The 144179-nt window shown below is 35.3% G+C and overlaps 2 protein-coding genes and 2 non-coding genes across 7 annotated transcripts; 2 read left to right on the forward strand and 2 right to left on the reverse strand.

Moving 5' to 3' along the window:
* Positions 1-19351: 19351 nt before the first annotated feature.
* Positions 19352-19425, forward strand: TRNAS-ACU (transfer RNA serine (anticodon ACU)). Its single transcript has one exon. It is a non-coding gene; the product is annotated as a tRNA-Ser (tRNA).
* Positions 19426-27454: 8029 nt separating this feature from the next.
* CEP44 (centrosomal protein 44) lies at positions 27455-47929 on the reverse strand. Of its 4 annotated transcripts, none has more exons than XM_033134944.1 (12): positions 47809-47929; positions 41073-41210; positions 38294-38441; positions 36923-37069; positions 36421-36543; positions 35875-35928; positions 34975-35145; positions 33657-33788; positions 32782-32857; positions 31254-31375; positions 30972-31009; positions 27455-29916 (listed from the first exon to the last, which is right to left on the reverse strand). In XM_033134944.1, exons 2-12 carry the CDS (start codon positions 41159-41161, stop codon positions 29874-29876), a joined length of 1143 nt encoding a protein of 380 aa, XP_032990835.1. In that variant the 5' UTR covers positions 41162-41210; positions 47809-47929; the 3' UTR covers positions 27455-29873. The 4 variants fall into 4 exon arrangements, with proteins under 4 accessions (XP_032990835.1, XP_032990831.1, XP_032990832.1 ...); XM_033134940.1 differs by having other exon boundaries at positions 33582-33788; XM_033134941.1 differs by lacking the exon at positions 47809-47929 and adding an exon at positions 47733-47767 and having other exon boundaries at positions 33582-33788.
* On the reverse strand, positions 35371-35472 carry LOC117038571 (small nucleolar RNA U13). The gene has a single exon (XR_004425670.1). It is a non-coding gene; the product is annotated as a small nucleolar RNA U13 (small nucleolar RNA).
* Positions 47708-90240, forward strand: FBXO8 (F-box protein 8). The gene is made up of 6 exons (XM_033134945.1): positions 47708-48553; positions 64325-64661; positions 67823-67949; positions 84181-84299; positions 86163-86359; positions 89598-90240. The coding sequence occupies exons 2-6, from the start codon at positions 64333-64335 to the stop codon at positions 89783-89785; spliced, it is 960 nt and encodes a 319-aa protein (XP_032990836.1). The 5' UTR covers positions 47708-48553; positions 64325-64332; the 3' UTR covers positions 89786-90240.
* Positions 90241-144179: the final 53939 nt, after the last annotated feature.

Genomic DNA, 144179 nt, shown 5'->3' on the forward strand with positions numbered 1-144179 from the left:
GGAGGAAATGGCCAAAATGAGACAAAATGTCACAGGATGCAGGAAGAAATTTTTCTCTAAAAAATTTTTAAATGACTCTTGATTTTATAGTTGAAGTTCCAAAGAACAGAACTGTGGATCATAACTTTAAAAATACCTGTGTGAGAAGAATGGTACAAAAACAGATTTATGATGCAGCTCCTCTTAAAGAATATTGTGTCATCGTGGTCTCTGATAGAGCAGTTTTATTTTCTGCCCTGAAGACCATGTAGGTGAGAGTAATAGATCCATGGGAAGGTATTCCATTTAGGAAAAGTCAAGCCTGAGTTAGTGTGGGTGGACAAAAATTATTTGGGTTATTATTGGTTTAAAATGAAGGATTTAAACTGAAAACTTTCATTAGGTGTTAAAAATAACTGCCTACTATTGGAACTGACTTTAAAAAAATTGTTAACTATTCCTTGGTGTCTTTACAAATTGGTGTAAGTTACACTCCATATTAGAGTTCATGTGACCCTTGGTGATCCAGATAAACCTGGATTGAACCTCATTTCTATTTGCCTCAGAAGTTCAGAGCTATTTTATGATGTTGGCTAATTTCTGAATAGCTTACTATTTCATGACTTCCTGTGCTTCTTGGGCTCTTACTCAACATGTGCTGATTAGGTGCTGCCTCATTTGACCTGGAAAAGAACTCCTTTATCGTGTTCCTCAAAAATTTAACCAGGGGCGGCTGGATGGCTCAGTTGGTTAGAGCACAAGCTCTCCACAACAAGGTTTCTGGTTCAATTCCCACATGGGATGGTCGGCTGCGCCCCCTGCAACTAAAGATTGAAAACCACTACTGGACTTGGAGCTGAGCTGCGCCCTCCACAACTAGATTGAAAGACAACGACTTGGAGCTGATGGGCCCTGGAGAAACACACTGTTCCCTAATGTTCCCCATTAAAAAAAAAAAAATTGAACCAAAGCATTTGTAAGTATTATGTGATTACTGATGATTGGAGAAGTGGGGGGCCATAACACATCGCTTATTATATTTTCCTGTTCCCCCAGTCCTCCTGGGTAAATGGTTTTACCCCTCACCTCCAGAAGTGGTTTTACCACTCACTTCCAGAAGTTTCTCTCCTGGTTCTTTTTCTCTGAAGTACCTGCTTTTCTGTTTTGCTGATTTGTCTCTTCTCTTCTCCCCCCACCCCCACACTCTTTTGGACCCCGTCCTGCCCTTAGCAGCAAAACAACACATTCCTCTTCTTACCTCATGCATAGCAGCTTCCCCTTCCTCTGAAGTCACTAGCTGATACACTCCCAGCACTTATTAGCATGTTTTCTGGACAGAAATAGCTTATCGAGAAGAACGCTGGACCAAATGGTAGGATATTTTCTAATTGGATTACGTTATGTCTGTATTTGGACGAGACACATCTGGTGTGGCCTCATTGAAAATCACTAGGATGGAACTAATGACTTCTCAAACGTTTGTATCACTTAATCCTTAGCAAGTATGGGGAGGAAAATCTTTTGCTCTACCCTCTTAACCTCAGTGACTGGGAACCTGTGAATTAAACTAACAAAAGCCCGATTAACAAGAAAAAAAGGCATATGATTTTTATTGATATTATTTTGAAATGCTCGGGGACTTCACCAAACACAGGTGAAAAACTCACCAAAATTGTTGGACTCAGGAGCTTATCTACCATTTCAACAGGGGCCAATAAATATATGAACACTTGGGGTGGGGGAACTAATAGAAGGTAAGGCTTATTTTATAGTTTGTTTCTGTAGACTCCTCTGGTGCCAGCTCTCCATCGCTGGTGATAAGGGTTATTCTCATCTTGACACAGGAGGGGGTAAACTTAATGCCCTACTTTTAGGTAGAGAGGATAAGGCAGAGGGCTCTTTGTGCACTTGCTGTTTCTCAGCTCAAAATTATCAATATGCCAAAGTGGCATATTTGTGGGTGGCAAACCCTGGTCCCCTTCATAATCAAGTGCAGCATCTTTATTCCCACTTTACAGATGAGTGCTCTTTGGCAATAAAATGTTAGGAAATTTTCTCATGATGACTCTGGAGGTAAGGGGTGAAGCCTGTAAAAATACTTAGTTCTACTGGCTCCCACTCATATATGTTTCATGAGACTTTCTATGGCAACCAACGATCAACACAATTTTCTAAACATTTTGAAACTTGATTATATACTATTTCGTATTATTTCTTGTAAATTTTTTCTCCCTGACAAGACAATAGGTACTTCTAAGACCAACACTAATTAATGGACTTTTCCTCTCCTATCCCCAAGGTTAATAACCAGTCACCATATTTAATAAACACTTTGGGGTTTAATTTAATAATAATTTAATACTAACTTTACAGTTATGTGAATAAGAGGATAAAATTTCCTTATATAGATCTTAGAATAAAGGTGGCTTTATTGATATCTTTAAACTCTCAGGAACCAGGATCAAAACAAGATAAATGAACATTTGAGCAACTTATTTGGAAGAATTATCACTCAGGATTAACCTTTAGCAAAATGTTGTGGATTACAGTTTTGTACACATAAATCAGAAAATTCCATTTTCCTCTTAGTGTTGTTTGGGGCTTTCCCAGGAGCTCTTTTTCCCAAGGTCACCTACTTTTACCCTTCTATCTGGAGCCTAGATGGATCTTGTAGCCCCTCTCTCCACCTATCCTTCTAAGGTGTTAGTTAAGTAAAGCCATTTAGTTAAACAGGAGTTAAAAAAAAAAGAAGAGGAAGGAAGGAAGAGAAAGGAAGAAAGAAAGAAAAGAAAACCAGATTTAAGATAACACCTATGAAAAACTAAACACTCTTGGTGGTGTCTGATGCTGTTTCTTTTATCTTTTTTATATGGAAAGACGGAAAGGAAGAAGAGGGAGTGTTTACGAGAATGTTAAAAACATATCACCCATTAACTAGAACATTCTCTGGCTTTTATCATTGCTTTTATGCCCCCTTATAGCCTTAAAACTTTCTATTTCAGAATTTCTATATTTCAGTGCACTTATTGGTTTAGACATCCTCCTCTACTAGACTATAATCTTCCAGTACAATTGTTTGTTTGTTTGCTTGTTTTTAACATTTGTGGAATAATGAGTGAATAAGTATCAATCCTATTTTAATTAAATTACTGAAGTTCCTCAGTTTTCCCTATAATTTATATTCTAACATTCAACCAAAGTAGTTGGTTGAATGAATGTGACTAAGTTGATCTTGAAACATGGTTATTAACATCTAGCTCCAAGTGGAGGATTTCTGTCAGACAATCTTACATTCAAGTTTCATTGAGTTTTATCAACTTATCCCGATTCCTATTGAGAGTCACAGCTTTTCTCGAATATTCTGGTATATGCTTTCATAGCCACAAAAACTGTGTGCGCTGGTTGGGTTATTATTTTAACAATAATTTCCTTGGCACATAGCTCACAGAAGTAAAGTGAGCTGCATGAGTCACCACTATGAGCATCAAAATAATGCTCAGCTTTTCTAGAAAGAATATCCCTGGTGCCAGAGTACCCGCAACACAACTGATGATTAATAAATATGCGTTGAATGAATAAATGAACAAGTTAGAGTCACAACTGGTGTAGGTACTAAGCATACACACTTTTTTATTTGTTTAAGCAATCAGCCCTATCAGTCCCGAAACGAGAAGTCCATCAAATCAACCAAAAATCTTTGACCTGCATACAGACAAGAGAGGAACGGGTACTTCTATGAGGTGTTTCTTTCCTAAAACAAAGGCCAAAACAGAAGGACCCGATATCTGGATTTTATTTTTGTTCCAGACCCTTTCACTAATTTATCATTTTTCAGTTGCATCTGGAGTCGTTAATTTTAACTCCAGGCTTCTAATCAGTGAACACTTGCCAGTAAGTCTCCCTCATGAGAAGACTGTGGTTGTTAAGTTCCTTGTGAGGAGAAATGTATTTTCTCCATCATTCTACAGGCCACCTAACAACACTTTGGGCCATTCCACTGTGGCAAACAAGATCACAAAGAGCTCTCTTATCCTCCACCTAGTTGTCAGTGCTCAGTTACAAGGCTTGCAAGGCATGATGAAAATAGAAAGGTTGTTGATTTGAACGTATACACACACACACACACACACACACACACACACACACACATACACCTTCTTACAGCACAGGAGGCAGAGCTCTCTGCCTTTCTGAGTGGCTCAGCCAGCACTCCCCAGGGTGTTCAGGGGATGTACCCTTTTGAGAGGATAACTAGGAAAAAACAAATCAGAGCAAGATTCTGTTATTGATTTTGTGTATCATTGGGTTTGATTACCTCTTTTCAATGCTGGAAAACACAATATGATGTAAAGCTAAATTCTCCTTCCCAGGGCTTCTCCAGTAGAAGACAAACTGTTACACTCTTTCCATACCATACAGACAATTGTATAGTCAGGCCAATCTCTACCTCTATTTTTTAAGGTGCAGACTGAGGCTGATTATTCTCTTGCTACAGAATAATGATAATAGGTACACCGATGTAATAGGCAAAATATTGAGCAAACATGTGGATATACACAGAGATGACAAATTTATGACAGCTGGTTAACAACTTCTGGCCATTGGGAGATGCTAAGGGGTTCAAGTAAAGATCCCTATTGTAGGATGAGGTTCTGTCTGCCCCTGACACAGAAGGGAAGAAGATTCTTCAGAGCCTACAGGGAAAAATGCATTGTGTTATGTGACCTCAGTGGCCCATTACAGCAGATTGAGACATATGGGCAACACATCAGCACCTCAAGCAACTGGTCTCCAAATGTATCCTCCTTGTAGGTGCTATGACTCAAAGAGCTTTAGTTTTATGTATCTCTTTAAGAATAGGTCCATTGTTATTATCTTGAAACGGAACATCAGAAATACATCAGTTTTACATCTTAAACTCACCTACAGTTTAAAGTATTATAACAGTTGTGAGTCTTTTCTGTAAGAAAGTAACACAGGTTGACCCTGAGTTTTTCCTCACGAAGTAAGTTGAACAGTTAAGGAGTTAGGAGATTTAGCTTGTGAATTAAATGTCCACATTAACCATTGTGTCGAGTTGGAATTACTTACTGGTGGAAACTAAACTGCTATAATAGTCAGAGCGAACACTGAGTTTGTCAAAAATCTGTCACTTTCGATGACAATGAAAATTACATTTAAGAAGCCACTTTGCTTCTGGCTTTTAGCAGATGTGGTTTTTTTCATATCATATAAAATAAATCTGTGGAAGTAATTAAGGACTATCAAATACTTGGTGATGAAATAAAAAGCCTGCTCAAAAATTATTAGCTGAGATTTTGTTAGATATTAATCAAAAAAGAGTTTAACCTGCTTCCTTGGTAATTAAAATAATCTACACTGACTTTATTCTTTAATTTCATTTCTTTGGGGGAAAAAAAAAGGCACATGATTTTCTCTGCCAAAGTGCAATTACCAGTTGAAACTGCATTAAGTTCTTAAGCTACTGAATTAAATTTGGTGCTTTGGTGCAGTTTTTTACTAAACAGTTTTAACTCCAAGCTGTAGGAATATGAAGACACTTATTGTGAGTCAATAGTGATAATAGCAAAGCTACCTCCAACTCATCTGTAAATACCAAATAGCAGCTCCCATTTTTTGTAAACTAACATGTATTCACATGGAATAAACTAACTAATTCTAGGCTTCTTATCAGTGAACACATGCCAATAAGTCTCCCTCATGGGGACATTGTGGTTATTAACTTCCTTCTGAGGAGGAGCTATACTTTCTCCATCATTCTACAGGTCACCTAACAACACCTCGGCTATTTAGAGGCACCACTGCATTTCCTGCAAACAAGATCACCGGGAGCTCTCTGGAGAAAAGTTGCCTCTTTTTTTTATTTTTAATGTTCATCTTAGTGAATTAAATACAAGAAAAGGGAGAGAGCCATATTTTAGCAAAAGAGGCCATAAAACAGAGTCTAAACCCTGATGTGGTGACAATGGAGTGTCCTTTGCTCAATGCCTTCCCTTCACCTCTTCACCCACACAGTGTTCCTTCACCTGAGAGTGGAAATCAGATTAAAAAAGAAAAAGAAAGAAACAGGAGAGGAAATTGAAATTGCACCTAAAGGAATAGGATTTCTGAACAGTAGATAGAAATCACCTGAGAGATACTATATCCTTATTGTCAGAATCTTGGGGTCACATAGAAAGTTGTATAAAGGGGCCCACTGGGACACATGGATAAAGTAAGAATAGAAACAACATATGGTAAAAGCATGAGAGAAATCAGTCTGCCTCTCGAATCATTAGTGTCATTTTATGTACACAGGTGGACAAAAGAGCAATATGTAGAAACTGATTACACTGATATGGGATAAAGACCTTTACAAAGTTATAATGCTTGCCAAGCCTCTTGATTACTGTTATGGTGTTTAACAGGAAAACTTCATTTCAAAAATATTTTCCAAGTGTCTTAAATGCGATGTGTAAAGAGGGAGTAAAAAAAGAAAGGAAAAACAGAAAACAGCAAGCTAGGCCATTAGGTAGACATAGATGAACAAAACAGTCCATGTACTTAGAGAATTCAGAGTCTTTGGAGGAAAACATTACATAGAGATACAAATTAAAATGTAACATGGTAAATGATATTACAGAGATGTGAATAAAATGCTGATGAAGGACAGGCTAATTATGTTTCTTGAGGGTGGTCAGCATTCTCATAGCATTTGAGATGGATATTGAAGAAATAACAATTTGCTAAATGAGAAAAGAAAAATTCAAGTGTGGTATTCCATACCACTGGAAAGAACAGTCCTAAAGTCTGGCATTTGTAGGGGAGAAAGTTAATAAGAAAGGAGCATAAAATGCACGAGGAACACAAATATAGGAGAACCTGCAAAGTCTGGTATCAGCCAGAACAAAAAGGTTCTTCTAACCAGTGAGGAAGTGGTTCTCCAGCTTTAATATGAGACAGAATCACCTGGAGGAGGGCTTGCTAAAATCAAGATCACTGGACCGAAGAGTTTTGCTTTCAGGAGGTCTAGGCCCAAGACTTTGCTTGGCCAATAGCTGCCAGGAGTGCTAATGCTGTGGATCCAGGGACCCCTGTGAGATGATACCCTGATGAAAGGTGTCCTGATTTCATCCTGAGGGTAATAAGAGACAATAATGAGAAACAATAGAGAACGTATGGGGAAAATATGCACATCATTGACTTTGGTTCACAGTGTGAGATATCACTAGAGTGTGAAAGTCTGGGAACAGGAAAGTCACTTAGAGATTATTAAATGTTCTAATTGTGATAGAAATTAGGGTTTCCTATCCTAATAGAAACCAGGAAGAAGAATGGCTAAGAAACATTTCTCAGGTAGGAGCAAAAGGATTTGGCTTCCTTTAGGATTTGACAATTGAGAAAACAAAAGAAATGAGGAATGACAGAGTAAATCTTAGCTGAGGAGAATAGGAACATAATAAGGGCATAAACTAAATAGTAGAAGACGAACTATTAGAGTAGGTCTCAAGAAAGAGAGGTAGAATGACTTCTATTTTCCGCATTATTGCTTTATATATAGTGTAAAAATATATCCGTGTACAATGCTGGCTTTGTGCCTTCCTTTTGAGGGCAGTGCAAATACTCTATATGATATTATAATGATAGATATATGTCACTATACAGTTGTCCAATCCATAGGATATATAACGCCAAGAGTGAACCCTAATGTAAATGATGGACTTTGGGTGATTATGATTAAATGTAGGTTCATCCTTGGTTAAAAAAAAAAAAAAAAAAAGTACTATTCTGGTAGGGGATGTTGACCATGGGGGAGGCTAGGCTCGTGTAGGGGTCTATGGGAAATCTCTGTACTGCCCTCTCAATTTTTCATAAACCTAATGCTGCTCAAAAAAGTAGTCTTAAAAGAAATCTTTTTCACACATAGGAGTGGCATAAATTGACAAATGCTGCTCGAAGATTATGGACATAGGACAAAAAAGTGTTTGCATTTGGCCTGCCAGAAGTCATTGTTTTAGTAAAAATAGTTTCCCTCAATGGAGAGAAAGGAAGCCAAACTGTCATCAGCTGAGGCATGCATGGGAGTTAAAGTGGGCACATGAAGCGTGATTGAGCTCTTAAGAAATGTGATAATGAGGAAAAGGAAGGATACAGGAACTTGATGGGTAGTTGGATCAGGAGAAATTGGCGCTTGTTGTTTGAAGATAAGAGGGATGTTTAACTTGTTTAGAGGCAAACACCAGTGGAAAGAAAAGATCCCAAATTCTTGAAATTAGGTAGAACTGATCAAGGAATGCCCATAAGATAACAGAACGTATTAAGAGATGCCAGCCAGAGAATGCTCCTTTTTCTAATCTCTTCCACATAAATGATAGCTAAATCATTGTCATTAAGGATATTTTTTGATTGAGTATGTGATGTGAAAGTTCGTTTGCAAGTTAAGTTGCACCTCACCTTTTTATTTAAAAACAACAACAAAAAATCAACCTAATTTTAATTTCCAAGCCCTTTCCCATTGGGCTACTGTGAAACTTACCAGTCTTTCTGTGTGAGTCTGTCCCTGCCCAACCCTGAGTTATGCTTTTGTTCTGGGGTCACGTGAAATGACATCAGGGCTTCTGGCCATCTGCAACCATCCTTGCAAGTACCAGAGTTATCTCTTGATCCTATCAGTATGGCTCCTTCAGCTTTGGCAGACTTTTGCGGCTCTTACACCTCCTCAGGAATCTACTGTGACACTGCGTAAGGTCCCTGTGCCAGGGGCTCTGCAGTGGCCCTCTTTGGGGAGTCCTTCCAGCTTTTCAGGCACTACCGCTAAGCATGCAGATCCCTCTACTCTCAGGATCAGCAAGCCACCTCCTTCTTTCCCTCAGCTCTGTGGATCCTCTGTGCACTCTGGAGGAACAGTTGTTCCGTTCTGTTTTTCTAAGGCACTCTATCTCTGTCTTCAAATTACACCCCCCCCCCTTTCCTGCTTTCTTCAAAACCTAAATCCTCTGAAGGTTTGAGCCTTTGAAGAAATAAAAACGATATTCAAGCCAGTTCCACTTTCTGTCCTGCCCCATAATGGCTTGAAAGGTTGGGGCTGGGGACAGAAAGGAAGCAGAACATATGGGATGGAAGGATACTCATACACATACATGCATACAAATACATCGCGTGCCACATGTATACCGCACATTTATATGTATTGACTCATTTAATCCTCATATAACCACACAAGAGAGATAATATTATCGGCATTTTCTAAGTGAGAAAGCAGAGTTTTAGGAAGATTAGGTTATTTGTCTGGGTTTTAAAAAATCGTACATGGGATAACTAAGAATTTAAATTAAAAAAAAAGATCTTATCCCCAAATCTATCCAATTAATCACTCCACTAACCTCTGCTTTACAATAAGCTTTCTAAAAATAAAATAATATGGACATCTACACAGACCTACTGAAACAGCAAGGAGCTTCACAAAAGTCTGGCATGTATGTACAGTTGTGTAGATTTTAAAGACATGATTTAGCTCTATTTCCTAGAGAAATATATCAAAATGAACTTTAACGTGAATATAACACCAAATATTTGTTTGAAAATTACTGTATTAATTTTCGGCTTTTTGAGTACACGGTTAATACTTCAATCTCCCCCCAAAATGCCTATAAAGAGTAAATAATAAATAGGTATTTATATCCCTACCTATAAATAGATCTGGCGAGTTGCTCAGTGAGGCTCCTAGTGCTTGGTAGCAGGGGTGGGGGTGGGGGGCTAGACGTTGACCTGGAGAAGGCAGACTAAGGTATCCTGGGAAAGCAGGGTCCTTAAACACTGCCAGGAAATGTGCTTATCTTGAGACACTAGTAATTTTCTTTTTTATTTGAGGGGCGTTCTCAACTACTGTACTGATCCATAGTATAGTAGGGTAGGCAGTTTGGTACCTACCGCAAGGAAAGGCCCCGATGTAGTGGGAAAGCAAAGGAAATTGTGATGACCCTTTAGAAAAGGAATTTGAAGTATATGTATCAGATTTTTTTTTTTAATTCATTCTCTTTGACTCAGTATTTCTACTTCTGAAAATTTAACTCTGATTGTCTTTTGATGTGCCCACTTGGTTAAACTACAGTTATTCATAAACACTTAGGTAGGTGTTGCTGTGAAGGTATATTTTTAAATGTGATTAAAGTCCATTATCAATTGACTGTAGGTAAAGATTATCCTACTGAATAAGAGTGGGATATTCAATCAGTTGAAGGGTCTGAAATGCAGCTGAGCCTTCTTACAAGAAGAAATTCTGCTTGCAAACAGCTGTTTCAGCCCGTTCCAGAGAGTTCTGGCTTGCCCTTCCGGCCAGCCTTCCCACAGATTCCACACTTGCCCAGCTGGCTTCTGGAATCATGTGAGCCAGTTCCTTGCAATGAATCTCTTACTGTATATCTCCTAGGAGTTCTGCTTCTCTGGTTGAACCCTGACTGATACTCTAAGTAAAAGAAATAATCTGAAATTTGTGAAAGTTTCGTATAGTAAAGTGTTCACGAGACCATTTTTATAACAGCAAACTTAACATTATGGGATTAACTAAAGTAATAATGACATAGTCACTTGGATTTTTCAAATACATGTATGAAATTTTGGTAATATTATAGGAAAAACTTATGTTTGATTTTAAGCTTAAAATGCAGGATATAAACTATATAGAGTATGGTCACAGTTATATAAAAAAGCATCAAAAGAAAGCCTACAAGAGAACTTGTATTAAAAGAGGTTGTCTTTGGGATGTAGAACTATTTATTATATTTTAAACTGCAAAAAAAATTTTTAATCTTTTGAAAAAAATCTAATCATGTATGTTAATGCTGCACGTTCCTTCAGAATTAAGAACATTTCCAAATATACATCACTTAAAAATTACTGCTTTTAAATTCATTGTTGATTTTTCAAAGAAATCTTGTGCTTTAAGATTGTACGCAGTGATAACATATTCCTACATAATACATAAATTCGAATAACTGCACTGCAAACCTAGTGAGCTACTTGATTCTAGAACCAATGGCATGAATGAGATAAAACCAGAAATCATCATAAAGGAAGAAATGAGCACTTAGAATTTCCAAATACTTTTGGTGCTAAACCCTAACAACTAGCCTTTATCTAGTCACATGTTGTGATACATGACATAGAGTGCTAGTAAATGCTTAATGTAACTAGCACAATCAATCAAAAAAATAAGTACATAAAAAGCACAGATAGTTATTATGACTGTTTGGTGAACAGTTGCCTGAAACTACATTTTGAGCTGGACATTTTTCTATCAAAATTAGCTATAATTTTATCAGTTGTTATAATGGGCATATGTTTTAACTCTTATATATCCGATTCTATGCAAAATAATAATAATTACTGATGCTTCTCACAACTCCATCCCTTCTTCACCATCACCACTCCCCTCACACCTGCCACCTGTATGTGTTCTGGTAGTTCTATGCATATGTACCTGAACATATATTCCCTCTCTTAAGCTGTTTTTGAAAATCAACAGTTTTTGTCAGAGAAAAATAGATAGATGGAATCAGGTCTATAGACCATGAGATTATTTAAATAGTTAAGTCAATCTGACGAGTGTGCAGAAATAAGATACAAAATAAATGCTGTGTCTTCTAGGATTTGTCCAATGAGGATAAAAACTCAGTACTATACTTTAGTCCTAGCTGCCACATTCAGTTATTTACCATCTAATTTATTATCATTTCTTAAACATTTTATATGTGTATTTAAACAGACATTAAATTAAAAGCAAATACCTCTAGAGCAGAAACCACTGTTTTATGTTATTTTATGTGTTTTACGTTGTATAAGAAACCATCTTTCCTCATTATCATGAATACCTTTATTGTGCAAGTATGTATTTATTCACAGGAATATTTATATTTTAATAGGTCAACTTTGAAAAAGTATATCTTAAAGGCACAAGAATGTGGATACCAAATACAGGGTGTGGGTATACTTTTCTGCTCGCCTGGTGTCTCTGGATCATGGAAAGATTCCAGATTTTCAGATTTGAAAGGAGTCAAATTTTAGAAGATTCTGAGATCACACAGCAGAGGTTAGGCTAGTAATGTCCTCGAATGCATGTGTGCCTCCCTCTCCCAGCACTCCTGGGGGTAGCAGCTCCTTTGAAAACACATTCTGGGGAGGCGTGCTCTCTAGTCAGTAATCCTGAACTCTATGAGATCATGATCATAATTTCATACAGAAATTTTGGAAGAAGTCAATAAACTTTGGCAATGCACTGTGGGCATATGAGCTAGTTAGAGAAAACATGTAGTGATAATGAAGAGTTGATGACAATTCTGGATCCTCTTCTGTGAGGCATCTGTTTTCATTTATATTCAGTTGTTCATCTGCTATTCATTCAGGAAGGTTTATTAGTAGCTTAGACATAGTTAAACAGTTGAACAGTTGAATCTACATAGTAAGCTGATAATATAGTCAATAGTCAGAAAAGATTAAGGCAGACTTCATCATATATATATATATACATATATATATATATATATACATATATATATATATAACTACAAAAGCAATTGACCTTTTAATTGTAGCCTTATTGCTTTTATTTGTACTGGATTCATTATGAATAATAATGTTAGTTTCTAAGGCAAGTGGCCATTCAATATTATGATTCCCAACTTAGAATTCTTATGTTCTAAAGGGTTACAGTCCTGTGCCACGAAATCAATGTGGGTTTTTATCCTGGAGCATCAGACAAACTCACCCATATGTAAAGCATTACTTTTTATGTTAAGGCAAGTATGGTTATTTTGTTAAATAGAATGCAAAATTTGTTTTTACACAAAACATTTGGACCACTTCAGGCTATACCCTTAGACTGCTAGAGCTATACTTTGTCTCTTCTCCACCACCTCCCATTCACTCATTCAACCTTAAACAGAACACCAAATGCACAAGACATAAAAGAAAATAATTGGTAAATTGGACTTCATTAAAAATAAAAAAACGTTTGTTCTTTTAAAAAAACACCATCAAGAGAATGAAAATGCAAGCCAAGAACTGGGAAAAAATATGCACAACACATATGTCAGATGAAAAACTCGCATCCAGAATATATAAAGAACTCTTAAAATTTAATAAGAAGAAGACAAACAACTCAAAAAATGCCAATCTGTTTCCCAAGGTGGCGGTGGAATCCTACCAGCAGTGTATGAAAGTCTAGTTACTTATTAACTGTGTGATCTTTGGCAAGTCAGGACACATCTCTCTGACTCAGAAACAGTGGTAGAATGCAAAAATAGTCACAATAAAAGTCCTTCCAGGATGCTATTTCCCAGCCTTTGAAACCTGGCAGATCTGGTGACTTTCTTGACTGACAGAATGCACTAGAAATGAGGTGGTCATACTAGTTCCAAGCCTGGCCCTCAAGAGGTCTTGCAGATTCTACTCTGGAGCTTTAGGAACCCAAGGCAACCACATGAACAAGCCTAAGCTAGTGGTCTGGAGAATGAGAAACTTTGTAGAGAGGCTCTGTTGTCTCAGCTAAAGCTTTTATAGGCCAGTAAGTCTCCATCTGACTCAGCAGCTGATCACAAGCTCATAGAGCTCAGCCAGATCACCTAAACGTGGTCAAAACCAAGAACCAGCCAGCGAAGCCCCGCTCAATTCATCATCACAGAGTGGTGAGTTCAATGCAGGGTTGATATTATAAGCCACTAATGTTAACCACAATAGATAATTGATATAGAAATCTCTTCAGTAACATGGGATAACACAAATATCTACCCAATGGAATTGTTGGAAGATTTAAATGAGTAATATATGTAATGCACTCTGCTCGGTCAGAGTAAAGACTCAAATACGTTAGCAATGATTTGTATTATTGTTATTATTGATAGAGATTATCTTGTCTCCACAAGAAAGGACTTTTTCAAAAGTCTGGCACTTCATGTAGCTAATGTGTTATCTCATAGCCTATGAAACTTCCTACTCTGAAAAAAAATATGTACATCATCAGCTGCAGTGCGGCAGTGGCCAAAAATTACTCTTCCTGACAAGAAAGGTGAAGGCGCTTCTCCAGTGATGGGTGTTCAATGTAAATATATGTTGCTGGTAAGGAGAGGAAGAAATTTTATTGTTCTTCTCCCTAGTCATCTTACTTAATTCTCTTATCAAATTAAGTAAGCTTTTTGTCTTGCGTGGCATCAAGTTGGACCAAATAGATGTGAGGGCGGCCGGGAGGACAGTGTGGAAATAATAGCGCTAAGACAGAGCTTCCAAGAGGACCACACAGAGCAAGCTTGAGCAGGATATCTTGTTGATTATTGCTGTGACATTAGCTGGGACTCGTAACATTCCATTAAGTGTTACTACAGACAGTGATGTTCAATTGAATATAATATTTAGAATTTTATTCCAATGCATCTCCTCTTCATGCTCTCAAGCCCCCAAATATAAAAGATATATTTCTAAAAATTATTCTAAAAAAATATATTCCTAAACCTATAAAGGCTGATCAAACATCAATCCTTTTTAATCTTCCCTGTATTTTTTTTTTTTTTGCATCGTTTTCAAATTTTTTACAAAGTCTTTCTCGGCAATGCACTAATGTTACACTAACAAGTGTTAATGTAGTTCCTGTCTTTACCCGAAAGGACTATAAAACTGCAAGGCTTTTAGGATTTAAGGCATGGATATAAATATTCAATCCAGGTGTTTCTAAATCACCTTCCACAATCTCAAACAACGCTATACTTAAATAGCTCTGGCAAAATGTCTTAAGAGTGTCGTCTGTGTTTGTATCAAGTTATGTTACATCCAGAATAAATGCATAAAATAAAGCAAAGCCTGCTGACATATTTATTTTCAGGATAGTTCTGTCATATGAACTTTATAATCATATTTGAAAATCCAGCTGTGGAAAGGTATGCTTACTAGATAAATGGCTATTGGGCATTTGCCAGACCACAAAATTGAACTGTATATAGTAAAGAAAAATTCTAAACCAATATTAGAGCAATTCATCCTTTTAAGTTAAAAATCATCAATTAACCACCTAATTTCTGTCAATATCAATATAACAATCCTCTTTATGACTATGAAAAATAAAATAGATTACATTTTTTCTGAAATCCCCCTAAAAGTGATTTCTGGCCTTTAAAAGTCTTGTCTTATCTAAAGTGTTCCTAGAAATACGTCTATGTCTTCTGTACCCAATGTAATCAATTTTCCATTTTCAGTCAACGCCAAGGAACTCTGTCCTCCAGAAGAAGTGTTGGCTCAATATCCTGGTGGATTGTTTCTATTAGCAAGTGCGTTTGTTAGAGAGGAATGTCTGTCTCCATGTGTTCTAGACTTCAATTCCAGGAAGGCAACAGGTTCAAGCCTAAGCATCACTTCCCTGCAATTAGCAACAAAGTTGTGTTTATTACTCCAAAAATGCATTGCTTGAGCCACAATGTATGGGTATGCTCAACTTAAATCATTTTCTTTAGACTAAAGCCTTTTCTGCTGAGCAAACATCTGAACCAGCACAGTAAGTGGTTGTGATTAATGCATACATGGCCTGAGATCTTTGGCAGTTCGCATGTGAAGCACATAAAATCTCTGCCATTTGGAGACCCAGACCAATTGGGGAGATATTTTCCATTTTAAATATGGTCATAAAAATTAAAGTGAATTTTATTTGATGAAAATGATGTAAAAAAATTATATGTTAGCAATTTGAGGAGTCAATAAATGCAGTGAATGGAGCCAAGGCCTATTACATATGGCCTATGGAATTGTGTTTATAATTGTGGCTGATGCAATTAATAGAATAAATCTAGAGTGTTGCCAATGTTGCATGTTCAAAGAATAAACGAATGCTATCTCATTATTTTGCCTTTTTTTTCCATTGCCACTGCTTTCTCTTACTCCACTGAAATGAATGGCATAGTTTAGCTTAGACTGTATAATCAACACAGGAAAAGGCATCTTATTGTCCCACCTTATATGGAACACTGTACCTTTAGACTACCAGCACTACAAAAAACTACCTTATTTGCCCCGCCCACCTCTCTTCCTGCGGCTGTCACTGTGGAGCTATGTCTTAATCGCTACCTCCTTCTACCAGTGTTTGTCCCTTTCACTATGCTGGATATACAACACTTCACCTATATGTGGACTTACTAGACAATGGGAGGAAAGCAAAGATGGGCTACTTTGGTATTTCTGTAATGTCTGAATTTTTCTCTAGTGAATTTGATGAACTTTTTCTTTATTTCTAAAGTCAAAATATTTAAGTTAATGAAGCAGGTTTTCTATTTCAAGAAAGCATATATTTTCCTATCTCCATAGCTCCCATTTATCATGACAATAAGGGAATATGAAAGCTATAAACCCACATGAAGAGTACAGGAGAGGGGCTATAAGCAGAGGTTTTAAAAAATTTCTCAAAAATGGAAATCAGATAGACAAGTATTGTCTATACAGGAGGAAAGAAAAAGCCATAGGTTAGGATATACCAGAGAAAGAGCTGGGACTGAGGAGGGAGCCAGCTTTCCAGGTAGAATGCTGGAGACCCTCTGGACTAAGTGAATAAGCTCCACTAAAATATCAGAGTGCAGCAACAAAAGGAAGACATGGAATCCAAGAAATAAGACTAAATCCAGGAAAAATATCCAAGGGAACTTCCATGATGAATGGTATGCACTAGGCCAAGAGAGTAGGCAGCCCAGGTTGGAACAGAGGATGGAGTCCTCCATATAGGAAGATTCTAGGAGGGAAACACAAAATGATAGGCTAAAAGATGGCATAAACATATTGGTAAGATGGGTAGATAGAAATTTGTGTGCTATTTCTTCCATAATAGGTAGTCCAAAGATAATGCCTAAGTAGACCAAACAAAAACTATGACCACATTATTTAGAAATACATAGTAAGACACCAGGAGAAACAGTTAAAATGGTCAAAGTTTTTTTCTTCTGGGGAGTGAGGCTCAGGTGAAGAGCTATGGGGATAAAAAAAAGCCTTTGCATATAATGATGACACAATTCATGTATTAATAAGTACATTTTAAAAATGAAAATATTCACTTGTAATAAGTGTATATTTAAACAAAAATTCCTATAGAAGAGTATAACTTTTATGGACATAAAGTCATAAATAGATACCAATTACTTTAATCACACACCAAAATAATATCCTAAGGAAATAATAACATCATCAAAGATTTACATGTAGAAATGTTATCTATCATGGCATTTATTGTATTAATATTTAGGAACTTTATAAATGATCAAAATAAACAAGAGAGCAATTATTTAAAAGATTATGGTGTGATCGCTTCTCAGCCTTTTGGCTAAGATCAAGTGTAAAAGATAATGGTGTTAAAGCCTGGCACGTTGAAGAAAGTGAAATGTTTGTTAAACGTCTAGGAGAGAATATTTTGTAGCTATTAAAATACAGATTTGCATTTAAAAACATTTAATGACATGGAAAATGCTCATGAGTTCCATGAAAAAATGAAAATAGTATCTAAAACAGAACTTCCATTTTAAAATAACCCACACAATCCACATAGAAAAAAGTAAATACACACACATAGAAAAAAGTAAAAAATCAGATACACCAAAATATTAACAAAAGTTATTTCTGGGCACAATTTGCTCTTTGCACTTAAAAAAATTTCAAAATGAAAATAAAATATACATGTATTACTTCAAATATGTTAAAAAATGAATGTGCTATGTGTTCAGAATAAAAACAAAAGACTGTATACACTTATAGATAATAGGGCGTATGAAAGTTGAAACTATAATAAGTATTCTTATCTAAAAAACTCGAGTTTACATATTCGTTTAGACCTAAGGGTAGAGGATGTTATTTGTAACTCATCCAAACTCATGTTTAAAAGTTTAACAAGACAGTTCAGTAGTCTATTTTTACCATAAATCCATCTTGAGCAAGAATGTTGATAACCTGAGGTTAACATATATTCATTAGCATCTTTTTTTTTACTAAATCAGAGAAAAACATAATCCAAACAGTCTAATCCAAACAGTCTTATCCGTTTTCCAAACCCCACCCCATCCCGCCCCCCAAAAAAGCTGTGGACTACCTTTTGAACTTTTTCCCTTCAGTTTCTCATAGCATAAAATTTTTAGTTCCCATGAGTAAAGTACATTTTTAAAGCTATAAAGTGTGAGAACATTCTCCTGGAAGCAAAATGTTATTGTTAAACTACCAAATATATTTTAACATTGACTACTTTATAACTTTGAAGATATATCAAAACAATTTAAAAACATATGTCTCCTTTAACTTTAGCTTTTACAACTTAAAATCAGTTAAAACCGTACTAAGAGGGGAAGGGCTAACAACATTTCAAAAATTCTTATGACTGACTCTTGTTAAAATGTGGAATTTTTTTGTGTTTGAGGAAAGTGCTGTTCTGTGTATTTTCCTACTCATCCTGATTCGCTTCCTAATAAAATGGGAAAGTATAATTTTATTATAAATAAATAAATAAAAAGTCATTACTTTTTATTTCCTAATCTTAAATGCTAATGGTTTGTAGTAAATGTTTCTATGTAACTTTATGTGAAGATTTAAAAAGCCATTTTAATTTATATTGTTAAATAATACTTTGGGTCTGGGAAGTTAAGAGCAATTGATACCAACTATGTAGAATTTAATTAGTTTGAGTTGTATAATAACAATACCTTTTATATGTATCAAAGTATTATGGTTAAAAAATCACATCTATTGAAGAGCTGTTTGCCATGAGAAAAGAATTAAAGAAATGTTTGATTTTTTTTCTAAAAAATACACACAATTTTCTGGGTACATCATTATATCCGTAAGGACTCTAATAATAACAGCAGTATATTGGTCATGCAAATGAAAGGTCCATAGGTAATCCTGGCTTTGGAAGAAACCCTTCAGCATTTCAAACACTGACTTACCCTTGTAGATACTGGCTTCCTCTTTAGGCTCCATGTGGTAGCTTTTTGCTCAGGCACATTAACTGTGTCAACTCCAGGCTCAGATCCTCATGCTACACTATACGGAGAGAGAGTCTCTTCTGGTCAGCTACTGTGGAAAAGGAAAGAAATTTCTCTTTCCCAGAATACCAAGCTCCTAGCCTACAGTTGCTGCTCATCTGTCAATCAGTGCCTGGGAATAAGTATAAGGTGAGTGGGCCTACACCTGAATTCACTTCATTTAAAACTACATGACTCAGAAAGGGAAGGCATTATTGTCCATTAGGAAATGTGGGTAAATCCCCAAAGGAAGGGAAGTGTCAGAGTAGACAACAAGTAAGTGTCTACTATATCAACCACAATTATAGACATTATTCCTTATTAAAGATTATTATGCTTCCTTGGGTGGCCCGTTAGCTCAGTTGGTTAGAGCGCGTTGCTACTAACACCAAGGTTGCCGGTTCAATCCCTGCATGGGCCACTTTGAGCTGCACCCTTCTTCAAAAAAAAGAAAAAATTATTACGCTTCCTCACTGAAAGCAACCAAGACAAAAAACCAATTCTAGTCTTTAATTCAATGAGCAAATGAACAACGTAACATGCGTTTGCCTTGAAGATGGGTCCCAGGTTGATGAATCCACAAAGTCTACCTTTTAATATCTTTGAGAGAACAGAGAAGACAGAAACGGTTCCATGAAATGTCAGAGACCATCTTAGGTAGTATTAAGACAAAGGATTTTGTTTGCGCCCCTTAGGAGAACTTTGTGAAACTACTGCTAGAAAAATGATCACTTAAACTATGCAGAAACTAAATCATTGTTTGGGGTAGAGATTGTATTTAATTCATATCCATCATACAGATGGTGCCAAAAAATGTATAGACATTTTAAGAAAGAAAAAAAAGTGCATTAAAATTGTAATACTCAATATATATCAATAATAAAAGATAAATACAAGTCACGTGCATACATTTTTTGGCATCTCCGGTATATAAACAGTCTATCCAACAAGTCAATGTATTTATTTAATTATTTGGAATTATAGGTTGGAGATTATTTTTTCTATTGGACCTATTTGAAGATAGGGCTCTTCAAAAGTGCCTGTTCACAGGACCTCTGTAAACATTTTTTGGTGATTATCATCCATTCAAGACAGAAACATCCTTTCATTTCCTTTCCTTAATCAGTCAGCCAACAATTCTTCGGTTCTATCTCTGCAGTATTTCTGTTTTTTGTCTCTCCTTTATCTCCAATGCTATTTCTTTACCTTGAGCCCCATTTATCTTCTGAATACTGTAATGATTCCCTATGGCCCTCTTGCCTCTAGCTTTGTCCTCTTCTAATTCCCCTTCTAAAACACCACCAGAGTAATCTTTATAAAATGAAATTCTGGTCCCCATGGCTTCCCATTGTTTTGCAAGTTACAGCCCCTTAGGATACTATACAAAATTCTACCTCTCCAGTCTCATGTATCATAGTCACTGGCAATTTTTTGGCAATTTCATGCAATGTTATTATGAATACTGTGGATGGTCTTATACATCTTAAGTACTTGTGAGGGAAATTATGTAAGGTATAAGTCACAGTGTATATTGCTAGTTCTTAGGATATGCACAACTTCACCTTTATGAAATTTTCCCAAATTGTATGCAAAGTTGTTGTACTGATTATGCTCCCACCAGAAGTATTTAAAACTTCCTGTTGACTACAACCTTAACAAAACTTAATATTTTTTGACTTTTTAAATATTAGAAATCGAGTGGGTATCCCATCAGAACATATTTTCATGTGCATATTGGATTCCTTTTCTCAGTAATTCCTAATGTCTTTTCTACTCTTCTATTGGATTATTCTTATTTATAGGTGTTCTTCATATATTCTGAGTACTAACCTGTTGGTTATTTCTATTGAAAAAAATTGATCTCTGCTTTATCATCTCACATTTTCTTTTGATGGACAGAAATATTTTCTAGGGATTCTCAAATTTTTATTTCAGTGATGAAACCACATGGCAATAAATCACATGAAAATAAAATTTACAAATGGAGAATGAGGTATCAGCTGGAAGTCATGGAAGATAAATGCTCTGAGTATCTAGGTTTGCTCCACGTTTTCTATCAAAGCCCTCCAGTAACTTCTAGAAACCTTCCAAGGTTCCGTGGTGCCTTGAGAACTAGCTTGAGAACCAGTACCCTGAGCCAAACTTCCCTGTATAGGGGAAGATACCAAGGTTCAGAGAGGTTAAGCTACGTGCCCCAGGAACCCTGGTAGTCGCCCCCTCCACCACTGCCACCAGGAATGGAAAGGGTGGGACAATATGCTGGAGTGGCTGGGGGCATCAGATGGTGGTTTCAATCTTAGAGACCTTAGTCTCCTCCAACAAGGCCCTCCTGTGGTTTAGCCCCACAGATGTGCAAATTGAGGGTTTCATTCAATATTATCTCATACCTGACCTTGTACCCTTGGCATCCAGACTGCCAGCTGACCTCTTCAATCTTGTTGGCGTCACTGTGGGTAAAAATGACATGAAAGAAGAAATAGGAACACTGGAACCATTTTCTTCATGTCCTTCATTGGGGGAAAACCAGGCTGGCAGAGAAGACAGTGTGGATAAATACAGTGCAGAAAACGTAAGGATGTGGAATGATCTGGACATTCTTCATGACTGGCAGTTTTATCTTTTGCCAATTGAAGCAGAAAAGGCTTTCCAGGTTGCAGGTGGAAAAGGAGACCACCTCTGGTTCACATAAAGCAGTGGAACAGCTCTCTGGAGTTGGAGGTCAGGCTTGACAGCACAGCCAAGCCATAACCAGCAGCACTGTCATGCCTCTTGCTGATCCTGTGTTTTGTCCATATGAACATCTAAAGAAAGTGTGGTTTGGGAAGCCGTTGAACCCCTCTCACATTGACATTTTCTCAAACAGGTCCAGCCAGTTGTCCCGCAGCACACATCCCTGGACTTTCTGGGCAGGTGTCTGGTGGAATGGCAGGGTGGTGGTGGAGCCGTCATGAGCCTGAGCTACATCTCCTTCACACAGGACGATGGCTGCCCACACTGGCCTCAACCCCAGGGCCCCGTTCTCATAGCCTTCAGGATTAGAATTCCCACATGGTCACAACTTAGTTGTTTTCTCCTTGGTACTATTTCTGGTCTCTGCCATGTTATGGTTCCCTTTAGTCATCAAATTGATGAATGAGCCAGCACATTCCCTTTCATACTTAAGCCAGTCTAAGTTAAGCTATTTATGCAATAGATACAGGATGTTGGGATATCTCCAAGTATCTTCCAGCCTGACACATTTGCAGGGCCACCTTCTGTGTGAACAACCAATCCTCTAGGAAGCCACCATCTTTCCAGCTAGTAATTGAAATATTTAATTTTAACATCAACTTTCTTCTTTTCTTTTTATGGCTTGTGTATTTTGTATTTGAAGAACTATTTTCCCATCCCAAGGTTATAATCTCCTATACTAGTGCTTCTCCAACTTTAATATGCATATTCTTAAAATACTGATACTGCTATCCACAGACCTCTTTTTCATATTTATGTCTTTAATCTGTCTAAAAATGATTGTGAATGGTGTCAAATGAGGCTCTAAATTCATTTCCCCCCATATCGACAGCCAGGTATTCTAGAACTAGTTGCTGAATGATCCTTCCTTTCCCCACTAATCAATAATGTAGTGTTTGTCATACATCTTATTATTCAAAGAGTCTGTTTGGGGGCTCTGTACTCTGCTCAGATAGCCTATTTGCCCTACACTACTATAATTGTTCAATAATTCTAATTACTGTTATAATTATTACAGTTTTATAATAATTTTAAATAGAGGATACGTCCCCACTCTTGTCTTCAAAATTGTCTTAGTTAGCTTTGGGGCCTTTCATTTTTTAAATCTTTACAATATTAAATTCTAAGGGGGAAAACTGTCAAGATATTGATTAGAATTAATTGTAATGAAATTGTAAACTGGATGAGAATGAATAATTTTTATTGAATCTTCCTAACAAGAAGATGGCATGTCTCTCCATCAACTTAGGTTTCATGTTTTTACTTTACATTAAGTTTTATAATTTTCTACATGAAGTTCACATACACCTTTTATCAAGCTTGGTCCTATACACCATTTATTATGTGTTCTTTTTACATATATCTTTTTTTTAAAGTAAATCTCTATTCATGGCTTCTCTATAGAAATAAAATTGATTTTGTATATTGATGTAATATCAAAAAATCCACCAAATTCTATTAATTCTAAAAATTTGTATGCAGTTTGATTTTTTTACATGGAAGTTCTCATTGTGGCTATGAGCATTATTAGAATACAAGTCTTTGAACACACAGTTTTACTTTTCTTGGGTAAATCTAGGAGTGGAATGGCTAGGTCACATGATAAGGTTATGTTTAACTTTATGAGAACTGCTAAACTCATTGAAATATGCACTGAAGTTGAAATTTTATTGTATGTAAATTATTCCACAATAAGCCTGATGAAAAACATGAGGGAAAATACTCTCAAGGCCTTACTTTCCCATTATCAGCACACTACTTCAGGGAAGCTACTGTTTCAAGTAAACATAACACTTTGAATTTCTGCTTCCTCTTTTGTCCCGTAGGATTATCTTTTAACTTCTTGTGATAAATATTTATTGTATTTTCTCTAGAGTATTTGATAATTTGTTGCAGGAATTTTTTTTTTTTATGGTTTAGTATCTTGTCTGCCATATATTGCTGTAAGCAGAAATCTCATTTTTCTCTAAAAATTCTTTTAGTGCTTTAAATGAGACCTAGATTTTTTTTTGTGTAAACTTTTAACAATATAGTCCATTAAATTTCCCCACCTTTTTTATTGGGAGAAAATCACTGTATTAAAATTCGTAAGTATTAATGCTTAAAGTATGAAAAATGATTTGGAAATTAATGTTGCATATTCCACATTTAAATATATTAGCAGATACAGAAATCTAATAGAACATCCAAATAAATTGTTGATAAAGACACTGAATTTAGAAGTCAGTATAAGTTGTCTACAAAATTCAAATTATATAGTAATAATAGAGGTTGTAGGGGAATTTAAGTATTCATGTATCAAACCAGAAAATGAATTTAGAATGTCCTGTGTACCAGACATTGTGCTAAGCATGGAGGATACACAGTAAATAAAACTCAGGATCTCTTCTCATGTGAAGTTTACAGGTGCAAGGTGGACAAACATTTGCAAATAATGTACAAATTGAGATGAAGAAAAATTATAGGGTGTTTTAATAGTATGTTAACAGGGAGACTAAACTATGCTAGGGAATTGGGGGGTATTATCTGGAGGAACTTAGGTTTAATCTGAAACCCTGGGATGAGAAGTTAGCAATATGTGGTACAGAAGATAGGAAATGAATAGTGGGGAGAAAGCAGCATTTCAGGTAGATGATAGAGTATAAAATCACGGAAAGTCTAGCACATTCAGAAACTGAAAACGTACAGAATATGAGGAGGGTAAGTGGAAGAGAACACAGGGATTCAAAAAATGTTGCAAAATTGAGAAAAGGATAAATGTAATGTTGAAATGCTTTGAAATTTTAAAATTTTTGTAAAATGTACATTAGTCTTCAGATGTGGTTGCTTTTTTATTTTTATTTTTCTAGTTTGAATATCACCAGACTAACAAGTATCAGAATTAATAAGCACAAATCAGATTCTACTAAATGCAGACAAATACTTTCAGACTTAAACAGAAGACAAGGGTGAGGGAGGACATACTGACTGGGTAAAGCTTATGAACTCTAGTGCTTTCTGCCTTCCTTTCCTTTCGTTCTCCTCAGACCCAATCCATCTCCTGATACTACTTCCTAAATATATTTTCTTAAATTTAAGATGCATTTTCTCTCCCACATTTTTACACTTCTCAAACTGGGTTGTACTTAACAAACTTTTTTTTTTCAAAGTTAAGACCATATATCATATTGAATTTTAATCTAAATGTAAAATATGGATCCCTTATAATCACTTTCCATGTATTCAAAAAGGTGACTCTGTGACATTATATTGAAGAGGTCATATGTGTGCAGAAGATTGCCTGTGACACTTTGAGCAGTATAATTAAAGTAAAAAACAAACGACAACAAAACTAGGAAATTTCTCAGCATACACACAGATATTTCAAAGATAGAAGATATTGGTATGACCTGTGCATGCTTAGTAAAGGATCACTAAAGATGAGACATCAAATATTAATTTGTGCAAAGTTTACACCTAAATTTGGAGAAAGGATGTTTTAACTCAGTTATATATAATTCAACTGAGTAAAAAAAAATTTAACTAAATGCATTCAAATCCCTAAAACTATCCTTATTGAACATGGATTATAAAAAGTTGTATTTAGAAGAAAACAATTCAAAAGAATCTGAATTTGAAGGCATTGAATCAAATGTTGATTGTGATAGTAAAGCAAGCGGTATATAAATGTAAAAAAGTGCTCCGCAAATTTAAGTTACCTACAAATTACTTTGGGTTCTTGATGCAATGCAGAATCTGACTCAGTAGGTCAGGAGAGGGGCTCAAGACTTTGTATTTCCAATAAGATTCCAGGCCAGGACCAATTAGACAAGGTATGAGAACAAACATTAGTGTAGTATCTTCCCCATCCCCAGTGCAGATTCTAAATCAAAGACTGTCCTTAAACTGATCTTATTTAAGAAGATAGTCTTAAATTGAAAGAAATAGATTATTTCTAAAATCCCATTATTTCCCTCCATCTCCACTGTCATCTTAATCTGAGTCACCCTGGCTATCTTAGATTGCTGTAGTGGCCTCCTAAGTGGTTTTTCTGCGTTGTCTTGCCACCTTTTAATCTCCATACTAAAGCACTAAAATAAATCCTTCAAAAACTCAACCTGGTTATATTGTGCTGCTTAAAATTTTCAGTACAAACTGCTTCTGGGCCTGTATAAACTGAATTCTAGCCTCTGTCTGTCTCTCTCTCTCTCTCTCACACACACACACACACACACAGTGAATTTCTTTCAAATGATCTCTTCAAGCCTTTCTTCATGCTAGTCCTTTTGCCTAAACCTTCTTCCTTGGCTATCTGCCATTCATCCTTCGGGATTTAGATTAACATCATTTCCTCTTCGAAGCCCTCCATCCACTCCAGATCAGTGAGATGCATCATACTCCCTGTTGTACTTCCTAGACATTGTTATTGCTTATTTAACTGTCTTTCCTGCGTAGCTGCTAGCTCACTGAGAACAGGAGTCATGTTTATCTTGTTCCCTGGCTATGGCCAGTGCCAGGCACACTGACTCATACTTAGTAGACACTTCTAATAACTTTCATTCTAAATCCATCCATTAACATACCGACAAAGTATGATGACTCTTTTCCAAGTTTCGGAGACAGCAAAATAATTTAAGTAGAAACTGTCCATTGAGGAACCAGAAAGAAGGAATTCACTCACGGTGAATTTTACTGGTAAATTACAAAAGTGAAAAGTAAGAGGTGGGAGTAAATATAGGAACTTCTGGTCTGATCAATACGGACAATCAAAAAGGTTTTTAAGAAACAGGTATGGTATAGAATAATTCTGATGCATATCCACAAGTGTCTTACAAGATTTCAACACAAAATGACTTGAAGAGATAGACCCAATGATTTAATAAGTTGATTGCACTCCAACTCCGTATCAACTTAAGTGAACTGAAGGATTAAACCTACAAATTAGGATTTTTTCCAAAATATACAGCCTTCCCATTGCTCTAATTCCCACTGTTCAACTTTCCCGGGTAATTACTATTGTGATTCTCCCTTTTTTCTTTTCTTCTTAATGCCCATCTATAATATAAAAAACAAATAATTTATACAGTTGGGATATTTATTAAATAAATCCTCTGTTCTTAATTTTAAAATGTTGAGTTGAACATTTTGCATTTAAAAACATTTTTAAAAATTTCTATGAATGATTTAGTAAACTCCAGAGAAAAATAAGACATACACACTATATAGTCCCCGTTCCAAGTATTAGATATAAATAAAAATCATGAACAAAAATCATGAATAAAAAAAGTGAACATGGACTTAAAAATTTCCTCTCCTCCCAAAATAAAGCTGCATGGTCTCAGTGTTGTTACTGCAATCAGGACTGATTTTCCAATTTTCTTTACTTTTTGAGTAGTATAAAAAAACCTGCCATTTTCACTGGAAACATTAAAGCTCAAGTAACACAACAATTAAAGTTTTGATTTTGTAGTTTAACGTTCAAGTTTCACACTACCCCCACCTCTTTACCCTCTCTACATCCTTCAGCTTGAAAGAAAGAGGACAAACCTGGGGATTGTTAAAAAGTAAAAATGAAATCTATAATGTTATTTGAGCTCAAAAAGTGTTGTAGTTTGTAAAATTGACAAGGTTCTTTTACTTTTTAATGCTTCCCCAAGTGCCTGTCAACTATACAAAGTTGAGAGTAATGAACGACATAAAACGCAGTTCCAAAGTCTTTAAGTCTTTATTTTTTAGGGAATGTATTACATGTTAAAACATTACATGCTAGAGTAAAACAAACAAAAAAATATAGAACCACTTTTTCCCACTTACTTGTCCTTAGCAGGAGCATTTGAGATCTTGCTCCCCAGCATATGTCGTCAGTTTGGTTCAAATAAACTCTTATAAAAATTTTAAAAAATATACAGTCCTTAGCTCCACCTAGAATTTTCCTATAGTTGATGTTACTTCTTTTTAATCTGTTCTGACTTGTAACTTACTTTATGCATTCTTTATGGTGTTCCTGTATGATCTCCATTCAGATCTACTCAGAGCATAGAACAGTAGGGCAGCACAAACTGCTGAGGTCTGTTAGTATAATAAATACCTTTCATCCAGCTTATGAGAGAATTAAAGAGATGGAGTTAGTGAAAATTCCAGTTAACTAAGAGTTTAATTATGTAGCCCCAAATAATCTCTCCAGGACTCTCCTCCCTCACTTTCTCAAGAACTTAATTACTCGGAAGGGGCTGGTTTATGACCACAAGCTACTTACCAAATTGCCTAAAAGAGAAAACTTAACTTTTTCTACAATTTCTAAAAAAGTTAGAATAATAAATAATTTGGCTATCTCTTCAATAACTTCAACAAAGTAAAATTTGCTTTCTTTTACCCAAAGATTATGCTGCCAAAGTAGTAGAGTGAGATTCTTTGTAAGTGTAAATGTATGGTGTTACTATGAGCTGATTTTATTAATTCTTGTTTAAATTCTTATATATAAGTATAATAAAATTTGGATTCCAAATTTCCACTTGATAATGTAAGACATCTTTTACTATGTTTTCAATTGATACTAACAATTTGCACACTACGTGTAAATTAGGAGACTAAAAATGTTTCAAAAAATATAATTGTGTGTAGATGCACACTATATAAAGAAGAAAGGGAACAGAATGCCAATTATAATTAAAAAATTTTAAAAATTTAAGAGAGGAAGGGAAGAGAGAAAAGGAGACTTATTTTTTCTCCTGTCTTGCGCAAAACTTCAAAAATGTTTCTTTTTAAACTAAATTGAGTTGAATTTGGAATTGAGTTTTTCAAAAGGGAAAATATGACTTATGTTTTATAGGAAATCATTTGTTTTAATGAAAAGATAAATTACTTTTTGTGGCATATGAACCACAAGGTGGTGCTATAATCCCAGGCTAGCACTAATATTTTTAGAAGTTGATAGTTTTTTCTATTATAATTTTAAGCTCTTGATTTTTATAAATTTTTTGTAATTGAAAATATAAAACTAATTGGATTTTTTTCTAGAAATACTGAAACTTTACTAAATTCAAGATTATATATTAATTTCAAAATTTCATAATTTTCAAGTCTAATGACTTAAGCATGTATTAGAATACTACAAATATTTTAAGTTATTTCTACTTAGAATTTTAACTTCAAGTTTTATGTGACAAATTTCAGATTATACCTACGTAATGTAAACAGATGAATAAGTAAAATAGAATGGAATGAAGTAAATAATAAAAAAGAAAAAAAGACTTTCCTTTTTTCCTCCCAAATAATGGAATCAGTTTTCAAGATTACCCAAGACAATTGTTACATTTTTCATTTGTTAAGTTTAAAAAATAATAATTTATCGAGTAATTTAAAGTGAATTTCATTTTACTCTTGATTTAACTTCACCTAGGACTTTTTCTCTGTCCAGAAAAATCTATTACTTCCCATCACTTAAAAAGAAGAAAAAAAACCTCACTGTGTATCTTGTAATACTGGACAGCCACCATCTGTGTCTGTGCTGCTGGTCTTAAAATGTGTTACAGAATAGAGCACTAAAATACTCAACACATTTTTCACCGTGAACTTTCCGACCTGCTTCTCAATACCAAAAGAGAATCATACCCTTACTTTCTCAATGTGAACTGAAAATGTGTTGCTGCTTTTTGACTAAGCATGAAATTGTTGTATTTTTGTTTTATTTAATTTTCAATGATCATTTTAAACTTTTCATTGCAACATATTCATCAGTACAGATGGCAAGATGGTATGTACAACAGCCTCCTGGGTACAATATGCAAGTCGCAGTTGGAGTATTTCCAACAGGATGTAAACTATGGTCCTGAAGCCTGTACTTTGAAAAACGTATTACTTAGCACACTGCCAACAAATGTCAACACAAAAATACAGTGCTGTAATGACTTCACTCAGTAAAAGAAATGTACTGGCACATGAGTTTTCCTACGAAAAGTAAAACAGAGTAAAGCCATATAATCGTAGTGTAAAAATATTTAAGTATTTATTCACTATTGAATGAAAAAGCTCAGATACCAAATGGAATTTAAATTCTTAATAAAAATATTGCAGTATATTAAAATTTGTAGAGAATTCTTAAAATATACAACATGTACAGTAGCCAAAGTCCTACAGAAGTTCACGTAGAAAATTCTATAATTAGTGATTTGAACCTTTCAGTAACTCTGCAGTTTCTTCAAACCTGAAAAATAATAAATAATAAGTTGAGCAAATAAATATCACAATGAGGCATAGGATTTAAGTTGTTGAAACAATGCTTTTGAGCCTGAAATAAATTTCAATATTTCTATTATTTATAGGTATAGTTATTATTAAAAAAATTAAGCATACTATGGCCATAGAGAAGGAGAATAAATAAAATACGAGATGAACTAAATAATAATTAAAAAAAATACTTTCCTTTTTTCCTTCTAAATAATGGAGTCAATTTTCTTGAAGATTACCCAGGATGATTATTACATTTTTTATTTATAAAGTTAACAAAAGATAATTTATCTAATAATTTAAAATGAATTTCGTTTTTCTGTGGATTTAACTTCATCTAAGACTTTCTCTCTCCAGAAAAATATGTTACTTCCCATCACTTAAAAAGAAAAAATACTTCACTGTGTATCTTGTAATACTGGACAGCCACCATCTGTGTCTGTGCTGCTGGTCTTAAAATGTGTTAAGTCAATTAGGAGTCTTTATTTCTTGGGGCAAAAGTTATTTCAGTAATTCTCAAATTTCAAAAAGTATAGTTTTCTAAAGTAGTCGGCTGTGTAATAATTTAAATACAATTTCATATTTCCTTCCAACTGCTCTTTAGATATAATTATCATTCTTAGCATTACCTTACAAATAACTTTCTGAAAAGCCTAGCAATAATTTAATAATGCTTAAAATGTCTCCAAACCATCCATCTACGTGTATTATTTAATATTTTCGTGAATCAGTTATCAAAAATAGATAATACTCTGGATTAACTATCAACCAAAAAGATCTCTGCACTCTTTAATCCACAATTAATTCCATCAACAATGTTTCACATCACTTGTTGGAAACCAAAACAATGACTCATCTCACAAACACATAACTGTAGGTGGATTTATTATCCACTTGAGTCCTGAAGGAAATTCCACACCTGATCGAGAGACCTTTAAGGTTTGAAACACACATGCACGTTCTATATATACTGTAATCCAATACAATTCCCTATAGAGAAATGAATTTCTGTTGCCTCTTTCTGTTACTTACATTTTTTTCATCCTTTCCATTTTCTGGATTGTTGTTTCCTTTAATTTAAAAAACAACAAATTTAGGTGATTTCTCAAAGTAAACCATCATCAAACATGGACTGTGAACATACAGAACACAGTCTAAAACATTGCATTAAGTACTGTTTACTCATCACAAAGAATTTTTATGAGAGATTAAGATTTACACAGTTTCACTATTTTTCTACAACTAAATCTAATGCTTGCTTGTTCTCCTGACCTTAGAAAGGAAACCACCTAATCAGTTACCAGTTTTTCTTACCTCTGAAATATCTTTCAAACCACAGTAATTAATAGTTGAGGTTCTGGGAGTTGAATCTACTGATACTGTACTAGGAGCAGAGGACAGAGGAATACTTGCTTCTCTCTCTTTGCTTTTTATATCTGTGGAGAAATTAATTTTTAGGTGATCTTTTTTTTTCACAGTGGAGTCAAATATCTAAAAATTGTATGTATATATGAAAGAAAAACAAACATTATTTTAATATAAATGGTTACTGGTATAGATACAGATGACTTTTTAATAGTCTTCTAAGATAATGACCTACATATAAAGATCTAGATGTTAAAAAGTGGCCAAGAATAATTACAAAAGGTAATGTTATCTTTATCATGATAAAATAAATAGGCAAGATAATAATTTATTTTTAAATAGAAGCTACTGACTCATGTATATTCTTTTCTTAAAATGGTGGCAACTATTACTAAAACCGACTACGCAAACTTTGTAAAAATCAAGAAATATTCTATCCTGAGTTGATGTGTGTGGAAAAAATAATGCTTAACATTCAGGGTTCACAGATTTCTTTTCCTAAAGAACTGAACAACTTTCCACTTCTAGTGTCATCTATTCAACAAAATGATGGCAAATCTTTCCTACAATTAATTACAGAACATCACAGATAAGACATGCTCCTGTCAAATCAATCAACAGGCTTGAAGACCATTTGGCTGCAAAAACAACGCCGAAAAAAAAAATTAGACACCCACTTAAACTGGTTTACATAGACAGTTTTATTGTAAGCCTACACAGACAACCTCAATTAGGGAACCAAGTATTACCACATGAGGACTGAAACAACGAGAAAGACTTTTACTTTCATCTTGTTTGTCTACTTCTCTTGTCTATTTGCTCCATTCCTCTGCTTACTCATCGACATGAACTTGGAAAAAATGGCCAGCCCAGCCCAAGCTCAACATCATTTGACTGACTTATGCTTGGTGTCCTAATTCCAAATTCCCAAGGAAGACAAAATTATTTGGCTCAACACCTTTTGTACTGGCATTCCCTGGATTGGGTGTCTAATCTTGACTGAATTATCTGAGCACAGGGGTCAAGATCAGATGGAACAACTTTGAAGACTAGCTACATCCAGCTCTTTTAGCAGGCGATAGGCTGTTTACAGGTTACTGACAAATGCATTTCCTTCTCTTACATATATTATTTACTTATATGGAAGCTACTACGTAAGTTTAAATTAGTAACTTTGCATGTCCATTTTTATTATTCTACAGCACTTAGCAATTAAAAGGGTAAAACATCTCCAAAAATTTGCAGTTTTGTTCATTGGAATTCATTCAACCACTGCCATGAAAAATATGTGAGCTGACTGACTTCTTTAGCAATTCTTGGCTTCAGTAGTCTGTAAGTTCAATATTGTTTTTGTTCCTAGGAGCTTTGTAGTTTCTAAAATATAAGGCTTGAGAATATTAAAATTACCAAATACCTATAAAAATCATTTTTCTAAACTCCTAACTATACTACCAATGCTAATACCATAAGAACTTACCAGGTTTCAGAATATCCAGGTCACTACGAGAAGCATAGTCTTCATTCATTTCATTAAACTCTATATATTCATCATTCTGGAATAATATAGTGTAGTATTTAGAATGAAATGAAAAGAAAAATGTTCTCATTTTATATTCTTACTAATAAGCATAAAATACAAAGATGACATAATTGTTTAAATATCTAAATATTTCATTTATAGAGCAATAAATATTCCTATGTATAAGAAATAATCTTTAAATGTAGAATCAGAGAGTAACCTTCTTGAATCTACTAACTTTACTATTTAGGGAGGAAAGATAAGACTAGGACCAGAAATTGAAATCCTGAGTAAATAAAGAAATAAATTTTTCAGATTTGATAAGACTGGCAAATTTGGTAACTGTCTCGATGACATTTACCATTTGGTTGAAGTAAATGAGTGAGAAAAGGAAAGTCTAATTTTCTTCACCCTGTAAAACAGGCCATTTGTACTATTACAGGATATAAAATAATTTCAAGCTTTTTATAAACAAAATGAAACATTTTACCTCATTTTAAATACTTCAAGTATTAAGAGCTCTAAAAGTTCAATTTCCAGGTCTGTCAGATTATCTTATTTGAGGAAGAGAAAAACAATAGCAACAACAATAGCAACAAAACAGGCTATATGTCTAAAGAGGACTTCATTCCCACTAAATATTTTCCCATTACCTAAATATTTCCTTATTTAGCATTTCCAAAAGAACACACACTCAACAATGAGTAAAAACTTCATTGTATCTGAAGTATTCTATAAATGTTAAGGAAAGAAAATACCTTTTTGGACAAAAGCAATTCTGTTTCAAGGAGAGTGACACGACTTAGAAGATTAGTCCAAGTTTTTTCATTTACCATCACTTGTCCTTTCATTTTTTCTTCCAAAGAGTCTAATCTACTCTCTATCCAAGTCAGTTTCTTAAGCTTTTCTTGGCATTCAGCAAGCATAGTCTGTAGTGCAGTAATCTCAGAATTAACTTTTATATCCTAAAGTGATTAGAAAGATTAAAAATATTATCACACAAACTGAAATTCCTTTCACAGTCAATGTATGCCCATTTCCATTGTGCTGTTTCAATAGTTACAATAGGCAGTACAGCATGGAGGAAGACTGCTTGGATGGACACTTATACTAGTTTTTCTAAGATGTAAGACCTTGATGCCTCAATTTTCTCATTTAAAAAAAACAACAGCAGTACCTACTTCATATAGTTCTTATGAAGATGAAGTAAGTTAGTAAGGCTCTTAGAAAAATGCTGAGTTGTACAACAAAACTATCACTAACTAGCTTCTTGTAACAACAACTAGCCCAAAGCTAAGAGGAAATGACCAAGAAACAACAGTGTATTGAAACTGTTCAGTTTGCTATAAACAAGAAATAAGTCTAATGGCCATCTGATAGTTCTTACAAATGCCAACTGTATACTGAGATGTATAGAAGTCACAAGACATAGAAGAAAGATAGCAAAAGGAGTTCTAGTAGAAGCAGTGAAGGTTAGACAATATAATAGGGTCTATGGCAGGGCTGTCCAAACTGCGGTCCGTGAGCCAACTGTGGCCCGCAATCCATTTTTAATTGGCCCGCAGCAAATTCCAAAAATATATTTAGTTTAATTAAATAAACCAGGTGAGGCAATACGTACTTCACCTCGAGTGAGTGGCCCGGCTGTTTGTGTATTTTACCGCATATGGCCCTTGGTGAAAACCGTTGAAAAAAGTTTGGACACCCCTGGTCTATGGCAATCAAGTAATAGAAAAGGTACTCTAAGAGAGAAAAGGACAGGAAGGGTCCAAAAGTAAAAATGAAAAGGCAGTAGTGTACCAGTCTTCTCCATTCATCAATATAGGGAATAAGTGATAGAGAACCTTCACCGTACAAAGTAGTTATCTCTGTCTCATTAAACTGTAAATTCCTTGAAGTCAAGTACTATGTCTTATTCATTTTTTAATTACCTGTAACACCTAGCCCAGTATCCAAAATATAAGCAGCAAATAATATTGACTCAACTATATTCAGCAAGACTTATTGATTTTTGAGTAATGGAAACAAAGGTAATGTGTCATGATTAATAATTCAAAAGGCTAGAAATATTCTAAAGTTTAGGTGCTGAAGTCATCATGCACATCGAAGAAAGAAGCACTGGTATCCGTTAAAGAAGCACAAAATTCTTACTTGTTGCTCAGACTTGATTTCAGGGAGCTTTTCTTCGGTAACTTTTATTTCAGTATCCTTTAAGTTACACACATCAAACACTTCATTGACATCGGTTACTGTGCTTAACGTATCTTCAGGAATGTTGACACCATCTTCATTATACAGGTGACGAATCACCACAGCTTTCTTCTGAATAGAGAAAAATTCCTCAGAACTGCTTCAATGTTCCCCTCACACGATTATTTTAAACGCACACTTAGTAGCTTTGCAAAAGAACACCCTACCTTTCCTTTAAGATTTACAGAAGTTTAAGTTACCACATATAACGTATATATCAAACATTATTAATTAATGTTGTTAATATTTTATATGTGACGATGACATTGTGGTTATGATTTTCTTTTTAATTCTTTATGGCAGACGGGTAATGGGCCGATGTCATAACAAGCTTTGAGGGGGGCACATCTCACACAACAGCATGAACTCCATCATCAGGCATATGAACTACAAAAAGATTGGGTTATGATTTTTTTAAAGCATTCTTACATATTAGAAAAAATATTGAAATATCTCTTCAATGATGTCTGGGATTTATTTCAAATTGTTTCAGATATGGGTGGAAAGATGTTGGGAAAAGTAGTTACAATAAAGACGAAACAAGATGAGCAGCGTTGATAAATTGCTGAAACTGGGAATGACCATGCTCATATTTGAAATGTTGTATAACAAAAAGTTATTCTAAAAGGTTACCACATAAGCCACACATAAATAATGAAGAACTGGCTCTGTGACTAGGACCCATTACAGTTTTTTTCCTATTAAACCACAAAATGTCAGAGCTTCAGCTAACAAATGAAACTTTATCATGACAAAAGTTAAGTCCTGAGAGTAAGGCATTAGGTTAAACTATGCTCTTACGCAGGACTCATTCAGCCACAGGTGCTCAAAGCAGATTACGGACAAGGAAGATACCTATCAACAAAGAGAAAATATTCAAAACACTGGATTATAGGTTTAGGAACAATCAAGCATTGCATACTTCACATTCCTGGTAGAGAAATATGAACATAGGTAAATGAATCTATAACCTATAACTAATGGTATATTCTTCATATGTTCCCGTGTTTTAGGAACACTAGATACATAATTAGGAGGAGTAAATGGTCATGACCACATGATATAATCGTCCTAAATCATTGCTATTCTATTTGGGAAACACGGCAGAAATAGGAATTAAAAAATATAAAGAGGAAGCTTGTCCAATTCTACATTTCTACTCACTTATACCTTTAGGAATGTTGCCTAGATAATATATGGTATGCATTGTTAAAAGTCCTTAGAGTATCACATTGGACTAGGATGTTTTACCAGCTGCTAGTTTGAAAAGTGAATCTCGGACATTGGGTTAATTAGGTAGGTAACTCTTAACACTCACTATGACACTCTTTCTTTGTATTTTCCTACCTTTCCTGAAGTCATAAACCTGCCAGTGATGTCAATGCCAACAGGTTCTGTAGATGTCTTCTCACTGTTTGAAGAAGGTTCTGGCTTAACAGAACTGGTTTTCTTTCTTTGTTGTGATGGAGTCTAAAAAAAAAAAGTATTAAGATGGAAAAAAATTTATGTGAAAGCATGATGTATATTTAAATTATATTATTTAAATTTTCATATGAAATATGACTCTCAAATAATGAGAGTCTAATGAAACTACATGTCTTTTGAAAACTAAGAAGTGATGAAAATGTACTATGTTTGAACTGTTAGTTCAGGAATGGTAGCTCCAAGTCACAAATATGTAAAAACAAGTGACTAGCATTTAAAGCAAACATTGGGTATTATAAAGTTACCAAATCTGTGAATAATGCAGTAACTGTACCATGTATTAATTTTCTTCTAGTAGGGTGTTGATTTTATACATTAAAATACCAGCAACTTAGCGTAAGTTAAAATCTATTAAGAAAATTACCTTCTCAAGACTACTCAGCTCTTTGTGCTTTTTCATCACACAATTCAAAATATCACAAATAATTTGGATTTTCCATTCTGCAAATCCACACTGGATAAACTGCTTTTTTGTCAAGATTGGTTTATAATTAAAGTGATCACGAAGAAGCTGTAAAGAGAGAATAGATCAATGTAAAATTGGGAGCAATTTCTTTCGAAAATCCAAAATAATAAATGGCCACCTGGTCAGGGATGTAAGCCATCTTTGAGACGAGAAGGAGGATCAAGCCATTAAATAAAGGTACTGAAGAGATTTGTAGGGATGGTGTGTAAGTCATGACCAGGTAGAAGTATCCAGGTAGAAAACAGGTAGCGGGGAATGTACCAGAGAATAGATGGCTGTCTAGAGAGATAGAAAAATATAGCCAATGATCAAAAGTTCAAACATCCTCATAGGTACTAGAAATACTCTTTCACTATAGAATAAAAAAAATACCAGGCCGGATGTCAGAAAACCATAGTTCTATTTGTTTATAATTCTTCTACTATATGATTTTTTAGACATGTCAGCAGGCCTCTGAGTTTCAATTTCTCATTTGTCAAGTGAGAGAAACAGACGAGACCAGTAATTTTCAAAACCTACTTTGGAACTCCAAGATTTCTTAGAAGTGCCCCTTAGGCTTCCACAGAAGTTTTCTGGGTGAGAGGGAAAGAAAGGGAAGATTAAACAGGAGACTTTACATATAAAAGCTCCCATTTCATCAAATGCAACTTTCAACTTAAAGAAGAAAAAAAATTTTGATTTGATAAATAGGTTTTATCATTGTTTCAAAAGTTTAAGAAAACTACAGTACTTGAGCAAAAATTAATGATAATAAATAGGGTTTTAAAAACAAGTAAATATGAGATTTAGTTTAATATACATATAGTACAAGTGTAAATACTAGGGTAGACATAAAACATGGTTCCAGACCACAAGGAACATTAAATCTCAGTCAAAGCTATAGTTCTTTTTTACAAACAACTAAATTAACTTATAATTCTATGAACCACAAAGTTTACTCAATAAAAACACATTTCTCTCCAACTTCTACTAGCATACCAAATTTTGCTAAAATTTGGTATTAAAAGGGAAAATGATAACCGAGGACAAATGTTTAGCAGTTGCCATATTTAATAGAGTATGAAACATAAAGCAAACCTGAATTACATCTTGATTGTTGTAATAGAGACTGCATTTAAATGAGATAAACGCACAGGAAAATACGGTCAACTGTCCATACTGCATATATTTTAAGGAGTTACTATAAAAACATTTTAAGATCTTTTTAAAGATTTTAAAAAACCACTACTGACTTCTAAAATAATTAGTGTTTCATAAACTCAAAAATACCTTATAGACAGTATCTATAAAGCGCAAGTCATTCTTTGCTGTGAGCTCTAGATTGGATTCCATCAGAAGTTCTGCCACGTAAGGTGAATATGAGGTAAGGGAATAGCTGATGATGGGCAAAGATGCTGCTACATCTCCCTTTACCAAACTGTTGGAGGAAAAAGAAAAAGAATTTTAATGAGCATAATCCCACAAACTTGGATAATCAGGGAAATATAAAAATTGTTGTCAATAATTTGTAACTTAACACTATAGTCATAATAATTGATGCAAAGAACCTTTAGATTCCATTCCCTACTCTAAACCAATGTAGCCAAATTATATGAAATTCTATTATTCATTTGCCCAAACAGTTGCGATAGTTCTTTAGTACCGACTGTCTACTTCCACAGTATTTACTGAATTCCCAAAGTTTAGCCTTACTCAATCTAGTCCATTTTCTAATAAAACAAATGTACCATCTTACAGTGCTCAAGTACAATTCATGCTTTCATAAACACTTGTTATATTAGCTCATTTGCCTTTTACCATAAACCTGCAAAGATAAAATATTATGAATTCTAAGTTACAAATGAGGAAAACAGGGCTGGGAAAGGCATTTATGGCAACTAGGCTAATTAATTTACTATCTTCTACCTTATCAGTCTCCTTTGAAATCTGTATCTTATTAGAGTATGCCAATTTCTCCAGTCTAGAAAGGTATCCCACTCTTCTCTGCCTAGCTATTATTCATTCTTTACGAATCATTTGTCAAATCTCAAGCTTTCCATGAAGCCATCCTCAACGTTTGATCTGTATTTATCTCTTCCAGAATGATTTCCAGGGTATTCAGTATCTGATGCCTCATGCTATCTCGTATTGTTTTCTAATTGTCTACATATGATCTTATTTTCCCAATACCTTCTCAGTACCTTCACAGGTTCTCCCACAACAAAGCATAGGAGAGATTTGTTCAATTAGCCAGTTATATTTGTTCAACTAAAGTTATAATGTACTTACGTAAAACATTTGTTTTCCACAAAATTCAAGACGTACATAAATCTTCCTATCCCCACCCAAATTTTTTCAATAAGGCAGAGAACAAGTAAATGATGACAGCACTACATTCTGTTTTTCAGAACAAACATAAATTGTTTCTCTTTTATGTTAATGGGTATAATAATATTTTACCCAATGAGAAAATTGCTCTGGCATTCTTGTCTATCTGTAAGACAGTTCAAAAAAAGGATATGAAAAAATTACTTTTGAACAGCAAAATCTGTCCCATTTTATCCACAATTATGAATAGAAGACAGCCAGGTCTGCATTTAACATCTCTTATATAAAACAAACTCAAAAATTTGGTTATCGAGTTTCTAAAGACTTTAATTAGAAACAGATATTATAAACTGGCACACCAAAATGAAAAACAAATCACAAAAAAAATTTTAAAATGGGAAAAAGTAGAATCAAAATAAGTATGTGGGGTGCTCTGTGTTTATGTGCGTGCATGTGTGGAGGGTGAATCTGAAGAGAAAGCAAGTAGTGTTACCTATCTCAGTAGACCCTGCAGATATTACTGTTATGAAATAATCTACAAATTACTGTTCCTAATGACACTCTTGGGTCAATTAAAAAAAAAATCGAATGTTTCAACACTGTACTCAGAAGAAAGGAAAGGAAAATAATCATTAGAATTATTCTCATCCAAAATGTCTTTTAAAGTGCTGATGGTTAAAGTGGTAAGAAGAAAACTTGGCTCCTCAAACCGGCAAGACTAGACAGTAGATTTCCCAGTTTTGAAGAACCAACCTATGATTGGAGTACCTCCAGCTTCTGACTTATAAATTCTGTAATAACAGTCACTAGAGCCCAACTTTCTCCTTATTCTTACTATCCTTTCATTTGCAGTCCTCCCTTGGTATTAGCTCTTCTGAGTATATAATCAGAACATCCATTTTAATATGTAAAGCCCATTATTTCAGGATTCTACTTAGTAGTTGGTTTAACCAAGATTCACTCTACTTGAACATATACCTAAGCTGGACTTGTCCCTGGATGCTTACTCATTGAATAAATGTCTAATTAGCTTCCAATATGTACCAGACATAATTCTAGATGTGGGCGTACGGTAATGAACAAAACAAAGTACTAGATTTCAGTTTATATTCTAGGGGGGAAAGAATTAATCAATCAATAATCCCAGTTAAGAAGAAAAAGAAGTATTAAGGGATAGAGGATAACAGGAGTACCATATCAGATTGGTATGGATATAGAAGAAATGTATGTCGCTATGTTCTACAAAAGCAAGTCATATTTGGAAAGTGGAAACTAGAGCAAAAGATTCAAAGTGGAATCTGTTAAATGAGTTAGCGTAATAACAATGTCAGGCATGGTATAAGTTGTCATGAGAAATTTATTAACTATCATCTATTATCTTCCAAATCAAAAAGAAATACCATCCAACTGGATGAAGGTGGTAAATTATATATTTAACTAATGAAATTCATTATACTTCTATGAGTTTAAAAGTTGTAAAGAGACCATACTTTATACTTACGTATATTGCGCTTCTATTTCTAAAAGGTGTTTTAAATCTCAAGTTGGATTTTTTCACTACTTCATACTTTGAAACAAACTCCTATACTTCCCTGCTTTCTAAAATATTTTAATCATTTCAAGGAAAATTTAAAAAGTACCCAGATAAAATCTGTGTCTTTATTTAAATACTTCTCATGTCAAATATTATCCTAAATCATTACCAAAAAAGAATACAAATAAGTTTGATATTATAGCATACCCTACACAATCCACCTCTTGAGGATAGTTTAGCGAGCGGAGAACTTGTTCTAGGTTCCGTAAGCTTCTCTTTAAGTCACCTGTTGCCATTATTTAACATTACATTCAGCTTCAGCTTTTGAAATAGTCTAATTTGCACCTAAAAGTAAGAAATGCATAAAACACTGGTTAAGTTTGTGTATTTTTGAAGCTTCTCTACTCTATTTTGTTCATATCTCCTATAGGTACTTACCATTGTTTATTTTATCATAGCTATTTCTTCCGTAACTTATCTTCCCTACTGGTCTAGTACTGTCAAGTGCCATTTAGGAAGAAACATCAACCTCAAATAACCTACCTCATCAATGACTATTTTAGACGCTTATAAAAGCCACATAATAAAATCAGTAAAAAATGGAGACAAAGAAATTTAGCACAGATTTAGCCATTATACCCAGGACTCTGACCTCATGTAGTTGCCAATAAGATGCTTCACTTAAGAAATAAAAATAGATGAGTTAAAAAAAAAAAAAAAAATATATATATATATATATATATATATATATATATATATATATATATATATATATATTCATTCAGGGTTCAGCTGGTACAATACAGCAGATTAAATGCATGTTATCTTCATTTCCTTTTTCTAAACATCACTAAAATGAAAGTCCATGATTAAAAACCACATACACTAACCAGGGCAAACAGAACTAGAGGGGATTCTACATGACAGACAAGGTATCAACAAAATTTTGGAAGATGCAAAGCAGAAGGATGAGTGATAACCAATCTAGCAGCACAGAGACAGGCCAGTCCCATCTGCCTATTTAAGAGAAAACCAATAGCAGCAAGATAGGTTCAAAAATGAGGGGCCCTTAGTAGATTTGAAAGTTCATACAAGGAGCTGGTAAATCCTAGATTTTTACTTTCCCTCCCCACCCCACACAACTCAGCTGGACAAGTACCTCTCAGCTGGACAACTAGGTTTAGCAATGCGTTTTTAGGTAATATCAGAGCATAATCTATGAATTAAAAAATCGTTAAGTTGTACTTCATTAAATTAAAAACGTCTGTTCTACAAAAGCCACTGTTAAGAGAATGAAAAGACAGGGAGCAAATATTTAAATCCTCTACTAAATAAAAGACTTGTTTCCAAAATATACAAAGAACGTTTAAATTTAACAGTAAGAAAACAAATTATTCAGGCAAAATACCTGTACATACATCTCACCAAAGAAGATATACATATAGCAAATAAACATATAAGAAAAGATGTTCAACATCATGTATCATTAGGTAATTGCAAATTAAAAAAACAAAAAACAAAAACCAACGATACCACTACACACCTATTATAATGGCTAGAATCCAAAAAACTGGCGATACTAAATGCTTATGAGGATTTGGAGCAACAGGAACTTTCATTTACTGCTGGCAGGAATGCAACGGTATAGCCATTTTGAAAGACAGTTTGGCAGAGGTGAAACCATTCTGTATGATATTGCAATGGTAGACAAATGACATTATGCATTTGTCAAAACCTATAAAACTGTACAGTGCAAAAAGTGTATGCAAAGTTTGAAAAAGCCATTTAGGAAGCTGGCAAATCCTAGGAAGAAATGCAGAGTGTGATAAGAGGTCTAACTGTATTAGTAATGTATGAAACAACCTCATAGAAGGGGATGAGCGGAAAAGGTGCTTTGGAAATGAGTGGACTCTGTAAGACTAACGGCAAAATAACTGCACATAAAAACTGTTCTCTAGTTTGTAAAGTTGTTTCTCATGTACATATAAGTTAATTCTGATACTTTTATACATATAAACTGCAATTGAACAATTAAGTAAATGGATGGCTAAGCCAGGTTTCTCACTGCTGGACTGGGAATTGACAGATAAGCAAGGGGAGGAGACTAGAATGAGCCATGCCTAATGGATTCGAGTTAGAGACATCAGTATGAATTCATGTTTAGCTTAATACAGATACAGAGAGTTTCATACTGAAATATTGATAATTTGTGCATCCAGACAGCTTAGTATACACACATATATTTCCTTTCTCTGCCAGCTGAAAATGCCTAAAAGCAACAACACCCCAGTAGCAAAGAGCACACATGGCATCCAGATCTTGGTGTGTAATGCTGTTCTCCAATAAAAGGAACCAGGGCTCCCTGGAGAAATGGCCAAATCCAGGACTGGGGCAGGAAATATAAAAGATGGACCTGAAGCACTACATCGTTCCAGAAAGTAAGGAAGTACACACAAAACAAACCAATCGATCCCACATTGATGGGGCTGTGTCAAAAGGACCCAGGAGCAAAATGAAACAACTCCCAACGGTCAAAGCTAAAACAATTTGAACAAGAAAATTAATAAAATACTATCAAATTAGAACCCAACAAAAAAATCAGTGTAATTCAATACATTGACCAATAAAGAGAAAAAAATCTTATAATCATTTTAATATATGCATAGTAGGCATCTGATAAAATTCAACTTATTCATTATATAATTCTTAGGACATTAGGAATAGAAGGAAACTGCCTGTATTTGATAAAGGTTATCTACAAAAAATCTAATGCAACATCATACTTAATAGTGAAATATTAAAAGCTTTCTTCCTGCGATTAGGAATGAGGCAAGTTTACTGACTCTCATCACCTGTATTCAACACTGTACTAGAGGTGGTAGACAGTATAAAAATGAAAGGAAAATAAATAAAAGGAATAAAGACTATAAAGGAAGAAAGAAAAATGTCACTCACACGTAACATAATTGTATATGAAAAAATCCAAAAAAAAAAAAAAAAGAAATAAGTGAATTTAGCAAGGTAGTTGCATAGAAGGTCAATGTAGAAAAATCAATTGTATTTCTCTTTATTCCCCAAATAATTAGCAAATATGTTTAAAAAAGTATATATATACAAATAATTCACTATAGCCTCAATAAGTATCATAAACGTGAATAAATTTGAAAAGATGTGTAAAACCTCATAACAAAAAACCATAAACCTTTATTGAGATATATTAAAGAAGCCCTCAATAGAAGAGGTGCACACCTTGATCAAGGATTGGAAGACTCAATTCATTAATCCATAGATTCAATGCATTCTCACCTCACCCCCATCACTCTCCCCCCAAAACCGTGTGTTTTCCTTAGGTCGAAATTGACAAGTTGAGTCTAAAATTTATATAGAAATGAAAAAGATAAAGGATAATTATCGAGATCAAAACTGGAGGACTTAACACTGGATATCAGGATTCATTATGAAGTTAAATTTGGAGTTAATGAAAAGATGTACACACAGAACAATGGAATAGAATAGAGTCCAGAAATAGACCATAAATATACTGATACTAGATTTATGACAAAGTTGATAATGAGTAGCCCTGGAGAAAGGATGGTCTTTCTCCAAAAATAGTACTATGTCAACCGAATATCCAGATGGAATAAATAAATCTTGAACCCCTGATGTAAAAGGTACCCCACATCCTTCACAAAATTAATTCCAGGTTTATTGAAGATCTAAATGTAAAACGTAAGACAATCAGGTTTTCTGGAGAATAATATTCTCTTCAGAATATAATAATCTTTATGAGCTTCAGGTACAGAAAGATTTCTTATGACTGATAAAATGAAACACATTAAAATCAGTAATTTCTATTCATCAAAAGACACCTTTAAAAGAGTGGAAAGATAAGCCATTGAGTGGAAGATGATGCTGTCAATATATATAACCAACAAAAAGATTCATAGCTAGAGTATGTAAAGAAATTCCTACAAAGCAATAAGAAAATGAAAGACAACTCAACAGAAAAATGAGAAAGGCTTGAATAGGAATTTTACAGAGAAGAAAACATGTGCAAAGATACTCAATCTCATTAATTATTAGCAAATGACAAAGTAGATAGAAAATGTGAGGCTGTAGAAGATCCGACACACACAATGCTGTGAAAGGGTAAATTAGTACAATTACTTTGGAAAATTTACTGGTGATATCTACTAAAGCTGACATACATAGGGTCTATGAGATAGAAACACAACTCCAAAGAATACACATAACAGAATGTGTATGTGTGTGCACCAACAGACACAAAAAATATTTGAGATTTTAAATAAAATGGTTCATTGTTTTAAATCCCAAAGAAAGTAATACCATGGAATTATATTTTTAAATGACTTTTTATTGCACGGGATAGTGCTTTTGTTAAATTCTCAAAAAAGGTTATTCCCTAAGGAGGTTAATACAATAAATAAATACATAAACAAATACTTAAGAATTAAGAGATGAAAGACTTCTAGTCAACCAGTAAGGCAAAGATCAATAACACACTTTAAAATATCTATTTGTAACTGTTCATAGACACTTTATAAAAGGAAAATAATATACTTTGAGTAATGAAACCTCTGGGAATGAGGCTCCTTTAAAATTAAGTAACTGACATTAAAAACAAAACAATTCATAAATCAGGTGAAGTAGAATTAGTATGATCTTTTCCCTCTCCTGAACTTTCCAGCAGTTGCCCAGGATACAAATCATCTCCTTACACACCTCTGTTATCTGTACATAACTAGAGGTAATAAGGCTAGCAATTTAAAAAATCCTATATTTAGTAAGTTTTCTAGATAAGTCCCTAGCCATCCAATTCTGTACCCTTTCCCCATCTTTGGGAACACAGTATCTTCCTGTTCCAAGTGTCCTCTCCTTTATCAACATGGTAAAGAGCAGGTTATTGAATATACGCTTATACACACTCATGCATGGGTTTAGTCAGTATTTTTCAGCCTTTCAATTACTTCAACTACATGTTTACATTTTTAGGCACAGGGAATTTCAGGTACTGTCAAATGGGAGATAACTAGGAAAAAAAGGAAGTAATCCTAAAATCACATTATACAAAATACTGTCCAAAAAGGTAAACTTTATTTAACATCGTTTAGGATGACTGGGGAATAGATGGACATATGGAAGCAGTAAGAGATGACTTCCCATATCAGCCTTTCCTTTCCTGGGAAAGATGAAGTGAGAACTTATGTGGCTGTAACCGCAAAATATAATATATATATTCTTAGGTATTGTCATTGGCTAGTATAGCAGGTCTAAGCTTGTTTTAAGTTCCAGACCCACCTAACTTAATACAATTTTTCTAGGGTACTTTTCCCACTGAGACATTCTATAACTTTAATATAGATTGTATCTCTTCCTACAGATTTCCTTTAATCATTCCAGTCGTATATTCCATCTTTCCCCTACATGTAATTTTAATACTTTATGTATCTTTTCATCTTTCCTTTCTCTGAAGTCCTAGAACATATATCAACATCTCATATTATTTCTGCCTCTGGTAATGGAATTTCTGACAACAAAGTATGTCCCTGGGACACATACTCTTCAGTATGAGTAGAATAAATATTTTGAAGAAGAGTAATACACAAGTACAGCTTGGATCTGTAGGTGAAGGAGATAAGTGATAAACCAAGACAGAACAAATAAAGGATAAAAAAAGTGAGTATCATAGAAAAAAATTACACCTACTGTTCTACATTTTTCATGAAAGGCTTTAACAACTAAGTCTATTATAAAAATGAAAAACACTAAAATTAAGATATTAAAAGAAGACAATCTATGGCTTATGCACATGTTAACAGTTTCAGAGATGAAAAGTAACTTGTTACCTTAAACAATTAAAATTTTCACTTTATAACTCTTATCAAAGGAAATTAAAAGAAAGGAGATATTACTCAGCTTGTCGCACGGATTTAATCATTAGGATCTCAATATTGCTTCCTCCAGAGAGCGCTCCCTACACGTCAGCTGTGCCCACCTTAATTCATTACCCATCATGTTGTGAAAATGGTATACAATCGCAGTTTAAGATTTTTAATCTAGCTCAATTTCATCGCTGTTAGAGGTCATTAAATGATGCCTCCCAAAGAAATGCCATTGAACTCAAAAGTGATTTTTGTTCAAAATGAAGCCAGCCACTACACTGACTGTAACCATTACTGTGGTTGATGACTAAGAGTCTGTGACAAAGCTCATAACTCTTGATATTATCTAAAACTATATGGAAAATAAAGAGAGGAGTAGAAATCAGGAAAAGTTACGTTTATGAAAATTTCAGCAAAAGATATTTGGGAAATACTGCTATAAGAGATAGGGAGAAAGGTCTAGGAAAGGAAAAACATTGAGAAAATTAGGGGAGAAAACAAAGGGAATAAGGGACAAGTACAGAGTTCAGTAGGACTGTGTTCACATAAAACTGTCAAAAGGTTTGTGGATAATTTTAGAAAAAGTCTTGTGTAGCTATAACTGCAGAATTAAAATGTCAAGATTGATTTTTTTTTCATAATGAGGGAAAAATCAATAGTTTTAGGAAAGTGGAGAAATACTGAAACGCCAGGGAAATGCAAGAAACGAAAACATCCACTACTTTCATCTCTCCCTTCTAGTCAATATTTCCGAGAAACTGAATCTCTCCTCAGCTCAGAGGATCCCATAGGAGGAATCAGTCTATAATTTCCCAACCATAAATCACAACCTAATCAAGGAGGATGAGCTGCCACAATTCTTCCTACTTCGTTGTTACAAAAGGATGTACCAGTTGGGTATATAGGCAAGCCATATCTAGGGCACCCCTCCCTCCACTTGATTTAAAAGGATGAAAAGGCAGACCTGGTCCTTAGCTCCCGCCCGGGGTCTCGGTACGGAGACCCCAGCCCAGTCTAAGATGCAGCTCTCCCGGGCTCACCCAGCAGCCGGCGAGCACAGAAGCAGGCTCCGAACGCCTCTGGCCCCACACAACTGGGAGATGGGGAGGTAGCATATGCAACCAGAGGAGGCCACAGGAGCCCAGCCTCCAGCAACTAGTTCCTGCGGCCCGACGCCTGCGCCCCCGCGCGATTCTCGCGCCGACGGTTTGTATTTGGAGCAGCGGGTGGAAGCCCGCCACGCACCGCGGCAAGCTCGTCAAAGCTGCCGGCTCCCCAGAGCTTCACGATTCCTCGCTGCGGATTCCACACCGCATTCGTCCAGACTCCTGAGGACACTGACTCGGCTAAGACCCTTCTCGATGGCAAGTTCGATGTCAAGCTGCAGATTAGAAGTTTGCCTAATTTTGATGCTCAGAGTGGCTAGGGCTGCCAAGTGAGAAACTGGGAATCTATAGCGAATCGTAAACAACAGGGATAAAAATGCTCTTTCTTTAAGGCTCAGATACCGAACGTCACTTCCGGCAACAATAGGAAACGTCAAAACTCCGACAGTCGGCAGCTCTGGCTGCTGCACCTTTGAGGTACCCTGACTTCGGAGGGCGCCAGTGCTGCTTCAGGGATTCTCGCCGCTGTCAGCTCCACCGGCGTGAACAAGTGAAGTTTGAAACCGACTTATCCATGGCCTGGGCACCAGTTCCCGGCTGAGCCATTTTCTTTTTGGCTAAAAGCCCCCGCCCGGAGGCCGATTCGTCGCGGCGGCGGTGGGGATCGCAGGTCGTTCAGGTAAGAGCGTCCGGCGAAATATTTCAGAACTCTTCCCTCTTTTCCCTGTACACTCCTACTTTTCTCCTTGGAAATAGACAACCGGTGCTTGCCAGTTGGCAGAAACTTGCCCACCAGCAAGACTTTAGGGCCAATGACAGTGCAAAGCATCCTGAGTGACAGCGGTGATGGCTTATTAGAATGAGGAATCGGTGTCAGGAGGCGGGAGTAGGTGTGTTCCTTGTGTTTCTAGGCCATTGGGGTACAGGTCAGTTTGGGACCCCACGTCCCAAAAAGCAGTGACCCGGCTTCATTCTGAAATAAAGCCGAGAATCGGCAATGATGACTTACTTCTAGCCTAAGTGTTGCTTTTCAAGTAGAGGGTTTTTTTTGTTGTTGTTCATTACATTCAGTTATGATCACGATGGATTTCAGTTCTTTACATACAGTTAAGGTCATGATGGATTGCCAGTTGCTTCAGTCGTCAAACTTTGGTTATAAATTTGGCAAATTCGTAATTTGTTCTGTCTTTGTTTCTCTGTGACTGGGCTCTAGTATTTTTACATGGTGGATACGGAATTAAATATTACTAATTGTATGAAATTACGTAAATGAATCCTAATCCTCAGTCATTTAAGTTTTTTGTTGTTATTTTATTTTTAGGTTCTTTATATATTTAGTAATTTAATAATTGAGTCTACTTGTTTTAACAAATGGAATTTTTATTTTCAAGGATCCTACGTGTTTCATTCCAAATCAATATATCATATCTTCAACTTTATTACTGCAAGTTGAAGCTAATTTATGTTTTCCATTTCAGCTTTTCTTCATTTAATGTTTGGAGTTTGTTAACCATATTTCTGAGGTAGAAGGGTTCCCCACACTCCAAGAAAATGGTTTACGAAATTGAACAGAACGAAGAAGAAATTTTATTCTATTTTCCAGGTTGCGTAGAAAGCTTCCCATTTTTATCCAGTTAACTTGACAATTTGTCTGATGAGATATTGTATTAGTTATCTATTGCTGAGTAACAAATTGTCCCAAAGTTTAGCATCTTAAAATAATAAATATTATCTCAACATTTCTGTGGGTCAGAAATTCGGGCACAACTTAGCAGAGTGCCTCTGACTGATGGTCAAGCTGCAGGTTGGGGGCTCTTCACATCTCACCTGAAGACTCCACTGAGAGGTAGAAGGATCCAATTTCAAATGCATTCACCTGGTGTTGGCAGGCGTAGCTTCTCCACTTCATGGATTTCCCCATAGGGCTGCCTCACAATATAGCAGCTGCCTTCCCTTGGGGTGAGCAATCCAAAAGAGAGCACCCAAAACCCTGTATGGTCTTTTGTAACTCAATCTGAGAAGTGGTATTCCATCACTACTGCCATATTGTATTTGTTAGAAGTGAGTTGGTAAGTCCAACCCAAAATCATAGAGAGGATAACACAAGGGCATAAATCCCATATGCAAGGATCTTTGGGAGCCATCTTAGAGGCTAACAAAGATACCCTGGCTGATAACTTTTAGGAGTTAATAGGTAGGAAAACTGAGCAAAAAAGCAGTCAAGACAAATGCAGCCAGACAAAGAGAAATGCTAAACTGTAAAGAAATAAACAAACTTGTTCAAGCCTCTCTCTCTCCCGGGAAAGGTTTTTTTTTTCCATCTAATTATCTGAAGAAAGGCTTATTATTTTGCTTGAGAAACTTTGCCTGAGGGAATGATGTGTGTGAGAGGAATGTTTGTGTTTTAGGGTCTATGTGAGCAGAACATACTCGTATCACAGCTGGAGATTGTGTATTCCTTACCCATTGTCATTTTATATGGTTGAAATTGTATCAAAACAAACATGCAAAGATAGCTCTTAAGGAGGAAAGAAGTTAGGAAAGAGTAGAGGAAAGCCTTCTAGTATAGAAAGAATGCAGGTCAGTGGCAGTCTGTATGTTGATATGAGATCAAATAGGGATGGGTGAGGTGTATCTTAGAATAGAAATGTGTCTTGGATGTCTGTTTTTGAACATTACTAGGTGGCAGGTACCACCTTTTTCAGCATTACCTGGATACACATTACCAGCACAGCTTTTGTCAGTGAACCATGTAAGTTTATCAGAAATTAAAGGTATAGACTTTGGGGGGAGGGTGTGTGTGTGTGTGTGTGTGTGTGTGTGTATGTGTGTATGTGTGTGTGTGAGTGACGCTATTTGGCTGTGACCCACTGTAAAATTGCCTGTTTCCAGGTTTGAAAGATGTTGTAAATCCTTATCTGTTAGCAAAATATTCAAGTTTGTTTTTTACACATCAGAGGCTTAATACCAGCCTGATTGTGTCAATTCTCAGAATGTAAATTTGGCTTTTAAATTGTGGTTCCATATTAGCTTAACATACTTCATTTATAGTTGTTTTGGGCCCTTAGATATCTGCAAAATTTTAAACAGATGCTTACGAAAACAACACAGTTGAAATACTTCCATCCACAAAATATCTTTGGATAATAACTTCTAGATAAGCTAAAACATGCATTGTAATTTATTATATACGATCAGTTTAATAAGGAATGCTTTATGTTTATTGTGTTTTTGTGTTGATTAAAACATTGAATTGCCAAGAGATGATCTTTTCTTTGATCACAATACATTGAAATTAGTCATTCAAATTTATGATTTTATAGTTCATTGCTTAACCAACTGCTATGTGCAACTATCTATTTTTTTCCTCCATCTTGATTCAAATTTAGAAACTAAGGCTAATTCCTTAGCTGGCCTGTGACAATGCATCAAAGTCATTAATACTGAAAGTCTATGAAATATATATCTTAACTCATGATGTTTTTCATGGAATTATTTTGCTAAATATTTTAAAACAATTTTAATGAAATACATTTACTTCTAGAAATTTATGTTCCCTATATCTTTATTTTTTTCTCATCGCTTTGTTACTCTGACAAATTTATGACATAGATTCTACAATAAAACTAAACTGTCCTGCCTTGAATAAGTTTATATTCGGGGCAAGTACTTTTGTGGTGTAGAAACAAGAAAAGATATTTGTGGTTTGAAGTTTAGACAGCAGGTTTAGGGAGTTTAGCTCTGTGATCAGCAGTTTGTGTTCTTCAAGAATAGATTGCATAGGATTTCATAAGCTATTTGAAAGAAGAAACAAGATTTTGGCAAGTGAGCCTTGCTTGGAGAGCCGCTATCTGCTCATACTGAGTAGTGATTTATAGAAGTAACGAACATGGGGAAAAAGAGAGAAGGAAAGGACACGTGTTAAATACACACACACACATCCCCCCTACATCCATCGATCTCTAGCACCTCTTCATTTTACTTTCATTTTAAAAATTGTTTCTCGTTTTATTTTCATAGAATTTTAAAGGAGACCTTAGAGATCAACTTCAAAACCCTTATGTTACAGGTGAGGAAACCGAGACTTCAAAATTTAAGTGGTTTGACCAATACTCACAACTAGTTAAAGTAGGAGCCTGAATCAAATCCATATTTTGTGTAGGTCTCTTTTCATTATTGTATGTTTTCTTATCTCATTTATGCTTTTCCTCCTATTTTGAGCTGCCCTGCCCTTGATATTTATTATATTTTAATATCTTGTTTTATGTGTATAAAAGCAATTCAGTGAGAATTACAGTTTTTGTTTTGTTTTGTTTTTGAATTCCGCAACTCTCATTTAATGGCCATTGTGGTTAGTGTGCATGGAGTATAGTGTGTCCCAAGGAGGTGAGTTGGGATATGCTGCCGTGGCAGCTGCTGATTATAATTAGGCTGAATAAATAGTGCAGTTAAGTAAGAACCAGTGTAGTTAAAAATAATGCTGGTGAGAAGTATGATAAATTTTTTATTGAAGAGTTAAAACAGACTGGAACATTTCTTGCAAAAGAAACTGAAGAAATTAAATAAATTAAATTAAATAGGCCCAGAATTCTGAACATTTTGGTCACATTTAAATGACACATCTTAATTTTTACATTTGTTTAAATTAAAGAATAGGAAAAAACTTCCAGAAAACAAAGTAATATTGTAAATCTTTGTGAATTAAAAAAAAAGTACAAATGGTATGCCTTTTAGTAACAAAAACTGCTCTTGCAGGACCAGATCTTTAAATTTAATGAGTGGGTTTTTTTTTTTTTATGTGTTTAATGTACCCTGTGACCTCTTTGTACTTAGCTATTTCCCTTTTCTCCTTAGAAAGACCTCCTTGTGGATTTACCCTTCCTTCATTTCTCTACAATTGTTGCCTTTCAATTTTAGAGGTGTGATTGGTTATCAGGTTTTTTTCTTTTAATTCCTTTCCTTTCCTTTGCTTTTTTTTTTTTTAATTCCCTACTCACTCTCTTCTAAACTACTTTGGTGGTCTGTTCTTTTGGAACTAGAGAAATAAATGCTGGGCTGCCAGATTGATTCTAAATGTCTCATAGAAAATAATATTTTCTCACTGAATTTCCATGTTCTTATGCGGTTGAGTAGTATCGCATGATACCACTTAAAGATTTTTAAAACCTGAAACAACCAAAGATCTTTCTACTTTCTACTAGGAAAAAATTGAAAATTTTCAGGAAGATATAAATAAATGAGTGTCCTCATTTTTAAGTCTTAATAGAAATTGCATTTTAGAGATAACTCTTTTGGTACACACTTTAGATCTTTATCTGAGATAGGAAATTTCTTATTTATAAATTACACTATTTAGACACTTAAGAAATATTGAAGAAAACTGACCATTTATAATGAGTATTTAAACGAGATTATTCATGTCAAGCATCATAAACCAGTGATTGCTCAGGAAGAGACTTATGGAATTGGTTTGTTCAGGAAGAGAGTTAAGGAACCGGTTTGCTTCAAAGAGAAGTACTTAAAGCACAGTACTTTTTTGTGACCTCCAGACTCCTTTGTATTCTTCCCGTCTTCCACTGTTATTCTCCACCTGAATAGTACTATATAAACCATTCTTTATTACTTGTAGTTGTCTCCACAGCATGTGCTATTTGAATGCTTAGTGCCAATGAATTACCAAAAGCATTAATTACTAGTACAGTTACCATTTTCTTATAGAATAGTGCTTTATTTGATGTTTAACTGTTACAAAGAGATACTTGATATTAAGCCACATAATATTAAGCTACTTAATATTTTAAAGATAGGCTTTATATTAGATATACCAACAACTATTAATAAAATTATTTCTGTCTTATTCTTTTCTAGCAATACTCTTTTGAAAAAAGACAATACATTACAAATACGATCAGTCAAAAACACCATCCCTTTTAGAAATACGGCCATCTACTGGAAGTAAATAGAAAAGTATTATTGTTCTTAAAAACTTTAATAATTTAGTTATTCATATAGTTGATGGTAATTAATCTAATTTGTACTGCCTTCTAAGTAGAAGTTCCTTTATGCTGTTACAACAGATTCATTTAGGCTAAAACTTTTTTCAAAAAATGAGAAAGTACATCCAAAACCGTGACAGGAAAGTACATATAGTTGTTTCTCAGATTTTTGCATTAGAGAAAAAGAAAGTGAGGCAGGACCTACATACTGCTTTACCAAGTAAAAGATGCCTTTATATATGTTTTCTTAGTTAAGGTCATAGCAACCCTGTAAAAGAGATAGTGAATTCCCCCATTTTATAGGAAACAGAAGTTTAGAAACCTTGCTTAAAGTATTTACGATCATACAGCATATGACATAATTGGAGCTCCAATTTTAAATTCACCCTCCAGAGTAAGTGTCAAGAAAATCTCTACACAACATTCTCCTCAATTATGCACCAAAATCTTATTTCAATTGTTAGGCTACGTTATATATTTTTAAATCTCTACTAGAAAAAATATATACAGCATTTCACTCTAGATTACTCTGGTGTTCAAAGCTATAAGAATACCTAAAATACATAACAGGATAGCATATTCCACTCATTAAAAAAAAAGAAAAAGAAAACCTCTGCACATTTCTTTCAGTCATACATTAGCATATCAATAGTTATTAAAAATTATGGTAGTACTTAAAGCCAAAAAGGTATCTCGTATCACTGGCTGATGACTAAATACTTGACCTTATTTGTCAAACTGTTTTTATATATAGTATATCAATCTAAGCAAAGTTAGCTTCTACTTACTTTATATATTTACTAGTTATTTTTTTCTCTTAGCAAAGGTAAATGGTATCTCTCCAAATTTCATGGATCCTAAATTAATGAAATCTAGAACCAGGATTGTGACTACTCAGGTATTTAAATCCAAAATAATCATGTGTACTGTGAAATGGAAGAACCAAAGTTAAGAGTTATCATTTAAAGGGGGTTAAGGAGTGGCTACAGAACTACCTCTTCTTGTAAACTACCTACTATGGGCTAGGTCTCTAAGTCCCATTGGATAAAAATTATCCATCATTTCACTGATGAGGAAAATGAGGACTACAGACAATAGGCTCATCATATTCTGTGTTGGAGTTTAAGTCGGATTTTTTTCACATCAAAGCCTATGTGCTTTCCACGAGAATAGTAGCTTGAGAGAGAAGCTTCAACTGGGAACAAGAATGGAGGTAATAAGCAGTGACAGAGGTAGAAGAAGTGAGCCAGGGATGAAGAAACAGATGGTAGACTATTGCTGTTGCCATCTGTAGGCTCTAACAGCGCTGGGTATGTGGTTTGGTGGTTAAGAATAAAAGCTTTGGACTCAGACCTGAGTTTGAATCCTAAATCTTCCATTTGCCAGCTATGAAATCTCTTGCAAAGTTACTTCTAGATATAAAATTAGAATAATGATACCTACCTCTTAGGGTTGTTGTGAGGATTAAAATGAGATATACATAAAAACTTTCAGAGTTCTGGCACAAAGTGAAAAATAAATAGTAGTTTATTCTACTAAAACAATATTGTTTAATACTTATATTATTAGAGGTTATGTAAATAAATATGTACATAATATTATATACAAAAGGACGGAATACTGCCAGGAATTCCAAGCCTTAAATCTACACACACACACACACACACACACACACACAAACACAAAGAAGTTAGAGGGGTGTTTTTTTCCTACTTTATTTACAAAATTTTCTCCATCCTGTAAAATAAAAATTTCTATCAAAAATGGCAAAAAGTATTCTTACTATTTTGATGTGTTCCTTGAGGGGTTTCCTACTACTCTTAAGCCATAGTGCTGACCATTTATACGCTCAGTTAGTGGTTTTCAGTCTGTATGACACTAAGCTCTTGGGCCATAATTCCTAATCTGGGTACACATCAAACTCAAAAAAGAGTTTTTTTCAAATTCATGTGCCTGGATTCCACAACCAGGAGATGATCCGTTTACAGAAAGGCTTTAAGATTAATAAAAATAACTAGTATATACCCTTTACCAAGATTCACCAATTAAAAAAATTTGCAGCATTGCTTTATCATTTTCTCTATATAGAGATAGACGTTACTGCTTTTCTGAACCAGGTTGCATAACATCATGCCTTGTTTCCTAAGAACAAGAATATACTATTATAAGACATAGACACTGTACCGTTATCAAATTCAGGAAATTTAACACTGATGCAATAGTTTTATCCAATCTTCAGCCTGTGTGTCTTGTTTTTCAATTATCTCAATAATGTCCTTTATAGCAATTTTGTTTTCCAGTATAAGATCCAGCCCACATATTGCAGTTAGATGCCATGTTTTTCAGTATCTTAATCTGGAACTGTTCCTCAGACTTTCTTTGGCTTTCCAGCATTGGCATTTTTGGAGAAGAAAAATTCTATCATTTTACAGACTTCATTTGGGTTTCTCTGATATTCCTCATTATTAGATTCGGGTTATACATTTCTTGCCTGGACTACCACATAATTGATGCTGTGTCCTCAGGGTATCATGTCCAGAGGCAGATGACGTCCATTTGTCTTTTATAGGTAAAAGTTAAATTTGATCAAATGCAGTCTGATTCCTTAATTTCTTTTTGTAATTAATGACTAATATGTGGGGAAATACTTTGAGATTATGAATATTCTTTATCAAATTCCAGACCCTGCATCCATTGATAATTCTTGCCTGAATTGTTTTTTCTATCATGGTTGTCAAATGATTTTTCTGACTATTATTTTAACTTTATTTGTCAGCATTTTACTGTTAAGGGAGAGCTTTCCTCCTTCATTTATATATGTATTTACTGGTCCTCAAGGTAGACTCATGGATTCTATTTTTATATAATGGATTATAACCTATTACTTGTTCTTATTTTTATTTTGATGCCCAAATTGTCCCAGGTTTGGCCAATAGGAGCTTCTTCAGATTAGCTCCTATTGTCCCTTTTAACATTATCCCATTGCTTTTGTTTTGTTTTGATTTTCTTATAGCTCACTGGACATTCATAATCCATATTTAAGAAACACTGCCTTCGGAATGTCTCGGTAGCCCTTAAACGGTCTCAAGTGGACTGGAAAGGTGAAAGTTGGGAGAAAGATGTATCTTTTTACCATATTCATATATACGTAGCAGAGCTTCAGTGGGTTCCTGGTCTAGGCAAACTCTCAAAATATGTAATATGTACAGTATGTGATTTTATAACTGTGTCTATTAGATAAAAATTAAAGTTAACTTGTTAACTTTTACTGAAGAGTCACTGGATGAAATTGGGAAAAAAATAAACCAAGTGATTGTTATGTTAGTGTTTCAGCCACATTTTAATGATTGCACATTGGATCTTTGAGACAATGAAAAGTTGAGTTGTAGATGTATGCATCTGTGTGGGGTGCCCTTGCTTTGGGAGGATTGGTCTGATAGCCATTCTGCTGGGCCATTTGTAAATGCTAGTAGGAGAAGAAGGGAGTCTTTTCTGTAGGGCCGTTCAATTTCTTTAGTGGAAATGCATCTTAATTTTACCTTGGTAAGAAAAGGGGTTCAAGTACATGCTCAAGCATTCTAGACCTGTGTTGGGGGATAGGTTGTGGTCTGTTGTTCCATATACGCTTGTTTAATTCAATTCTCACAAAAATTGTAAAGGGAGATTTTTTTCCCCCTTTATTGTGTACGTAAGGAAACAGTGACCCAGAGACGTTAATCCCCTCATTTTTGTTCTTCATTTTACTCTAAATTACTCCCATACTTATACTGTGTTTGGACCCCCAAAAGCCTGTTGAGGTTCTGCAGTGTAGATAAGCTTCTGCTTCTCTCTCTGCACTATTCCAGACTATCCTCCTCCTTCCTCTTCATTAGTAACCACTCCTCCTTCCACTTATGTGTTATAGAAATCTGTTGAAATCTCATATCCACTCAGCATCCTGTTTTCCTTCTGTTACAGGCTTATTTCTACCTTTTTAATTCCTTTCTCTCCTTTTAATAGGAGGGAAAGGTAATAAATATATGTGCTCAATTTTACATCTTTAACAAGAAACCAAGAGTTGACTATAAAAGATTGTTTCAAAAGTGAGTTAGGACATCTCTTCTTCTATTTACTGTCCCATTGATATCTTGTGTCATAAATCATTTTAACAAGATGGTACCCTACCATTTATATTTATCTTGGTATTGGCTTAAAACCTATTCCTAAAACTGTTAGCATGGTCAAAATAATTTTAGAGTTCAGAATATTAAAATTAAGTTATGTAATACCAAAAGAGCATAATAACCCTACAAGTAACCTGCCGAAAATGTTGACAGGTAGGGGTACAACAGGTCATTTAGAAGTGATAGTGGCTGTTTGCTCCATAAATAGATCTTTAGCTAAGCAAGAAGCTTTATGTACTCCTCTTGGTAAATATTTTTCAAAGACTATTTTTGAAAATGCTAGAATCTTCCTAAAATCTGTTAATTTTCATTTGTGTCATCCTAGCCACTGGGCCACAGCAGCATAGGACTTTAGGAACAGAAAGTTAAATTTGAAATGTAAGAGATGATGACAAACACCAAAATATGAAATTTATATACACGAGATTAAAATAACCATCTGTCTTTCAACTGATGTGACACCTTTATCTACAGTACCACTGAGTATTCAAGGTCACTCAGTTTGGGTATCAATCCCTGTTCAATAGCCATTAGTGCCAGGCTTTTGAGTCTCCTGTCCACTATGGAGTGCGTTTGTGGGTAGTGCAGAACTGAGTGTGAATATTTGGCCCTTAAACCAAGCAATATACAATAGCTCTGAGACAAAGGGAGCATTATTTGACCACTGTATTAAAATTATCAAGATTAGATACATTGATAGCCATGTTTGCATAATTCTAGGAAAATATAAATTCTTGAATAACAGTAATTTGCCTATTTGGCCATTGCTTCATTTGATACTTCATCCAATTTAAAAAGGAGTCGAGTTGTATCATATTTGCGTTAGCCATTCTCTGTGAAGAATTTAAACCTACTGAAGAATATCTGAATCTTTGTTTATAAGTATTGATTTTATTACCTTTGTGAAAAATAAGGAAATATAGTGTCCTTGATTTTTTTTCTCCATAAAACTTTTTTGTCCTCTGAAAGGAAAAATTTCAAGTTTGAAATCGTCTAGAGAATTTTTTGTTAGTATATGTTCTCCTCTGTAACCTAAGTAATTACAAAATTTTTGCTTATTTCCATTAGATGATAAATAATGGAGTATGGAGTACTGTTTCTACTTTTGGAGACCAGGAGAAAATATCTTTGGTTTCATTTTTAAACTCTAGAATTTTATAATGACTCTGAACATAAAGAAACTTTAAATAAAGTAAATTCAAATTAGGAAAAAAATGGATAGGACACCTTGAATAGTATTAATTTATAGTTCTCATTATTTGTAGATTTTATATTTGTGAATTTGCCTATTCATTAAATTTTATTTTTTTAATCCTCAATCCATACTCGTGGCACTTTTCCACTCGTTCTTGGATACGTACAGAGCTGCAAAAAATTCCTGGAGGCGAACATTCCCAGCTAGCTTTGAACAAGGCAATGCTCCGCCTTTTTGTTTTAGTTCTCACTTTATAAATAAGTCTTTTTCGTGGTCTATTTAGTGCCATATTTTTCACATTTGTGCTGTTTGTTGATGATTTTGTGATTTAAAATGACCCCCAAACATAGTGCTGAAGAGGTGTTAGGTTCCTAAGTGCTAGAAGGCTGTGATGGTGCATTATAGAGAAATACCTATGTTGGATAAGCTTCTTTCATGATTGCTGAGAAACACACATAAAACAAAGTTATGTATTGATCAGCCAGCAAAACTGTTGTGTCCAGAGGCTCCCAGGAACCTAACCCTGTGTTCCCCCTAAGAGCAATAGTTCAGTATTTGCTAATTCAGTGTTTGCTGTGACTTTATAGAACTATGAGAATTCACTCTATTTCTTTTATTTGTATGTGAAGTAGATTAATTATGTTCTTATAAGACTAAGTATTAGGGCGGCCAGATGGCTCAGTTGGTTAGAGCGCGAGCTCTCAACCACAAGGTTGTCGGTTCATTTCCCTCATGGGATGGATGGTGGGCTGCGCCCCCTGCAACTAAGATTGAAAACAGTGACTGGACTTGGAGCTGAGCTGCACCCCCCACAACTAGATTGAAGGACAACGACTTAGAGCTGATGGGCCCTGGAGAAAAACACTGTTCCCCAATATTCCCCAATAAAATTTTTTTTAAAAAAGTAAGGATTGTTTCCAAGAAATAATATCTATTTTCCTCAACCAATTTTGAGTGAACAAATAAATTATCAGCAGTGGATTCATCACAACTATTTATTTCAAATACATAACCTTCTTTTGTGTTTAATTTTTTACAGTTTGAAACTTTTTTGCCTATTCAGTGATTCCACTCTGTAGCTCAATTTTTTTGACCAAATAATTGGCACAAATGACAGGTTTCAAGAACTTGAAATCATGCAAGTACCTAGCATCAAACTGCATCATATTTTATATCTCTTTGAGAGCCAGATGTTGACAGCTTCCTAATGATAACACAAGGACACATTTCACGCCATTTCTGTTGGTTGGCACTATTGTAAGCATGCTGACTTTTGAAAATTTTCTGTGAAACGTAACACAGGATTTTCTAGTTTTAGGTTTTATTTTGTTGTTTTGTTTCTGTTTTAAATTTGGTCATTGATGTAAAAGAATTGCATTTATGAAGAAAAAATAATCATGGCTGAAAAATCGGATCACTAAAGGAGGTGAAGAATTACATATACAAGCCCTATGCAAGCATCAACATGACCAAATTAGTTTCTTTGGCGGGCAAATTGAAGTATCCCGACAATTAAAGTATCATTAAATATGTTTTACCAAAGTGCTCATGATTTTCGCTTTTCGAAAATACTATTTTGTCAAAACAAATTGATAGATAAAATTTTATTGATTATTAGCTGTGGAATTAAACTTTATATGCATTATCTCATTTAATACAATAGCGTTTTGAGCTATCGGTGTTATTATTTTCCACATTACATATGAATAAACTAAAGCTTAGAATAGTCACCAGGTCCTGTAAGTAAGAACAGTGGAATGAGGATTTAAACTCAAGTCTTGTTCACCTTTAGAGTCTACAACACTGCTGCCTCCATGACTTGCTTCACAACATCTGCAATGGATTTCATGTCCTTCTGAGAGTTTTGTTCCTTTTCCGAGAGCCCCACCCACATTCCATCCACATGCGTGTTACCCTAAGGAAGATTGGGAGTGGGGATGGAACACTATAGACACCCTTCTCCAAAGGGTAAACTTAGGGTATTAATCTTCCTCAAGTGGTTTATCGTACTTTGTTCTTGCCCAGTATCAACAATTGCTTTCATGGGAAAGTGGAGTCCCAAAAGGGCAATTTGCAGTATTATTTAACAGTAGGAGAATAGAAAATGCAGGGTTTTTTTTGTCTGAATTATGTGTGTATGAGCCTGGACTTCCCCTCTTCCCATGAAGTTTTTATTTTTATTTTTTATTTTAAGAACCAGCTGCTGGCTTTACCTCTTTCTACCTCCCGGATGCTTTCTGAATAACATTTGGCGCTCAATTTAAGTGATCCCCATTAAAGTCCAGAGCCTAGGGAAATCACCCTGAATCTGTGTTCCCTAGCAGCATCCCTGAGAGGAACAACAGCTGCTTAACCGTATGCTGCTAGGAAGATGCTGTAGGGGAAGTATGGTTGGTGTAAAAGTAATTGCGGCTTTTGTAATTTTTAACCTTTTAAACCACAATTATTTTTGCACCAACCTACGTAATACACAGAAATTGATATTAAATGCCTTAAATCTTGAGACTTCAAAAACCATAGTTACTATGCATGTTTGATTATTTATGTTTAGTGATGCTAAAGCAAAAGAGAATAAGTATCTAAAATGACAACAGATAGGTCACATGAGATTAACAATGTGATATCTAGATATTTTTTTGCTAAGATAAACACAGAAATAGCCATGATGAAGTAAAATACCTTTCTTTATGATTATGAGTCTTAAAATGTTAAATTTGTATCAAAATTAAAATTCACACATATTGTAATAAGATGTGGCACATTTAAACATTAAGCAAACTTAAAAATCCTTATAAATTTTTGTGTATTCTATATTTTTTCTGTGTTAATTATATTATTCTCTCTGTTGTTTTGCCTTTTCCAGAATGTCATATAATTAAAATCACATTATGTAGCCTTTTCAGATCAGCTTCTTTCACTTAGTAATATGCATTTAAATTTCCTTTATGTCTTTTCATGGCTCAATAGCTCATTTCTGTTTAGTGCTAAATACTGCATTGTCTGGATGTACCACAGTTTATCCATTCACCTACTGAAGGACATCTTGGTTGCTTAGAAGTTTGGGTAATTATGACTAAAACTGCTGTAAACATTCATGGGCAGGTTTTTGTGTAGACATACATTTTCAGCTTATTTAGGAAAATACCAAGAAGTATCAATGCTGGATCATATGGTAAAGGCATGTTTAGTTTTGCAAGAAACTGCCAAACTGTCTTCCAAAGTGACTGTGCCATTTTGCTTTCCCACATCCTTGCCAGCATTTGGTGTTGTCAGTTTTTTGGATTTCAGTCATTCTAATAGTTATATTTCATTGTTGTTTTGATTTGTGATTGCCTAATAACATGTGATGTTGAGTATCTTTTCATATGCGTAGTTGAGTTTTAAGAATTTTTTGGTTTATTTTGGATACCAGTCCTTTATCAGATAAATGTTTTGCAAAGATTTTCTCCCAGTTTGAGGCCTGTCTTTTATTATCTTAAGATTCTATATTTAAAAAGCAATTCAATTTTTATAGCTTAAGCACTAATTTAGGAACAGCTACCATTGTTGTGTTGTAGGGAGGAAAGATTATCTTTTGTGGTTTCTTTACAAAAACAAATTGCCCCACATTTAAAAATCATTAATATATTTATTTTCTGTGAACCCCCATCCCTTCAGTGCTTAAATTCCTGTAATTGTAAGCTGTTCACTGTAAGGAAGAAGAGTGAAAAATTATCTTGGACTCTTTTTTCTGTTTTAATCAACAAGCGACTGTTATAGTGACCATTTTCCATGTAATAGCCAGTAGCTCAGGGAAGCATGTGGATCAGACCTTTGTAGATATTGAAAACAAACAAACAAAAAACCAGTATCTTTCACATTCTTTGAAATTCTACTGAATTTTCAAATTGTTCCTAATAGTTTTCAAAATTTCTGGTGACCGGTTGGTTTTGTTTTTTGTTTTTGCTTCTGTTGGTCCTTATTGTAAACAGCTACTTAAAACAAAACCATATTTTAAGGTCAGGTTATGCTATGAAACTTATGCAGTTTACTTTAATGATTTTATACAAAAATCATTTTTTCCCCAATTTTTGAAATACACACACATATTAGTAATCAACTTGGGTTTATAAAACAAGAATATTTTGTTTTGAAAAGAGGTCGTGAAAGTAATTATATATGTTAGTTAAAAGCTCTTTCTGATTTCATTTTTCTCAATGAGTTTATTTGCCCAGGAAAAGTTACTTATGTTAAAGCCCAGATAGAATAGGAAGTCGAGGCCAGTAGTTTTCTATATATTTGTATACGAGGAAGTCCAATATTTGTAACAGAGAAATGTAGAGCTGCTCTGGTTGGAGGTCTAACGGATAGAGGAGGAGGAGACTGGAGCACACTCTTTCTCCTGCCCTTTCCCAGGTACCTCTGAGGCATGCGTAAGGCTATATGGAGAAGAACTGGAAAATTAGTCTAAATTATGATTTTTATTTAAAGTAACGACAAAACCAAACAGTCATTACTGAGCTATTAATCATGGAGTTCTAGGTGTCTAATTTATAAGGTTTCTGAATTAGACTTCAGGGCCTATGTTACATTTTATTACAGTCTACAACATAAGTGTAGACTGGCAAGAATTAAACTAAAAGCCTGTTTCACAGCTGTAATGCATCTGGGAGTTTGGTTAAAAGGGGCTAGCTTAGCTTAGTCTGAGTTGTGATAAAAAGCAGGATCTAGAGGCCTTTTAAATCAAGGCCTGTGCTCTGATCAGAGCTCTATTTAATACTGGCCCATGAGTACACATAATTATAATTTGTAAGAGTCTTTAGGACATCAGTAACTTTTAAATCTCACCATGTGAAAAATGATTATGTCACCTGTGGACTTTTAAAGTAGTTAGCAAACTGGGATAAAGGTGATAAACCAAACATTTCTGAAACTTTCTCTGTCCAAGTCTTGTACTTATGATGTTCCAGCTATTCTTTGTAATATATTACTCCTTTTAATATGCTTTAATGAGGAATGTTAATTCTAATAAATGAATGCTTCGTGTCAGAGTTGTTGTACCACTGGGAAAGGCAGGTACCTTTTTAATGTAACCTTACATTCTGGCTTGCTCCCAGGCTTGCAGATGGGTCAGGGGCTGTGGAGAGTGGCCAGAAATCAGCAGCTACAGCAGGAAGGGTACGGTGAACAAGGCTACCTCAGCAGAGAGCAGAGCAGGAGGATGGCTGTCAGCAACATGTCTAACACCAGTCATCGTAAACAAGTCCAAGGAGGCATCGATATATATCATCTTTTGAAGGCAAGGAAATCTAAAGAACAGGAAGGATTCATCAATTTGGAAATGTTGCCTCCCGAGCTAAGCTTTACCATCTTGTCCTACCTGAATGCAACTGACCTCTGCTTAGCTTCATGTGTTTGGCAGGACCTCGCTAATGATGAACTTCTCTGGCAAGGGTAAGTTCAACCCACCATATCAGATTCTGTATCTTCTATATCTCGTAAACGTCATCATCTTAAATGTTCTTTTTATAATAGATATATGCAATATGAAATATTTATTTTTAACCTGGGCTTGTATTTTGAGTTGCTCTTTATTAAAGAAGGAAAGATAAAGTTATCATTATGTGAAACTTGATATTGGGAAAAGACAGGCAGTATAAAAGAAAAGAATGACTTGATGGTTAGAATAGAGGTTACCAATCAAGAAGTGTCAGTTTATTATAAATCAGAAATTGTCAGTTCATTCTAAAAATACAAGTTGTTAAGTGAGAATTTATAGTCCAAAGCTTAGAGTGTTCACACTTCTGGTGTAGTTTGTGCTTCCTATATGAAGAATAGGCATACTTAAAAATCAATAAATATTCCCCAACTTTTATTGTTTTCATTAGTTACGGAAGGAGTATGTGTATATTTGTTTACTTATTTCTATATTTCTTTTTATCAGATATGCTTGTTAACATAAACTTTAATTGGTGAATATTTCATCTACTTTTTATTTTTCTCTAACCACCATTTCATATGAAGGACGCAAATATTAGAAAGCAAGGAGATAATCTATGTGCTGAACGCAATATAGACTATAGAAGTTGAAGCATCTATTATACCAGTTTAAATTTAAGCTACAAATCTAAGAATGTTTGGTGGAGTAGAATCTATTTTATGGACCCTAAATTAATCCTTAAAGAGCATCACATACTTGAGTTGCGAAAATGTTACCAAACGTAGGAGAATCATTGATTTTCTAGCATTCTTTACCAAAACTTGTTTGTCTCATTATTTTAAAAAGGGACTTCATAATGATATAAAACATATCTAACAGCAAAAGTATTTTTGAGGGTTTAAATAATTTCTAAATGAAAATCTAATTGAGAGAATGAATAAATTATCTAAATAGCCAATCTTTAGTCAAATGTATTACCAACAGTGACACTCCTCACTCAGGCTTCCTGATGCTACAGAATTACAGCATTAATTATATAGTTCATTTCTCAACCTCTAAATAGATAAAAATCATCAGTATCATCTTGTCATTCTCTCACTGTCTTGTCATAGTGAAGGTACTATGGAAGTGAGAGGAAATTCTGTTAATTAATGATGTTTAAAATAAACTATAATTATTTTTTAATGATTTAGTATAAGAGGAAATGAAAATACTTTAAAACTGGCTCATTTTATTTCCCATCTCTTTTCTACATTTTAGTATTCCCAATAAACTTATGTTCTTATAGTTGAACTTTGAAAGAAAAGTTTGTATCTAAGCTCATCTGAATGAACTCAACCAGAATGTCTTTTTCATTTGGGATTTATATCTGGATTGTTTATTTCTGAAAGAAATGCTTCCGTTTTGTTTACCACATAATTATGCCTATTTTTGTGACACTTGGATTTTTTTCATAGTGATAAGTTGCTTCTACTTTAAATTAAAGGCTGTCTTAGTTTTTATTTTAACTTTGGATATGTTGAATACTTATTAATGTTGGGAGGGTCTATTGCTTAATAATAAAAATCAAAAGCTATGGCACTAGGCTAAAGAGGCTACTAAAATGTTGATAATTTTCTTAACATGTTACTAAACTTTTTAAGAAATTTAAAAATTTTTTCAATTGCAGTTTTTCAATTGCAATTTTTTGATTGCAGTGGACATTCAATATTTTATTAGTTTCAGGTGTACAACATAGTGTGTGTTTAGACATTTACATAGCTTACAAGTCTAGTACCCACTGAACAACATACATATTACTATATTATTATATTACTATATATTACTATATTATTGTCTATATTTCCTATGCTGCACTACACTGATTTAGAATCAGTGATTTCATTTGGTAAAAATAATGCAAGGATATAAATTAACTATTAAAAAGTTATTCTCATATTCAATTAGATATTTTATCTATTGTCATCACAATTTTTTATGTTGTAGGCAGAGACAGTAACTTTTTCTTGTTTTTCTGTATATTATATGTGTGAAAAGAAGGAAGTTTGAACCAGAAATCAATAATGAATATCAAAAAATGAAACTACTTTCATGTTTCTCTATAAGTAGAAACTATAAGTAGATGTTTTTGAAAACACACAAAAATCAGATCATTTTGAGACAGTCATTAAAAAGTATATCAAAATATAATTTCAGTACTCTCAATGTCTCTGGAATAATGCATTTATATTTCATGATCTGTGGTATATTTCCAGAATTTCTAGGCATTGTAATAAGATAAAACTTCAGCTTTCAAATAATAACCAGTAGCAATGGCTCTGTACAGTTTGAGACAACTGTCCCCATCTGCAGAGATAATGTGTTTTGAGATATGAACTGTTAGCATTTTATGTTTTATAGAAGTTTTAAACAATCATGTATCACTGTAGTAGTAAAAAAGCCAGTGTTTTAGAAGCAATATCTTAAAAACAGCTTTGCTTAATGTCACAGCTTTTGATGTATGTATGTATTGAGTTACAGCATTACAAACAACTTCTGTGCCAGTTGTTAATATATATAGTTAAAAAAGAAAAAGTCGTCCCCCTGCCCAGCAATTTCCCCCCCTACCCCATTCAGTTTTATGTCACGATAGAGCACATAGTTTACTTAATCCTGTTTAGCTTCTTCGTTAAGATTGCAAACTCTGGAATAAGACTTCCTGGGTTCAAATTCTGCCTCTACACAAATTTGCTGTGCAGTCATGGGCAACTTTTTTATCACGTCTGTGTTTCTTTACCTATAGCACCAACATCATAGGATTGCTGTAAAGAGTAAACAAATCAGTGCTGTGACAGTGCTTCAAATAGTGCCTGGCATGCAGTAAGCACTCAGTAATGTTAGCTATCATGATCATTATTATTAGTTTATATTTAACTTCAGATAGTACTCACAAAGTGTTAATTAATCTTTGTGACTCACATTTATTAAGTGCTGTCAAAACTGCTAAATTGAAGGCATTTGTCTATCATACTATAGTAAACAAATTTAAAAAGTATAAAATTAAACATTTTACACTTTAGAGCTATAAAATCTAATTTTATATCATTTCATGTTATTGTCTTATGTGTATACACGTTTAACTTGGGAAATTAAATGTGGTAATGTTTTCTTGTCTGATTCTATCTTACTTTTATAGGTTGTGTAAATCCACTTGGGGTCACTGTTCCATATACAATAAGAACCCACCTATAGGGTTTTCTTTTAGAAAGTTGTATATGCAGCTGGATGAAGGGAGCCTCACATTTAATGCCAACCCAGATGAGGTAAGAGAAGAACTTGAATATTTGTTAACAGTTGAACTTTATTACTGTCTTGCTACAGCTTTCTAAGATACTAAACTTGCAAATCAAATAACAAGTCACTGAATATGCCTTTTCGATCACTGCAAAGCCCGGTATTTGAGTTATTGCTATATGACGCAGTCATTTCTTTTTACCTTACCACGTTAAGTTCTAATCTTTCTAGCTGCTCACTTTCTATGGCAGCTTCCATAATACACCTGCCGTCCTCTACTGGACCTGATTGAGATATTACTACATTATAAGTGGAGAGCATGAAGTATGTTCATCATATTTTATCTGCAGCATTTTCTTCCTGTTTTACTGTTCGTATTTAGTAATGATGCTACTTTTATCAGACAATCACAGAAGAGATTGTTCTAGTTTGCAACACATCAAAATGTTGTCTAAATAATGTCTAACGATCTAGTTCCATGTTGACATAGACACTGCTTATAGATTCTGTTATAAAGTGGAATCATTTTGTATTCATTATGTAATTCTCTTTTGTAAAGACAACAAACAAACAGAAAAAAGAGTGGCCGAAGCAAAAATAACTGTTTAATAATTGATTATTTAATTCTTTCTTAATATGTAAGAATGATCAAAATGTGATGACGTGAAGACAGTTCTTTCACTGACTTTATTTTCCCTATTCTCATTTTAATATCTCTTGGAAAGGTTCAAATTTTTAGATAGATGTTTAAATATCTACTAGATTTAGTCTTAGAAATCTAATGGAAATTATACAACACTCAGAACTAATATTTCTGGGTTTCTTCTGTGGAAAAATATAACAGGCACCTGTTTTAATTTACTCAATTTTCAAAACCCAACTTTTTTTTTTTTCATTTGTTGTGGAGGTATTAAGGACTGTTTAAATCATGTAGTCAAATATTTTAAAAAATATCTTAACTTCTATGTTATAATTAGAGAAATGTTTCTCCCGTGCAAAATATTTGAATATTAAACAGAAATGCTGATTTTTAAAATTACGTATAACACAAATGACATCATTTGTAAAGTTAGATTGATTTTTGCTTGTTATATATGATTTTTTTCTTTGTTAATCTTTTTGTACATGAATGAAAAATGAAATCTAACACCACTGCAAAGGTTTACTGATACACACACATTATCAGTTAAGTCTTAGCCCCACAAATATAACAAAGTGTATATATTATAAAGCCTAGTATAAATATTTAAATTAGGATATTTGTTCTCTCCTTTCACCAGTGTTTGAAGAGTTTTTACTTTCAATTAATAGAAAACTAGTACTTTTAATAAAAGCAGAATGATTTATAAGACATTAAAGTTCAAATTATATGTTTGAAACCAGTTTGATACTGATTTTTAGAAATTAACAATAATTCTTTAGAAGGCAAATGAATGGATAAACTATCTTAAATTTAGGTTTTGTAACTTGTCACTTTATTGCAATTTTTTTCTGATGCGTTTATCATAAAATACACTTGTTTTTACTTTATTTTTGATCAAATCTAAGTTCTCTTCCTTCTAAATATATAGCAACAGTAAGCACGTCATTTTTTTGATCTTGCACTATGGCCTACCTACTCTGTGCAAGAGATTGAGCTACATTTGTGTATTTGAAGAATGGTGTGGTTTCAGAGACTTCATTATTCTTGTTTATCAGAATTAGACATTACTTGTTTCTAACAAGTTCATATGACAAACTTTATAATAAGAAATATATTTTGCATCAGTCTTCTGAGTTAATTGAATGATGATTACTGAAGAAGAACTGAAGCAGAATAATACAATGTTTTACTCAAATACGTAAGAGTCAGGAAAGGCAACTATTATAAGCCCCAGTCATATTATGCTCAACTTAACAAGGCATACTGGCTCCTGTCATGAATTATACTGATGTTGAGTAAAACTGTCATCTTCAATCCATATCACTTGCAAATATTACATTCTAAGGAAGATTTAACTTGGTAAGTACTGAGTTGTAGATTTACAAAGAAAAGTTGGATGCAACTGCTGATATTGATTATGGTAAGTAGTCATTTCTTGCTGAAAGATTACCAATTTTTTGAACAAATTATAAAGCCATTATTTTTATGCAAAGATGAAAATGTAGATAGGCCTTCATATACTAGAATATAGTATGGATAGTTTGAAATGTCTAAATTGGAAAAGCTAGATACCAAAATATGTTTCCATCTTTGCAGCAACATATGTCAGACTATAGAGTTCTTGTTATACTTCCTCTAGAGTATTTGTGGGGGGGCAGAGAAAAGAGGTAAAATTAAAGTCTTCTTTTTATCTAACAAAAGGTTTTTCAAAATTTTTAAGTCAAATGTTTGCTAAGCAAGGGGATTGAAGTTATTAATTAAAATAAGAGTTTTAGATCTTCAGAATTACATATCCATCCTACCTCGCATTGTTATTGAGAGTTGGCTGTATTTTCTTTTCCTTCACTCCCTGGCCTGATTTAAAGATACCCTAGAGCATTCCAGAAGTATTGAATTCACTGTCCTGAAAGGGACACATAGTGCTGCCAAGAGGCATAGAGCTGAACCATTCAAAGTGGCTTGTGGTTCCAGAATTCTGATTCTATGCTTTTATGAACATAAGTAACTTAGGAGGTGTCACCTAATAGCAGAATAGAAGTCTTTGTCTTTACCAGAATGAACTGAAGCTATAAATAGGCAAAGAAGGATATTGAAATACATTATAGGTGCAGAGAATGAGGGCAAGTATTTTAATGACTATATTCTATACTTTCTTTCATTGGCTAATACAAATAATCAATGTCAATTTGGTTGTTTATCCAAGTCAAGCCTTCAAAATTGAAATCATGTGACTGAGAGAAATATCCTAATAGATGTTTTTATGTAGAACTTCTCTGTATGAGTCATACTTTAGCCAGATCTTAGAATGACTCTTGGCACACTTTTTAAGTGCTAGAAATCAGTAAGTACCTTTTGAAGATTGATTTGTTTTCTTCTCTTCACTGGAGCACTGTCATCAGATGTGTTATTTTGGGTTAATTTAAGCCTGAGAAGTAAATTAGTTTTGATGCTATGTTTAAATGTAAGTGGTGTTTATTGTAAGTATCTGAGATGTTTATAATTGTTCAGTATTGTAAAAAGTCTACTTTTTCCATAATTTCTAGTCCTGTACTTAACATTTTGATAGCAAGCATCATTAAAATATTATAAAAATAAGAATACTTACAGCCACAGGGAACAAGATTCTCCAAAGGACCTCGTTCATGTCACGGATATGGGTAACCAAACTCCACAGCAACTGCTGGCAGTGGCTCATGGGGTGGGGGAGAACATCTGCACAGTTTGTGGTATGATTATCTAGCACGCTGTTGTTATAGTATGCATGAAATTGTGACCTCAGCTGTATGTAAAGTCTTGATCCTGTGCATGAGCTTGTGTACCTTGTGGCAGGTGACCACATTCTAGTAAAGGAATGTGCTAAAAACCATCTGTTTACAGTAGGCTGTATTTCCCCTGCATGTACAAGTTACGTGTGTTGATTTTATTCCACTAGCAGTATTATAATAAAGTAATTTTATCTGTCATCCAGTAAGCTATGTTCCTTGTGCTCCGTTTAGTATTAAATATTTTCTTGACATAGTTATTTTTAAATTTAGAGTCTGAAAAATTGATAGTGAACATGGTTTAACTTTATTATAGGTTTATTTTTGTTTGTGTAAATATGTTTTTTAAAAGTTTTTTTAAAATATCCTCATTGGAGTCAGGTAAAAGAAATCTTTTTATTTATTTTTTTAACTATATAAGCACATTTTTTCTGTGTCCATATAAAAAGACTCACATGCATACAATTTTATGGATTTTATTAGCTTGATCTGGGATAGAATCTGCTATGAGAAATATTTTAAATTTGGCCTGTGCACATGTTTTAGATGGAAATGCATAAGCAAATCATTTTCAAGATAACATATTCTTTTTGTTGTTGGACCAGCTAACGTATAAACAGGAAATTTGTAGTTCTCCATTATAGAAAGGAACTCAGAAGTTTATACTCAATTCTTATGAATAATATCTCAGGTATTAAATCTTACTGACATTTTGCTCCAACATACAGCAGCAAAATATTCATTACTATTACTTCATTGCATAGCAACAGTGATGATAACTTTTATTTTTATTGTTAGAGATAGAAAACCCTGATTGGTATCATCAGAATTTACGGATAAGCATTTCGCAAATGTATTCTTTGGAATAATTATTCCACAGGATAACGAACGTAGTCAAAGGGGTTCCCAAGTCTAATAAATTTAACCACATTAGGTATGGTTAGTTGGCTTATTTACAGAATAACTTTTCAAAGCCCCTAACATATCGATGCACATTGTGAGTATCAAAGAGGAGGATGTTGTTGCAGTGTTATCCAAGTTTATATGACATAGTATCTTTTGGGGGTGAAGGGGGTTAAAGTAATATTCCAGGGAACACATTCTCAAATATGCTAGTATAGATTATCTGTAATCTTACTATGTGTAAATAATACGTGTATCTAAATGGAAAGACACCTAGATTGAATGATTGAAATATCATGTGATTCACTGACAGTTATGTGATGTTTATTTTACCTGTGATTTTCTTTCTTATCGAAACTCTATGCGTCTATAATTAGGTGTTCTTTTTCTTTTGGTCTGATAGTTTTATTTTTTTGTAATTAATATTGAGAGGTGAGTCTTGACAAACTGAGAGATTTATCCATGGTCTTTATTTTAATTATCATCTAATATAATAAGGAAAGTGTTGATTTGGAAAATAAGGGTAGAACAACAAACCTGATAGCAATATTGAATTCAAATAACCACCTGTAGACACTGATATATGTATCAATGTTAAATAATTTGGAACAGACCATTCATCATTATATTCTTCTCTACACTAACTCTATTAAATCTTAGTATCTCCAGCAACACAGAGGTATTTCCAGTGAAGGTTGACAGCCCACTAAAAATGCTTTTAATTTAGCAAATGTACTGCCTTTCAAGGTTTTATCCTTATTTCTGTATGTCTAGACATTGGACTTTATCTTTCCACTGAAAGTGGATCAGTATTTAAGGAATAAACTTATACAGGTAGTGTAAAACCGAAACTTACACATTGATAGTAAGATGGGTATCTTTGAATAATGCTTGATAGCATAAAGAAAGAAAGGTACACTAGAATTCCTAAATTCTTAGCTTATGTTACAAACTGAAATATATCTAGGAGTAGTTGGGTCTCAGAGCCTTTTACTTTGCTGCTCCACTCAGCCAGTACCACATTTGATGATCTGCTACCTACAGTAGCCACTCTTCCCTGTATGTATCAGCTAGGGTTTTTGGGCTCAAAGGAACAGAGAACCTAACTAATGCTTAAACCATATACATTTATTTACTTCAAACGATACTCAGAGAAGGGTATCCCAGAGTTTTTTCAGTGATACAGTGATCACATTATGGACCCTCAGTGTGTTAACTTTTGCACTTTCTTGATACTAAGATGGCTACCCACTGCTCAAAATACCACTTTCTATTATGAAAGTACCCTCAGCACAAAGAGGGCAGACAAAGAAACTCCTCAAATTTCTTATGCTTATTAGGGAGAAAAAAGTCTTTTTCAGGGGCCTTCAGTATACTTATGCTCATTTCTTATGAGCAGAACTGAATCAAATAAATATCCCCAAAACAATAGAGAACAGAATAGAAAGGATTATATGAATGATTAAACTTAATGTGATTTGGTAACTGTGGCGGAGATGCTAGAAGCAATAAAAACAGCAAAATGGCCTTTGGGCAGGCATCCAAACATCTGCGACACTATTTTTATTAGTGAGCCACTTGCAAAATCTGTGATTCTGCTTCCCTTATTTCTGGGCTCTGCTGGTTTAGAGGCCTTAATATCCAAAGGGGGAATATTGACTCCAGTGATGCAATGATTCAGATTGGTTGCTGACACTACCTTCTTTCCATTTTAGGTCCTCCTGCCACTAGAAAAGCAGACCAAAACAAAACAAAAGAAAACAGTATCAGGGTAGGTAGTTATGCTGTGGTTGAGGTGATTAAACCTAGTTACCAGAAGGAAATAGTTACTGCCACACAGTGGGGAAAAATAAAAGGATATAGGTGAAACTCAGGAGATGTCTTAGAGTTACTTCTAATACTGCTATATCCTGTGGTAAAAGTAATTTCTAAAAAAAAAAAAAAAAAAAAAAAAATCACAGTAGCCCTGTATAAGCAATATTTTTTTAAAAGCAATATTTAAATCCCATCCCTTAGACACCTCACTATAAACCAGCTGAGAGGCTGATTCCGTTTCTAGCCTCAAGAGTTGAATATAGATTATTCCAAGCTAATAATGTTAATTCTATTCCCCTTGGCTTTCATGACATCTGTGTAATCCAGTTCTGACCTGTGAAATTGGAGGAGATTGTGTAGAGAAAGATTTTTCAGGTTTTAAAAAGAGAGAAAAGGAAGTACTGTGTGTGTGTGTGTGTTGTGTACATGCATGCTTCTGGGTATTGGTTTATTAGGATGTAATGACAGGAACACCTGTTGCCATGAGGATGTTAACAACATACTGCTAATGGCACATTGGAAAGAAAGAATTGGGTCCATGATACCATGTGTGAGCCTAACAACTCTGGAGCCATATTAGTTTGGAACTTCTTGTTACACAAGGTGATAAATCCCTTTACTTTTTTTTGAATTGGGACTTCTGTTGTTTGCAGTCTAAAACACCCTAATGCTGTATCATCATCATCGCTATTATTGCTATTACCCAAACTCATAGGAGTTTGATATGTAATCCTGAGCACATTATTTTTATAAAAATAAGCATTGCTTGTATGGATGATGTGTTGTGGAGGTGTGCACTTGAAACCTATATAATTTTACTAACTGATGTCACCCCAATACATTTAATACATAAATAAATATTTTAAAAAATAAACATTGCTGTTTCTCATTAGCAGACTGATTAACTTTATCCCCAGATTTGCTGACGAGAATTTAATCAGAGCAAAAGGAGCTAGTTGACAATGAGAGGAGTCCCTCACCAGATACAGCTCCTTCTCTATAAGAATTGTTTATCACAAAGAGCTAAAATGCTCAAGGTCATTGGTAAAGTACCTTTCTCTTGATCAGCATTAGAGTCAAAGTGCAAAACTATGCCCCTCAGACACCACATATTATCCTCTGACTAGATAAATTAATCCCTTCAATCTGGTTACAACTAGTCAAATCATACTACACTGGAGGCCATTCACTTTTTTTGAGAGCAACGTGATGTTGTGTGTATGGTGTATGTATGTGCGTATCTATCCATCTACCTTTTTTTTTTTAAATCGTGTTGATTTTATGGTTAAGAAAGCAGTTTTATCCTGTGTCTATTAGGATAAAGATTTATTTTATTTACTTTTATTTTACACTCTGCCCAGACCATATCATGGCCACCCTCACTCCCTGCTCTAGTCTCCAAGAGTCATTCTAACATGTAGTTTAGAATCAGTCCACAGAAGGATGTTTGTAAACTTAGACTAAACCTTTTAGAAGCTTCGAAAAAAATAAGATTTCCCAGGCCTTTTTCTAGTCTTAGTCTAACTGAAAAAAATATTCAGGCGTAGAATACTCCATAATTTATTCATCAGTCAAATCACCTTACAGATTTTGCTTTGGTTTTCCTCAGTATGCCATGGGAGATACTAATTTGTTAACTTCATTTGGTGTAAACTGTCTGGGTTAAACTAAACTGAAATTCATGGACAATGTAGCAATCTAGGACTTTGAACTAGAGGAAAAAATAAAATTAGAATATTTTAATTAGAATATTTTAGCACCACAACACTCATACTACAAATTTAAAACTGAAATGCTAAAATGAGCAAGATTATTTCCTTCTTTGTTTGACTTTTGTTACCAATTTAGATAAATGTAACAAGAGACTTTTTAATATTGTATTAATATTTTAAGAACATTTCAAAGAGAAGTCGGGTTGCCTTTTGTGTTTTTATCCTACCCTATCTGACCACCTTGACACCTCTAAAATGTTTTTCCTTCTCTGGTGAAGCCAGTCTCAGTGAAATTTGGCATCACTTTCTAAATTTAAGTTCTCAGCTTTAATTTCCAAGGTAATTGGAAATTAAATGTCTTTCCTGCCTACATGTCTTTCCTGAATTTAGCAGTTGCCACTACCAATGTCACAATAGATGTCACTTCAAAATATAAGTGTTTTATCAGAACCTAAAAGACAACATTTTCTCAATTCTTGAATGCCATCGATTGTACAGTATCCATCAATTTAATTGCAGCTTTTGAAATATGGGAGTATGAAGGAAACACTACATTAAATGCACATTTTTAAACCATGATTTATCCATGATTATATAATTTTCTTTTTTCATATCATTTAGAGATGCCTTCTTTATAATCAAAATCTTAAGATCTTTGTGAACCAATTTTGGCCATTAGCAGTTAAATCTAGCATCATAGTGCCATGTTGGTTTTTATTATTTGGACTGGTGACTCTGACCCTTGAGAGTTTATAATTTGAGGTAGTTCTCAGTATACTTGAGTTTTGGTCCAACTCATAAGTTTTTGTTATGTTATTATCTATCTTTTTTCCCCCTTTAGCTGAATTATATAACTCTTAAAAGTTTAAGCTTCTCTTAAAAGTCAGCTGGCAGTTGTGTACAGATAAACTCTTCAACAAATATATATATTTTTAATTTTATTGGGTGACAGTGTGTTTTATCCAGGACCCATCAGCTCCAAGTCAAGTCGTTGTCCTTCAGTCTAGTTGCAGGTGGCACCGCCCACCATCCCATGTGGAAATTGAACCACCAACTTTGTTATTAAGAGCTGGCACTCTAACCAACTGAGCCATCCAACCGCCCCAACAAATGTTTATTAAGTATCTCTCTACTTACTAGTTGTGTGACTTTGACCTTTAGCAAATGATTTAAACTGTCTATTCTTTAGTTTCCCCATCTATAAAAGGGGTAAATAATAGTACCTGTTATCATTTTGGTGTTGTGAAGAGTAAATGAAATAATATATGCTTAGTGCTTCTAAGTGCTCACCAAACTGTAGCTTTCAATTTATACTAGAGGTCAACTGCAACAACTTATACTGCCAAGAGCCAGACACTGCTCTAGGCTTTGGGGTTCTTTCTTTCCTGGAACTTTTGGATTCGAGTAGATAAATATTCGACACCTGAGTAATGATCCTTCAGGAAGTACTCGTATGTATTGTCACACTAACATCTACTTTAGATGGTGATACTCTTTACCTTTCATTTCCTGGCCTGTGATGAACAGTCTTCTGCATAGACAGTAACTTTTTGTCTCAATGGTGCTCCGTAGCTTAATCTTTTTGAGAACATTTTAAGCAATCATTAGGTGTCCAAAATTATGTTCAAATTAAACATGTGTCTTGGCTGAAATGGTGGTAGGATGGACAGATACTTTAATTACATGAATAGATATACACATGTGCTGGCAGTGAAACTACCATTTAAATCCCAACTTGCTTCTCTGCTTGTCTGCTATTAAGATTTGGGGTCTTTTTTTAAGTGTTTATTTCAAAATTGTTTTAATTAGAGTTGTTAAAATATATTTATCAATGTACATATTAGAATCTAGGTAATATGATAAAACTTTAGCATTAGTTATTTAAATAGTTATATATACATATATATATATATATATGCATTGCAAACACAATTTTTGTGTCTGATTTTTATAAAGTAACAAATTCTAAATTAGCTAACACTGGTGTTCAAACGTATCACTTTCTCATTAATTTGAATTGTTAGTAATCATACCTTAACCTAATGGAGTATTATCTCCATATTTTGATAGAATGCTTTCTTTTTCTAATTTAAAGACATATTAGAGATAGAAGGGACGTTTTTAAGAAGCTTACCTCAGCTACCAGCAACTTTGTCAATAATAATTACAATAATGATTGCTGTATTTAATTATTAGTAGTAATTTATCAATTAGGAAGTACCTTCATATTTATCATCTTATATTGCCCTATGCCAGTTATGGATGTGCACCTTTTGGGGACTGTTAGAACTAATTAATAGGGACTTTTTATTATCTAAAATCTTAGATACTGAGGTTCATATTATTTTGTCTAGTATTGCTTTCTCACCCATGAAAAAGAAATAGAAAGATCTGTCCTACACCTCTCTACCGTTTTCCCTAGATTCTATTCGAGGGGATTTTCCATTTTTCTTTCGATTTTCTTTGAACTATCCCTCCTTTATGTGAGATTCCTATTGACATTTTCTGGCTACAAATAATTTAGAGTGTGTATGTGACTGTTTTCAGCAATTCCTGAGCATTGTACACTTAATATACTGAAAAGTTCATAAATTGCTCTTGCAAGTTGAAATCCTTGTCAATTCAAACAAGGTACATAAATAAACTGATTTCATTCCATATTCCGTACTCAAAACTGAACAGTATGACTCTTCACTATCCTCCAGAGAATATGTGATGATCTGACCAATTTCAGTAACTGTGTCAGAGGGAACTGGCCCCTGCATATTGGCATGCTCTCTTCTCTTCACAATTGTCACTTTTCCCACATAAGTATGGACCGTGTGTGCTCTCTGTTCTTCCTAGAGAAGACACAAGACTTAAACCTATATTTCAGATTTCAAACTGACATCAAAATTACCTTCACATTTCTTTCCCAGTTTTCATTTCCCCCGTTTCCTCTGAGTTATAAGTCACATAGAGCCTTCCAATGAGCAGACTAGTTATGGCTACCTCAATAAAAGGAAAACACTATTTATTACTCTTATAAAATAATATTTCTATATAGGATTACTTTAAAGACCTGGGTATAGTTTTTATTGTCATCTTTGAATATAGTGACTAGGTTGGGAATAACAATTATATGCACGAGTAGCTTCAATTACCATGAATAAAAGCATTGTGTGACATTGCTGAAATGCGCGTATGTGATAAAGTTAGTGTTACACATAGGAAAGTGGCATGGAAACTTAAAGAAGGGAGAAAACATCGCAAAAGTTAGTGGGTAGAATGAAATGAAATGACAGGATACGTAATAGATACCTAGTCTTAAACTTAACCATTTTGAAACCTACATTTATTTCACTTCAGCTGAAAAACAATGTGTTGATTTTTATTTGCTGAATACATGTCCCTAGAAAAATTACACCTATTCAAGTTCTATGTGGTTTTTTTCTTTAACTATAGAGCACATGTTCTATGATTAAATAGGGAGAATGAGAACTGCTGGACTGAATAAAAATTAATAGATTTAAATTTTTTCATTGCAATTCTGAAAGCACTATAAAAAGAAATCATAGCAGCACTTATATTAAGAATTAATGCTGTTATTTTCAAACAAGACAATGGGAATACTCCCATGTGATCTGTGGAGGGCTGTCTTCTGATGTGTTAATTATTTATTAGAAATAATTAAGGAAGTGCAACTTTTCATAACATATTGTTATCCTAATTTTTACATGACTTTTGTGTAAAATTGTTACAATTTCAATTGTAATTGTTCATTTCACTGTAGCTAAAATGTATGCTTGAATATTAATATATTAGTCTTATATTGAAAGAAAAATTAGAAATACAGATTGAACTGTTTTGTTTTATAAATATTGTTAAAATTTAAGGTTGTTATTTTAAAAGTCTTCAATTTTCCTTTTGAAAAGAAAATTACATACAGTTTGCTTTCTATAACATAGTGCTAGTATAAACAGGCTTATTACCTGAAAAATAGTAGCCACTACTGTATTTTTTCATTGTATACAATGGCAAATTTGAACAAGACTAGCTACATCAAAATCGTTACTAAATTTATTTCCTAAGCTGTTCTTTAGGAAAACAATTGAAGGGTACAATGTAGTATGTCACAGTTTTGTTTTATTAGTGATGTCTTTTATCCACCAAGTGTTAACACAGTCTTTCTGCCAAGTGCCTGTGTCAATAGCCAGTACTCTGAATACCGACTGACCAACAGTACTTTTTTTTTAAATTAATTTTTTAATTTTTTTTTAGAGTACTTTTAGGTTCACAGCAAAATTCCGTACTTTTCCATTTGGCTTTGCATGCCTAGTTTTCCAGAGTTCACGCTGCTTCCAAATATATATATGGTAGATTTTGCTTTTGAAGCACACTGTGGATAAGAGTGGTTTGATTTCTTTTTAAATAAGCTTTGTTCAAAGAGGAGAGGAAAACATGGGTATTTATGTTATAGAAGAAAACAAAGGAGCTATATCGTAAAACATGAATTATATGGAAAGAGCCATTCTTACAGGAATTAGTAAATAGATGCATTAAATAGGTGACTATCTCCAACACATCCTTTTCTTCTTTCTAAATTCCTTTTTAATCTGGTTTTCACCCTTTGTTTATGTTTTCTTGAATTATGTGTGTTTGCCACCTAAACAAATTATATCAGAACAGCTCACCACTCTAATTTGATTGTATAAATCTTGGTGCTATCATTTGCATAACAAATTTCAGTGGCATACTCTGTGGAGAGTGCTTTACAAAACGTCTTCATTTTTTTTTTTTTCTTGAATCACTGAAAACATCGTTCTGTTAAAGAAAACCTTAAACTGAAATGGGATGAATTCACATTAACTTCACCTGGATTCTCATTGCTGTTTGGCACTCCTTTTGTTTATTCCTCGTGGATTCCTTGTGAAAGATAGAAATCTTTACCATTTTCTTTGTAGATCCACCTTTTTTCCTCTCTTTTCCAACTCTCTAGATGGTTTGTCCTCCCTAAGGAGAAAGCCAACGTGCACTCTGCTTTCTACTTTTATCACTTTCTTAATATGCCTGTATGAACCATTTCTAAGTCTGTCCTCCAGGCTTAGAAAGCACTATAAACTCACCTGTATTTTCAATCCTTTTCCTTGCTCCCCTTTTCTCTGCCTTGCTGCTTATATTATCTCCTCTTTCTCTTGCACTTCAGTCTTTTTCATTTTCCATTGATGTTCTTTCTTTTGTTTTCTGACACGCACAGGTCAAAATTATCTTGAAAAAAACTAATCTTTTTGCCCTTTAATTTTGCCATTTTTTTTCCTCCTTGGTACTGATAGATTTTTCAGTTGAGTAGTCTATACTCAGTTTCCTTACCTTGAGCTCCTTCCTTAGCTTTCTGTTTGGACTTGTGAGTCCCCTTGACTCTCTGGAAAGAGACCTCTGGAAAGTCACTCCTTTTTTTACTCTCAATCATCACATCCAGTGCCCTCTTTTCCCATTTTTGTCTCCTTGAGCTAGCTAAAAGATAAAGGAAACTAGCCATGTTGTATGTTAGGCACTTTCTTATCTTCACAATAGCCTTCTCAAATTTTTACTGATTAGGATATTAAGGCTTAAAAATGTTGAGTAAATTGTTTACGTTCAGATAATCAGTAAGAGACAGAACCGTGATTTGCTCCCTCTTCTGAAAATTATGCTCCTTCAACTATACTATGTAATTGCATTGTCTGCTTTTCTTTAAATTTCAAAGGCTCCTAGTCTCTGGGGGCTATATTCTATGCCTGTCCTCTTCATTATCTGCTCCCTTACCGATTCTTATTCAAGATCCTTAACCCTCACTTTTTTCTTTTTATCTGATTACATCGCCAACTGCCTACTGTGCCTTTTGAATTGTAGCTATCATCACCTGAAATTTGATATTTCTAAGACCAAACACATTGCTGTTTTCTACAAATCAATGCATAACCTCTATAAACTGTGGGTTTTTTCTATAATTTGTTTTTTTTTTAAATTTATTTTTAATTTATTGGGGTGACAATTGTTAGTATAATTACATAGATTTCAGGTGTGCAATTCTGTATCACATCATCCATAAGTCACACTGTGTGTTCACCACCCAGAGTCAGCTCCCCTTCCATCACCATACATTTGATCCCCCTCACCCTCATCCCCCACCCCCCCAACCCCTTTACCTTCTGGTAACCACCAAATTACGTTCCCCAGATTAATTTTCAAGCCCGTGTTTTTTTTTCTGTCAGTCATTTCTTTCTGCATCTAAGCCAGAAATGTCGGTTATCTTTGTCTTTCACTTTGATTATCCCTTGGTTTGATAGCCAGCATATTAACAACTGTTCTTGTTTTCTTAAGTGTAGTGTATGAGGTTTTTTTCATGTTTTTAGAATAGATTACTTCCTTTGCATTTCTGTTGCTTTTCCACATGTTCCAGCCTGGACAAGTTAGGTTAGATACTAAATTCTCAAAACATGTATTCCATTAAAAAGCGAATGACCAACAATATACTTTTATGATGCTTACATGATACAAATATCAATGTTAATTTATAACCAGGAGCATCAAATGATATTAAAATGGCATATATCATGTAATTAGAGATTATATACTATTTAATGTATCATATTAGTGGTTTTTATAGTATGTAACTTTTTAAAAGTAGATTAGATTACATCTGTTAAATATTGACTTATAAGTAGGTATGAATAAAGAACCTATTAAATAATATTTAATTGATACCCCTTTGTCTTTGAATCACTTAGATTAAAATTAAGCACTGGAAATACTTCTGATATATTTTTAAAGGCAAGAATTTTAGAAAAAGAAAAACCTGACTTAATTTTTGCTCAATAGACCAACTAAATATACAGTCAACTCTCGATTATTCAAACAAATGGAGGAAAGGATGGAACAAGCATTCCTATATCTCTAGTTCCTGCCCCCCTCAGACAATGGCTGAGAGCCTCATTCCAAATTCTTTGGCTTTCCATCTTGATCATATTACATTTTCTAGCCTTATATCCAGGATGCAATCTGAAATACAGCTTACAATTGAGTTGACAAGAAAGTTTCATGATATCACATTCTGTTCCTCTTTATATACATTTTTTAAATCAATGCTTTAGGATTGCTTTTGTGCTATTAAAATTCACATGAGAATTTGATAACATTGCTATTAAGATGTTATCCTCATGGCTCATACAATTAGTTTTCTGTAAAATATCTTATCTTTGAAATACAACTTACAGATAATTATAACCTTTCAAAAGCATTACCTCATGGTACCAAATTGCTTTAAAAAATTTTTTAATATTAAAATTTTATGAGAGTTTTAACAGTCTTTTATAAAAATTCTCACAACTTTTTGAATACTTAATGTGTGCAATATTTCTGAGTACTATGTAAGTGTTTGTAAAGGGAAGAAATGCCGAAGGAATTTATGTGTGAAAACAGTTTGTTGGATGTATATAATACGTCATTTTCTCTACCAATTAACTGCACACAGTGTGCTATTATCCAGACATAAGCATTCCTGGGAATGCATTTATCTGGATAACTGTGAGTTGAAATAAACACACCTGCCCTTTATTTCAATAACTGCACATTCAAATCCACATAAGGCACTTATTTGAATGTGACCTTCATATACATGAGAAAACATTGGTTTCAGTGTTTGATTTTTTTGTTGATTTTTTTGTTGTTGATTTAAATCTAAAGTAGGTACAAATTTATGGGTAGTGCTTCTCTGGAAAACTTTGCATGCAGAAAAAAGGAAATTCAAAGATAAATCCTATGAAAAACATTGAAATTGTTTTGTCTCATGTTTTGCCTCAGTGTGTATTGGAGCAAAATTCTTGTAGACTATAGCAATGCTTAAAGCCAGAGTATGTACAACCCATAAACTGGCCAGGAAGTATGCCCACTTTAAGTTAAATAATTTAGTTTTTTTTTTTTTTTTTCAGAATAAAGTTGTTAGTCTTTCATTTGGAGAATTTTTTTTTCTCAAGAACTTGTTTCCTTGAAAAGTGTATTAGAATGTGTATCTGAGCTTTAAGATATCATGTTTCTGTTAGGTATCAGCAATATTTGTTATAAGGCTTATTTTAATGTCTATATAGTTTCTCCCTCCTCTTTCTACCCCCCACTCCCCTACTTAGGCTATATTTCTGTATAGTTAGTTTTAACTGACATGAGCTAGAAAATTGAATTAGATTTCTTTAGGAGTCTTAACTTTGAATTTCCTACTTTTCATTGCATGTAAACTATCAACTACAAATAATAGTTTCAGTTCAAGTTCTAGCTTGTATTTTGCATGTTAAAGCTATAAAAAGTCTATTAATGCTGGAAAGAATTTATGGCTATTGCTCTTCTGTTGCCTAATTGTTAAATTTATAAATAAAAACTGTTTTTATTTATGAGATTTGTCTTTCTGTCTTAGGGAGTGAACTACTTTATGTCCAAAGGTATCCTAGATGATTCACCAAAGGAAATAGCAAAGTTTATCTTCTGTACAAGAACACTAAATTGGAAAAAACTAAGAATCTATCTTGATGAAAGGTAAAAAAAAAATTAGTTTTCATTAGAAATTAGTTAAGTAATGCCTTTAATGACATAATTTTTACTTTAAAAACTATACTCCATAGCACTTAATCTAGTTGCAAAATTGAGTAAAGACAGGGAAAGAATTCCTGTATTTACAAATCTTTTTTTGTGAGCTTTAATTTGCTGGTAATGAAGTTACTATTATAGAAGTTTAAAAAGAGCCCATGCAGAATGGAAGCCCAACATCTTTGTAATAGCAAACTAAAACCATATCTTTTTGAGGAAGCTGCGGCCCTTTTTCGTAATAACTAGCCATAAAATATAAGTGTTTGGGTAACTGAAAGTTCGGAATTCTGAAATTTTCCACATAAAAATCAAGTAGACAAATTGTAATTATAAACTCACAAATCCTGGAGATATGTGTATATATTTGCATATAGATACTACACAGAAGTGTCATGTACAACTTTGAAAATCCTAGAAATGCGTCATTTAATAGTATGTTTTACACAGATAGAAATGATGCCTCGTATGCTATGCTGTTCTGACTTGATAGCCATTTGTAGTCTTTAATTGTGATTATCAATGTACATAAAAGTATTGGGACAACATTTTGATGTGACATACTGAACTACCATTTTTTAAATTATTGCTTTCATACTTATCTAATGAATGGTTCAAAAATGTGTTTGCCTTTTTATTGTAATTTTCAGTCTTATTTCTCAGGATTTTTCAACCACAATCTATGTGCATTATATTCTAGGAATTTTGCTAGAGAGTAGGAGTATGCAGTTGATTAAAACATAATCCCTGTCTTTAAGGAGTTTACAGTGTAACATACTGGTTATTCAAAGAAATATCTTACATAAAGATGGTGTTATTAACTCTTTTTATCTTTAAATGCTAGGTAGCTAGGGATCAGCAGTTTTTCTGTAAAGAACCAGATGTTTTTGTAAATATTTTAGGTTTTACATGCCATATGCTCTCTTTCACAGCTATTAATAACTCTGCCATTGTGTCATTCAAGCAGACATAGATAGTCATAAACAAATGAGCATGTCTGTGTTCTAATAAAACTTTATTTACAAGAACAAGCAGTGGGCCATATTTGCTCCACTAGCTGCAGTTTACCTATCTCTTCTGTAAGCAACTGGTAGAAATTAAAGATTATAATCATATAATCATGGTTTAGTTTAGTAAGGATTGAAGCATTTATAACAAAGTATGACCATTTGTTAGAATGCTGTTGATTGTATATATATATATCTACATATATGTGTATAAATATTTATATAATTATAAATAACCTAAATGTATATCATTAGAATTATTATATCCATAAGATGGGCTACTGTGGAGCCATTAAAAAGAATGATGAGTTAGGTCTATGTGTAAAGACATAGAAAGCTGTTCACAATATACTATGTGAAATAATCAAAAGAAAATTCTAGAACAATATACAGTATATGTAGATAATTTTCAAAGTCTGCATAAACAGTTGGTACTCTGGTGATGTGGATTGGTATGGAAAGTGAAGACTCTCATTTTCATAATTTAAAAAAAAAAGAGCTCTGTTTCTTATTTGGATTTATTTAGCCAAGACATTTGAAAAGAAGGTGCCCTTTTTTATACTGAAAAATTCATTATTTTCATTTTATAATTAGAATTACTAGTTTCATCTTGTTTTGTTATCCTATTCATGAAATATTTTTAAATTGTTTAATTCCTTATATAGTCATACTTTGATTTTTTTAATTTTAAGAATTGTACATACTTTATTAGCTGATTTGGTAATCAATAATAAAGCATTTTCATCCAAAAAATGACAATTAATAGAAAAAAGTCAAGTGATACTGTATCTTTTTCTTTTTCTAATAGGAGAGATGTCTTGGATGACCTTGTAACACTGCATAATTTTAGAAATCAATTCTTGCCCAATGCACTGAGAGAATTTTTTCGTCATATCCATGCCCCTGAAGAGCGTGGAGAGTATCTTGAAACTCTTATAACAAAGTTTTCACATAGATTCTGTGCTTGTAATCCTGATTTAATGAGAGAACTTGGCCTTAGTCCTGGTAAGAATATATGAAATGAATTCCATATTTCCTTTTCCCACTTCTACCTCTAGGTAAAAATAGTAGTTTATGAGACTTTTCTCACCATGGGGAAAAATTACAATACTTGTTTTACTGCTAGTAGCAGTGACTACTTTAGTTTATCATAGCTATCATTTATATATGGTAAATATATTGTATTAGGAGGAAAGTTAGACATAGCTCCATAAATTTTTAAAAATTATTCTTGTTTGAGTGTTGGATAGTTTTCCTAATCTAGCTAAAAACTTGAGAAATTATTTTTAAAGCTTTTAATAATCCATATATTACATAAGTAACACCTAGAATTTTTCTACTAAAATGTGTTTTACCCTGTTTCCCCAAAAATAAAACCTCGCTGGACAATCATCTCTAATGCATCTTTTGGAGCAAAAATTAATATAAGACCTGGTCTTATATTTATATTATATTATATTATATTATATTATATTATATTATATTATATTATATTTATTATATTATACTATATTACCATATTGTATTATAAGACCCTGTCTTATTTTACTATAAGACTTATATTACTTATATAAATTTTTGCTCCAAAAGACGCATCAGAGCTGATTATCTGGCTACGTCTTATTTTCGGGGAAACACGGTAATACAGCTAGTGCTCATTGTTTGTGTATATGTGTGTTTGTTTGTGTGTGTAATATAGTCTGAGCTGCATATTTTTTCATGTGGTATAGCTTTATCCCTTCATATCAAAAATTTTATTGTGTTTATTTTACTAAGCAGAGATTACAAAACATTTACCTATCATACAAAATTTGTTGAACATGCTTTTACAAGATATAATGTTTAATTAGGTTTAAGATGGTAGGATTCTGAAATATAGACACCACAGTAGTGGCAAGCAATTGTAGCAAGTAGTAGTAGCAAGTATGTTGAGTTTTGCTACTATTTTAATAGTAAACATCAACTTTTGCCCTGAATATTTATATATATAAAGAAGTTTTTTAATTAAATGTATTGGGGTGACGTTGGTTAGGAAAATTATATAGGTTTGTAATACATCATCTATATATTGCACTGTGTGGTCACCACCCAGAGTCAGTTCTCCTTCTATCACCATATATTTAATCCCCTTACCCTCTTCTACCACCCACCCCTCTACCCTCTGTTAATCACTAAACTGTTGTCTGTATCTGTGATTTTTTTGTTTCTTTGTTTGTCTGTCTTGTTTGTTGTTTTCAGTTTTATATGAGTGAAGTCATATAGTTCTCAAGTTTTTCTGACTTCACTTAGCATAATAATCTTAAGATCCAGCCACGTTGTCACAAATGGAAGTATTTCATCTTTTTGTATGGCTGAATAATATTCCATTGTATACATGTACCACATCTTCTTTATCCAATCCTCTATCAAAGGACTCTTTGGTTGTGTCCATGTCATGGCCACCGAGAATAATGCTGCAATGAACATAGGGGTACATAAATCTTTACAGATAAATGTTTTCAGATTTTTTGGGGAGATACCTAGAAAAGGCATTTCTGGGTCATATGGTAATTCTATTCTCAATTTTTTGAGGAACCTCAGTACTGTTTTTCCTAGTGGCTATACCAATGTACATTCCCACCAGCAGTATATGAGGGTTCTTTTTTCTCAATAGCGTCTCTAACACTTGTTATTACTTGTCTTGTTAATAGCCATTCTAATCCTACAAGACATTATTAAAAGAAATTGAAGAAAATACAAAGAAATGGAAAGATATTACATGTTCATGGATTGGAAGAATCAACATAGTTAAAATGGCCATATTACCCAAAGCAAAATACAGATTTAATGCAATCCTCATCAAAATCCCAATGGCATTTTTTAAAAGAAATAGAACAAAAAAAATCATATTTTTATGGAATCACAAAAGATCCTGAATAGCCAAAGCAATACTAAGAAAAAAGAACAAGGCTGGAGATGTTACACTCCCTGACTTCAGTTTATATTACAAAGCAACAATAATCAAAACAGGATGATATTGGCAGAAAATAGACACAGAGACCAATGGAATAAAACTGAGAACCCAGAAATAAACCCATATATATATATATATATATATATATATATATATATATGCAGATAATTTGACAAAGGAGCCAAAAACATACAATGGAAAAAAAAAACCCTCTTCAATAAATGGCGCTGGGAAAATTGGAAAGGCACATGCAAAAGAATGAAACTAGACTGGTATCTGTCACCATGTACCAAAATTAACTCAAAATGGATCAAAGATCTAAACATAAGACCTGAAACAATAAATTGCATAGAAGAAGCATAGGTACTAAACTTGTGAACCTTAGGTCCAGAGAAGATTTTATTTATTTATTTTTCTTTATTGGGAAACAGTGTGCTTTTCCAGGCCCATCAGCTCCAAGTCGTCCTTCAATCCAGTTTGAGGGCGCAACTCAATTTCAAGTCCAATCACCATTTTCAATCTTAGTTGCAGGGGAGGCCCAGCCTACCATCCCATGTGGGAATTGAACCTGCAACATTGTTGTTAAGAGCTGGCACTCTAACCAACTGAGCCATCTGGCCACCCCCAGAGAAGATTTTAAGAAGAAATATTTTTGTTGCCGAATGATGCTCAGCTTTGGCAATTGTTTTCCCTAGCGATTTACTTTGGAGATTAGTATATAAATTCCACAGACCCTTAAAATAAATGCCTCAAACAATATTAATTTAATAACCTTAGGAGTTTATATTTTATTTTCTAGTACCAAGTTAATACATTTTCTTTGTCATTAAAGATGGTTTCAAATTAAATTAGGGTTTTGAAAAATCACATGTCAATAAATGAGACTTTTTAATGGGAAGATAAATATACTGACAGTACAGATGGTTTTTATGGGGAGTTGAATGGAAATATCACATTTGAGAGCAAGATGAAAATAAAACCAATTATGAAATTTTAAAATTTAGTTTTCACTACACAATGCTGAACTAGCGTTCTTTAGAATTGAAGAAAATGCTCGCTGAATTGGTGTTCAGTTAGGGTGACCAACCAGCCTTGTTTGCCCAAGACTAGGGAGTTTCCCAGGACACAGACTTTTCAATGCTGAAGCTTGGAAAGGCCCAGGCAAACTAGGATGAATTGGTCATCCTATGTTTAGTTATGATTTAATCTTGGTATTTTGAAATTCTGAACATTTTTGCATAATAGAATGCATTTGGGACCACATTTTGAAATATTTCTTTTTCCTTCCAGATGCTGTCTATGTGCTGTGCTACTCTTTGATTCTACTTTCCATTGACCTCACTAGCCCTCATGTGAAGAATAAAATGTCAAAGCGAGAATTTATTCGAAATACCCGTCGCGCTGCTCAAAACATTAGTGAAGATTTTGTAGGGCACCTTTATGACAACATCTACCTTATTGGCCATGTGGCTGCATAAAAGCACAATTGTTAAGACTTCAACTTTTAACTTCCAACTAAAGCTACCCAAGGACTTATTTAGCAGATATGGGGGTTATATTAGTGCTGGTCATTCTAGCCTCTGTATACAATCAAGCTTGAGTGTACAACCTTGTTTTCTTTTACTACTTCTTTTTTTTTTTTTTAGTAATTTCCTTCAGGAACTCAAGAATTTTGCAGACTTTTTCTTAATTTTACTTATCACGTTTTGCACAAAACAGAGCCATTGTCTGACACAGCTGTTTAAGAATGTTAAACTGACATTATACTCTAAAGGATGGTATATTTGTGCATTAGATTTGCCTGAAAAACTTTATTCATTTCCATTCTTTTCACAAATACCATGTAATGTGTACATATTTGACTAAAGAGATTTATAATCATAATTATTTTATTGTAAAGATTTTAACTAAAGCCTTTCCTTTTTCTCTTGAACTGAGTTCTGAAATTTATTTGATTCTGATCTGAGATTGTTACTGTCTTTGTAAAAGTTGGATCTGACTTTGACAGAAGCCAATACCAGCTTCTCTTTCCTTTGAACTTTGAAAAGAGTATGGATTTGTTACTACCATGGTTTCCCCAAAAATAAGACCTAGCCGGACAATCAGCTCTAATGAGTCTTTTGGAGCAAAAATTAATATAAGACCCAGTATTTTATATCATATTATATTATACCCGGTATTACATTATGTTATATTTATTATACCTGATCTTATAGTAAAATAAGATCGGGTGAGTCTTATATTAATTTTTGCTCCAAAGTACGCATTAGAACTGATTTTCCAGCTAGGTCTTATTTTCGGGGAAACACGGTATGCAAAACAGGCACTTATTTTTATAATATAAGTGAATTACTTGCCTTCTCAATTTTTTTAATTAAAGTTTATTGGGGGTGACAAGTGTTAGTAAAGTTACATAGATTTCAGGTGTACAATTCTGTAATACATCATCTATATATCACATTGTGTGTTCACCACCCAGAGTCAGTTCTCATTCCATCACCATATATTTGATCCCTTTTACCCTCATCTACCACCCCCGTCCCCCCTTACCTTCTGGTAACCACTAAACTATTGTCTGTGTCTATGAGTTTTTGTTTCTTTCTTTGTTTGTCTTGTTCCTTTGTTGTTTTCAGTTGTATATACCACATATCAGTGACTTCTCATTTTTAATACTTCTGGGTTAGTCTCAATAAGTCCTTTAAACCATTTAAGATAGCAAAACATGTTAAAATCTAAGATTTACACTATTAGAACTTATATCTGAACTAATTAGTCAAAACTTACTATTCTAATCTTGATTTCTGTTTAGAACCCATTGAGAAAGGGATATTGTGAATGACAGTAGACATTATTTATTTATTCAGTAAATATTTACCAAGGGTTTTCCACGTACTAGGAAATGCTAGGTACTCGTGATATGTAGACATGGGCTCTACCTTCACAGATGTTACATGATTGGGTAATGAGAAGAAAAATACTGCTTCATGGAAAGCAAAGGTATAAGTATATCTTAATTAACAATTATTTAATAATTATAACACTTAACATTGAAATGATAAAGAACAGTGTATTTACATGGTAAGTCAGAAGTTCGCTGGAAATAACTCTAAATGAAAAGCATTAGCTTTGGAGTGATGCACTATTTGATGATGGATAGAGCTGCTAGTTTACTAGGAAGGAATTGGAGGAGTAGAAACTCATACCAGAGGTATGGAATCCTGGCTTCCTTCCAGATCTGGCCCTAAGTCAATATTACAACTGAATGATGTACTACAGAATTCTCAAGGACAAAATAGAATATAACTTTTGAAAGTCAAAGGGACTTTTATTGATACTAAACAATTTCTAAGATTTCTGAAGCAAATACTGTAATAATTTTCTCAGGTACATACTTTTGAATTCCATGACAAAATAATTCTAATTTTTAACTTCAAGACTAATTTATTAACTTCAGAACTATCATGTGAAATTTTCAAAAGACAAAGAGTAGTGATAACATTATTTATTATTGTTCCTATTTTTCCAGTGAATGGCACCTTGCCCTCTTCCTGTATTTCTCTCTATCTTTGCTTTTTCCTTTCCTGTCTTTCCCTTACCATTTGATTTTCTCAGCCTCTCTGTTTTAGTTTGACAATCTCCTCTTTTTTTTTTTTTTGTATCTTCCTTTCCCTGACTTCTTTTTTCATTTTTCCATCCTGATCTGTTTATAAATATAGATGGGAAGTGTTCTTTTTTCAACATTTTTTTCTGAAAATTTTCAAACGTATAAAAGTTAAAATATTTTAAATGGAATGCCTATGTACTCCTAACTAGGTTCTACAATTAAAATTTTACTACATTCACTTTACCATATATTTATCCATCTCTCTATCTGTCAATCAACTCTTCTTACTGTTTTGATACAATTCAAAATAAGTTCCAGACAGCAATATACTTCATTCCTAAATACTTCAACTTGCATATCATTAGCTAGGGATCAATTTTTTAGTGTTTTTTTCTTTTTAGGTAAAATTTATATTTAATAAAATGCATAAATCTTAAGTGTACTAGTTAATGAGTCTTCACAAATGCATATATCTGTGTAAACCAAACCCATACCAAGATATGCAACTCTACAAAGCCTATTTACAGTTAATATTTTACCACTACACATAAAATATAAAAGCTTTGTAACCAAATAGGTGTGTTTACCCCATTACCCCATTACTTGTTATCTTATACTTGTTATATATCTTACATATTGCATATGTTATAAACTCCACAATAAAGTGGTATGGTTTGCTTGAACCATCATATATATTTTAAATAAATTAAGAAAAAAATACTCTTATATTTACCCACACTATCATTTCTAATGCTCTTATTCCTTCCTGAAGTTTCCTTACAATATCATGTAAGCCTGAAAAGCTTTAATATTTACTACAGTTCAGGTCTTTTGGCAATTAGTTAAGTATCATAGTTTTCTTTTATATAAAAATGTCTTTATTTTCCTTCTTGAAGAATATTTTTGCTGAATACATAATTCTGTGTTGACAGTTTTTTTTTCTCCCCCTTTCGGCACTTTAAAGACATTTTCCCACTGTTTCTGGCCTCCATTATTTCCAATGAGAAGTCAGTAGTTTTCATATTGTCGCCCTACCCCCCCACCCCCATATATATAATGTCGTTTCTCTCTAACTGCTTTATTTTGTCAGATAGTTTTTCAGCCTAATTTTCTTTTTCTTCTTGATACATGTTCTGGACCTTTTGATCTTGTCTCACAGGTTTGTAAGGCTCTGTTGATTTTTTTCAATCGTTTTTTTAATTGGATTATTTCTCTTGATCTATATTCCAGTTCACTGAATCCCTGGTAACCATTCTTTTAAGCCCATTCAATGAATGTTTTTTTTTCAATTACTGTGTTTTTGGGTTCTAGGAATTCCATTTAGTTTTTATAATTTATATCCTGTGCTGAGACTTCCTATCTTTTCTGCTTTAAAATCTTTTTCTGCTCATGTCAATATTTAGATTATCTCAGTGACAGTCTTTGATTGTCTTTTCTTTTGTGAACAGATATTTTCTGGCTTCTTCAGGTGTTAGTAATTTAGCTTTTGTCTTGGACATGGTGAATAAAATGTATCGGGTTGGTGCAAAAGTAATTGCTGTTTAAAGGTTAAAAATAATTGCAAAAACTGCAATTACTTTTGCACCAACCTAATAGAAACCCTGGATTCTGATAGGTTTCTCTGCAGACTGTTTATTATCTTGGCAATTGATTTGGCTGAACTCCCATTGCAAGCTCTTGCTCCCCTGTAATTGGTGGCAACTCATGTCTCAGTTCAGTTCTTTAACCTGGCTGCTCTACTTGGAATCTTTCCTGTGCGTTCATGCTTCAGAGACCAGCCAAGAGTTTGGGGCAGAGTTCATGCATAGAATTTAGGGCTTTTTCTCCAGTTCTTTCCTTGCCATTATTTCTCTATTTTCAGTAGCTGCTATTGTCCCAAACTCTGTCCTATGGTTCATATGCTCCTGTGATGCAAAATGACGACTACCCTCAGTCTAAAAGCTATAAAAATGGAAAACTCACCCAATGCTATTTTCTTCTTCCAATTGTTCTCTCCTCTGTAGTATCAGCCTATTTGGGGTTGCTTTCCATTACTTTCAGGTAGTTGATTTTTATATTTTGTCCAGAGTTCGTGATTTTATCTGTTGGAGGATTGGTCTGAAAAAGCTACCTGGCCATCACTTGAAGTGGAACCCTCTCCAATTGGATAGTATTTTTTTTTTTTTTACCACTTTCCAAGCTTACTGAATAAAGATTTGTTCCTGGTTATTTTTATAAACTAGGTGAGGAAAAAATTTTAAATGATCTGTCTTTGAAAAATCTTAATAATAAATGTTTACTAATCATGTACTGAATTAGCAATTCATTGTTTCCCAGTAGGCGTCCCACTGGCTTTTGGGGAAGGATGTTCTTCATTGTGGGAGACTGCTCCATGCAGTAAGTACATAAACATGTCTGGATTTTCCCTGCGAGATGCCAGTATGATCCCTCAGTCACTGTGACATACAAGTAATGTCATTGCCTGCTGGGGAGGCATATCTGAAGTTGGGAACTATTGGAACTCCTTTCAGATACAGCAAATTTATTTTTCTAAAATGCAAACTCCTGCTGACATATCATTTAAAGTCTGTGCCTCCCTTCTCTCTCCAAAATTAGGTATAGCCTCTGTAGCATGGCATATGAGACCCTTCACAACCTGGCCTTAGCTTCTTTTTAAAGCCTCATCCCCAACAACATTTCTCAACTGTAGTCTGGTCTTTCTTTACCTTCCATAAGCTGTACTTTCTGTGATCTTCTTACCTCGCTTCTGTATCTAAAATTCCCCTACTCATCAAAGATCCACCTCAAACATAATTTCTTAATCAAAGCTGTCAAAGACTGTCTGTCATACATACCACTGGTGTTAATTGGTTCTGCCTTTGTGGATATAGTATATATATGTGTGTGTGTACACACACACACACACACACACACACACACACACACACATATAATTATACTATAATTCTCTACATGTCCAACTCCTTTTATCAAAATGTGATCTTCCCTAAGGTCAAGGATTGCTCCCAGTCTGTCAGGTTTTAATTATAAGGACTGAACTAGGCAAGTGGCAGAGGATTTAGAGAGGAGGCATGAATTTTAAAAAGTTTAAATAACACTGGAAATTTATAGGATTTAGTGATTTTGGACAAAGTTTTCTAACATGAGGATCTATCTGGTTGTCTTACTTCAAAGGTAACCACTAGGAGAAGCAACTAGTGAAGAGAAATGGAAAAGATAATGATCTCAATTTTTGGATATTTTGAATGTGAAAGTATCAATACACCATTGACTGCCGCTGGAGAATAAAACTAGAATTCAAAAACAATTGGGGTTGGATATATAGTTCAGGGGGTCATACTAGTTTTTAAAGTATGTCATGTGAAAGCATGGGAAAAGAACACTCCTCTAGGGAATATGTTGAGTAAAAAAGAAATGCTTGGGAAACAGCATTTTACATTTTGATAGAGAAAAAGAAGTCAGAAAAAGAGAGTTTGTTAAAACTGGAGAAGGGCCAGAGAAGAACGGTAGGTATCCCAAGAGCTGCAGAAGGAGAGTTTCAAGATTGCTGAAGATTGCTACAGCCCAAGTAAATAATTTTTTCCCATCTACACTCAGGTCTTTTGGAATCTATCTTTTTTACTTGGAGCTGAGTTCTTTGAGGCTAGAAAAATCACAATAGTGCTAATGGCTTTTATATTGTCTCTGACCAAATACTCTCTTACTCAGTGTGTAATCTGAGCTCCGCTGAAACCCACAAGAGTGTTTATGGTCCACTGCAGCTCAGGCCTGTCTACACCTTTCTCCCCTACTAAGGGCTGTTTCAAGCCTAGAACACACCATACCACCTGTGCACTGCTGGTGCATCCTTCCCATGCACGATTACCACTTACGTTTTCTAAGATACAGGTCATATTTTTTTAAGAAAAGAAAGAAAAGGAAAGTGGAAAAATGTTTAAAAACTTTCAGAGTCCTCTACATTTATCAACAGGACTTTTCCTATTCTGTTAAAATTAACACTCTAATCTTAATTTGTTCTGCTTTCTCATCTGTAAAATTTATAAGCCCTCCCCCAAATTTACCTGTTGAAATGTTATATGTGCTTCAAAGTCTTCTCAGACTCCTTTCCTTTCAGGGCGACTTGCTCAATTCTTGCAGGTAGAAATTTTGTTCTTACATCTCCCTCAGTACCTAAGACAAACATTAACCTGGAGCAGTTACTCATTAAATCCAACTGAATTATTTTAGCCCTAGTTTAGTTTCTACATAAGCATATAGAAAGATGACTTTACTATTTGCATTTAAAAAAAAACATCCAAACCTTTCAGGTGTACAAAAGTTACAAATTAAAGCATAGTAAATTTTTTAAAATATTAATACAGATTCAACCTATGTATTATTCTAGATATAAATTCAACCCTCTAGGACTTCTAATTTTAAATATTTGGACGAATCACTGCTACTTAAAAATTGTCTGTCTTTTTTTGTTTTTTAATTTTAAGAGTTTAAGTCGCTGATCTTTTTACTTCTCTAAATTGATCTTTTCCATTTTTGACAATATTATTAATATGGTGTTCGATGAGAGTACACTTGTCCAGAATCTTAATATTTAAAATAATAACTTGTTTATTCTAATTGGAGTCTGTTTTCCTGTGTTTAAAGTAAACTTTTTCTTACAGATCACTATTAATAACACAACTGCCTACAATTTCTTTTCAAGCATTTGTAAGTAACTATGTCTGCTTTGGGAAACCATCCTATGGAAATAATCCAAAATAGAGTAAAGGCAGTAAGTACACCTTAATCACATCATTGTTCTTAATCAATGAAAAAAAAAGTTGGAAACAACTGGAAAGCTCCGAACATGGGTCTTTTCTAACAAATAACCAACAAATATTTAAATACATACTATGTACTATGCTAAGCACCAGTGAAGTAGACCAAAATATTTCCTCATAATGTATTACTATGAAGCTATGATGTTGACAAACAATGTGGGAAAACAGTTATAAAAAATGATAACTATTAAAAAGGATATTAAATTATACATATTACAATTGCTATGTAAAATAGGAAAAAACTAGGAATGGAAAGAAGACAGTAGAATAAAATATACCAAGATATCATGGATAATGGATATTTTTCCTATTTCATATTTCAAATAGTTTTAAGGATCATATATTTCAGATAGAACAAAATAAATTCATTAAACTAATCAGAAAACAAAAGATAAATGGTATCCTTAATTTAAGTAGTATAGTTTCCCCTCAGAATGTTTCCATGTATTTTTGTTCAAATTTTGTTTTATTTTTAAAAGACACTTGGTTGATCTGTTAAATCATATCTGGACAAATGTTTTGTTTGCAAGCTTAGAAAAGTAGATTGTTTTATTTTATTTTTGTCTAATCGAATTAAAGACCAACAAGAGAAAGATACCAAATCTTTACTGAGGAAATTTTCATTTGTTAAAAAGAAAAAATGGCTTTCTTCTTGGCATGGTTGGACAGGAAGGTTGGATTTAATTTAGAATGATTAATGAGATTTTGTCAGGCTCCTTGACTTTACCACCACTGCAGTTTGTCAGTGCAACAACCTGGGAAACCTGGACGCCACTCTGTCGCCCAAAACCACTCTCCAGGGAAAAAATTAACTGGCAGGACTAGTGCCAGGTACACGTCAATGGCATTGTCTCTCGAGTATTGACAGTTTAAACGTCTGAATCAAAAATATGTATGTTTGGGGGACACACATTGTTTTCAGTCTCTTTGCAAGTGGTTAACCACTTCAGAACTATTTAAGTTGATGTTTTTCCAAAGGAAACTGTTTAAAGACAAAATCTTTACAAACTCCTTCTTCTCTAATTTATTTTAAAAATTTAACAAACAAGTAACTCTAGGATCTCAAGTTACTTTCTTTCTTTCTTTCTTTCTTGAAGAATTAAAGAATTCTTTACTTAAAGAATTAAGATGAAGCTTTTCTTAAAAAGTGAAACCATTTTTCACTTTTGAAAACACTTTTTTGAACCATTAGCATGACCTAAGTTTATAATCAAGTTTTTAAATTAAACTGTAAGGTTGTGATCTGACTGAATATACCCTTTTTTACTTACTTGTGTACTTATTTTAAAAATAATCAATGGTATGATTAGCCAAAACCAAATTACTGAACATCGCTAGTTATTAGATGGTAAATACAATATATGTTTTTCTTCGGTGTTTAATTAACTGTAAGAAACCAATGTTTATCATCTAAATTAAAAACCTGTGCAAAAGAGTTTGGGCAAAAGGAATTTCTTCCAACAAACATATAGAGAAGATCTGAAGGGTGTGGTAGACAGCCAAGGACTAACTACCTTTGTAGAAATTTAGCATAATGAATATTTGTCAATTTGTATAAAAAAAAAAAAAACAAAGAGTGGTTTCCTATTAAACAATTTGGGGGTAGCTGTCTCTTCTGAGCTGCGTGAATATATGCAACCTGAGGAGAGAGACCCTCTGCCAGAACCAGACCCCCAGTGAGTATCTGCTTGTACTCCTGTGGTAGACAGTCTGAGAAAAGCAGAGAAGTGGAGAGGCCTAGAAAGCTTATCAAGGCTGCTTCTCTTATTGAGAGGACAAAGGAGCAAAATAAAGTAGCTGTGTATGTGTATACCAGCAGAACTGTCATCCATCACATCGCCCTGCAGTGTGTCTCTTCCAAAGAGAAATGTCATTTTCAATCCAGAGGCCATCGAATAGTTTATTGTATTTTCAAATTCTGAGAATTTATATAGAATATTTTCAATACATGTGAATTTTTGTGTGATTGCAACATAGGTGCTGCATTACATATTTTTCCCCTAAAAATGGACTGCAAAATTAAATGTAGGCAATTGTGTTGATGAAGGAATTCAGTTAGTCATTTTATTTCATAACTGCCTAAATAAAAAACATACATAGTTCTCTCCTTCCCTTAATTAATCTGGGAACAAAGAAAATAATACATGGATTTTCCAGAATGCCATCCAAAAAAAAATTATGGCCTTTGTCGATAATAAGCCAGAGAAATGAAAAACTCTCGAATGAGGCCAAGCTTACATTGGATTAGGCAAAATGTAGGGTCTGTAACAACTCTCCCATGGTACTATTTATTACCATTTTGAAGTTGTGTTGGTTCTGGGTCTGGTTATCAGCCTCAGAAATCTGGTTTTGTCAACACACATCAAGCAAATGTATTTTTCATAACATTGAGTTTTTAAAAATCCAGAACTTAAGGAAATGTTACAGTGATAACTTACGAATGTGATCAATGCATTCTCTTTCTCAGCCTACAGAACGTTGACTGATGATTATGGAATCAGAGCAAGGGAAGTCCTGAACCAAATGCTTTACGTGTTGTATCAGACTGAAAGAGCCCAGTGCATCTCTCTCCATAGAGATGATTTTACACATTTAGAATTTGGTAGCTAAAGTCGCATTCTAATAGATATCGCCAATATTTGCTTCTGTGTTTTTCTTTATTTTACACTGTTAAGTTGAACAATGTTTTGCCCTTCTCCTCACCAGTTTCCATTATCATTGGCTCAGAATGTTTCTCAGATATTCAATTATTATTACATCAATTTATTTAAAATCTTAATGTAGCCAATCACATTATAGCCATGGCCTGCTCTCCTAAAGTCATTCTGATGAATTTTGTGCTTTTCTCACTATTTAAGGAAAATCTCATTTCTCACATATTCAAGTTCATGAGAGCTCCCAAGTTCCTATAGCATGCTATAAATTTAGAGCATTCTTTTACCTTAAATTAACCAGGGAAGTTTTAATTTAAATATTCAAACAAGCATTAAAATATGGCCTTTTTTTATGCAAGGAATGAATTAACTAGGTGCTGTGTAAAAGACAAAAATGAAGAAAACTGTTCCCTGTCATCAAGGGCTTCAATGGGAGGAAGGCAACCATAATCACATAACACTTATATGATAGTTTATGTATATCACCACAACTTAGTGCAGGTCTGGAGAAGTTATGTGACTTTTGGAGGTTCTCATGACCATTTGTAGGGATTAAGAGAGGCAGACTCCCAGGTACATTTTGTGCATTATTAACCTTAATGAACAGCAGAAGAAAAATGTGTTAAAAAGATCTTTATTTTTTCCTTAAAGTGTTTTAGAAAGAGAAGAGTCAGCAATTAATACTGACTAGCTGAGTGTGAAAGGATGAATGTTATTTCAATAAGTGTATTACTTGGTGGGAGGATACCCTGATCAAAGGCCTGGAAACATAAACATGTGTGAGGGTCATGGAATAGTGAATAATCTGTTGGAATTCAAGGGTAAGATATGAGCAATGATTTAGTGGAAGGAAGAACTGGAAACTACAGGTTAGAGTATGCTAAAATAGGGAGTTGGTACTTTACTTTTTGTAGGCAACTGAAGACTCATGAAGAAAGGTGTCATTTCTGAGCTGTGATTTAGGAAGATCTTTCTAAAGCCAATCTAAAATATGAAACAGAAACGTAACAGAATGTAGTATAAGGAAATCAGAGGAAGGGCTTCTGTAATTATGCAAGTGAAATATGATGGAAATCTGAACTTGAGCAGTTACTGGGAATGGATATGATAGAGGAAATATGTGAGTGACGTATTGAAAGTAAACCATCTTGGTGAATTACTGGCTGTTGGACATAAAGATGAAAGAGTTAAAAATTACTCCAAATAATCTGAAGGTGGTGTTGCCATTATCAATACAGGGAACACAAGTGAAGGACAAGTTTGCTGGGGTTGGGAGTAAAGTGACAAGAGAGAGACGATATGAGTGGGAGGATGAATTCCCCTTTGGTCTGTTAGATTTAAAGTACAGATAGGACCATCATGTGAAGATATTTAGCAGTTAGCTTGGAAACGTAATATAGGGAAGAGATCAGAGATAAATGCTAAAATAACATTTTGGGAGCTCGTCAGCATAAAAACAAATGATAGAATAAGCTATAGGAATAAATGTGCATATTGACAATGTCATAATCACTTAGCACAGTGCATTCAAACAGTAACATCTAAGTAAGTATTTGTTGAATGAACAGATTGATATCGTCAAGGGTTCTTAAACCAAATATTCAAAAATCTCGAAGTAGTTTAATAACATGCCTTGGTTATAAAAATATACTGTCCTGTTTCAATTTAACGAATCTTTCACAATACAATTTTAAAAGTAAATAACCAAGGTACTCTCTGTTCAGAAAAATATCCTCTTGCCAGTCCCATGTCTTTAGTAGGACATGGGTGTCCTACTCATCAAATATCCTCTTTTTAATGAATAGATTGTTAATTAACTCTATAGTTGGAATACCCAAAACTAAAATTATGCTACGCTAAATAGTTTTGCACTAATGATTAAGACATATGCAAAAATGTCCCCATCTCCTAACCGAAATGTTTCTCAGAGCCCGTAAGAACTCAGATTTAGTTGTTTTCACTCCTCACTGAGATTTAGGGTTGCAAAACATCTTCTGGGTTAAATCTCATTGCCCTCAATTCTTTGACCAGGATGCTGTCCCCTAATATACTTATTACAATGAAAGTTCTAAGAGAGCCACAGTATATGGTGATGGAAGAATAATTAACTTTGGCGGTGAACACACCATATGTGTGTGTGTGTGTGTGTGTGTGTGTGTGTGTGTGTGTGTATACACACATATATATGTATATATGTATATACATATATATGATGTATTATAGAAATGTACACTTGAAACCTATGTAATTTTACTAACCGTTGTCACCCCCAATAAATTTAATTTTAAAAACCAAAGAAAAAAATGAAAGAGCCACAGTGATGCTCTTCTCTGCATCTTCAGTGTCCTCGAGTATAATGTGTTCTTAGCAGAAATGGTAAGAGGAACCCTCTCTTACAGAGCCTAGCCATAGTCTCTGAGGCCCTCCTGACTTTCCTTCATCAATTCTGCGTTTAGCCTTCAGCACTTAAGTTTCCCCTCAAAGCCCTTCTCTGCATACAAATCCACTAGTCAGTTCTGGGTCACCAGACTCACCAATTTCTCACACAGGCCCACCCTCAGCTTAGGACCACCCCAGTGCTCCTCAGGCTCTCCAGCCAGGCACCTGCCTCATAACTTGCAGGACTATAGAGTTTATTGTCTAAACCAGGACACTTTTGAGAGTGCTAAAATGCTAAACCAGATGGTGCTTCAAGACAACAGGCATAAACTAGGAAGTACGGTCACCCTGCCCTTGACTATAACACAATGTGATAAATGCAATAATAAAAGTTTAAACACTTTGTAGTGGAAACATTTTGAATGGAATGCACCGAAGGGTCAAAATTTGTTTCCAATCAAAGACATCTCTAAATTATTTTCAAATTAGCATCCATGATAAAAACCATGCTGTTAAGCTGAGGATATTTGTACCATGCTGCACAGCGAGCTCTGGCTCTGGGAGGAAATTATCTTTCAGCATCTTGGAAATGGATTTTTGTAACTTAGGATTCCTGTAGATGAGCTCATTTTGTAGTTGGGTCAACAGCATAAGAAACGGAGTCTCAGAAATCTCTGGGAGAATTCTGGAGATTTTTAATTGATAACGATAATAAAGTCAAAATTGTAGATAACATTTATCTTACTTTTCCATTACACTTACTTTGCTAAGGGCTTTGTATTCCTTAACTCATTGAGTCTTCACAAGTACACTCTGACAAGATAAACTTGACTTTATTTAGAGGTCACTGGCTAGTGGGTCCTGGATATACTGGCCATAGGGATAAATATGCATATGTATATCTGTATCGAAATAGATCCATCCCTAAGAAGATCTGGGTGAGAGTGTTGCAAAGCAGGGGAAGCAGAAAATGCAAAGGCCATGGGTCAAAAACAAGTTTGGTCCATGTACACTAGAATGTAAGTATGAGGAAGTCCTGTTTTATTCAAGTCTCTATTCCAAGCACCTTAAAAGAGTCACTGAAACAAGAAAAAGTCAGCAAACATTTGAGGAATGTGTGAATGAATGAATGGATGAATGATGAAACCCATAGAAGGAGGTGGATTCAGAGAAGGCAGAGGTCATATCTTGTAGGGCCTGATGGTGGTAGTAAAGAATTTGGAAAAATCTCAAACTTACCATATAAACCACAGCACAAGTATTTCTACATCCTGTATCCTAAATCATTTTCTAAGAAGGGAAGAGTATTTTTATCTCTTTGGGAGATCTAAAGATGACTAAAGGTCCGATTTTATTTGTGAATAATATCTTCTGTTCCAAAGAAGAAATCTGAATAAATGAAGTAATTTTATTTTTTCAATGTAAGTGTAAGGTCTCACGTAAGAGGTCTCTGGGAACAAATATATGCATGATTGCACATATGTGTATATTGGGATATGTGTTTGACTACTTGTCAACATTGATGTTATTATTCTAAGATGTAAGTGTTTTGAACAATATGCACAAATCGCAATGTGATACCTGTTTATGTAAATTTGAATACAATTGACCCAAGGATTTATGAGGCCCTATACAAAGCCAGATTTTCAGACCTTTAGGCAGATTTCTATAATCCACACACATGGAAGCATAGAGAAATATGGGAAGGACAAAAGTAAAATTTCTTAACACAAGCTTGGGGTCTTGTAGACAGGCCTCTGGGGAATGCAGCTGACTTTTTGAAGAGATGAGCCCCTAGTAAGGAATGCTTTATAAAACTAAACACAAGATGCATTATGACCATTAGCTATTAATTGTGCTCAAAAAGAGACATTTTGAACAAAATATGGTGGAAATTTTCATAGAAATACGCTATTCTTTGCACCAAATTTTGGTCCATACTAAGCCTTCAGTTTGGCACACTTTGCCACCTGGTGGGTAACCTGAAAACTACAGGGTTTTTTCCCTAATGATTAATTTCCATACTCTGCAAAAAGAATTGCCTAACTCCAGCTAGGGCAAGGATTTTGTGTTTTTCATTGGTGCTCCTAGAACAGTGCCTGGCTCTTAGTAGATAATCAATAAATAGCTGTTAAATAAATGATGAATTATCACTGGAGGTATACTCCATTTGAAGGCTTATTATGGAGAATATAATTGAAAATACCACAATATGGTGCTGCAGAAACGTGTTTCCTAACTGGAATCAAAGCTCTAAATTATTTCAAAAGTAAGTGGTGAGTCTATGATATAGGGTTTGAAACATATCTACAAAGTTCATTAGGAAAAGGCGATGTCGCTATTGCTCTGTGTAGGTCATGTAGTTAATTAGTGAGAGCCTAACTCGCCTTCACCTCAACTGCTCCAACTAAAGCTAAATGGACCCTGGAAACTGCCCTTTCTCTTTTGCCTAAAAACCATGAATTTATTCTTGGTTTGGGTTGTGATGTTTACTATCCCCCTTTTCTGCTGCCAAAAATTATGAAGCCCTTTTAGCCCTCTTTTTTAAAAAAGGTACTTATGCATGTGTATTATATGAATATATATTATTCCTTTCAAAATAACATTCCATGCTTCTACTTCAATGAGCCTACTTTAGTCTTAAGGACTCTTAAACATGTTTTTCCTTGTATAAAGATTAGTGATTTACAAAAAAACAACAGAATAATAATCATAATGTTTAAATAGAGTATACCTCTAATGTCTTTTTGATTTTTGAAACTTTCTTTTGGAAATATCTTAAAAAGCAAAACATATGCTTATGTTTTGGCACCTCAAAATTTGGGCTGGAATTCATTAGGTAATTCACCTCAAATTTCTTTTTCAGGGGGATTAGTTTCCATTCTATAATCAGCAAAATATGTATACATATAACAGAAGAGTATACTAGTAGTTCATTAAAATACCTTAATCATTTTGTTTTCAAATCCAGCTGATCTTAGATTGGCAATATCCTAACACATTTTAATAATGTATTGTTGAGATATAATCTTGGTTTATTTAAGCTGTAACTGTATATATTCATTACATAAAACTCATGTAGTTGCATAGAATTAAAACTCTTCAGAGTTCATAGTTTTAAATAAATATATTTAAATACTATTTAAATAAATATTAAATCCAAAACAAACAATGATTTTATTTTGACAGAGTCTATAGGAAGTGCAACTTTATATACATAACTTACCAAACAACAGAACATTTCAAAATGCCAGCTTTGAAAAAGCCTAAATTTTTTTAGGATGAGAAAGATACATTATGAATTAAAGTACTCATGTTTCAAAGACTTTGAAAGTGTAAATTGCTTCTGAGGTGATTTATGCTGCTCTGAAAAAAAGTGGTTTAAGTAAATTTTTATAATCATTTCTTACATATTTGTTGATTGAGTGTAACATCCATATGTGCATACAAAATAACATACATAAGAAAAACAAAATTGAGAATAACATATTAGTTTTTGATGTATGTGAAATAATTTGTTTTTCTCCACTCTATCCCTGGGTCAAGGTCTATAGCATTTATTTGAACCAGCTATCTATCTCATTTTCATAAGGGTCCCAAGAGGCAATAGTCATACATTGTTACTTCAGCTTTCACAAAGGCAAAACAGTACAGAGCCCTGTACTGTAATAGACAACACAGAACAGTCCCAATTTCAGTTCCTGTTACATTGACAAGACTCCTTCAGGTAAGAGATTAAAACATTCTTTTATCATTATAAGGTTAGTGACCATTTTAATGGAATCAAAGGATTATTTCTGCTGCATTGGGGGATAAGAAGTTTGGGCAGTGAATATGTGGGGAAGATGTCTTTTCCCTTTTATGCATGTGTTATTCAGAATTTCTCTTTAATTGGAATAAAGCTAGCTTTATAATCTCAGATTAATATTTATGGTAAACGCTATCGAGGACACAAATTATATAGAGCCTGACCAAAGAACTCATTGTACTTCTTTTTTTTTTTTTAATAAAGAGAAGGTACGTGGGCGATTTTCACAGGCTAAAAGGTTTTGCCTTTTAACGTCAACAATATTGTATCATATTTGCTCATTATTGTGATGAAAAGAAATTCTAAATTTATTCACCTCACACCATCTGTAACATTTTAAAAATAAATGAGAGTTTCAGAATTAATCTTCCTTGCCTAATGTACATGACATGTGGGAAAAGATAGTGATGGTCACACAAACATGTATTCAGACATGTAAATTATGGAAATTAGAAAGGTAAGACCAACAAATATTAATAGAATCTCTAAAGTTGTCAAAAACTTTCAAATATCTAATTCCTTCAGATTTTATATTTTGATATAATTTGCTGTTTGAACAAAAGGATCCCTCATCTTGGAGAGGGACTTTTAAAAGATAAAAATAAATCAAGGTAAGTGATATTACAATATGTGCTTAAACTAAACAACAAGGCTTCCCCTTTGCTACAAAATACAAAAAAGTAAATTATGTTTCATAAAAGTGTAAAATTTATAAATGACATTTCATAGGGTCAGGTATGAAATGTAAGTTATGTTTTAGTAGGAAGATTATACAGCATTTTATTTTTGATTTTTAGCAAATATTTATTTATTAGTTTCCAGTCCACATCTAGAGATTAAGAAGAAAAAAAAATTACTTAACCCAAAATGTTAGTTGTTCTTTCTTGGTTTAAGTGGGGTAAATTCTGATTTCATAGAAGGGACTGTACTATAATAATTTGTAAAATATAAACGTGTTTTTAGTGTTTTGTGTATGTGCCAGGTAGTTAAAAACATTTTGTTTCAAAATAACTGCGTGTGTTTAAAAGCCAAATACACCGTTTGCTGCTGTGTTGTTATAATTTGATAGGGGAGCAATAATTTTCCTGCAAAGTTACGTTTTACAATTAAACGTCATCAATTTAGAAGAGCTGTGCAAACGACTAAAAACTAAATTGTATTAAATTGGAAATGTAATTTCTTCATTGTAACTGATCTCATAAATATTATGTATGCGTTTTGTGTATGGCTATTTTAAATGTTATGTGTGTTCTTTTAAAAACTCTTCGTTCCTTTTTTTCTTTCACTTTAACAGTGTTCTGGCACGTGACTAGCACAAACCATACCGACCTCTTTCACCATCTTAGGTATGCCACCGGCGATTCCACAAGGAATAAAATGACTTAAAGTCTTTAACATATTTGGAGAAATATTTATGAATAAGGGAGAGCTGTGTCCTTCTGAGCTTTGTTGCGCCGGACAGTTGATATGCCTTCTCACTAGCATCTTCTATGATTTCCACCAGAACTAAGCAAATCGCGTGGCTTTAGGAGATGCTGATCGCCTGGGGGTTGGAGGGGATGGAGCGTCTTCTCCAACTATCTCCCGCATCCACGCCCTCCAGGTGTGCGTTGTGAGGGGAGAGGTGTGAGGGCGTGGGATGGCGTGGTATAAACAGAAGCAAAGTAGGGAAGCGGGGCAAAATTCCTCTAAGATTCCGGGACCTTATCTTCGCGGAGCACTTAAGGCCCCACTATCGCATCCTTTATCTCACGGTCTCCCAGTTGCCGGGCCTGGTGCCCAGAGATTGGCGGCTCTGCCTCAATGGCAGGGCGGGGGGTGGCCATGGGGTTCGGGGACTTCACACCGGAGGGAGAGGAACAGCTCGTTCGCCCCATTCTGTTTCAAGACCATGTCTGCATCGCGCTCTGGAACCAAGTCGACCACAAAGTGGGAAGAAATAGAGTGAATTATGAAGGGGGATAGCTCCCTCCCTCCCCCAGTCTCAAGGGAAAATCTTTCCAAAACAGTGGTGCTTGACTTCAGTTAAATTCTTAGCAATCTTTCCTGGTCATCTGTTTTAGTTTGGAGATGGTTGTAAAATGAATTTTCGAACTGCTCGGTTGAGAAGGGAACCGGGAAGGAACCTAGAAGGCTCAAGTCAGCACCCACCCACCGCGTTAGGAGTCTTGCGGCTCCCCCCGGGGCCTGTCGGGCGGGGGCGTGTGCCGGTGAAGTCTGGTGAAGCCGCGGCAAGCGTGGGTGAGACAGCCTGCTGAGAATTGTGAATGGAGAGAGAAACGATCCACGATCCCCTTGCGAGAAGAGAAGAGAGAAGAGGAGAAGAGAGAAGAGAAGAGAGGAGAAGGTTCGTAACCGGATGGAACCAGTCTCGCTTTTTCATAGAGAGCACAGTTTGGCTTCTTGCCTGGCGCTGAGGCTATGGCCACAGCAGCTGCTGGGTTCTGGAGGAATTCACGTCTTAAAATAAATGATCAAGGAGAAATCATTCCCGAGGCAAACGGCCCGCCCCCCGTACCCCCACCACCAAAGCGATTCACGGTGAGCTCTAGGGCGGATCGTTCCCACCGTCCGCTCGCTGGGCCTGGGCGCGCAGTAGCCTCGCAGCCGCCTGCACCCGGAGCTCCGTGGGGCGCGTAGTCGACCGGACCCGCATCAGACTTAGCTTACAGCCCCAAAGGTCATGCTTTTAGTTAACCAAGGGGTTTGAAATTGAATCCAACGAAGCAGGAAAAGCTGACGCCCTTGAGCCTCTAGAGCAGCGGGTGGGGAGGCTGGGGAAAGGCATGGGGGATAGAGGATCGGTCCGCTGGGCTGAGCAGTCCTGTGTTAACTCCGCCGCAGCTCCCAAATACAGTCTAACAACTCAGGTTTACTGTCGGCTTGTGTCACCAGCGCATAAATCACTGTCAGGCGGGACAGCCGGGGCACAGCGATCCCGTGCGCCCTGGCCACGTCGGCCCTAGGCAGGATAACAGCCCCAGCTCCGCACGAAATTTCCCGACCTGGTGTGTGTGCAGGGAATCTTTCCACCCGAGGCTCTTAGGCTCCAAACAGACGCTTACACGTTACTTGAACAGACACGCAAAGGGCGCTGGGGGAGAAGTTTCTAGCAATCGACTGAGTTTGCTCGCGATGACCTGATTATTGACCAACAGTCAGAATGCAAGAACACATCATCAAATCTTATTTTGTGCATGGGGAACACTGAAACCATCAAGGTTAAAGTGCCATTCTCAAGGTCACAGAGAACCATAGGAAAACTGCTGCTTCATTCTATGTCTCTAGATTCCCGCTCCCACTGCAGGGGTGCCCCCCTTCCACCGTCCTACCTCTCAGATTCATTCTGTTTCAGTGATATCGGGGGAACTAAGGATGTTTGTAGGGAAGAATTCACTGTTTGCTGTCATAGCAATTTATCGGTACAATTTTCAATGTGATATTTCCAGTTATCAGCCCAGGAGTGTACTACAGGTCTTTCTCATCCTACCTCACAAATTCAGATAAGAGGAATCTCAGGCAATCTCAGGCAGATATCAGTGTGCTAGACACCCAGCTCACCTCCCAGCCGGTAACCCACAGCCCATCCAAGTCAGGGAAAGGAATTCCTCGCAGAGCCAGGGACTGGGGCAGATGGGGGACGAGGGGGGTGGGCGCAGGCTTAGAGAAATGCCACAGTAAGGCAAGTGGTCAGGCAATCAACTTTCACCTTCTCATACGCTGCTATTAGAAAAGGGACTGGTTTTCGTCCAGCAAACTCTCCCCTCGGGCGTTCAGGGCTTGACGTTATCGTGATTATTTCTCACTATTCACATCCATTCTTTTAGGAAAACACACACACACACACACACACACACACACACACCCCTCCACACTTTGAGTAAAGGCAAACTCGAGTCATTTCAGACTCTCTTGGACCCTGTAGTTTATTTTGTTTATTTTTTGAAATCTGGGTTAGAAAGTTGGTAGCACCCCAAAGCATTTATTTCTAGAGAGACCACAAAGTATTGATCTATTCCCTTTTATTCTCATTTAAATAATTTCTCTCTCTCTCTCTCTCTCTCTCTCTCTCTCTCTCTCTCTCTCTCTCTCTCAGTCCAAGAGTAGAAAAGAGAGAAACCCCAACCTTCAACTGTCAACTGTTTTCCAAACACCAGATTAATGTTCCCCAGGACTGGGTAGTAATGTGACCTTTCTGTTTTCAGATGTGTTTTTCAACATGTAATCGTTTGTTTGTTATGTCTCTCAGTGTGGAAAGCTGGGGGAAGGGGTGCCTGTTGCCAGAGGGAGAGAAAAAAATGGATTTGGAGCCTGTTTTTTAATTCCCCTCCTCAACAGAGGAAAGCTCAAAGCATTTTATTTTTATTTTCCAGAAGATAATTCCTGGGGGAGAGGGGACAAATCCACGATATTGGTATTGAAAAGAAATCTGAGCACTTGATCAGCAACTAAAAACAATACACCCCCAAACAAAAATCTAATAAGTGGATTTTTTTTTTTTTTAATCAAGAGGAGTTCTGGGGCTTTGGTAATGCTCTGTTCTTGATCTAGGTAGTTAAATGAGAGGTATTATTTTAAATTATTTATCAAGCTTTTACTTATGATTTGTGTTCATTTTTGGATTGTTATATTTCTGTAAAGTTTTAAAAATCTAAGAAACAGGAAACCTCCGATGTGTGTACATGTTACTAGAGCTTCTAAAACTTACTCATTGTAAATTTTCAAACCAATACATTTGTTAAATTGTATTTAAGAAATTTACCAATGACTTGATTTCTAAATAACAGGTTCTGAATCAAATTGACAATATATTTGAATTAGTTATTAGGATCAGCATAAATATCGGACACTGTTTCTAATATATTAAAATATCAAATAAACAATGAGAGTTTAAAGCTTGTCTTAAAAATACCTAAGGAAGTAAAACAGCTATTTGGTTAAAAACAAACAAACAAACAAACAAACAAAAAATCAACCAGCAGGGGAGCATTTGATATCTTGCTCCCAGCATATGTCATTAGTTTGGCTCAGATAAACTTCTCTAAAAATTCAAACCAAAAAAAAACTTCATACTTTAAAACAGTATTTAATTGTTTGAAACTAACTCCTATTAGAAAATATTAATATTTTATCCCAAATGAGAATTTTAAGAAGAATCTCACTCATACTCAAAGTGAATCTCTGCTACTAGAAAGATGCCAGTTTTAATCTTGTTTTCCCTCCATAAAATATTATTAGGCTGCTTTCATGGTTGGTGACTATGTATTTCACCAAGAATCAAACACTGATTCCCCGTGTAAAATCAATAGCTCTTACTGATGGTATCAACTTCGGTAATGCCCCCCTGCTATCCTCCACGCATGTCTTTCTTTCTCTCACCATCCCCTTCCAACTCACCCCAAATTTTCTACTACTTTGTTTAATTTAGAGAAATCATGATTCCTAATCTAGGAAATTATTATCTGACAAATGGCTTTATTGTTGACTCCCATCCTTTCCCTTTCCCTAATATACCCTTTATCACCGAGAACAATTGCTAAACCCGCACTGCCCACATGGAGGCTTCACTGCTGCTTTATTTTATAGGCCCTTCCGCGGTTTTATGATTGGTTGCTGTGGTTGGAATGTTTATAGATAATAAACAACTAATCCATTTCTTGCCTAATGAATTGCCCCACCCGCCTACCGGTTTAACCCCCGTAACTAGCTCCAGGGTCAATCAGAGCCGGTGAGTTTAGGGACCGAAATTACCCAACTTCACCGCCGCTTAATTCAAAGTCGAATCACCCAAGGTCAGCAGAAGCGTGTTTCCCATTTCCCCCCTAGCAGCCTCCCACTCTTGACACAGGCACTGCACCGCCCGCTCCTCTTCCCATCGGTGGAAGGATGAGTTCCAAAGGTGCTTTTCTTGGTCTCTAAAAAAGCGAGAGGGCGGTCCCGGAGTCTGGGCTCATCGCGCGTGGAGATTGGCTCACCCACACGGAACCGCCACAGCCGGTGTCCGCAGAAACTTCTAATCCGGCCGGACCAGCCTCTTCAGCCCTGAGCATCACACAACCCAGGGGACGTCTGAATCGTCCTAGTTCTGAAAGAGGTCCCGCCTGAAGATTGCCAAAGCCTGACGTTTGCAAGGGCGCAGTCTCCGGCGCCCTAGGGCAGAAAAAGAAGAGTTCAGGGCTGGGAGGATACATAGTACCGTAGAAGTGCACCATCTAGTTAACACTGGTCTGAAATAAAGAAAATGTATGTTCAAACTCCCAAGGGACCTGGAAAACGCGGAGGATCTGCCAAAAGCATTCCAAGAACAGTGGAAACCAACGTCTGAGAGAGGTTCTTTTACCCACGTGACGGCAACAGCTATACTTGGCCTCGGGCAGTTGCTGGGGGCAGGGGGTGTGTTGACGGTGATTGGGGGCCGGGAGGGAGCAGCAGGAACCGAACACCGGGATCTCCTAGGTGTTGAGTTGGGGGAGTCCACTGTCTAGGCTAGCCTCTGAGCGACTGAGAGAACGCTGGTGTTCGCCATGGGGCAGTCCCTTTCCATAAGGATCCGGAGCAGGGAAACCTAGTAAGAATCACAACCGGAAAGTCCCAGATCAATAATTCTCTAACTAGAGTCGTTTCCCAAATCCATGTAACAGCTGTGTTTTGCATGCATAGACTTTCTTTATATAGAGAGCAATGTGAAAGTTCTACACATGGATTTCCAAATTTAATTTTACAGAGTTAATGTTTATGCCACTTTCCATTTGAGCCCACAACTCCGGGGAATCTCTTCTCTCCAAGAAACCGAGGAAGGATCCTTAGGAGCACTCACTCCCCTCGCACTCCACACGTGATTTTGTTTCCCTTTATTATAAAGACTTTATTATAAAGAGTAGATGACAATGTTGTTGAGCCAGAAAAAATTTGCCTGGGTGGCCAGTTCAAAACTGTGGGTAAAGATAGGGACTTCAGTCCCTATCTCTGCTTTCTTTTGCTAGTCTTAGTTTGTAAATCCCATTGTTTCATAGTGGGGGGAGACGTCTAATGTTCTTTCATTCAATGAGTAAACATTTATTTAATGCCTGCTGGTCTAGAGGTTGGGGATGCAGCAATTTAAAAAAAGACAAGGAAAGAAAAGAAAGAAAGAAAACCTTTCCTGGAACTTTCACTGTAGAGGGAAGGATCAGTTGGACTCACTCTGGGCTGGGAACTGAGAGGATGTGGTTTTTAATAGAAGCACAAGGCACAGCCCCAGCCACTTGGATGACATCTTTCTCTTTGTCACCTAAGACGTTTCTTTATTATGTGTAGTGTAAATCACACCACTTTCCTTTCCTGAGTCTTTCCGCAATGTACCTGATGCACTAAATAGCAGGTAGTAGCCCTCTGCACCTCTTTCCCCTCTCAGAGCCCATTTTCATCTGGATGGAGTTGGGGAGATGGGTACTGCATGCTACTCTAACTAGTGTTGGTCATTATTCAACTCGTGGAGTTAACAAGTCAATATTTTTACTGTCATCTAAGGAATCTTGGCCCCATGGATCTTCAGTGACACCCGGCCAATTTCAAAACAAAAAGCAGGTCATGTTCCTCAGCGAGAGAGGGGTTTTCTCTCTGTGTCAGGGCTGTACTCGGATCTTCTACCTACCTGGGATCTCACTTTCTTGCTCTCAGGGGACATAGGTGTTGCCTGGGGAAGATTTAGCAGCTCTTCCATGGCAGCCAGGACTGGCTAGGTTTCTCCAGGCAATGACTGATTTTGCTGGAAGGTCTTTCAATCCCTCTCTCTTTCTCAATAGAAAGCCTCTGCTCCTCAGTGAGGAGGGAAGTTGCCCATTTAACACCAGGGCGAGAAAGCCTTTATTCAGGGCCAGAGCGGTTTGCCAGCACTCGTGCTGCGCACAAAGATACTGCTTTACTTGCCCCCTGATAAAGAGAATTAAAAAGATCCGCAAAGGAAAACTCGAATTAAAACAAAGGCAAAAAAAAAGCCCACCGTGAGCTGTTTGATTATTTTTCTCTGACTTTGCCATTTGATTTGAACCTGCCTCGTCAGAAATAAAAATAAATAAGAACACAAAACGTTGCCTGGTTCTACAGCACTGAATGTGTGCATGGTTGATACAAAGAGAAAAGAAAATAAATCCTGGTTACTTAATGAAAGGAAGAAGTAATTTGTGTAAATAGAGCTTTAGAAAAAGGAACGCAGAACGCGCAGGAAAAGGCTGTGGAGAACCTCGGTACCTTGGCAGACGCGCGGGGACTGGGACCCCGGGAGTGAGTGAGTCATCGCGGACGCCCCCGGCTCTGCTCCGGCAGCTCTAAGAACCTGGACGCAGACGCACATCAAACAGCCGGCAGCAGGCTGGATTTTATTTGATCATCAAAGGAATGGCTAAACCAGCAAGGCATCCAAGTCTGCATCCAAGGTAGCGCTGAGAACTTTAGAAAGGTGTTTGCGCTTCGGGCTGGCTTCTACTGAACATGACGGACAGTAGACCGCAGAAAAGAAAGCTCTTACCTGCAGGAAGCACAGCTGCTCCTCCTGTCTTGGCCATGCTGCGTGCACCAGAGAGTGTGCGCGCGAAGCAGGCACAGTCCTGGGACCTGGGCACCTAGGGGCCCGCCGGCGGGGTCTCTACCGAGAGAGGTGATGCCTGAAGAGCATTGGGGTTCGGAGGGCCATTCTTGAGCCTTAAGTAGCATCTTGGATGACTCTGATGAGTTCAAGAGTGTTCAGGGATCACAGCCTGCAGAAAAGAGAAAATGCACGTGAAAGCAGTTTTTCAACTAGAAAGGATTAGATGGCAATGTTACTATGTGTATCTGAAAATTTCATAGGCAAATGTGGGGACAAATGGTAAGAAAATTCTTGGTAGAGTTCTGGTTTCATTTCAATTAATTTCAGCTCCCAGTCCCATCTGAAGTTGACATTGACTGAAACTTTACACACTATTTCTAAAATACAGTCTTGTTGCCTTCTTCCTTTGTAAAATTAAGCTGCCTGCAAACTTGGCTTTAGAATTAACCAGGGATCCCTCTCAATTCGGAAGCACAACATTACTGTGTGTACCGGGGTTATACTTAAAGGAAACTTCCTCCAGTGCAGGCCTAGAGATGTGGAATAATAATTTGCACATACTGGATCATAGCTATAACTCAATTGTACCTATCACTTTAATGTAATGTAAAAACTAGACCCAGTTGGCCTTTTCCCCCTTCATTTTACAAATTGTGGGAGTTAAATACTCTGCCCATATCTTGCTGCAGGGAGAATATAGTTAAGGAATTTATGGTATTACAGTTTGCCTTTGTACTCTAGATGAGTAACTTCATATGTAAAAAAAATAGGGGCACTAAGAACTCAATGTATAACAAATTTTGTGCATAGCTTTGAGAACTTTCTTGCCTGAATTTGGGGAAGAACAGACATGTTTTATGAAACAGACTCAGGATGAATATATGTTAGATGTTATTATTGGTATCGGTGACAACAGAAGCCTTTTAGAGTAAAATTTAATTAAAACAAAAATATTTATAGTTGACATGATCAGAAGAATCAAGTATTCATATCAGAAGGGAAAATCTCTGCTGATTTGGAGGTAGGAGCTCTGCTGATCAAGGGGAAGGTCAGACGAGGACTGCCCCTCACTACTCTCGTGGCTCAACTTTCAAAGCCTGGGTGTTTTTGTTTTTGTTTTTGTTTTTGTTTTTGTTTTTTTGTTTGTTTGTTTGTTTGTTTTTTATCACAGCCCTCTACTGTTCGGGATTCCATACTTTTTCTTCTTGTCCCCTCCACTCCCCAATGACAGAGTAACTTATAACAGTTTCCTGAAGTGCTGACCTAGGAAACATGTTTCTATCTCCCCCCCACACCAAAACTTACTAGATTTTCTCCAGGCCCAAGAGTTAATAGATAAACTTATTCATATGGAATGCTAATGATGGCTTAATGTGCACTCCTGTCCAAACTATTATAGTTCTCCTAAAACTGATGTTTTCAATGCCTTAAAAAGAGGTGGAACTGGAAGTGGAAATTCTAGTCAGACTTTACTACAAGAGCAGATATTTTCAGGGAGGTTGCTAATAAAGGCCCTTCCTGCTACAATAATATCTTGTCTGTCTATGGGCTGAACTGGCCTGGGGCCCCCTCTAGTCGTGAGTGAATCCCATTATCCTTAAAACTAGTAGTGTCACCTGTATTTCAGATGGAATTTTACTTGGAAGTTCAATGCATGAACCTCCCTGGTTGAAAGGAGGGTGATGGATCTGTAACCAGAGAACTAGGCCAGTAGCAGCTCACCACCCTCATCATTTTTACTTCTTCCCCCTGGGCTCTAGAGAGTACAATTTGAAAATTATGATTTTGCATGAGATCAGTATGGAAGATGTAGATATCATTGTATCCATAGGAAACAACTGGTTGGAAGGAGAGAAAAATTATATGATTAGAAGCATCATCGTGACCATGAATGAGAACCATCATACATGTATGTAATGTGAATAGAATTTATAGATCCCATATGCATAGATTCACAAATACATTTATAAATAATGATTACTGGAAAGGGTTCACTTTTATATCTTCCTTGAACCAAAGATCTAGTAATGTCACCATCTGTGTTGAGAAATGTACACTAGATAATCACAATGCGAGGTCTGGGAAGAGAGCCACAGGAATGAAATGTGAAAGTCGTGGAGATATTTTTTTCTGTTATCCCCATTTGCAACAGGTCAGACTGCACTGATAACAGCTGCAGAAACAATTGGGGACCTTATTCATAAAATCGAAGGCACAATGCCAGATGGCAGCAAACCAAAGGAATTGAAAATGGAGAGGATTACAAAATGCTGGTGAAACAGGGAACATGTCTCTTGGGGAATAAACATCTCTGTGTTTTTGTTAAAATGTAGAAATCAAATATTTTTGAGTGCAAAATCACAATCAAGGCAGGATAAAATAAAAACAATAAGTGTTTGTTAACTGGAAAGTTTATCCGTGGAGAAAAACAATTTTCTTAGTAGAAAGTTTGATGGGCTGTTCAGGTTGCTCTGTAATTTTTCTTGTCTCTCTTCATAATTTCTATGTAATCCAGAAACAACCAGTAAAAGAAGAGACTCTCTGCTCCTTTAATTACTTCCTGTAAATTTGACAACTACTACCTCAGTCTCATTGGCTATTCTACTAATAAAGAGACCACTCTTTCAAAGACAGTGTAATTATTTGGGTACACTTACTTCCCTAGCTATATATCATGCCTATCACAACTAAGTGCTTCCAACCTATCTTAACAGTGTCTTAACATCTCACTTGAGCAGTATGTTTAACTATGAAATGTTACTTAGTTTCTTAGCTGGTAAATACTCAAACCACTGATGATAATATGTACCCAAAGTCTGAAATAAAACCCCAAACAAAACTTATCAAAATTAAACATAAAAAAATAAACCCAACCTATGTGATGACTCAGAATTATTGAATCCTACTTAATCTCACACCCGAATATTTTGTAATTTACTATGCATTTTATATTTATGGGACTCTTCTAGGTAGAATGCCCTTAGGACTAAAAGTAAACTTGTGAAAATATTGTTTGTGAGTGTGTGTAGTAGGAAAGGAAATACACCATTAAGAACATTAGTGTAAACCAGAACTTTGTTACAATTCTGGTGATTTAATGAGTTACTAAAATTCTTAAGATTAAAATACTAGTATTTTCCATTGAGTTGCAAAAAAACATTCTGATTTTTAAAAATATCAATGCTGGTATAGAGAAAAATAAACTAGTTTAACTTTTTGAAATTACAATTTTATTTATTGGTTCAAGATAAGTTTTCCTAAGAAAAATTGGACCTTTATAGTTAATATTTAACCCTGGGCATTGATTTAAATACAAGATTAATCAGAAAGAATATCCCAATTCAAGGGTCACGCATGGGTATAAATTATGGTTCTGTTTTGTAATGTGAAGTTAAGGGAATATCTGGCACCTATCCAGTAATTTTGAGCCATTAAAAACAGCCAATTTGATAGTTAAAGACTCTTTAACTAATGGATTTTGAAGGGTTCTAGCTTATCAGTTTTGGCTCTCTATTGACCAAATAAACCATTTGATTACAAACATGAATTTTACTATGTACTGGGTAATGTTTTATGTTAGTACTGCTAGGTCCAATGTTTATGAATGAAACTTACTTTGAGTCCAATGTTTGATTCCTAGGTATTATTTTATAACTAAATAAAAAACATTTGGGGGCTTTATCGTTTCATAGTTTGGTGTCTACGTTTAAAATAATTATGGGGAATTGTAGGGCATTTAGGTGGCAATGACAAGGTGGGTGGGCTCTTATGTCATTTCTAATATGTATAAGGTGAAATGGAGATGGATGCTAATGAAACAAGAATTTCAGTGCAAACATACATTCTGTGAACTTGGCCTGCTGTAGAAATGGGTGATTGCTAAAATGAAACAGAATCATCCATTACAAATCAGTGATTCTGTTAATCTTTGTATCAGCACCAAAGGAAATATGGTAATATGTGCTTGTTCTGGAACACATTAAGCTATTGCAGAAAAACAATGCACATCTGCATATGGGATTAGTCGTGCTTTAATTTTCCTTTAATGGCTGTGTATGGGGAAGAAGTGTTTGAAAAAACCCGCTGCTTACTTTTTTATCCTTCTTAATTAAGGAGGAAGGTGGTGGAGATTCAGTCTTCCCATTGAGTAGTCTATTCCAAACTTGAAAGAAAAAAATTGCACAATCCACCAAGGAATATTTGTGGCAGACATTTCTATAAAGAAGCCAAGGCACACAGTCTTCATAAATGGGAAGATAATATGTAAGTACATAACGTGTTAAATATCTATAAAGGAGATAAATAGATACATATTTGTTTGATGCAAAATGCTAAATGTATTAAAAAGCAGCAAATTTTATTTGCTTCTAATAAAATATCTCTAGAAGGATACACAAGAAGCTGATAACATTGTTTGCTTCTAAGAAGGAAGCTAGTTGGGATTGGGAGAGATATTTTTTTTGTGTGTATTCTTTTGCACCCTTTTCATGTTGAACACTGAGACTGTATTACCAAGTTATTCCCCAACTAACAAAAATAAAAGAAAATCAATAATTAAGTACATTGTTGGCTTCAAAAATAATGGTTAAGGACACCATTATACTTGGAATTCATTGTTGGGCCATGATGAAGGAACAGTAATCTGGACTGAATATTAAATTAATAATATTTGGATGGACTGAAAAGAGGGAGAAGCATTCTAGGCAGAGCAACTGACATTAAGCAAAAGTCAAAGGGAAGAAACTACAACACATCTGTGGTCGTAGTAAGTAGATTGGGCTGATTACAGTATAAGTGATCGGGGAGGTACGGCTGGAGGGAGTAAGGTACAGATTAGGAAGGGCCTGGAATGCCAAGAGAAGGAGTTAAAATTTAATACAAGTAGTGAGAAACTTTTTAAATTTTTGAACAGGGAAACTTGCCTCCTAATAATGTTCAGTGTGGGTTGAAATGGGAGAGACTGTAGTGTAATACAACGTTCAGGGTTAGGCGCTCAGGGTGTAGGTAGTGGGGTTGGTTTGTAAAGGTTGGGGAATGAGACGGAGAAAAAGTCTCAGTGAGTGGACTGGGAGGAGAACTAGTGGGCTGAGGGGCCCCAAAGAAAGTCCTTATCAGCATCAGATTCTTAAGGGTCAAAAGAGTGAATCGAAGGCTGAGAAACATTTTTATTTAACCTATTGCTTTGTAAGTAATTATTGCAAAAGTATAAACTATCGATTTTTTTTGGATGAGTGTACATTTTCATGTGAGTGGGGGGTGGAAACGAGATTTTCAGGAGTTATGGTGGAAGTGGTAAGAAAAAAAAGCCACACTTATTAAACTAATACAATACAATTAATATTTCTGAACGCTTATTATGTGCTGGAAATTGTATTAGACATTGAGGGTAAAGCCTGGAACAAGACAACTTAATCTCTTTATGGAGTTTATAGCTCTCTTGAGAAGATAGACATGAAACAAGTAATTAATGACGTGTGGAATTATGTGGCATACAAGGAGAAGAATGAGTGTTTGGGAAGCTTATAGCAAGGAAAAGGACAGAAATGGAAAAATTGCTGGAAGAATGAGGGAGGGACACATGAAATCATATTTTTTCCCCAACTGGCTCCATGTGTCTTTGAAGACATATCATAAGGAGTCGGTGGTGAGGACATGAGCCAGTAATTGACGATGCGAAGTGCTTGGGGAGGCAAGAGGAGATGGACTGAAGCACGGGTGGAATGAAGCACGGGTGGAGAGGTTTACTTGTGGAAGAGAAGAAGGACATTAATTTGGTGAGGCAAGAAGGAAGAAGAGAAAACTATAGCATAGAGATACTGCTGTTTAGAGTTTGGGAGAAAGAAAGCTGGCAGCATTCAGGCCTTAGGGTAAATTTGGGGCTTCAGGCCTATGGGTTTGGAAAAGCCATTGGGAGAGTATGTTGAGACTGATTGGCTTCATTCTGTTTCAAGGTTATACGCTGCACTATTAACCCCATGACAAGCAAGGCAGCGGTGTGGCAAATGTGTGGCCTGGTTGCACAGAACCTGGGGTGGTGACACAGTTTGATATACATCAACACAAATCTATCACCATAATTTGAAAACCCCCACAAAGCAAATCCTAAGTAGACACCTTTAAAATCAATAGGATTGTATTTCTTTTTTGTATTATAATGAAATTAGGATATATTATCTGCTTATACGTATGTAAAGCTCTCACACACTAAACAGTGGTTGGGAAAAAAAAAGAACAATAATTTGAAAAACGATTGATTGAGTCAACACAGAGATTTTTCAGCTGGTTTGGAAATCTCCCTAAACGTGTGTGATAGAATCATCAGATTACATTGGCCACAGACCTCCTGATGAAAACATATAGTTAAGAATTCATTAAATGGCTTAGATGTTTTGGAAGAAGAAGAACTCAGAAGATGGAGTAATTTGGGGCAACCGTCAGGGGACTGAGTCCATAGATTTCGATTCCCAGTCCCAGTTTCAGATAAAATCACCTGGAAAATGGTACAAAGCCTTTGTGACGGATGTTCCCCTGTGATAGACAAGACTGAAGGGCCACACAGTGTCTGCTCTGGGGCAGCCCAGGAAGGAAAAGAGCAGGGAGAGGCCAGGTTACCTCGCTGTCTGCTGCCCAGGGGCTCCTTCCTCACAGCTGTTCTCCCCTGACCAGGGGAGACTCCTTCCTCTTTATTTCAGCCAAGGAAGAAAGCCCGCCTCTCAGCAGGGCTGGGAGGATGAAGGATACGAGTCCGAGCTGTGCAGACGATAATCAGGATTTATACCAGTATATTTAACGCACTTAATAGTTTTGGGAGTGTAATCCAGATTTGAGTATCCAGAAAGCGGCTAACTTCTGGCTAGAGACTGGACGGTATAAATCAAGCAGCTCCCTGGAAATACAGTGTTGATAGGGCCACTCTAATTCATGAACGGATATTTTAATGAGAAAACACTACATATTATGTTGTCATACACTCCCTGCAAAAGTATCTCTTTGCCATTTAACTGTGAATGCATTTCCATTTTATTAAACTGGGCGGCCTATCGTTTCATATTGTGATAAACTGCAGCTAAATATAAAGTTATTGCAATTAAGAAATTGATATAATTATGTTATTGCCATATTTTACAGGGCATCAGAAGTCAGTCTGTCCTTATAATTATTTTTTTAATTAAGTCTATCTATCAGATAACCTAAGCCTTTAAAGCCATATATCCTATTTTAATTAAAAAAAATTTCTGGTTGTGATCATTGTATAGAATTAAAATCCCATGTAAAATATGGGAACAGGGGAGGTAAGGGGAGGTCATATAGTGTTACCTGATAAAAGGAGACAGTAATATTTAAAATGAGGTAAGTGTTGCACCGATTTATGATGTATTTTATCTTCAGGAGAAACCATAGTTTATCGTCGTGTCATTCAGCTTGAATCATCAGCTGTATATCTTTGACTTTTTGAATGTAACTGTTGAGAGGGAAAGACTTTCAGAGATGGGAGCTATGAGACAGATCAAAAGTTTAAAGCAATTTTGCTTTGCTAGTTCAAATATCTTTATTGAAACATATTTTGTTGTCATGCATGCATAAATACATATAGCAATAGTTAAAGAGGGTGAGAGTCCCAAAGTTGCTGGGTGTTGTTAACAGAAAGTAAGAATTAAAATATCCTTATAACTTCTATAATCTCAATTTTTTTGCTCTCTATACTTTTCTTTTTTCACATCTAATCTTGCAGTAGCCATACTTGTCCATAGACAATTCTTATTGCAGAAAATAGAAATAAATTCATGATGTTAGATTCACAGACTAAATTTAATAGTAAATTTAAGCAACATAAATCCTTATGAAATAACAGTGAGCCCTAATTAGTGTCTTAGGAAGTTGATAAGAGTTCCACATCCTTCAGGAGCCAATATACTTACTCTGGACTGTTAGTTTATGTTTTTTAATTTATTTTTGTCATTATGTTTATATTTCTTGCTTTCAACTAGTAACACTGCAGTCATGAAACAAAGTTTGTTAACAATCAATACTTTGATAACAACTTGTTAATTTCACTTAGATTTTCTTTTTCCTTTAGCTTCATATTTTCTCTTGATTTAGCATTTCTTTCCCTTTGTACTTTTAGAAAGCATGAATATTATTTTTCCTTTAACTAATGGGAAAGAGTTTTATAATTTTAACATTTCCGTTTTCAGGAGTCAATTTTAGATTAGAATTAAATAATAAGACTATGCTATTAAAAAGGGTCATTAGCATTAGTAGAAATTGGGTTGAACTAGCAATACTACAGTTTGAAGACAGGAAGGAATTCTAAGTTTTTTAAACAGTTTGTGGAAATTAATCCCAAAGCATCGAAATTATTTCATGCATAAATATTCGTTAGAAAAGCTGGGGGAGAACAAGAAGAGATATTCTACTGTTAGTTCTACAATTTAAAAACCTATTGTCTTTTCATTTTCGTTTTTAAAGACTACAGTTAATAAACTAATCAGAGGTTAGTTGACTTTTCTATGTCCCCTTTACCAACTTCTGAAGAACGTTCTCACGTTCTTGTCATCTTTAGTACCCTCCATAGAGCTAAGGATTTGAAGTTTAAGAAGGAAAAAAAAAAGAATTCGGGCTCTGAAGTGAAATATACTGACTCTTCTCCAAAAGCACGGGCATCCTATAAAATATAGATTTTTCACTGCTGTGTTCTCACCTCTCTGTAGAGTGGAAGAATAACACAGGTTTTCTTAAAAGAATTTTTTAAGTGATGAAACAAAAGAACAGGAAAGGAAAGAAAAAAGAAAAGGAAAAAAAAAGATGAAGCAGAATAAGTGTTTTGAGTTGGTGTAACAATTTATACATGGAAGTTGGAGACTTCCATATAATTCTTAGTATTATTTAGAGAACAGCAGCTTGAAGGGTTCTGATGCCTTGTATATCTTACCCAGACTTTATTAGAATGTTTACAAAAGGACTCACTTCATAACTCACATCCTTTCTTAAAGCAGTAACTATAAAGCAGCAAACATATGACAGATGTGTGTCTGTGTGTCTTTTCTGCCTTGTTTAGGCTTTATAGAAATTTCTTAAAAAAAAGAAAATCATTAGTGCAGGATCATTTCACATTAACATGCCTTCTTTTGTTTGGTTCTTTTTTCAAGCTTGCTTAAAAACTGAATTTTCATTAGATCCATCAGAGAAAATATTGCATAAGTTTCTGTATTTAATTTAGGTCACTCTGCGCTAAATTCACATTTACTACAGCTTATGGTAATAAAATACCTTTCAACATTTTCACCATATTTTATACTTGGCTCGTTCAAAGACTTTCTTTCAAAGTCTCTTTGCCTTTTTTTTTGGGGGGGGGGTAACTTTAGCAAGGTGAACATCTGAGTGAATAGTTTTTGAAAACCAGAAAACATGAAAATTTTTGAAAAAAACTTGAAAAAATGGATCCCAGAATTTATTATTATTATTATTATTATTATTAAAGTTTATTGGGGTCACAATGGTTAATAAAACAATGCTTGAGGGTAGGATGAGAAAACAAATGCTAAATTCTAGACTTTGTACACACACAAAAATCCACTGACTAAGAACAAATTTATTTAGTCATGATACTTTGTAAATGTTTTGTAAATATCTGTTACGTGGCAGTTGTAGTACTTAAATTTTACAATCTAAACTACACTATCAGCTATTTCGATTTCATGTTTTTCAGAAAAGGATTGAATGTACTACATATGATAAAAATAGCACTAATTCATAGTCCTCTCATTTATCCAATGACTGGTTTAAGTAGCAATTAATTAGTTTGACTAATTAACACTGTTAGTGAAATTAGTAACAATTCAGAGCAAAAATAAGTTTATTAAAATAATTAAAGTAATAAAAAAACCCCTTTATTTTGTGACAATGGTTGAATCCCTAGTGCAAAGAAAGGAATAGAAATTTTAAAAGAAGAGGTTTCTACAGTTGGGATATAGCACATGTGCTTTCCCTGTAAAAGCTTTTCTGTTAATTATATTAGTTATGTGTTAAATTTGAATGGACTATGATGTTTCTTTATAGTATAGTTATGATATAGCATCATTATGATATTTCATCACATATTTCAATATATTAATCTAATTAGACTTATTAATAATTCTTAACATTGTAAATTTCAATAGATACTGTATTATGGAATCATAAACAACCATTTTTAAAACATGATACAATTGACTTAAGCCAATTCAAGTGGTGTTTTTTGCTCTGCCTCCTTCACCAACCCAATTTTCTCCTTTTTATTTCTGCATTCTCTATTTTCTAGGAAAGAAATTTTTCATCATTTTTATCATTTTGGTTTCATTTATAAGGCTTCTGCTTCTCAGATATACTTCAAGGTTTTCTCTCAGTAAATTCCTCCTGGATATTAAAGTATCAGTTTATATTCTATTTTTGGAGTTGCTCATTGTTTTAGGAAGCAGTTTTTCTAAATTTTCCTAACAAGTTCATTAAATACCTCCCAATTAACTAAGTCCTCCAGACTTATGATAATTCTTTAGCATTTTCTAGATGAGCTCATTTACAACAAACAAACAAACATTTTAAACAGGGAACTTTGTTAATACAAATAATAAAATGGTATTACAATGATTTTAATGATCACATTAATGTTTCATTACTAATTTATAAACACCTTATTAAATATTTTTCTTAAAAATTTCAGTTGCAGTTATTTGAGACATATAATTTTGTAATAGCATATGTCCTGTTACAATAATTATGCTGATGGACTTATTTGTGAGTTTTTTTTTGTAATTAAAGAAAAAAAGATTTCATCAACAAAAGTGATTTCTCATTTCCCCCACTAGATGCTTCGTGAGTCATTAAAAGAAAACAGAAATCACAAACTGAACCAAAAAGATGAATCTTCAAAAACTGTTTTTAAGCACATCCAATTCTGGAGAATATCCTCCGATACTACTTCTGTTTAACAGTTTTAAAGTTTGTAGTCATTATATTCTAAAAATAAACAAAAGAATGAAACACTCCCATCTTTATCTATAGCTATCATCTATGTCCATCTGTCCACCCATTCATTCATCCATCCATCCATCACCCACCTCTCTGTCTATCGAAATTAATGATTTGCTAATATGAAAAAACTATTCAAGTCTTCCTAATGTTCTGAAACCTGACTTCATTATTAGCATTTCACTTCAGTAATGCTACATTTGAGAGAAATATCATGATGCCCTCATAGTTCAAAAACATTAAAAGAAGTAAAAATGCTTCTATTTTAAATCATATTATGTATAAAAATATTTGCACTAACTAAGCATGGTTCCAAATAAATGATTATTAGATTTATAGATTGTACCTGATGTTAAAGTAAAACTTCAAATTTAAATGGCACAAAAGGAAAAATGACCTGAAACTTAACCAATTGATTATTATGGGACTTACTGTCTTTTCCTAGAAGTCAAAGCCATCATGCTGACTCTATTGTATTATTATTACATTTATTATATTATTATAAATAAATATATAAATATATAAATATTATTATATTTTTATCTTTAAACATAGATGCCTTATAAAGAATGACATCTTATGAATTCAAATAAGTCATTAGTAAAAGGTAAAAGGCATTGTCCACTTTGTCTATTTAATAGTTGAAAACAATTGTAAAAATGTACTATCATCTTGAATTTTGATCATGTGCCTTTTTTTTTTTTTTTTTGGCTATAAAAAGACTAAGCTTTTCTGCCTGTTACATTGCTACAATTCTTCCGTCAGAAGACAGGACTGTGAAAATCTGCAATAGCCTTCAATGTGACTTGATGAATAGCAAGAGAGCTTAGTGGAAATGTTGAACTCCTTCATGATTAAAAAGCAAACCTTTAATGTAGTTTTTGTTTACCATGTCATAAGTGCAGCGTTGGAAGTTACTGCCAAAGAGTCATTGGAACAGGCATCAGTAAGGCAATGTCAGCCAGCCAATGCTTTGAAAATGATTCAGTTCCTCTAGCCTTATGACTAAAATAATATCCAGTGGCTCCAGCCCCAAGCCTGGTTAATGCATCTGTCCAGAACACATAATTACTCGGTCATAACATTCCCCCGGCCACCAGCCAACAAACCAATCAGCATTTCTTCCTAACTCACCAGAATTTTTGCTGTGTCAAACTGTTTGATCTCTAGGTAGTAAAAATGCAAAAAATGGAAGGACACTGCACTGGAAGGTTTTAATTTAGAATAGTTTCTCATGGAAATTAAATTTGAAGAGAAACATGTTTTTGTTGTCATGACTGAACTTGAAATTTTAATTTGGTATCCCTTTGCATATTGTGTAGTTTATTTTATTTTTTTATTATAAGCTAACATTTTTAGTCATTTCCATGAGGAAATAAAATAATGGTAAATATATCTCCAGTTATTATTAAAAATGATTTTGTTTTCCAAACATTAACAAATATAGTGGCGTAACTTTTGATTAACATAAACATTGTATATGCCTATGTTTATGTACATGTGTGTATATAGAATTCCTCATATCATTTTCAGAGAGCAATTATGAAAGTATATATGTATTCATATATATGGATGTATGTGTATAGTCGAGGTTTTTACACAAGCTCATTACATTTGAATGATTGTTAATGAAATCCTTAAAATTATTCTAGATTAAATTACATTATTTTCTCATGTTTCCACAGACTTATCTAAAAATGTTTTAAAATGGATTTCAAAAATCATTTTTATGAGGTGAAGGTTCACTGAGTATGTGAAATTTGAGCTTAGTTATAAAGAATAAATGGATTTAAGCAACCAGAGGAAGTGAGAACACTCCAGATAGAAGGGAAAGCATGTAGGAAGAAAATGGCATGATCAAGAAAGTTGGTTTTTCCGGAATGCAAAGGGCACGTGTGAGAGTAATGTGAGATGAGTTTGTAACGGTGAGTCAGGTTTTGCATAACCTTAATATGCAAAATGGAAGCATAGGTATCACAACTGGTAATTTGAAGAAATTGGAATATTTCACGGTGTTAATTTATGGACACTTGAAAATATTTTCTCAATGATTTATCTCCTCTCAATGTCTTCCTGTACCAGGTTTAGGTGGCAATGGGCCCACTGGGTCATATTCTTGGCTTCATGTTTTGTATGAATAGAAAGAAGTGTAGAACTACTTTCTTCCCACAAACAACTGGTAAAATTTCTATAGCTTCACTTTTTATCTCAGGCACACACTCACCTCCAAGGGCACAGAGCCTGGAATGAAGATAAAAGATAATATTATGGAACAAGTTTTGCCTTTTAAATAGTTGCTTACTGAGCACTCTGGAGAAAGAGTACAGACGATGTCCTTTCAAACTCAAGAGGGGAGAATCATGCATATACCCAATATATTAGGTTGCTGCAAAAGTAATTGCAGTTTAGAAGGTTAAAAATAATTGCAAAAACCTCAATTACTTTTGCACCAACCTAATACAAACCCCTACACATATGCATATAATGCTTTCTGCCTAGTTTCTTCCTGTGCTCTACTGTATCACCATTCATGTTTGTGCATGGACATTCACATTCACATTTGATGGGCTAATGAAGACGTCTCATTCCATTTTGCATGTGCTGTTCACAGGTCAAAACCTTGAAGTATCTACCAAGATACTGTAATAAATAATAAGCATGAGCCATTTCTAAGACATAGCTGCTTTCCTTTTTAAGTAATTGTTCTATAATTCCAAAGATGACTTGAGCTTCCACTAGTGTTGATTTCATGTTTGTGCATGGACATTCACATTCACATTTGATGGGCTAATGAAGACGTCTCATTCCATTTTGCATGTGCTGTTTACAGGTCAAAACCTTGAAGTATCTACCAAGATACTGTAATAAATAATAAGCATGAGCCATTTCTAAGACATAGCTGCTTTCCTTTTTTAGTAATTGTTCTATAATTCCAAAGATGACTTGAGCTTCCACTAGTGTTGATATGATTAGCCCCTACAAAGGTAGGGTGATTCAGTGAAGAGAAAGTGTGTATTGTCAAGGCAGCTGCTACCATTGTAAATCTGTATGTTTATGTCCAATTATATCCTTACAAGTAGATCTAGTCTGCAAAGGACTCTTGTTTAAAGGATGGATGTGACTCTTACAGTGATAAGTGAATTTAAGACATTTCTTTATCTTAAGAGAGGAACACATAGTGTTCATGAATTACTATTATCTCTTAAATTCACTATTAGTAAACTCTTTACAGTGATTTTAGAGTTTAATGAGTGTATATCGTAAGTATGGACGCTTTTATTTTAAGGCAATGGAATTCATGCTGTAAGGCAGCACTGCCCAATAAAAATAGAAGAGCCATAGGTGTCATTTTGAAATTTGTAGGGGCTTAATAGCCACCTTAGAACAAGTAAAAAGAAACAGATGAAATTCATTTTAATAACACTTTACCTAACTCAATATATCCATATTATTCCAATATTTAATCAATATAAACTTTTAATAAGATATGTATATATTTTTAGAAATTAAGTTCTCTAAATCCAGTGTGTATTTGATATTTAACACATATCTCAATTTAGACCAGCCATATTTCAAGTGTTCAATAGCTACATATAGTTAGTGGCTACTATATTAGACAGCAGAAAGATCTAAAGTAAGAGAGCTGAACTCATGACTATGGTCTGATCGGAGACACACGTGAAATTGATGTGTATCTCTGTGTTTTAGTCTCTGGAGAGCAACATCACAAAGACATTCATCACAGGAGACTTTTATCAGATACTTAATTCATTTAGATTTATCCACATTTGATCATGTTTTTTTATTCTTTTTTTCTTTTTGAATTTCTGAGTTTCCTTCAAGGATCAGTTTTATTCAGCTTGAAAAAATATTCTAAATGCAACTGTGGTGGAGATCAATTTTCTCAGGTTTTGTTTGTCTGAAAAGTCTTAATTTCATCTTTATTTTTGCAGGATATTTTTGCTATGCATACACTTCAAAGTCAGATTGTTATTTTATTTAAATACTTTAAATATGGTATTATTTTGTTTTTGCTTATGTTGTGTCTATTAATAATTGTTGCTCTTTTAAGGTAATCTGTTCTTTTTTCTTTAATTGCTTTCAAGATTTTTCTTTTTGGATTGGTTTTTCAACATAGTTCTCAATATTAGTTTTACCATGATCTGAGTAGGGTATTAATTTCTTTTAGTATTTTTCTACTCATGCTTTGTGTGGCTTCTTGAACATTTGGCTTGATTTATTCCATCTGTTTGGCAACACTCTTAGCCATTTTCTCTTTAAATATAACTGGTGTTCCATCTTTTCCTGTTCTTCTGGGATTTCCATTATAATTATATTAGGCTTTTATACTCTATCCCTTTATAATTCTTGTTTTCTTTTCTGTATTTTTTGTTCTTAATCTCTCCATGCTTCATTCTGAAAATTTTCTTTTGACCTACATCTCAGTTCACTAACTCTCTCTTCAATCATCTTTAATTGACTATAAAACCCATTTGGGGACATTTTAACTTTGGTAATTGTTCTATAGTTGTTGAAGAGGAATTTCTATATAAAAACTTAATTTTAGTTTTCTGCTAAAATTTGAAGCTTATCTTTTATGTCCTTGAACAGAATAAGCTTAACTCGCAATTTGGAGTTCCTGTAGGTCTGTTTCTGTTGTTTATTTTTGCTATTTTTCAGTAGAGTTGCTTTTCTGTGCCTGCTTCTCTCCCCTCTACCCCACCCCCAACAATGTGTTTATAGATTGCTCTTAAAAAAATTCTGGAAAAGAGGATAATGTTATAATTTCTAGGGAAGATTTACTTTCCCCTCCACCAGGCATCTGGGAGCATGAGCAAGGCGGGGATCATCTTACTCCAATTTCATGTATTGATATGATTTTAAGCTGAGTTGTAGTTTCTGCAATTGCTGTGCACTACACTTCACTCTTATCCTTATCCTTCACCCTTATCATCTGAAGGTGCATTCCTGTACAGTTCCAACTGAAAGTAAGGGGATTCAACTGGGAACTCCCTTTGGCAGGCTCTGGATTGTTTCTGTTCTCTCCATCAAAAGCCCCACTTACTGTCTCACCCTTCCTCTCACAAATTAAGAAAAAAAAGGTGAAAAGTGGTCACAGAGCTGGGCTTTCTTTTCTGGTTCTCTTTTGTACCTCAAGGTCCTGAACCAATAGTAATTCTTCACTAACATATTAGCTCTCCCATGCCTTAAAAGCAGATGTTTTGTCCAGATTTTCTTGTACATAGCAGAGGAGTATTCCAAATTATCTAGTCTACCACTCTCCCTTTGATTGTTTCTAATTCCTAAAACTGATGTTATTGTTATCCATTTTATGATCAAACTTATTTCACTACAGTGACATGCAATTTATCTCCCTTTGGTTGAGACTGATCTAACAGACTAAAGCAGAACCCATGTAGGCTAAGCATTATCTTTTACAAGTCTTCATATTTTTCTCCCCCAAACTTCTCTTTCCATTCATATTAAACCAGAATACACCTCAAAAGTTTGCCCATTATTTTTTATTTTCTTTGAGATAAAGTGGATATTTCTCAGTTTGTGAGATACCCTCAAATAGCTCTGGTTTGCATCTTGGGATCATGTATCTCAGTAAAATATATGCCAAATATTAACTTGTACAGAAGCCCTAAAGAACTTTTGTCTAAATATTATTCAATATGAGGAATTTTTAGCATAGGTTTTTTAAAACAATAATTGACACAGTTCTTTTCTTCATGTATTGCATCTTTTGTTACTGCAGTGTTAGAAATTGTTGCAGCTAATTATTTTTGTTTGGGTTTGACTTTTGTTATTTTGTTCATTCATAAGCCAGAGAATGAAATGATACTTGAAAAGGCTGAAGATCAGTTATAGTAGTAGATTTCTTGGAGTTTAATGGAAATGTGCATATAGAGTCCATTTGTGAGTGCTTCACATATTTAGAGACACTTACACGGCGGAAAGTTTGCGAACTTAATTGTCCAACCTTCGTATAGCCCAGTCTCAGCTAATTTAGAAGAGAAAGAGATTTAATTCTTCTAGGAATTTCCATTCATATTTCCCTTAACTCTGAGCTCCTTTAGCTAACGTATGTATCAGAAGCAGCTCATGCCCCACTTCTGAGCCCTGTACTTGCCTTACTCTCTGATAGGAGAGTTTCTATAGATGAATGGGCCCACTGTGACAGTTGCCCCTATTTCCTCATGTTGGTCGTGGGCAGGCCTCTAAAGCATCAGTTAATCCTCCTCACTGAACCTATTCTCTGTTACTGAGAAGCAAGAAACCATGGCCTCCACTGGGCTCCCATGTAGGTGCAGTCCATAAGTGTTAATGACCTTGGGACAAATTTGGAACAATGAGAGGTTGGCAGATAAATCCTATTCTCCTCTTCCATCATAAAAAGATTGTTTAGAGAATCAGTAGCTTCATTAATGTGCACTGGAGATAGATATCTTGTAAAAATGAGTAATCAGCTCATCATGAAGCTGTGTCTGGAAGATAGTAAATTCTCGCTAAATCTTTGCTGTCGTTACCATTTTAAACTTTAATTAACTAAACATCTTTATCAAAATATCTTCTGGCAAATGTAAGTCTTTAAGCAATGTTCCACATGTGTTTACCAAGAGTCTACTAGCTTAGCAATGTCACAGTCATAAATATTCATTATGTTACTGATACAGTCTATCTGAGCGTAGTTCCCGAGAAACAGAGCCCTAGGGAAAAGCAAATGTGCTAACACTTTGTTGAGGAGTGCAATCCAGAAACACATGCGTAAAGGGAAAAGGTGTGGGAGAACAATACAAGTAATGCTGGACACAGCTTCATGCCCATGACTTATGTGTTTTATACCTAGAAATCTGGACTTCTTATTCCCCTTCACCTTTTCCCTCCTTTAAAAATTTTTTTAACTACAGTTGAAATTCAATATTATTTTATGTTAATTTCAGGTGTACAGCACAGTGGTTAGACATTTATATAATTGAAGAAGTGATCACCCTGATTAGTCTAGTACCCACCCATTATACATAGCTATTACCATATTGACTATATTCCTTATGCTATACCCTGTGTACCCATGACCACTTTTTAACAACCAATTTGTACTTGTTAATCCTTTCCCCTTTTTTCACCCACATCTCTAAACCCCTCCTATCTGGCAACCATAAAAATGTTTTCTGTATCTATGAGTTTGTTTCTTTTTTGTTTGTTTGTTCATTTTGTTCTTTAGATCCGTATATAAGTGAAATCACACTGCATCTGTCTTTCTCTGTCTGACACTGCACTCAGCACAGTACCTTCCAGGTCTATCCATGCTGCCACAGATGGCAAGAGCCATTCCCTTCCATAGTTGGCAATATTTCATTGTATGTATTCCCCACGTCCTCTTTATCCACTCATCCATCGTCGCCAGGCTGCTTCCACATCTTGAACATTGTAAATACTGCTGTAATGAAAATGTGGATGCACAGGTCCCCTTGAAGTAGTGTTTTGGGATTATTCATATCAATATCCAGAAGTGGGATTACTGGGGTCCTTCTTTATCTCTCATTATATATAGCCTTTTTTTTTAAAGTCTATTTTGTCTGGGATAAGTATTGCTACCTCAGCTTTTTGTTTGTTTGTTTCTATTTTTATGAAATAACTTTTCCCATCTCTTTACTTTCCATCTGTGTGTGTCTTACAATCTGAAGCGAATCTCTTGTAGACAGCGTATGTAAGGGTTTTGTTTTCTTGTCCATTCAGCCCTCCTGTGTCTTTTGATTGGAGCATTTAATCCATTTACATTGAAAGTAATTGATAGATATGTAGCTATTGCCATTTTATTATTCATAATTTGAATTTTTTTATTTTAAAGATGTCCCTCTAACATTCCTCATAATACTAGTCTGGTAATGATGAACTCCTCTAGCTTTTTCTTGTCTGCGAAGCTCTTTATCTGTCCTTCGATTCTAAATGATAGCCTTGCTGGGTAGAGTACCCTTAGTTGTAGGTGCTTGCTTTTCATCACATTGAATAGTTTGTGCCAATCCCTTCTAGCCTGCAACATTTCTGTTGAGACATCAGCTGACAATCTTTTGGGGCCTCCCTTAAAAGTTACTAGTTGCCTTTCTCTTGCTGGCAGAAAGGATTCTCTCTTTGTAAGCTTTGCCATTTTAATTATAATGTGTCTTGGTGTGGGCCTCTTTGGGTTCATCTTGTTTGGGACTCTGTGCTTCATGGACTTGTATGTCTATTCCCTTTACCAGGTTATGAAAGTTATTTCTTCAAGAAGGTGCTCAATCCCTTGCTTTCTCTCTTCTTCTTCTGGTACCCCTAGGATGCAAATGTTGTTACGCTTGATGTTATCCCAGAGGCCCCTTAAACTATCCTCATTTCTTTGGATTCTTTTTTTCTTTTTGCTATTCCAATTGGGTATTTTCTGCTACCTTGTCTTCCAAATGGCTCATTCAGTCCTCTGCTTCATCTAGTCTGCTGGTGATTCCTTCTGGTGCATTCTTCATTTCAGTCATTGTAGTCTTCGCTTCTGACTGGTTATTTTTTGTGGTTTCTATATCCCTTTTTATGCTTAAAGTTCTCACTACATTCCTCTAGCATCCTTACAACCATTGTTTTGAATTCTGTTTCTGGTAAGTTGCTTGCCTCCATTTCATTTAGTTCTTTTTCTGGAGTTTTCTTCTTTTTGGGGGGTGGGGGGATGTATTTCTTTGTTTCCTCATTTTGGCTGCCTGTCATGTGGGGCGGCCTGCGGGGTCTCTGCTCCCGCTCCCCACACAAGAACGCAGGACATGGTGGGGCCAAACAGGAACACCCATGGAGCCATAGGTAGGGGAGTCACACCACTATATTCTCGCTGGCAGCTGGGTTGGGAAACAGGACGCAGGAGCCACACTGTTCGCAACCCTCACTGCGCCGCTTGCAGACTCAGCCACCATCTTCTTGCTACCTCCCCCTTTCTTTTTGCTAGCATAGCCACGGCAGTTATATTAATGGCCAATGGCTCACTGGTTACAGCTGACGGCCAACTAGCCACAGCTGATGGCCATTTGATCACAGTCAATGGCCATTTACTACCTGAGCCAGCACCTTTCTATGTGAGGCCGAGAGCCTGGAAACTGCTTTTTGGGGCTCTGTCCCCACACTGCCTCTCTGTGTTTATTTCTGTGTATTAGATAGATCTTCTATGTCTTCCAGTGTTGGCTGGGTAGGCTTATGTAGTAGGTGTCCTGTGGGGCCCTGACACAGTCTCCCTGGTCACCTGCTCTGGGTGCTCCAGGAGTGTCCCTTGTGTGGGTTGTGGTGCCCTCTTTTTATAGTTGAGCCTTGATTGATATTGACATGTCAGTAGGTGGCATTGGCCCTCAGGCTGATTGTCTGTGGGGTTTAGCCATGTCCCTAGCTTACAGGATGCTGTGCAGGGGTCTTTCCCCACTGAGTGGGATTCACCTCAGTGAGTTCTAGTGCCTGCTGAGACCACCCTTTGTGTGTGCTGCTTGTGGGGCTAATTGGGTGGTGCTCTGCTGTGGTCTGAAGCCAACCTCCAAGTATGTTGGTTCTGGGGCCTCTTGGGAGGGGCTCTGGTGCAGGCCCAGGTCACCCACTACCTGTGACTGGCTGGGGACTACCTGGTAGGAGCTACAGAGTGATTTACAATTGTTTACTGCCTGTGCTAAAGTTGGAGCCAAGTGGGAGAGGCCACTTTGTGAACTGAGGATGGCTGCCACCACTACTGGGCTTTGAGTAGCTCCGCAAAAAGCCAGGACACCCTGAAGCCTGCTGCCACCTGCTGGTTCCCTTAAGGTTCAACCACTGATAAAGCCTCCTGAGGTAAGAAAGTTGTGTGAGGTAGGGTCTCAGGGAGTCACTAGAATGGGAAGAGTTGTGGTCACCAGGTTAATGTAGACTCTGGTTTGCTACCAGTGCTGAACATGGAGCTACTCAGCAAAAGCCTCAGAGCACACCTGAGACCTGCTGCCATCTGCCTGGGGCCTGTGGATGCTGGTAGTTTTCCAAGAAAGAGTGAAATGCGGGTGGGGCTGGCTGCTTGAGAGAAAGTGCCTCTCTCACCCTGAAAGTTGAGTGGGGCAGGGTCTCCGTGAGTCAGCAGACCGGAACAGCAGAGCTCACCAGCCAATCAGATTCAGATTTGGCCATGTAGGGGCGGGCTCAACCCAGGAAAGATGGCGCTAGACTGCCGGCTGCATGGAGGGAGGACTTCACACAGGGAAAACAGTGACTGTCCTCCAGCCCTCTCTCCAAGGCCACACACCTCGATCTGCCCCCTGTATGACTTCAACACCCCTCAAATCGCCGTCACTCCACCGGAGCCCAAGGTGAGTGCCTGAGAGCGAGTGAGTCTGTGTGCGGGCTTTTAAAGAGGACATTTGGGTTTCTACCCAGATGGTCAGAATCCTCACTGTTTTTCACAGATGTCTTGGGGGCTCCTCTTCCCAGCACCAGTACTCTGGGCTGGGCAGCTTGGTGTGGAGCTGGGGTCCCTCGCTTCTTGGTGGGGTGGTGAACCTCTGTGGCTGAGATATCTCTCCTGATTCTCAACCACCAGAGTGAGATTTGGGGCCAGCTGTTTCTCATCTCTACCCCTCCTACCAGTCTCAGTATGGCTTCTTCTTTATATTTTTAGTTATAAAACTTCAGCTAGACTTCAGATGGTTCTTCAGGTTGGTTGTTCTATAATTTAGTGGTAATTTTGTGTGTTCACAGAAGGAAGTAGGCACAGTGTTTATCTACTCTGAAATCTTGCATCTCTTTACCCCTGTCCCAATTTAGCATTACTTTTCTCAAAGTGTTAGCAATATCATCCTCATCCTTAGAATCAAAGTAAAGATAGAGTCTGTAGTTTTTACTGTGGGTAATGAAGAAACAAGAGGAATAAGTCAGTATCAAACAAAAATTGTACAGTTGAAATTTGATCATAAATCCCAAGAAATACCTACTTTATGGCCCTTATATTAAGAAATTATGGAAAAATCTATTCTATTCATGTATTGAACATTTGAGAGGAGAGCAGAAATGATAAATATTGTACTACAACTGAAAAATAAGACATCTTAATTCAGATTAATTATCAAAGTCAATAAACTGATGTTTTCCTAGGTGGGAAAATGTGAGCAAATTTAAATATATTTATATATTTGTTTGTCTGAAGCAGTAAAAGCAGTACAGTCATATTGACTTTAATTTATTTTATTCCTTTTTGTTTTACCCAGAAACATCATTTAAAATGACATCTTTAGCAAAATGCCTCTAAATGAGAAAATGGATAATAGTTAAATCACAGGTGAGAAATATTTTTGGAATCTATTTGACCAAAATGTATTCTAAGTAGGTAGGCATGCATCTCTGTGGGAAATCTGACAAATGAAGTATTTTCACAAACAGTAATATCCAACACGTATCCATCTTGTGACTATCTGTTAGGCACACATTTAGGTGCTAAGAATATAGAAGTAAAAAAGACAAAACCTCTGCTTTTATGAAGCCAATATTCTACTGAGGAAATAAACAATAAAAACATATAATATATTTTCAGATCGAGATAAATACTATGAGAAATAATAAATCAGTGTGGGATGACAGTCCTTGATGAAGTGGTGGTGAGAACTAGCCATTTTAGCTAAGGGGGCCATTTTAAAGTGTCTAGATTCTCAAGTGCAGAATGTTATTGATGAGGAAGATCTGAAAATTTATTCTTAAGTGCCATGAACTTCTGCAGGTATAGATCAACATGGACTCACAGAGGTGGAAAGGTCCTCATAACGCACCTTGTCTAACCCCTTCATGTTATACAAGATTGAGAATGGGAATTCTAGTTGATTTTACCCAAGTTTACAAATATGGTCAGGAGCAAGACTGGTCCTCTAACTCAGGTTTCCTAGTTCTCCGTCAAGTATTCTTTTTTTTTTTTTTTTAACTTTTAAAAAGTTATTTTAAGTGTGTTTTTCCAGGACCCATCAGCTCCAAGTCAAGTAGTTGTTTCAATCTAGTTGTGGAGCAGCTCACAGGGGCCCATGTGGAGATCGAACTGGCAACCCTGTTGTTAAGAGCACCGCGCTCTAATTAACTGAGCTAACCGGCCACCCGCTCAGCCAACTATTCTTTAGCAATCTTTTATTCACTCTCTCTCTATGAATAAAAGAATATTGTTCAGCTTCTCATATCCACAAAGCTTCTTCTAATCTTGTATTCTTCAGGTCTTTATTTCAACGTCTCCATCTTTCCCTGTTGCTTTATTTAAAATTGCGCCTTCACATGTTGGGAGATTATTCTCCACAAGTTGCTTTCATTTTGGAACATCAGGCAAGCACGACACTGACTGCCTTTTGTTCCAGATTGTTTTTTCAAGGATGCCCTTGAAAGCTTAAGACTGTGACACTTCCAGAGCTAAGGCTAGCTTTGCTGAAGGCCTCGGCAGATAGAGATAGTGTCATCCTCTGGAGCAAAGGGCATGTGTTCAGGTCCCTAAGCTCAGGGTTCCTCTCCTGTAACATGACCCCAAACTAAATGTAGAGCGGTGCTAGAGGAACTCCTCTGCTGTTTGTCACCTGGGTGGGTCAGGATTTAGCATGAGTACCTCTGCTCTCTATCAGAGCTGTCACTATCCTGATGCTGTCCTGATGGCTGGCAGGGCAGAAGCTTGAGTCTCAGTGGCCCAAATTGTGGCGTTATGACACCTTCACTAGCAGGGGTGGCTGATAAACATAGGCAAAACTCGGGATTGCTTACCAAGGAAAGCAGCCCTTGTGACTCTGTGCATGGGTTACTGCCTCAGCCCCTCTGGAAGTCAAGAAAAAAACCTGTCTCCTCTGCCCCACCCCTCCTACCACCAAAAAGGAGGTCCAGGATTGTATTAGACTCTGGATATTGGAGAGAGTATGTGCCTCACTTGGGGGATCTACTGAGTGAGTTGTTTAGTTATTTTAAAATCGTAGTTGCCATACAACAATATAGTAGTTTCCGGTATACAACATAGTGATTAGACATTTATGTACCGTACCAAGTGATCAGCACACTAAGTCTAGTACTCATCTGGCACCATGTAGAATTATTACAATATTATTGACTATAATCTCCGTGCTATACTCTACTGCGTCTTTTATATTGGCTAATCCATAGAGCTGCACCCCTTGAAGAGGGTCCAGCCAAAAGGCTATTTTGGAAACTGTATAGCGAGCTGAAACACACCCTTTACTTTCGTAACCCTACATCCCAAATGGCCCCTTTAAGCTACACATTTCTGTTGCTGATGGTTTTGCCGATTGGAGCATTTCCCGTAGGGAGGCAGGCTGTATGAGGAGGCCCTTGGTGCTTTGGGCTTATTATCTCCTTGACATGGCTACCACACACACCCTTTTAAAAGGCAGCTCTGAACTTTCTCCTGGGATCTCATCAAAACTGAGCCTGACCCATGGGAGCTTTGATAGCTCAATTTTGTGGTGGGTCAACTTGGGTTTAATGACTAAACAGCTAGGAGGAGCTTAATAAGCCTCACTTATCAAATGGAAATGGCATATTCAAGAATGCATCTGTTTTGGCCCTAATGGAATCTTGACTTGATGTGAAAAAGTGGCAGCTGTTTCTCTGGGAGGACCTTTATCTTACATTCCACCACCTGAAACAAAGCTACTGGCTCAATGGGGCACTGGGCGCAGAGTTCTAAGTGCCCAGGCTTGGTTCACGGATGGTATGGCTAAGCTGAAAGCTGATGCTATCCACTGGGCTTCTGTGTCTGTTCAATTTCAGCACCAGCTAAGCAGCACCTACAGTGGACATGATCAGTCTGTTCAGTTAGCAGAATTCAAGGTTGTTCTCACAGTTCTGGTCAATAGCTTGACGAAGCTGCCTTTTTTTTTTTTTTTTTTTTTTTACCAACTCTTGGGTTGTTGCCACTGGTCTATGTATTTGATCTGCTACTTGGAAAACTGGCTGATTAAATATCTTTCTTTAAGGCCACGATCTCTGGAAACAAATCCTGACTGGATTTTCTGGGTCACTGGTATAGATGACCACAGTAAGAGCTTTTTCTCTGATGATACCAACTTGCTTCCCTCCCTCTAAAATGGTAAGTTGTATCATCAGCGTGATCATAAGTGACCTTCAGGGTTTAAAGAAACACCACCAGTAGATTATATAGCTCTCGGATAACAGTGAAGATCTCTCCAAATAAGACTAATCTTTCTAGGGAGGTATCATGGAAGGATAACTGACTTATTATGTGTACTCTGTGGGAAGTTATTCCTACCTTGGGAATCATACATTTAGAAAAGTGGAATGAAATTGGTGCCTACCTTTAGCTAAAGTGATTCACGACACCACCTTGGCCCTGGAAGACATTCAGCTAGCCTAAACTCATTGGTCAGGGTGGTTATGCATTTATGCATGGTAGAATTACCCTAGACTTTCCCTTGGTACCTGGCTTAATGCCTTGGGAAAAGTAGAGAGATCAACAAAGAAACTTTAGAAGAAAGCCACCTGAGTTCCTTGGGTAGGTCCTGATGGTTTATGGGATTTGTTCATATCAAATGGAAATGGCTGGGACTTAGGCACTGGGTGGCATGGTTGGCGTCAAGATTGACCTCATTCTGCTTGTTGCCATTCTGTTAGTAGTAGCCTTAATTAAATGCTGGATGAGACAAATTGAACAGATTTGGTGAAAGGAGGGGTTGATGTTACTGGGAGATAATTCTCCATGTGTCTCTCATGTTTCTGTACATCCTGTGAATGAAACACTGGTAACCTTTTATTCTGGAATATCATTTTAAGGCTGTTCGTATAGCTAACAGCCCTGTAAGATAAAAGTAGTTTTGTCCCATACAGCAAAGGGAGGCATGATTACTTCCAATGTGAAAAAAGGTAGTATTCCTTCTGGAAGAAAGGTCAGGTGGGCTCACCATCCTTTGTAAAAAATTTGGGTTCCCTAAGCTCAGAATTCCTCTTCTATAGTATAACCACTGCGTGTATGCATTAGCTGGCCTTCTCATCTCCCTGTGGGAATTCAGCCTTGAGAAATGGCATAATCTGATATTCTGGGTGCTGTTTGTTGTGAGTAATAAAGTCTTTAGCCTTTGACCAGGAGTCTTGTGTCTTCTGCAAACATCCACGAAATGATTCCAGATTAATGCGTTAGCTTGCAAATAAATTCTCAGACCCTTCATACTTCTTGACAGTACCCACTTTCCTGTTTTATTTTTCTTCTTAGCATTCATCATCATCTAATATATCTTATATTTGACTTCGTTTATCCTGTATATTGTTTTTGTCTTTTGGCAGGGAGTTTTGCCTGTTTTGTTCACTGCTGTGGCCCCAGTGTCTAGAAAAGAGTGGGTGCCTAGAAGAACTTGTAGATAGCTCACAGATCTTTTGAACAAATGAATTCGTTGCGTTGCATCTTCAGCATCCATGCAGGTATAAAGTAGCCAAATGAATTATGCTGTGATCCAGCCCCATGATTAATATTGTTGGTAATACGGATGGGTGGACAGAGTAGTGTATATGGACGTGAGCTGATATAACTTCAAGTATGCAAAGAAAACTGCACCGTGCAGCACGAATTCCTTTGTATTCTCTTCATTCCTCCTAAATAATGTGTCTGCATTGCACTTGCCTTGTCTTTTTAGTTATGTTTTGGAGGAATAAGTTGGTCAACTACTTGAAAGCTTAAACTTATCTGTGCTGTTATCATCACTGCTTGCCTCCTCTGGGTTTTTCCCCCAATATTATACTGTTTTTGCTATTTGCCACTAATTTCTCAAAAGGGTGGTCTGTGCTAGATGCCACTTATCTCAACATCGACTTCATTTTCAACCTTTGGTATCTGATTTCTTACTACCATAGAAACTGTTCTGTAATTATCAATGATCTGAAATGACTAAATCCAGAAGTCTCAGATTCCTTCTTCCTAAAACACTTCATAGCTATCTCAATTCCTACCTAGCCACTACTTGCTAAAATTCCTTTTGTTTCTACCACATAGGTTGATCTTGTCTGTATTTTCCTATATATAAAGATTGCTCTTTTTGGTGTTTCTCTTTTTCCTTATTTAATATCCTAAATATAGATAGTTATTCATTAACTCAACAAATATTTATTGAGTACTTACTATGTCCTAAGAATTTAGGCTGCATTAGTGAACAGAATAGTCAAAGATCATGAAGTTACATTCTACCAAAGGGAGTTGGGCAACAATAAGTATAATAAATAAATAAACATCGCATATTATTCAATAGGAAAAAAGAAGAAAATTCAAGTAGGATGAGGGACATCCTGAGCGTGGGTGGGGGTACACAAGGTTGGATGCAGGAAGTATGAATTATCTATAAGATTAGACCTCATTGGAAAGACAGTTTACCCAAGTGCTCATCTCTTTTTCTTCTGTACCATATCCCTTGGAAAAGTCACCCACTTTAAGTTTTGCAACCAGCATCTCTATGCTGGTGATTTACCAATCTTTACCTCTAATACTACCTCTCCTCTGAGGTGCGGTCCTGTTTAAATCTCACCATTATTCCTTTATTCAACAAAGTTTTACTCTGTGCTGAGATTGCAAAAATGATGCAAAGCTGAACAAATCAACGCCCCACGATTCAATGAACTCATGTAGTAGGAGGTACTGTGATTTAGCAGCATCATTTTAGAAACACCAATAAGAGCATTAATAGAAGTATGGGAATACTGAGAATGGCCATGGGACTCAGTCTTGGGGACGGCTTCTGTGACAACAGGGCTTCTGTGTGATATGGCAATTGTACATTGCAGGTTAAGTTTCTCTAGGCCAGACAAACATCTAGGGTAATTTGGATGGAAATCACTGTGATTATATAGCTCTATTTCAACTGAGAAATTCTATGTCATGTAATAGTGGTCATAATTCATAGTAACTGAACATGAAAGTAATTCCATGCAGGCTTTACAAGCAGTAACAGTGACATAAGTGACTCCTCTCAGAGAAGAAGAGTTAGGCACAAGTAATTATTTTAAAAGGTATGTTTTATTTGCATAAGGATCTGTGTAGAATGGCAATGTTAAAAACAAACAACTAAAACTGTCACCAGCCAGCAGCACCTACATATCACCTCTCTGTCACTGGGGCATGCACACTGCCGTGGAGTGTCCAGTTGTTCTGAAGGAAAACTCCTGAGCCTCACCCCTATCCTGATGCCTTCTATCTCTGGCCTGCCTGGATATATGTCAGGGCTAGGTGCAGCTGTCTGTACCTAAAGAGTACTAATGACCAGAGGTCTTTTCTTACTTTAGAGCCAGAAGCTCAGGAGTCTGTATGCCTAAGTCATAAGTTTTAATGAACTTAAGATAAAAGGGAAGGAGGCATATAATGATTTTGGTCACCACCCTGGTTTTTAGAAATCCATGTCAGTGCCTTGAGTAAAATTCTCAATTCTTGAAGTGATTAAGAAGGTTTTTAATTCACTAATTACATGATATGATTAATGGAATGATATTGAGATCTTAACATTGTTAACAGACACATTTAAAGTAATATTCATTTGCTAAAATCTGTGTCTTCTTGTTCCCACGGGGCTGTGTGCAGCTCTGTGCCTGAACCAGAACCCTGTCACCTTTCGAGGCTGTTTAATATTGCAGTACAGGCTTTTCTGTTCCTCTCTGGATCCCTGTAGAGCTTTCCAAAGCCCTGGACTGACTGCTGAACCGAATGGTTCCCCTGCCCTCGTGAAATTTCCTGACTTGTAGGAGATTGCTTGTCCTCTAAGACAAAAATTGAACTGTAAAACACATACTTCCGTATAATCTCACAAATCCTTCTCAGAGATTTTCACTTTTTCTCACTGTCTGCAAGTCAAGCAAATCTCTGACACCCGTGTCCTCCAATGGTCCTGTCCTTTTCAGTGACTTCTGGAAATAATTATCTTTGCACTTCAGAGATGAAAGCTTGGTTAAATATGTGAAAGACCAAGCAGATGTGGCAGAACAGATTAGGCTGCCCATTGTCTCGTGTCACAGCTCTACAGCTGATGAAGAGCTTGCCTGTGATGGTGGCATTTCGAGGCGTTAGGGAAGATGGTTGTTTGGAGGAAGAAAATTAACATCACCATTATTGTGTGATCTAATCTTGAAACCTAGGATACATGCATCCAATTGATGTAGGGCGATTTATTTGCTTTAAAGATTTATATAATTATGGCATGAGTACATAATAAAGCAAAGTAGAAAATGGACAGCGAATGTTTAGAAAACTCCATTTTTTTTGTCCCCCTCCCTCTGGAATAAAATTTAGCCCGTGCTAGATCAGGAGATTGAGGCCTCCCCTTTTTCCTGTCTCGTTATGTGCACATCCCCCATTTGAAGCTGTTTACGTATTCGGATTCCTAGAAAACTCACTTTTTTAATATCTGTAATCATACATGAGGTAATTATTTAATAAGAAACAATCATACCATTAGTTAAATAACAAGTAGTATGTACCATACGGTGCTCATTTACTTCTCAATATCAGATTATTTTATTTTGATTATTGAGCCTATGAAATACCGTGTTTCCCCGAAAATAAGAGCTAGCCGGATCATCAGCGCTAATGTGTCTTTTGGAGCAAAAATTCATATAAGGCCTGGTCTTATGTTATGTTAGATAAGACCCGGTATTATATTACATTACATTACATTACATTACATTACATTATATTATATTATATTATACCTGTCTTATATTATAGTAAAATAAGACCAGGTCTTACATTAATTTTTGCTCCAAAAGATGCACTAGAGCTGATGGTCCGGCTAGGTCTTATTTTCGGGGAAACAGGGTAGCTTCATATATATTTTTATACTTGTTATTTTTAATACTTTAAAGGAGAATTTTTATTCTTTGAAGAGTTCTACAACTCAGCAATAATCTACAACTAGATAATGCATTACATTATTCAAATAATTTTATGCCTACTGTGTTCCAAGATGATTTAAAAATATTTTAAAAAATGTAATACAGAGTAAGGAAGCGTCACCTCATGTTACATAGCACACATCGATCCTGCACTCTAATTCATGATGTTT

The sequence above is a fragment of the Rhinolophus ferrumequinum genome, chromosome 18, assembly GCF_004115265.2.
Source record: "Rhinolophus ferrumequinum isolate MPI-CBG mRhiFer1 chromosome 18, mRhiFer1_v1.p, whole genome shotgun sequence".
NCBI lineage: Eukaryota > Metazoa > Chordata > Mammalia > Chiroptera > Rhinolophidae > Rhinolophus > Rhinolophus ferrumequinum.

Bases quoted from the DNA above. Each gene is read 5' to 3' on its own strand.
- FBXO8 (XM_033134945.1), top strand. From the start codon at position 64,333: ATGGGTCAGGGGCTGTGGAGAGTGGCCAGAAATCAGCAGCTACAGCAG. The intron at 64,662-67,822 runs GTAAGTTCAACC...TTACTTTTATAG, and splicing joins GATGAACTTCTCTGGCAAGG to GTTGTGTAAATCCACTTGGG. The intron at 86,360-89,597 runs GTAAGAATATAT...TTTTCCTTCCAG, and splicing joins AGAACTTGGCCTTAGTCCTG to ATGCTGTCTATGTGCTGTGC.
- CEP44 (XM_033134940.1), bottom strand. From the start codon at position 41,161: ATGGCAACAGGTGACTTAAAGAGAAGCTTACGGAACCTAGAACAAGTT. The intron at 36,544-36,922 runs GTAATTTTCTTA...TTTTTTTTTTAG, and splicing joins AGCTGAGTAGTCTTGAGAAG to ACTCCATCACAACAAAGAAA. The intron at 35,146-35,874 runs GTAAGAGCATAG...TTCTCTATTCAG, and splicing joins TGTGGCTGAATGAGTCCTGC to AAGAAAGCTGTGGTGATTCG.